At 46.8% G+C, this 144,179-nt stretch overlaps 1 protein-coding gene across 4 annotated transcripts; it reads left to right on the top strand.

Annotated features, from left to right (window-relative positions):
- The first annotated feature begins 57,996 nt into the window (after nt 1–57,996).
- kif23 (kinesin family member 23) lies at nt 57,997–111,360 on the top strand. Of its 4 annotated transcripts, none has more exons than XM_085968431.1 (24): nt 57,997–58,095; nt 68,238–68,304; nt 68,734–68,862; nt 68,952–69,057; nt 69,532–69,668; nt 70,922–71,037; nt 72,016–72,186; nt 75,860–75,901; nt 78,570–78,682; nt 79,213–79,334; nt 82,497–82,599; nt 85,866–85,945; nt 86,177–86,296; nt 86,678–86,837; nt 88,266–88,424; nt 89,200–89,366; nt 90,648–90,821; nt 91,645–91,830; nt 94,103–94,414; nt 99,465–99,698; nt 100,006–100,097; nt 101,168–101,246; nt 101,415–101,485; nt 109,417–111,360. In XM_085968431.1, exons 1-24 carry the CDS (start codon nt 58,085–58,087, stop codon nt 109,430–109,432), a joined length of 2,967 nt encoding a protein of 988 aa, XP_085824557.1. In that variant the 5' UTR covers nt 57,997–58,084; the 3' UTR covers nt 109,433–111,360. The 4 variants fall into 4 exon arrangements, with proteins under 4 accessions (XP_085824557.1, XP_085824556.1, XP_085824559.1 ...); XM_085968430.1 differs by having other exon boundaries at nt 88,263–88,424; XM_085968433.1 differs by lacking the exon at nt 75,860–75,901 and having other exon boundaries at nt 57,998–58,095.
- The last annotated feature ends 32,819 nt before the right edge of the window (nt 111,361–144,179 follow it).

The following is a 144,179-nucleotide window of genomic DNA, read 5'->3' as shown; positions in this document are numbered from 1 at the left end:
AATCGGTCGACCGGATATCTTGTTCGTGTCGACCTTCTTAGCCTTGGTGAAATTCCTTGCCCTCCCACACCAGGAGACACGGAAGTATCTTCTGCAGGAAGGCTATCCATATCCCGATTTTCAACGGTTTACGGATTAGAAATCCCATCAGGAGGTAAACTGGGACGGTCATGAACATCCATCGAGGGCTGACTAATAGAAGTATAATTATCTGCAGTCGGATTGGAAATATTCGTAGTATCTGTAACAGCATCCACATTATCTGAATCATGACTATTGTTAATATCCTCAGAAGAGGGCTGGCCACCACAAGGAGCCAAGTCTTTAATTGAAACGGTACTTTCTTTCCCATCTTGGAATCGAATATGAGCATATTGGGAATTTGCCTCCAACAGCTCCACCTCCTCCACTAAAGGATCATATTTTGACAATCTAACATGGCGTCGAAGCAGCACAGGTGCCTGCATAGTAAGCCATGAAGGTACCGAATATCCCATAGTAGATCTCCGCAGATAGTTAAAGAGCCTTTCATGGGGGGTCACATTAGTAGCCGTTGAAAGCAATGATCTAATGGAATGCAGGGCATCAGGCAGTACCATTTCCCACTGTGTATTCTTAAGGTTCCGGGATGTCAAAGCCAACATAACTGCCTTCCAGATCACCCCATTGTATCGTTCGCACTGTCCATTACCCTGGGGATTATACGGGGTAGTTCTGCTAGTAGAAATTCCCTGACTCTGAAGGTATTCCTTCAACTGGGAAGACATAAAAGAACTTCCCTGATCCAAATGGATATACGCAGGCATCCCAAAGATGACAAAAAGTTGAGTCAGACATTTGATAACTGTAGCAGCTGATACATCTGCGCAAGGAAAAGCAAAAGGGAACCTTGAAAACTCATCCACAACAGTAAATATATATCGGTTTTGAGTAGTTGAAGGAAGAGGCCCCTTGAAATCGACGCTCAAACGTTCAAAAGGAGAAGTAGCCTTTATAAGATGAGCTCGTTGAGGCTTAAAGAAATTCGGTTTACACCGAGCACAGATAGAACATGATGAAGTCATCCGCTTGACGTCTTCAACTGAAAAGGGCAAATTCTTACTGCGTACGAAGTGTATCATCCTCGTAACCCCAGGATGGCATAAGGCATTGTGAAGATTAATAAGCGTATCTCCGTGAATCACAGAACAATAAGCCCTCGACAGCGCATCAGCAGCAACGTTATCCTTCCCTGGACGATAAACTATATCAAAATGGTAACATGCCAACTCAATCCTCCACCTCATTATTTTATCATTCTTAATCTTTCCAAAATGTTTGACATCAAACATAAAGGACACAGACTTTTGATCAGTTACCAACGTAAAATGTCGCCCCGATAAATAATGTCTCCATTTACGCAGTGCTTCTACTATTGCATACGCCTCTTTCTCTATTGAAGAATGCCTTTTTTCACTATTGTTCAAGGTACGTGAGAAAAAGGCCACAGGTCTTCCATTTTGGTTCAGAGTAGCCCCAATTGCAAAATCAGAAGCGTCCCTCTCAATCACAAAAGGAACCTGCTCATCAATAGAATGCACAACTGCTCCAAGGATATCCTTTTTAAAACTATCAAAACACGTCCTGGCCTCCCATGATAGAGGATATGTCGTAACCCAAATAAGAGGCCGGATCTTCTGTGAAAAATTTGCAATCCAATTAGAATAGTAAGAAAACAGTCCAACAACTCGTTGCAAAGCCTTAGAATTAGTAGGACAAGGTAAATCAATCAATGGTCGCAGACGTTCTGGGTCTGGTTTAATCTTGTTTCCCGAGATAATGTACCCCAGTAGATTTACCTCAGTGGTCGAAAAGGTACACTTCTCTATTGAAAGTTAAACCAACTTTTTCCGCAGCTTGAAGGAATCTTTCTAAATTAGAATCATGCTCCACCCTTGATTTGCCACACACCGTGATGTCATCTAAGTATGAAAAGGTGTCAGAGAGAGAGTTATCACTTATAAAAGCATCCATTGCCCGTTGAAAACAAGCAACACCATTAGTAACACCAAATGGTATTCGGCAAAACTGATACAGCTTTCCACCAGCCTCAAAGGCCGTATATGGTTGATCCTTCTTAACAATAGGAATCTGATGATAAGCACTCTTTAGGTCAATAGTGCTAAAAACCTTATACTGAGATACTTTATTGATAAGCTCATCAATCTTAGGCAAAGGGTACGCATCTAATTGAGTATACCTATTAATAGTTTGGGAATAGTCTATCACCATTCGTTTCTTATGTCTCTCGTTAGTCGTGACAACTACCTGTGCCCGCCAAGGCGAACAACTAGGTTCAATGATTCCTTCCAATAAGAGACGTTGAACTTCAGAATTAATAAATTCTCTATCCTGACTGCTATACCTTCTTGACTTGGTAGCAATTGGCTTACAATCCGGCATCAAATTGGAAAAAAGTGATAATGGAGAAATGGATAAAGAGGTTAATCCACAAATAGATAAAGGTGGCTTAGTCCCTCCAAATGAAAGACTGAGAGACTCGTGTAACTGAAGCACATCATGACCAATCAAAATATCCGCACAGAGATTAGGCAAAACAGATAGGCGTATATCAGTATACGTATTACCTAGAAGAATCAATTTCACAAGGCAACAACCAGCTACTTGTGAAGTGAGAGTCGTCTGAGCCATACACACCTGATAGGAAACAGGCGAAATTTTCAAATGCTTCTCCTTTGCAAACTGAAGACTTATAAAACTCTCGGTACTGCCCGTATCTATAAGGGCCTTCACTTCCAACCCATTAACTTGGGCCGTAACTATAGCTTTGTTTAGGCCATGAGCAAATGCAGCAGAAATTGATGCAATAAACGCCCTATCTAAAGGCTGAATAGTCACAGAGGAGGTAATTGAACCTGATGATTTACACACACGTGCGTAATGACCTCTCTTGCCGCATTTACTACACACAGCCTCCCGAGCAGGACACTTCAGACGAGGGTGCCAGACGTTCCCACAAAAATAACACTTCTGAATCCTAGAGGCAACAGCCGCTGAAGTAGAAACTGTTTCAGAATCTAGTAAACCACTCCTATTAAGTCCACATAATTCCTTTTCATCCGGAACTGCCGAAACCACAGTCACAGGCCGATTAAAAAGAGCATAAGAATCCGAACTTCTCTGAGCCACATCCAATGTAGAAGCTTGCTCAAAAGCACTCTTAAGATCCAAAGTCTTATTTTCTAACAACCGCTGACGAATTGATCTAGACAGTAATCCATTAATAAAAGCATCCCATACCGATTCTTCCTTATATTCTTCAGCCGTCACGGCCTTATAATTACAGTTAACACTAAGGCACCGAAGTGCTTGTAAATAAGTATCCAAAGATTCTCCCACCTGCTGCCTACGGGCAGATAGAAGGTGACGTGCAAATACCTCATTCTTTGGTTTAACAAAAATCTTTTCCAATGTAGAAATAGCCACTTCGTAAGTTTTACAGTCCAAAATATACTTATACACATCCGGAGCAATGTAGTTGATCAGCATATTCAGCTTATTTAGAGACTCTTGATCCAACACGCCCAAAAAGTTTTTAAATGTACAATACCAATGTTTCCATTTATCATCCACTCCTGCAGAATTAGGGTCAGCATTGAATCGTTCTGGTTGAAGATATCGCTCCATTCTGACATAAAGTTAATAAATTGAGATAAAGAATAGATTTGCCTTTCTAATCTAGGCTTTATTAACTTAAAAATCCTGTAGCACATCTTCAACACCCAGTCCCAACTAAAGGCTGGAAAGAACTGAATTTAAGATGGCCACCACAAATCACATGACATCAACTACCAATGAGATTACAACATATATCCCAAGGCAGGAAACAAACAACCAATCACAATACTTCTTACTAAACATAGAGAATAATCACCACAGGCATAGAGTGATCGGGTGAGTTGATCTGTCAAAAAAGGACGGGCTTGTTGGGCCAGAATATTTTCTTAATAGTCATTCTGGAATGCAAAGATAAACCCCGGCTCCTATTCTCTACTGCTAACCATCTTCTTAAACCCCCTCTCCCCTGTCTCCTCCGCCCTCACCTCCAACAACAAGTGTGAGGAGCTCATGGACTTCTTTGTCTCTAAGATTGAGGCCATCCGTTCAGCTGCCTCTGCCACTTCCCTTCCTTCCCCTAGCCCACCGGGCCAAACTTCCTCTAAGGTTCTCCCCTGCCCTAGCCCTGAAGTCACATCTTTCTCCAGTTTCCCTCCGATCTCCCCTCATGACCTCTCCGCGCTCATCTTGTCCATGAGACCCACCTCCTGCTCCCTCGACCCTATTCCCACCAAACTGCTGACCACCCAACTTCCTTTACAAATGACATCCTTTGTGACTGTGACAAAGGTAAACTATCCGTCCTCTTCCTTCTTGACTTGTCTGCAGCCTTTGACACGGTTGACCACTCCATCCTTCTCCAATGCCTCTCCACCGTTGTCCAGCTGGGTGAGACTGCACTCGCCTGGTTCCATTCTTATCTCTCTAATCGTAGCCAGAGAATAACCTGCAACTGCTTCTCTTCCCACTCCCGCATCGTTACCTCTGGTGTCCCCCAAGGATCTATCCTTGGCCCCCTCCATCTACATGTTGCCCCTTGGTGACATCCCATGTGTATGCTGATGACACCCAGCTCTACCTCACCACCACTTCTCTTGACCCCTCCACGGTCTCTAAATTATCAGACTCCTTGTCCGACATCCAGTTCTGGATGAGCAAAAATTTTCTCCAATTAAATATTGGGAAAACCAAAGCCATTGTTTTCGGTCCCCACCACAAATTCCGTTCCCTAGCCTCTGACTCCATCCCTCTCCCTAACATCTGTCTGAGGCTGAACCACACTGTTCGCAACCTTGGTGTCATAGTTGACCCTGAAATGAGCTTCCGACCACATATCCGCAGCATAACAAAGACCGCCTACTTCCACCTCCGTAACATCGCCCGTCTCCGCCCTTGCCTCAGCTCATCCGCTGCTGAAACCCTCATCCATGCCTTTGTTACCTCTAGACTTGACTATTCCTAGCTGGCCTCCCACATTCCACCCTACGTAAACTTGAGGTGATCCAAAACTCGGCTGCCTGTGTCCTAACTCGCACCAAGTCCCGTTCGCCCATCACCCCTGTGCTCGCTGGCCTACATTGGCTCCCAGTTAGGCAGCGCCTCGATTTCAAAATTCTCATCCTTGTTTTCAAATCCCTCCATAGCCCTCGCCCCTCCCTATCTCTGTAATCTCCTCCAGCCCTCACACCCCCGCCCCACCACCCCCCTCCCCTGAACTATCTGCCCTCCTCTAATTCTGGCCTCTTGAGCATCCCTGATTATAATCGCTCAACCTTTGGTGGCCGTGCCTTCTGTTGCCTGAGCCATAAGCTCTGGAATTCCCTGCCTAAACCTCTCCACCTCGCTACCTCTCTTTCCTCCTTTAAGACGCTCCTTAAAACCTACCTCTTTGACCAAGCTTTTGGTCACCTGCCCTAATTTATCCTTATGTGGATCAGTGTCAAATTTATTTTGTCTTAAAATACTCCTGTGCAGCGCCTTGGGACATTTTACTAAGTTAAAGGCGCTATATAAATACAACTTGTTGTAATGGCGAGAGTCCAGGAACAGTGGAGGACCAAAGGGATTTGGGTGTCCAGGTATACAAATCACTAAAAGCTAGTGCACGGGTACAAAAAACAATCAAAAAGGCTACTGGAATGTTGGCCTTTATCTCAAAGGGGCTGGAATACAAAGGGGAGTAATGGATGTTTCAGATGTGCGGAGCCTTGGTCGGACCCCATTGATTTTGGGCACCATAGGAAGGATCTATAGACCTTGGAGGAGGTGCAGCACAGAGTCACCAGAATGATACCAGGACTTAAAGGATTAAATTATGAGGACAGGCTGCATAGACTTGGCTTGTATTCCTTTGAATCATAGCATCATAGAATGGTTACAGCACAGAAGGAGGCCATTCGGCCCATCGAGCCCGTGCTGGCTCTCTGCAAGAGCACTTCAGCTAGTCCCAATCCCCCGCCATTACCCCGTAGCCCTGCAAATTTCTTTCCTTCAGGTACTTATCCAACTCCCTTTTGAAAGCCACCATTGAATCTGCCTCTACCACCCTTTCAGGCAGTGAATTCCAGATCCTAACCACTCGCTGCGTAAAAACGTTTTTCCTCATGTCGTCTTTGGTTCTCCTGCCAATCACCTTAAATCTGTGTCCTCTGGTTCTCGACCCTTCCGCCAATGGGAACAGTTTCTCTCTATCTACTCTGTCCAGACCCCTCATGATTTTGAACACCTCTATCAAATTTCCTCTCAACCTTCTCTGCTCCAAGGAGAACAACCCCAGCTTCTCCAGTCTATCCATGTAACTGAAGTCCCTCATCCCTGGAACCATTCTCGTAAATCTTTTCTGCACCCTCTCTAAGGCCTTCACATCCTTCCTAAAGTGTGGTGCCCAGAATTGGACAAAATACTCCAGTTGAGGCCGAATCATTGTTTTATAAAGGTTCACCATAACTTCCTTACTTTTGTACACTATGGACTCGAATTCCCAAGCCCCGTGGAGGCGGGTTTGGAGGCGGGAGTGGTGGGAAAATTGCAGAATCGGGGGGCACGAACCCTTCCCGCCCCCATGCCCGTTTCCCAGGAGGCGGGTACCCGACCTCTGCTGGGAGCCGCCTCCCTGAGGCGGGAAGGGGATTAGTGCCAATTAACTGCCTGTTAACAGGTCATTAACAGGCAGTTTTTGGCCTAATCCCTATTTTTAGCCCTGAAGTGTGGGCTGCCCGACGGCTCCAAACCACGCCAAGTTAGCGAGGCGGACCGTCGGGCTGAAGGGCTTGGAGGGTTCGAGATGTCGGGTGTTCAGATGAGTGATGGGTGCATGAGTGCTGAGGTAAGTGTGTTTGGTGTGTGTAAAGTGTTTAAATAAGTTTTACTAACCTTTACTTACCTTTACAGCCTTCCTTCCTTCAGGCCTCGGGAGTCCCTCATCTCACCGGCACAGAAAGCAGAATGGCCGCGAGCTGTCAAAAGTTGCAGCATTCTGCTTTCTGTTCTGGAGAGATTTCTAACTGAGTCTGTGGAGAAGGACTCAAGTTAGAAGACAGATTGTCAGTGTTTGACAGCTTCACAGAGCTGTCAAACGCTGATATTTCATCTGTCAAAAGCTCTTGACAGATGAAATGTCAATCACTGACGTCACCTGTAACTGGGTGTCCCTTAATTGGCCTGCTGAGCCCGCTGGGTCAAGGTCAATCAAGGGAAAATCGCGTGGATTAGCCACAAATCGATGGAGGTGGGACTACAACCCAAAAAGTGGGAGTCCCGCCTCCATCACGTCCCCATTGACAAAATCCAGCCCTAAGCCTCTATTTATGAAGCCCAGTATCCCGTATGCTTTTTTAACCACTTTCTCAACCTGCCCTGCCACCTTCAACAATTTGTGCACATATACACCCAGCTCTCTCTGTTCATGCACCCACTCAAGGATTGTACCCTTTAGTTTATATTGCCTCTCCTCGTTCTTCCTACCAAAATGTATCACTTCGCACTTATCATAGAATCATGGAATGGTAACTGCACAGAAGGAGGCCATTCGGCCCATCGTGCCTGTGCCAACTCTTTGAAAAAACTGTCCAATTTATTCTCACACTCCAGCTTTTACCCCGTAGCCCGGCAAATTAGTCCTCTTCAAATACATGTCCAATTGCCTTTTGAAAGTTCCTATGGAATCTGAGTCCACCACCCTTTCAGGCAATGTGTTCCAAATCTTAACAACCCTCTGTATGAAAAGAATTCTCATTTCCCCTCTGCTTTAATATTTTAAATTAACATTGCTTTCTTTATATTCCTGGATTTGATGAGGTTCCCCCTTTAACCTTCCCCTGGAGCTCAGCCCTGTTACACTTGGGATCAGTTGCCTTGCTCCCTCTCCGGTGCCCGTCAATCCTTTTGCTGTGTGGGGTACAACAGATTCCGTCAGACTCACCGCCACCGTGTCCCCGAAGAGGTACTGACTGTCGAGGCAAACGCAGCTCCCACCATCACCAGGAGGTTAAGGATGGTCACCACCACCGCCTTCGCCGATTGCACTGCGTGAAAAAACAGCCGAGTTTAGGAGACCTCAGCGAGCCTTTTCCGCGTTAAACTTCATCTGCCACATGTCCGCCCATTCCACCAGCCTGTCTATGTCCTCTTGAAGTCTATCCCTATCCTCTTCACTGTTCACTAGACTTCCAAGTTTTGGGTCATCTGCAAATTTTGAACCTGAATTTGATTTTAGAAGGTTGAGTGGTGAACTAATTGTGTTGTTGATGCAATGATAAAAAGATTTTCTACAGTAGATACAGAGAAACTATTTCCTTTGGTGGGGGAGGCGGGGGTGGAATCAAGAACAAAGGGGGCAGAACCTTAGAAATTAGAGCCAGGCCGTTCAGGGATGATGTCAGGAAGCACTTCTTCACACAAAGGGTAGTGGAAACCTGAAATCCTCTCCCTCGAAAGGCTGTGGATGTTGGGGGTCAATTGAGATTTTCAAGACTGAAATGGATAGATTTTTGTTGGGTAATGTTAGCAAGGGGTACGGAGCAAAGGCGGGTAGATGGAGTTGAGGTGCGGATCAGCCGTGATTTAATTGAATGGCGGAGCAGGCACGAGGGGGCTGAATGGCCTCCTCCTGCTCCTGAAAATTCTTCTGCTTCTATTTAAGTTACTTGCAGGCTGCTACTCGGTCAAAAAGATGCCGGTAGCGTTGGCTGATGATTCCACTGTGGAAATATAATTATTTTTTTCATTCCTTACATCTGGCAGACCACACAGGCCTTATCATAAAGTAAAACAGAGGGACCTCTAATGCAGACACATCAAAGTCTTATTAATTTTTCTAGCCCAGTTTGCTTTGGTCCAAAAAACACTAACCGAAGAGCACTTCCTGTTAATGACGAACAAAAGTCTCCCTGTGAAATATTGGCGCTTTCATTAATGTGTCAGGTCGGCAAAGTAAAATAAAATGTTGGCCGATTTCATAACAGACCAATGTGGGAGGTAGAGCGAAACTAGCCAACACATCGGAAGCCACGCACACTCTTAATAATGGAGCCGATGGAGCCTTGTGTGTAATAAAGTTTTAATAATTAGCAGGTTTAAAAGAATCCACTTCAACTGGTTGAGGTATTGAGTACCTGAGCCATATCACAGAATCATTCAGCACAGATGGAGGCCATTTGGCCCATCGTGCTTGTGCCGGCTCTCTGGGCGAGCTCTCCAATTAGTCCCACTCACCCCTGCTCTTTCCCCATAGCCCTGCAGATTTTTCCTTTTCGAGTATATCTCCAAGAGCAGGCAGGAGCCCTGGTTCGTGCTGAGTGAGCTGACCTCTGCTACTAGCCCCTGTGGCTAGTATGTCTCCACTAATAGCTTACGAAAACAAGCTGGCGGAAAATATAAAAACTAACTCCAAAAGCTTTTATAAATATATCAAAAGGAAAAGACTGGTGAAAACCAAAGTTGGTCCATTGCAGTCAGATACGGGGGAATATATAATGGGAAATAAGGAAATGGCAGATCAACTAAATGCATACTTTGGGTCAGTCTTTACGAAGGAAGACACAAAAAACCTCCCTGGGATATCGGGAAAAATAGGGACATTGGCAAAGGAGGAACTGACGCAAATCAATATCTCTAAGGATATGGTGTTAAGGAAGCTAAAGGGATTGAAGGTGGACAAATCCCCAGGGCCTGATAACATGCATCCTAGGGTACTGAAGGAGGTGGCCCTAGAGATAGCGGATGCACTAAGGATGATTTTTCAGAATTCATTAGACTCGGGAACAGTGCCGATGGATTGGAGGGTAGCTAACGTTACCCCACTATTCAAAAAGGGGGGTAGGGAAAAAGCAGGTAATTACAGACCTGTAAGCCTTACATCAGTTGTGGGCAAAATGCTGGAGTCCATCATTAAGGATGAAATAGCGGAGCACTTAGCAAATGGGGACAGGATAGGACAGAGTCAACATGGATTTACAAAGGGTAAATCGTGCTTGACTAATCTATTGGAATTTTTTGAGGGAGTAACTGGTAGAATAGATGGGGGAGAGCCAGTAGATGTGGTGTACCTGGACTTCCAAAAGGCCTTCGATAAGGTCCCACATAAAAGATTAGCATGGAAAATTGAGGCTCATGGGATAAAGGGGAAAGTTTTGGCGTGGATAGGGAACTGGCTGTCAGATAGAAAACAGAGAGTTGGAATAAACGGCTCATTTTCTGAATGGCAGGCAGTAACAAGTGGGGTACCACAGGGATCTGTCCTGGGCCCCCAGCTGTTCACAATTTACATTAATGACCTGGATCAGGGAGTCGGATGCAGCATTTCCAAATTTGCAGACGACACTAAACTAGGAGGTGGGGTGGGCTCAGAGGAAGAGACCAGGAAGCTCCAGAGCGATTTGGACAGACTGGGCGATTGGGCGGATAAATGGCAGATGCACTATAATGTGGACAAGTGCGAAGTTATCCACCTTGGGTGCAGGAACGGGAGGGCAAATTATTATTTAAATGGCAATAGATTGGGAGAGGGGGAAGTACAGAGAGACCTGGGTGTTCTTGTACACCAGTCACTGAAGGCGAGCATGCAGGTGCAACAGGCGGTCAAGAAGGCAAACGGTATGCTGGCCTTCATAGCAAAAGGGTTAGAATACAGGAACAGGGATACCTTGCTGCAGCTGTACAGGGCACTGGTGAGACCACACCTCGAGTACTGTGTACAGTTTTGGTCGCCTCATCTGAGGAAGGATGTTCTTGCCATGGAGGGGGTGCAGCGGCGATTCACCAGGCTGATACCAGGAATGGCGGGAATGACCTATGAGGAGAGACTATGTAGTTTAGGGATGTACACACTGGAGTTTAGAAGATTGAGAGGGGACCTCATAGAAGTGTATAAAATTCTGACAGGTCTAGACAGACTGGATGCAGAAGGAATGTTTCCCTTGGCGGGTGAGAACAGAACTAGAGGACATAATTTAAGGATAAGGGCTAAACCATTTAGGACAGAGATGAGGGGGAATTTCTTCACTCAGAGAGTGGTGAACCTGTGGAACTCATTGCCACAGAGGGCAGTGTACGCCAGCTCATTAAATATATTTAAGAGGGAATTAGATATATTTCTACGGGCAAAAGGGGTTAAGGGTTACGGAGAGAAGGCGGGGACGGGATACTGAATTAAAGGATCAGCCATGATCTCATTAAATGGCGGAGCAGGCACGAAGGGCCGAATGGCCTACTCCTGCTCCTATCTTCTATGTATCTATGTATCTATGTCTCAGTCCTAGAACCAATCTTGAGGACTGCATCCAGTTCTGGTCGCCAACACACAAGGAAGACACTGTGGGGGAAAAATTTGGTTGATTTGTGCCTCCTGTTAGCGCCCGCAGATCGTGTCGTCAGTCAAGCGTGCAACGCCCTGGACCGGATATTGAGTGGCGCCCCCTGCCTTTCCGCCTGCCGCTAGCAACGACAGGTAGAGGGGAACATTTTGCAGTCGGGAAGGGACTGGGGGAGCGCTATTTCAAGGCGACCGTTTCCTGCCTTTTTTGTCGGCAACATTTTTGCACCACACATTCTGAGAGAGAGAGGGACTTCTGGAGAGATTCAACGCTGTGTGAAGGAGGTTTGGGTACTGAGCAGCATTTTGCAGGTTCATTTTGATTTGACCTTCCTTGTATCGATTTAGAAGAGACTATGGGGGCTGCACTGATTCGGGATGTTGTCCTGCACCTGCAGAATCGGAGGCATCAGAGACGCAGAGAGAGAGAGTGGCAAACATGGCCAGAGGGAAGAGGGCCAACAGGCCTCTGCACAGGAGACCTTACCCTCCCAGGGTATTCTGGGAGGAGTTCTCCTATATTCACTTGTCTGAGGAGCAGTGTTTGCGCAGGCTGCGCTTCAGCAAGGAGGTGGTCACTGAGCTCTGCCAGCTGCTGCAACCAGATCTGCAGCCTCAACTGAGGACCAGGACGTCTCTCTCCGTGGCAGTGAAGGTGACAGTGGCTCTGAATTTTTATGCCAGCGGCTCCTTTCAAGCATCTACTGGGTACATCGCCAATGTCTCCCAGTTCGCTGTCCATTGTTGTATCCGGGAGGTGACAAATGCCCTGTATGAAAGGAGACGCCAGTACATCTCTTTCCCCATGACCCGGGCCAAAGAGCATGAACGTGCATGTGGCTTTGTTAGGATAGCGGGCTTCCCCATGGTGCAGGGCGCCATTGACTGCACGCATGTGGAATTGCGGGCACCGCATGAAAATGCAGAGGTATTCCAAAACCGCAAGGGCTACCACTCCTTAAATGTACAGTTGGTCTGTGACCACAGACAGCTCATACTCGCCGTCAATGCCCGCTATCCGGCAGCAGCCACGATGCTTTCATCCTGTGCCAGACTGGCGTACCAGACCTTTACCCGGCACCGCATCACCTAAGTGGATGGCACCTCGGGGACAAGGGTTATCCACTCTGCACCTGGCTGATGACGCTACTACGTAACCCCAACACCCCTGCCGAGCTGCGATATAATGAGAGCCATATCGTCACCAGGAACATAATTGAGCAGACGATCGGCGTGCTCAAGCAACAGTTCTGCTGTCTGGACCACTCAGGAGGAGCCCTGCAGTACTCTCCTGAGCGAGTTGCCCTCTTCATAGTTGTGTGCTGCATGCTTCACAACCTGGCAATCCTGAGGACCCAGCCAATGCCACCAGGGATTGGTGCACCACCTGAGGAGGAGGAGGAGGATGAGGAAGAGGATCAGCAGCAGCACCAAGGTGGGGGGAGGCCCACAATGTTGCCACTGCAAGGGCTGTCCGTCAACGGCTGATAAGAAGCCGCTTCTAGGCCCCTCTCAGAAGATGGCTTCTGGCATGGAGAACAACATCGTGGAAAGCAACTCGCACCCGCTATTGCCGGCCAAAGCTGGAATGGTTCCAAAGGCCAAAAATGTAAATTTTGAATACAACAACTTTTTTCTTTAACAAGCTCTGTGTGTGTCATTTATTCAGGACAAACACAACAAATCATGAATTAACAAAACTGGTTCTCACAAGATGGAGATAAATGGCAAAACAGTAAACAAATGTGATCACATGAACCTCGACCTTTACTACAAACATTCCCACCATTTATTTAGACCTCCTACTGTTTGCCCTTTGAGGGTGATCTCCTTCCCTTGCGCACTTCCCCCCTTCCCACCCTACTGCTCCTCCGTAATGGGGCCCCAGTGGCTGCAGCAAGGCTGGTGGAAGGCTGTTGAATGTCAGATGCAGAGACTACAGATGCCCTTGAAAGGACATCCTCGACCAGCTCTGGGCCTGGAGGCCCTGGCTGCAGACGGCACCAACTCTGCATGGGCGGCAGCAGTCTGGGCTGGCTGCGTTACAGGCGGTGGCAAGTGCAATGGGGAAGTGACAGTGGTGGGAGCAGGAATGCTGTCATCCTGAGAGAGGACAGCACCTTCCTGCTCGACCGACACACTGGCACTCCCACGGGGCAGTACCTCAGCAACCGGAGCAATCTGCTCGAGCACAGATTGCCTGCATGCTGTGGCACCGTGAGAGCCCTGGGGCAATGTGGTCGAACCAGCGACAATGGCAGCAGTCAGTACTTGCGTTACATCAATCTGAGACTGCATGAGAGCAGTCTGAGACTGGATCACAGCAGCCAGTGACTGCATTGCAGCACTAAGCCATTGCGTTGCGTCGACCTGTGCTGCAGCGGACTGCTCCACACTCCGAGCCAGTCCATCAATGCTTTTGGGCACCCTTGCCATTGCACCCATGAGCTCAGTGTGCATGCTCAAGGCCTGGCTATTCATTTCCGCGATGATGCGCTCCTCCTCTAAGTCCAGTGCAGCAGGACTCGCTTGCCTACTCGCCCTCCGGGGAGATGGCCCCCGAGCTTCCCTACCCCCATGGCGTTGCTGCAGCCCGCTGGGTCTTGGAGCTTCGCCCTCATCAGACCCTACCCCCCTGCTCCCCTCCAGGGAAGGCGTGGTCCCAGTGTTGGAATGGGCTCCCTCGGGAGACGCAGGCGCTGAGGCTCCGGCTTCCTCTTCCTCCTCGCCTGGGGCGTCACTGCCACTGGTTGGTTGAGGGCCAGGCTGCTCAGCTGGTGGTTCACTATCTGAAAGCAGGGAGGTACAAGAGTGACTTTAGCGTCAGGACAGGGGGGCAGTAAGGAGCAAGGACTGGAGACATTTAGTAAGTTGGATTGAAAGTGTAAAAGGCTGGTGTTGTGAGGGGCAAGTGGAATGAGAGAGGAGAGAAAGCTGATGAACATACCATTGCTGTCCCCAAGGGGGTCGACCTCTCCAGCGGCCATGGCACCTATCACCTGGCTGGCAACGATCCTGTGCATGCGCGCCTCCAAATCGCTGAGGGTCTGCAGCTCAGCCGGTCCTCCTCCTGTGCGTTGCTGCTGGCGCCTGTTATGAGAGAGCTTGGCCTGCAAGAAAAGGACGGCATCTGATTAAATGTGCAGCCATGTGCTTGCCTGATGTGCCTCCCATAATTGAATAGCCCTTAATGTATGCAAGGTGTGGAATGTGCTTGTGTGTTTTATGAGATGGCTGTAGGTCTTGGATGAGTGTTGGGCATTTGGGGTTTTTAAACTCTCTGGGCACAGAGTGCGGTTGAGATGGAGGGATGTAGAGGTATTGAAAAGCAGCCACTCACCCTGACCACCCGAGTGAGGTCATTGAACTTGTTCCGACATTGGGCGTGGGTCCTCGGCACCAGGCTCCTGGAGGAGACGTGCTAAGCCACCTCCCTCCACACTCTTCTGTATTTGCGTGGCAATGGCCTCCTGCCACTCTGGTGGAGCAGTGCCCATTGCCGCTCCACAGCGCCAACCAGAGCCACCAAGGCCCAGTCGCTGAAGCGCTGAGCTCTTTCCCTGGGCCTCTCCATTGGTGGTTCCAGCAGAAGTGATGTACAGATGTCTCTCCAGGCCGAGATTCAAGGCTGCAATGAGCAGGGTGTGGCTGGACAGCAAGATCGACCCTCCCCTTTAAGAACTGGCCGGCGCCAGTCTGACTGTGTTCCATCACTAACTGACATCACCTGAGCTTCGCCAGCGCTCTGAGGTAGCGCCTCACTCCTCGGCCTTAGCGCCTTAAGAGAGGTGTGTAGCGCCTGATTTAGCGCTCCAATCACCTCCAGGGGCGATAGAAGCCAGGTTTGCAGTTGGATGCGATATTTAGTGCCAGGCGCTAAACTTTGCGCCCGGCCAATAATTGCGCCCCAAACGGGGCGATACCGAATTTCTCCCCCTGTATCATTGGAGGCAGTGCTGAGAGGAGCCGTGAGGCTGGTTCCTATTGTTGGGGGGCTGAGTTATGAGGAAGGATTGAAGAGTCTTGGTCTTGTCAGCCTTAGAAAGGAGGTGTCTGAGAGGTGATCTTATAGAGGTATACCGAATCGTTAAGGGCATGGAGAGGGTAGATCTGGAATATTACTTGAAATTAATTGTGAAAGTAATACAAGGGGAACACAGGATCAAACTAATAAAAGTACTGGCTTTCTGTGTCAGTCGTGGCTCAGTGGGCAGCACTCTCACCTCTGACTCAGAAGGTTGTGGGTTTAAGTCACACCCCCGAGACTTGAAGCATATAAATCTAGGCTAACACTCCCAGTGCAGTACTGAGGGAGTGCTGCACTGTCGGATGAGACGTTAAACCAAGACATCTGTCCTCTTAGGTGGAAGTAAAAGATCCCACGGCATTATTTCGTAAGAGGAGCAGGGGAGTTGTCCAGGGCCAATATTTATCTCTCAATCAACATCACTAAAAGCAGATGATCTGGTCATTATCACATTGCTGTTTGTGGGAGCTTGCTGTGCGCAAATTGGCTGCTGCGTTTCCTACATTACAACAGTGACGGTACTTCATTGGCTGTAAAACGCTTTGGGATGTCCTGAGGCTGTGAAAGGCGCTGTCTTGCTTTTAACACTTGTTCCTCGCTCCTCTGAAGTCTTACTTCAAAGAAAGAAAGCCAGTTATTTGATTCTGGTTTTAAATCAGGAATTTCGAAGCACTCATGGGACACGCCAGTTTAGACGCAGCCCCGCCTCGGCAGCAGAATAATACATAGCATGTTACATGGTGTGACACCGCTGTGGTTTTGAAAGAGGATGTCACCTGACTTACGGTGGCATAGTGGTTAGCACTGTTGCCTCACAGCGCCAGGGACCCGGGTTCGAATCTGGCCTCGGGTGACTGTCTGTGTGGAGTTTGCACATTCTCCCCGTGTTTGCGTGGGTTTTCTCCGGGTGCTCCGGTTTCCTCCCACAGTCCAAAGATGTGCGGGTTAGGTTGATTGGCTATGATAAATTGACCCTTAGTGTTAGGGGGATTAAATACGTGGGGTTACGGGGATAGGGTGGGATATGTGTTGGTGTAGGGGTTATGGGGATCGGGTGGGATATGTGTTGGTGCAGGCTCGATGGGCCAAAATGGCCTCTATCTGCACTGTGGGGTTTCTGTGATCTTACCCTGTGAGCACTGACACGGGCGATCCGCTCGTGATATATAAGAATGCCATACAAAAAAAATGTTCCTCACGGTCGCATTTTCCTCAGCTCCGACCAATCCATTCGGGTCAACGGTCTTCCAAGATAGATCATTTCACTTGAATGCAAGTTCCAGAAACTTCTGCAGAGATCGGCTGAGATTTAACAAAAACGAGATTGTTACCGCCTCACAGAAGTTAGGCCCCCTGAGAATCTTCCCAGTGAATGACAAGAAGAAGGAAATTACTGACATATGCTGTAAGTAGGAAGAAAGATTCCAGTCCTACAGCCCACACTCAAAGAGAACAATTAAAATCACTGATTTGGGGGGAGTTAGCAGTCTTCAGAGGCAACAGGATCTGTGGTGTGGGAATATAAGTAGTGAGGAGGATGCAAAGAGGCTGCCAGGGGATACAGACAGGTTAGGCGAGTGGGCAAGAACATAGCAAATGGAATATAATGTGGAGAAATGTGAAGTTATCCACTTTGATAGCAAAAATAGAAAATCACGAGTATTTTTTAACTGGAGAGAGATTGGGAAATGTTGGTGTTCAGAGGGACCTGGGTGTCCTTGTACATGAATCACTGAAAGTTAACATGCAGGTACAGCAAGCAATTAGGAAAGCAAATGGTATGTTGGCCTTTATTACAAGAGGATTTGAGTATAAGAGTAAAGACGTCTTACTGCAATTATATAGGGCCCTGGTGAGACCACACCTGGAGTATTGTGTACAGTTTTGGTCTCCTTGCCTAAGGAAGGATATACTTGCCATAGAGGGAGTGCAACGAAGGTTCACCAGACTGATTCCTGGGATGGGGGGATTGTCCTATGAGGAGAGATTGAGTAGACTAGGCCTATACTCTCTAGAGTTTAGAAGAATGAGAGATGATCTCATTGAAACATACCAAATTCTTACAGGGCTTAACAGGGTAGATGCAGGGAGGATGTTTCCCCTGGCTGGGGAGTCTAGAACCAGGGGTCACAGTCTCAGAATAAGGGGTCGGCCATTTAGGACTGAGATGAGGAGAAATTTCTTCACTCAGAGGATGGTGAATCTTTGGAATTTTCTACCCCAGAGGGCTGTGGAGGCTCAGTCGTTGAGTATATTCAAGGCAGAGATCGATAGATTTTTGTATATTAAGGGAATCTAGGAATATGGGGATAGTGCAGGAAAGTGGAGATGAGGTAGAAGATCAGCCATGATCTTATTGAATGGCGGAGCAGGCTCGATGGGCCAAGTAGCCTACTCCTGCTCCTATTAATTATGTTCTTATGGCGTGTGGACTTCTGCCTCTCATTCCCACTTTTCCTTTATTAGCAACGCAAGTAACTAGATAATGTATGTTACAAGTGAAAGGAAATCCTGGAAATCAGAAATAAAATAGTTCATGAGTATCAGCACAGTCAGCTGTGGCTCGGTGGGCAGCACCCTTGCCTCTGAGATTGTGGGTTCAAGTCCCACTCCAGACACTTGAGCACAAAAATCTAGGCTGACACTTCAGTGCAGTACTGAGGGAGCGCTGCACTGTCGGAGGTGCCGTCTTTTGGTGTACTCACTGGTCAGACCTTAATCGAATTCCAAGGTATCTGCTCCAACGCCCACTTTTTATATCTTTTTCTTACGCCTTCTACGTCACAATACATTAGGAAAGAAAAAAAGAACTCGTATTTCTACAGCGCCTTTCAGAACCTCAGGAAGTCCCAAAGAGCTTTACAGCCAATGAAGTATTTTTTGAAGTGTCGTCATTGTTGTAATATAGGAAACGCGGCAGGTAATTTGGGCACAGCAAGCTCCCACAAACAGCAATGTGATAATGACCAGATCATCTGTTTTTTAGTGATGCTGGTTGAGGAATAAATATTGGCCCCAGGACTCCCCTGAACTCCCCTGCTCTTCTTCGAAATAGTGCCATGGGATCTTATACGTCCACCTGAGAGAGCAGGTGGGGCCTCGGTTTAACGTCTCATCCGATAGACGGCACCTCCGACAGTGCAGCGCTCCCTCAGTACTGCACTGGAGTGTCAGTTTGGAGTGTTTTGCTCAGGTCTCTTTAACATACGGCTTTTCACCAAGCTCTACTGCAGCTGGTGGACACTCATGAGCTGGTGGGTGATCTCACAGTGCTTGGTTTTAATGCATTGGGGAGAAAGATTGGGACCCGAGCTTCGGGTTTCATTCCCAGTTTCATATCGATGTGGGCCCGGAAGCCACTTGACATTGACACTAGATTATGAAAGGGTTTGATGGGGTGGATGAAGAGAAGATGTTCGCACTATTATTTTTTATTCATTCACAGGATGTGGGCATCGCTGGCAAGTCCAGCATTTATTGCCCATCACTAGTTGCCCTTGAGAATGTGTTGGTGAGCTGCCTTCTTGAACCGCTACAGTCCGTGTGGTGATGGTGCTCCCACAGTGCTGTTAGGGAGGGAGTTTCAGGATTTTGACCCAGTGACGATGAAGGAACGGCGATATATTTCCAAGTCAGGGTGGTGTGTGACTTGGAGGGGAACTTGGAGGTGGTGGTGTTCCCATGCGCCTGCTGCCCTTGTCCTTCTAGGTGATAGAGGTCGCGGGTTTGGGAGGTGCTGCCGAAGAAGCCTTGGCGAGTTGCTGCAGTGCATTTTGTAGATGGTACACACTGCAGCCACGGTGCGCCGGTGGTGGAGGGAGTGAATGTTTAAGGTGATGCCAATCAAGTGGGCTGCTTTATCCTGGATGGTGTCGAGCTTCTTGAGTGTTGTTGAAGCTGCACTCATCCAGGCAAGTGGAGAGTATTCCATTACACTCCTGCCTTGTGCCTTGTAGATGGTGCAAAGGCTTTGGGGCGTCAGGAGGTGAGACACTCGCCACAGAATACCCAGCCTCGGACCTGCTCTTGTTGCCACAGTATTTATATGGCTGGTCCAGTTAAGGTTCTGGTCAATGGTGACCCCCAGGATATTGATGGTGGGGGATTCGGTGATGGTAATGCCGTTGAATGTCAAGGGGCGGTGGGTAGACTCTCACTTGTTGGAGATAGTCATTGCCTGGCACTTGTGTGGAGCGAATGATACCTGCCACTTATCAGCCCAAGCCTGAATGCCGTCCAGGTCTTGCTGCATGCGGGCACGGACTGCTTCATTATTTGAGGAGTTGCGAATGGAACTGAACACTGTGCAGTCATGAGCGAACATCCCCACTTCTGACCTTATGATGGTGGGTGTGACCAGAATTAGGAGTCATAAATATAAGATAGTCACTAATAAATCCAATAGGGAATTCAGGAGAAACTTCTCTACCCAGAGAGTGGTGAGAATGTGGAACTTGCTACCACAGGGAGTAGAGGAGGTAAAAAGCATAGATGCCTTTAAGGGGAAGCTAGATAAGTACACGAGGGAGAAAGGAATAGAAGGATATGCTGATAGAGTGAGATGACGTAGGGTGGGAGGAGGCTCGTGTGGAGCATAAACACCGGCACGGACCAGTTTGGCCGAATGGCCTGTTTCTGTGCTGTAAATACTATTTAAGACTAAGGTGGCAGATTTACTGCAGCTTTAGTGTGAGTTCCGTTTCAGCTTTGAGAATGGATTTAAGCCTCGCTGTGTTGCTTCGATAACCTGCTGCTATCTTCAGAAATAAACTGACCCTACCTGACTCAACACAGAACCTGTCACAATGGCAAGTCCACCATCTTGGAACAGTGGTAGGCCCATCCCACCAGGCTGAGGTGTCAACACTTAACGAGCGCGAAGATCGAGAGCGGCAAAGATCATCTGATATTTTCTGTACTTCTTTTCCAATTCTTTCTTTGGTGAATGATGTAAGGAGCAGCTCGACCCTTTTGAAATCTTTTCAAATAAATCACTCGAGTTGTAAAAGTTTATGCAAGCATTGCCTCATCCACAAAAAAGCCAAAACTCAACAGTGAGCCTCAGCGACACTCAGCACCTCGCAGATGGAGCACAAGATAATTTGGTTAGTCAGACTAAAGCAACGATGCTTCACAGTACTTGAATGCTCCTTGTGTAATAGATAATTACCCCGGCACTTTGGAAATACGTGCTGTTTGGAACGTGTTTCTGATTTGTCTAGAAATAGCAAGCAGAGGAAATCTTCACCAATGCACACATGCCGTGGCTCTAGAAAAGGACCAAAGAGATCCCCCCCGTCGCACATCCCAAACGTTGAACTGGCATGGCGAAGCATTTCGGTTCATTTGAACCTGTTTCTACTTTCAAAAACACATTCATCGTTTCCTTATAAAAACAGGAAATGCTGGAAGCGCACAGCAGGGTTGAAAGGGGGGAAAAAAGAGAAAGAGACCAGTTAATGTCCCCGGGTGTGAACCCATCATCAGAACTGGGGTCACTTAAAGGGGCCTCGTTATGGACCTCAACGAAACGATGAGGGAGGAACAACAGGTTAAAAAAAAAATCAGTGGGGTCATTTCCCCCCGAGTCCATTCTGCCCAACTTGATGGCCATCAGGGAATCATGGGAGAACCATGCTGCCTACCGTATTCTACGGAAATTAATTTCCATCCATTCATTTTAATGGATGGATGGAATGTCAAGGATATAGAGTGCCCGCGATTTCCTGGCGTGTGCAGCCAGTGCACCGTGTGGCCTATCGGACCTGCACAGTTGGCCACTGAGAGTCAACTTAAAAAGCCTTTCGACTCAGGGTCAAGAGTGTGACCAACTGGGCCACAAGTTTATGGTGCCAGGGGTTTAATCTCAGAAAAGGATTGATGTACATTTCTGGCAGTTACTTTGCAGTCGTCATCCCCCTAAAGCTGAAAACGTTTTTCTTTATGCTCTTTTCTTAAGGTTGGCTTTGAAAGCCTCCTTCTATCAATGATTAAACAGTCTAACAACAAGAGAATGTTGCTGGATTGCAACCAAAAAGCTAAAGAATAGTTTTCAGAATAAGTTCACAGTAAAAATTATCATTGGGAATGAATGGAAAAAATTATTAACAGGGGCAGTGCTGGCCCACAGAGAGGCCTGTTTATTCTCTCACACACACACACAATCACAATTTAAAAAAATGTTTAGTCCTCATTTCTCTCTGTGCCTTTGTGTCTGTCTGTTTCTTTCTGACTCTTGTTTCTGTGTATGTCTCTCTGACTTTTTCTCAGTCCGTCTGTCTGCCTGTCTCTTTACACCTTTCTCTGAGCATCTATTTTTTTAAAATTCATTTATGGGATCAGGGCATCACTGGCAAGTCCAGCATTTATTGCCCATCCCTAGTTGCCCTGGAGAAGGTGGTGGTGAGCCGCCTTCTTGAACCGCTGCAGTCCGTGTGGTGATGGTGCTCCCACAGTGCTGTTAGGGAGGGAGTTCCAGGATTCTGACCCAGCGACGATGAAGGATCAGCGATATACTTCTAAGTCAGGATGGTGTGTGACTTGGAGGGGAACTTGGAGGTGGTGGTGTTCCCATGCGCCTGCTGCCCTTGTCCTTCTAGGTGGAAGAGGTCGTGGGTTTGGGAGATGCTGCCGAAGAAGCCTTGGCGAGTTGCTGCAGTGCATCTTGTAGATGGTACACACTGCAGCCACGGTGCGCCGGTGGTGGAGGGAGTGAATGTTTAAGGTGGTGGATGGAGTGCCAATCAAGTGGGCTGCTTTGTCCTGGATGGTGTCGAGCTTCTTGAGTGTTGTTGGAGCTGCACTCATCCAGGCAAGTGGAGAGTATTCCATCACACTCCTGACTTGTGCCTTGTAGATGGTGGAAAGGCTTTGGGGAGTCAGGAGGTGAGACACTCGCCGCAGAATACCCGGCCTCTGACCTGCTCTTGTTGCCACAGTATTTATGTGGCTGGTCCAGTTAAGTTTCTGGTTAATGGTGACTCCCAGGATGTTGATGGTGGGGGATTTGACGATGGTAATGCCATTGAATCTATCACTCGTGCAGCGTGCTCCCTCTCTTTCTCTCGACGTCTCAGTCTCTCATTCTCGGCAGGCAACTGTTGAAGGAATGAATCATTTTTTTTCAGTGTTAATTCTGTGCACCAGGTGAGGGACGTCAGCGCTCGGAATGGAACACTCTCCACCTCAGACACGCAACGTCAGCATCAAGCACGGCAAGATCAGGCTCAGCACGGCTAGAGACAGAGCCGAGCTTCTTCACCTTCTGCCCAACAATGTGCCTCAGCCCCGATTTGAGAAGACCACCCTTTACTGTACTGCTCCTATTTCTTACGTTCTTATGTGGTCATAGTCTCAGGATAAGGGGTCGACCATTTAGGACTGAGATGAGGGGACATTTCTTCACTCAGAGGGTGGTGAATCTTTGGCATTCTCTGCCCCAGAGGGCTGTGGAGGCTCAGTCGTTGAGTATATTCAAGACGGAGATCGATATATATTTGGACGCTAAGGGAATCAAGGGATATGGTGATTGGGCAGGAAAGTGGAGTTGAGTTCGAAGATCAGCCATGATCTTACTGAGTGGCGGAGCAGGCTCGAGGGGCCGAATGGGCTATTCCTGCTCCTATCACTTATGTTCTTCTGTGGCCACCTTCTCTGGCGAGAAGATAGCTGGAGACCAAAATCTGGGAGGTCCCCAAAGCCGGCCGAGGTCCCCCCACCCCCTACTCCTCTTCCCCTCTCTTTGGGGAGTGATGTGCCTCAATAAATCCGAGACTCGATGTTAGCGAAACAAAACAAGGCTTTTATTGACTTAGAAGGTAACACACAGAGGAGAATGTATCTTCCATCCAGAGGTCTGCCGTACTGGATGTGCTGCAGGCTGGGCCAGCTTACATAGGAGCCAGGTATGGGCGGAGCCCTACACACAGTACAATACAATGGAAATGAAACTGAAACCAACCACAGTCACAGGCAGAGAAATACTGATGAGTGATGAATGGATATTTCATCACATTCACCCCTTCTATAGATTTAGTCTGTTCGGGGGTTTGATAGTCCTCTGCGACCGACGTGGCTGTTGTGGTGCCGCGGGTGTCGGCTGGGTGTCCCCGGTGGCCTCCTGGGTCTCTGCTGGGGGTGCCGCCAGGGTTGTTGAAGGGGTAGTTGGTGGGGGTACCGTTGGTCGATGTTCTTCCGGGGGTGATGAAAGAGTAGTGGGTGGGTAAAAGTTGCTGTGGTCGTTGTTGCTGCTGTTGTCGTGGTTGTTGTCGTTACCGGCTGGGGCGACGTCTTTTATGGACACGGTGTCCTCCCTTCCGTCGGCGTGCCGGACATACGCGTATTGGGGGTTGGCGTGGAGTAGGTGCACTGACTCCACGAGAGGGTCCGTCTTGTGGCCCCTCACATGCCTTCGCACGAATACCGGACCTGGGGTGGAGAGCCATGACGGCATGGATACGCCTGAGGTGGATTTCTGGGGAAAGACAAACATTCGCTCGTGAGGCGTGGCATTAGTGGCAGTACACAATAGCGACCGTATCGAATGGAGCACATCTGGGAGGACTTCCTGCCAGCGGGAGATAGGGAGGCCTTTGGTCCTTAGAGCTAGAGTGACTGCTTTCCATACTGTCCCGTTCTCTCGCTCCACTTGACCGTTACCCCGGGGGTTGTAGCTGGTGGTACGGCTCGTGGCGATCCCCCTGGACAGCATGTACTGGCGTAGCTCTTCACTCATGAAGGACGCCCCCCTATCCGTATGGATGTAGCTCGGCATACCGAACAGGCAGAACAGGCTGTTGAGGCATTTAATGACCGTGGCGCTGGTCATGTCTGGGCAGGGGAAGGCGAATGGGAAACGAGAGTATTCGTCCACAATGTTCAGGAAGTAAACATTGCGGTCGACGGACGGGAGGGGGCCCTTGAAATCTAAGCTGAGCCGCTCAAAGGGCCGTGTAGCTTTGATTAAGTGGGCTCTATCTGGGCGGTAGAACCGAGGCTTGCACTCAGCGCAAGTGCGACAGTTCCTGGTCAGGGACCGAACTTCCTCAATCGAGTAGGGTAAGTTGCGGGACTTTATGAAGTGGAACAGCCGCGTGACCCCTGGGTGGCAGAGGTCATTGTGGAGGGTCTGTAGCCGATCCCTGGTGGCGCTGGCACACATCCCTCGTGAGAGGGCGTCGGGGGATTCGTTAAGGGCCCCTGGCCGGTAAATGATGTCATAATCGAAGGTGGAGAGCTCGATCCGCCACCTAAGAATCTTATCATTTTTAATCTTCCCCCTCTGTTTATTATTGAACATAAACGCTACCGACCGCTGGTCGGTAAGTAGGGTGAAGCGTTTGCCGGCTAGGTAGTGGCGCCAGTGGCGCACTGCCTCCACGATGGCTTGGGCCTCCTTTTCTACGGAGGAGTGTCTGATCTCGGGCCCTTGGAGGGTCCTCGAGAAGAAAGCTACGGGCCGCCCTGCCTGGTTGAGGGTGGCCGCCAAGGCAAAGTCAGATGCATCACTTTCCACTTGAAAGGGAGTGTTCTCGTCCACTGCCTGTAGCGTGGCCCGCTCAATATCCTGCTTAATGCTTTTGAAGGCGGCATGGGCCTCAGCAGAGAGCGGAAAAGAGGATGCTTTCAAGAGGGGGCGGGCTTTGTCAGAGTAGTTGGGGACCCATTGGGAATAATAAGAAAATAACCCCAGGCACCTTTTCAGGGCTTTGGGAGTGTTGGGCAGGGGCAGCTCCCGTAGGGGGCGCAATCGGTCGGGGTCTGGTCCGATTTCCTCATTCTCCACCACGCTGCCTAGTATGCAGAGGCGCGTGGTGTTGTAAACGCACTTGTCCTCGTTGTAGGTGAGGTTGAGTTTTTGTGCGGTTTTCAGGAACCTCTCGAGGTTCGAGTCGTGATCCTGCTGGTTGTGACCGCAGATGGTGACGTTGTCGAGGTAGGGGAAGGTTGCCTGCAAGTGGTGGTCATCGACCATGCGGTCCATCTCCCTCTGGAAGACCGAGACCCCATTCGTCACCCCAAAGGGGACTCTGAGGAATTGGTAGAGGCGTCCGTTCGCCTCGAAGGCGGTGTACGGGCGGTCCTCTGGTCTGATAGGGAGCTGGTGGTACGCTGACTTGAGGTCGATGGTGGAGAACACCCGGTATTGGGCGATTTGGTTCACCATTTCTGATATGCGGGGTAGCGGGTAGGCGTCTAGTTGGGTGTACCTGTTGATCGTTTGGCTATAGTCGATCACCATCCGTTTCTTCTCGCTACCCCTTACCACCACCACTTGGACGCGCCACGGGCTATTGCTGCGTTCAATAATGCGCTCTTTCAGGAGCCTGTCTACCTCGGTCGCGATAAACCGCCTGTCCTCCCAGCTGTACCTCCTGCTTTTGGTCGCTATTGGCCGGCAGTTAGGGGTAAGGTTCGCGAATAGCGAAGGCGGCTTTACCTTCAGGGTAGCCAGACCGCACACTGTGAGGGGCGGCTGGGACCCACCGTAATTGAGCGTGATGCTTTGGTGGTAGCACTGGAAATCCAGGCCCAAGATCACGCTCGCACATAGATTCTTCATGATTAATACTTTAAAATTATCGTATACAGTTCCGTTAACGGACAATTGTACCGTGCAGTAACCCATAATGGTCGATGTCTGGGTTTTATCAGCCATAGAGATGGTACCCCGAGTAGGGACCACCTTTAGGGAGAGTTGTTGTACCAGTTCAGGGTGGATAAAACTCTCCGTGCTTCCACTGTCAATTAAACATTTAACCCTGCACCCGTTTACCTCGATGTCCACCATTGATTTGGATAGCGGGTGCGGCCTGGTCTGGTCCACTGTGACCGATGCCACTGTAGGGCCCTGATCGAGACAAGATGGCGTCCACGCTGTCTGCTCACAAGATGGCGGACCCCACGAGGTCGGGCAAGATGGCGTCCAAGATGGCCGCTCCCACGGCGCACACGCGGCGGGTTTTCCGGCGGGGTTCCCTCTGCACACCTTCCCGAAGTGCCCCTTCTTACCGCACTTAAAGCAGGTGGTGCCTTTCGCCGGGCACAGGTTTCTGGTGTGCTTCGGCTGCCCGCAGAAGTAGCAGTTGGGTCCCCGACGCGTCGCAGCTGTCGTAGGGCTTCTGGGGGGAGAGCGGGGCCCCGACGGTGTCGGGCTGGGAAGATGCCTTCCAAGATGGCGGCGCCCTTGGTGCACACGTGGCGGCATGGACGGCGCGGGCTGAAGAGTAGGCGTCCGAGTTTCTCTGGGCCACATCCAGGGATCGTGCTGTGTCCGCAGCCTGTTTCAGGTCCAATCCCGTTTTTTCCAGCAGTCTCTGCCGGATGTAAGTGGAGCTGAGGCCGGTGATAAAGGCATCGCGAACAAGCTCGTCAGTGTACACTGCGGCTTTTACATCTTGGCACTTGCAGTCTTTGCCAAGCGTTTTCAGGGTGCCTAGGAACTCCTCCACCGATTCCCCAGGTCGCTGTGCGCGAGTAGCGAGCAGATGCCTAGCATACACCTCATTCGTAGGCTGCTGGTAATGCGCCTTTAAGATGTCGCAGGCGGCCGGGTACGTGTCGGCGTCTTGGATGAGGGGGTAAACCCGGTGGCTTACCCAATTCTGCAGGATTCCGAGTTTCATACTCGCAGCGTCCGTAGCGTCTTTGACGGCTGCGGAATTGTCCAGGAAGAATTCCATACACATAAACCAGTGTCCGAAGCGTGCCGATGCGTCCGAAGCATGCTGGTCCAAATCCAAACGTTCGGGTTTCAAGAGTTGATCCATTGTGTTGAAAATTAAGTCAATAAAATTGATGTGCCTCAATAAATCCGAGACTCGATGTTAGCGAAACAAAACAAGGCTTTTATTGACTTAGAAGGTAACACACAGAGGAGAATGTATCTTCCATCCAGAGGTCTGCTGTACTGGATGTGCTGCAGGCTGGGCCAGCTTACATAGGAGCCAGGTATGGGCGGAGCCCTACACACAGTACAATACAATGGAAATGAAACTGAAACCAACCACAGTCACAGGCAGAGAAATACTGATGAGTGATGAATGGAATATTTCATCACAGGGAGATCTTTCACCTCCACTCAGTGCCTCAACACAGTGAGAAGGCTGAGATCGGGAACTCACACTTTGGTGAGCTACCTGCATCCTACCCTTTTCCTGCATCTTTCGCCTCCAGTGCACTGCTCCACGATACTGCTGAAAACACTGCAGCATTGCAGAGTGCGTTAGACAGAGCAGGCAGGATTTGTTTGTCCTCTTGAAGTGTAGCCGTCACCAAACCAACTACTCCCCCCATCCCCCATCGATTTTCTCCCTTTCTCTCCTGAGGTGTTGCCCCATGCTGCTGTGTGGTTCCCCAGCTGTTGATTACCTTCCACAACCAGTGGCCATTCTTAGTATCGGGACAATGAAGGTCAGCAGGCTATTCAGCCATGAAGAGCATCATGCCCGAGCACAATCCTGTCTTACCCCCCTGCACATTTTCCAGCAGGGGTCATGGGGCAACAATTGGGAGTAAGTTCCTTGGCTGCTTTTGCACCTACTGTAGCACGGGAGCATCTCGGCCAATCGTAGTAGCTCAACTGAGCTCAGTTAACTCAGGACAGACCAGGGATAGAATCTGGGATCTTCCTGGTCTGTGCAACACCTGGTGGTGCTTGTGACAGCTGAACCGTTGGAAGGAGCTGAATACACCAGAGTCAAGTGGACATTGCGCTGAAGCCAACGCAACGGGTCCATCTTAAGAGTTCTGTGCAGAGTTTTGGTCTCCATATTACAAAAAGAATATAGAGGCACCAGAGAAGGTGCAGCAAAGATTTACCAGGATGATACCAGAACTGAGAGGTTATAACTATTAGGAAAGACTGAACAGGCTGGGGCTCTTTTCTCTTGAAAAAAGACTGAGGGGTGACCTGATAGAGGTCTTTAAAATTATGAAAGGGTTTGATAGGGTAGATGTAGAGAAGATGTTTGCACTTGTGGGGGAGACCAGAACTAGGGGCCATAAATATAAGATAGTCACTAATAAATCCAATAGGGAATTCAGGAGAAACTTCTTTACCCAGAGAGTGGTGAGAATGTGGAACTCGCTACCACAGGGAGTGGTTGAGGCGAGTAGCGTAGATGCATTGAAGGGGAAGCTCGATAAACACATGTGGGAGAAAGGAACAGAAGGTTATATTGATGGGGTGAGCTGAAGCAGGGTGGGAGGAGGCTCATGTGGATAGAAACACCAGCGAAGGGCCTGTTTCCGTGCTGTAAATTCTATGTAATTCTATGTAGCTTAGCGACTGCTATTTCCAACTCAGCTTGAACTTTCACGCGGTCCACCCTGTTTTGCCCAGAAGTGACAGAATAGGAAGCATTAGCTCACTCGGGAGTTCTGGATTCTTTTAAAGGGAGTGTCGGTTGCAATTAGTAAATAAACCAAGGGTGTTGGCAGCCAAAAATGCTCATACCGAAAGTGACGTTGGGCACTTGGCAGAGCCAGCTAATTGATGTCAGCCAGATAGAGCAGAGCTGGCTGCCTCCATTTCCTCGTACTCCGAGTCATTCTCAGTGACCTTCCTTTGAGGTGCTGATGTCACGCTTGACTCATCCATCGAGGTTTCTCTGGAGCCAGTGATCTCCTCAGCAGATTTGGCCCAGACGGATGACGGGCCACATGCTTGGTTATTAACAACCAAGACATCTTTCTTTCTTCGGATCCCAATCAAGAGTTTCGCTCTGTGACTGAGCTTCCAGAATGTGGTACCAGTTACTCACTGCAATTACCAACAGCTGCATCTGGAGAAATTCACAGAAAGTCTCCAACTTTTCTAAAGAAAATACACTTTTTAAAGGGACATTGGGGGCTATATTGGTGCAAGGGTGAAAACAAGCACTAAATGGGCGCTGTGCTAATAAGACACGCCTGTTTGAAAGTTCGGTTTTAGCACACAGTTTTGGTTCTAATTGCTGATCACCGTAATGTGAACTCGCCTGGAGGCTAAAACAGAGACACCTGCAGGTTCAGCACTCAAGCGCTGACTAGACACAATTTTCGTGGAGCAGTATACGTGGGCTCCTCGCACCCACTCCCACTGAAGGTGTTGCGCGCTCTGGCTGACACACAGCGACAGGTTACAGGAGGGCTCAGAGACCGGGGGCGGGGGCACACAGGATCTCGGATGCGGCACTGGAGGTCCTGGTGGAGGAGGTCCAGAGGAGGAGGGATGTCCTGTACCTGCAGAGGGGGGAAGGCACCCACCTCGTCCTTCTGTCCCTCCTGCAGCAGCTGGGGCTGCTCTGCCTGGCTTTATGCCCTCCTCCCATTCCTTGTCCAGACCAAGGGGGACCCCGAGCAAGATGCCCATCACTAAGCACTCCCTTTCTCCTGGTGATTCCTATAAGGTGTCCAATAATGCAGAGTATCACAGCACTCACTCATTTTAGGTGAAGTCTTCAGAGAATTTCCAGAATAAATGTTGCTCGAGTGTTGGTGAAGTCTTGACAAAGTGTCCCAGCAAGTCTCCCGATGAGTATCAAAAGTTCACTTCAAACCTCCAGCAACAAGTGAACTGTAAATGGTGATGTATCTTTAAGTAGCACTCAAAACTCTCAGCAATGACTTGTTTACTCCTGTTCGTCGATGACGAAGTCCAACACCGCCTTCAGTGTGCCAGTGCAGCCTTCGGTCGCCTGAGGAAGAGAGTGTTTGAAGACCAGGACCTCAAACCCGGCACTAAGCTCATGGTCTACAGAGCAGTAGTGATACCCGCCCTGCTGTATGCCTCAGAGACATGGACCATGTACAGCAGGCACCTCAAAGCACTGGAGAGGTACCATCAATGCTGCCTTCACAAGATCCTGCAAATCCTTTGGCAGGATAGGCGCACCAACATCAGTGTTCTCGCTCAGGCCAACATCCCCAGCATCAAAGCTTTGACCACGCTCGATCAGCTCCGATGGACGGGTCACATTGTCCGCATGCCCGATACGAGACTCCCAAAACAAGCGCTCTACTCGGAGCTCCGGCACGGCAAGAGAGCTCCAGGTGGGCAGAGGAAACGCTTCTCCTTGAAAAAGGGCAACATCCCCACCGACACCTGGGAATCCCTGGCCCAAGACCGCACAAAGTGGAGGAGAAGCATCCGGGAAGGCGCTGAATACCTTGAGCCTCTTCGCCAGGAGCAAGCGGAAGCCAAGCGCAAACAGCAGAAGGAGCGCACGTCAACCCAAGCACCCCACCCACCCGCCCCTTCAACCACCGTCTGCCCCACCTGTGACAGAGACTGTAGGTCCCGCATTAGACTCATCAGTCACCTGAGAGCTCATTTTTAACGTGGAAGTAAGTCATCCTCGGTTCCGAGGGACTGCCTAAGACTCCTGTTCAGCTAGTCACTGTTAGGAGAAGTCATTAAATGAAGCGTTATCCACCAAAATGGCGTGCAACCTCTTTAATGAGCGGTAGCAGGCAATTTAATTGTCAATCAGCCCCTTAACGATCATCCAGGCGGCTGTTACTAGCACTGGCTTCAACTCCTTTACCAAGATGGCGCCTTGCGCTGAATACGGGCTATACTGGTGTTGCAGCTTAAGATCCATCTTGCCACAATCGCCCCCATTGTCATTGTACAGCTCTCCTTCTTTGTTTTTTTGTCATTGAGAAAGCTAGGTGAAGGCTAAGGCCCACAGTGCAACCCAGCCATCAGTATTTTAAGCTGACAATCAAATTTTCAACCTGTGTATCTGCTTGTTAGCATTTTACAAGAGAAATCAGCTTTTCGCCCCCACTGAGATGGGTCGTTGTCAGTGTAAACCAATTAGATTAGTTGGAAGGTGGGATTGTAGCCTGTCAAAACTTGGAGTGTAGGACTTAAGGCGTCAGAAACAATTGGGTTGGTTGGTGAAGTGGGACTGAAGATTGCTACAACCAATCAATTAGATGTTACTTTCTCCGCTGTGGTTCAGTGGGTAGCATTCTCACCTCTGAGTCAGAAGGTTGTGGGTTCAAGTCCCACTCCAGGGACTTTGAGCACAAAAATCTAGACTGACACTCCCAGTGCAGTGCTGAGGGAGTGCTACACTGTCAGAGGTGCCGTCTTTCGGATGAGATGTTAAACCGAGGCCCTGTCTGCTCTCTCAGGTGGACGTAAAAAATCCCACGGTGCTATTTCGAAGAAGAGCAGGGGAGTTCTCCCCGGTGTCCTGGGCCAATATTTATCCCTCAATCAACATCAGAAAAACAGATTATCTGGTCATTATCACATTGCTGTTTGTGGGAGCTTGCTGTGCACAAATTGGCTGCCCTGTTTTCAACATTACAACAGTGACTACACTTCAAAAAGTAACTCATTGTCTGTAAAGCGCTTTGGGACATCCGGTGGTCGTGAATGGCGCTATATAAATGCAAGTCTTTCTTTTTTTTCACACCATTAACTGTGCATGGACTTGAGGCAGGAAAGATGAGTTGATGGCTTTTGACACCTGTAGTTACAGGTGTGTTTATTTAGTGTCTGTCCCCAAATAAGTTATAGAGAAGAAGCTACTAAAATGCAGCTTTAAAAAAATCCTCAACGGTATTTTTTGAGACATGCCTGGCTGATGTCTTATGCAAAGATTTATTTGAGACAGGTAGCAAACTATGTTTTTGGGAGAAGGATATTTCCTGCTGTGAATGCATTAACTAGTTTTACCATTTATTTAAGGATTACAGAGTATGGTAACTTTTATTCCCAGTACAAGAAGACAGACTATTTTGAAAGGGCAGTGAAGCAAAATAGACTAAAATTTATTGTTCCTGCATTTAACGCATTCGCGTGACATTCCTCTACGTGCTATTTTAATGGAACCATTAACCTGTTGCAAAATTCTACACAACTGCTCTATATTCATAATTAAAATATCTCAGATGCTTCCAAAATTAATCATTTTTGAGCTTGAAAGGCAGGTTTACTGTCGGCTAAACAATCTTCCGATTAGGCACTCTGCAGCCTTCCGGACTCAATATCGAGTTCAACAATTTCAGATCATAACCTCGGCCCCTATTACACATTTTTTTCTTGTAATTTTTCCACTCCTTTCCCCTTTCCTTTTGTTTCTCTCTCACACCTGGCAGCTATCTCTTGCCCTGCCAGTACACTTTACACCTAATCTCAGCCTATTACCATCTCGTCTCGCTCTTTTACTTCTTTTGTTTCTTTCACTTCTTTTGTCCGATCGCAGCCCTGCCTTCGATCTATTTTCTTTTCTTTCCAGTTTTGAAGAAGGGTTTCGACCCGAAACGTCAACTCAAATTTCTCTCCACGGATGTTGCCTGACCTGCTGAGTTTTTCCAGCATTTTCTGTTGTTATTTCGGATTTCCAACATCTGCAGTATTTTGCTATCGTACCAAAGTAATGTATTATTTGGAAATGCATTAAATGAAGGGTCAGCATTTTCTGAGTGATAAGGAGGAATTTGCCCCCATACCCTGTCGTTAAATAAATCTCATTCCTGCAGTTGTGGCTCATTTTTAAACCCCCGTTACTCCACTTTGGTGTACTTGTATTTTTCTTCTTCCTTCAAGTGTCGGGTGTTCTTACAGGTTCCGTTACGACGAGCCCGTGTCCCGCAGCACTCTCAATCCAAACTCTTGTCTTCACATGTCATATGGTCTATTTCACAGAATCATAGAACAGTGCAGCACAGAAGGAGGCCATTCGGCCCATCGAACCTACGCCGGCTCTTTCGAAGAGCAATCCAGTCAGTCCCACTCCCCCCGCTCTTTCCCCGTATCCCTGCAATTTTTCCTTTTCAAGTATTTACCCAATTCCCTTTTGAAGGTTACTATTGAATCTGCCTCCACCGCCCTATCAGGCAGCGCATTCCAGATCCTAACCACTCGCTGCGTAAAAACATTTTCCCTCATGTCGTCTCTGGTTCTTTTGCCAATCACCTTAAATCTTTGATTATCGACCCTTCAGCCATTGGAAACAGTTTCTCTTTATTTACTCTATCTAAATCCTTCATGATTTTAAACACCTCTGTCAAATCTCCTCTTGGCCTTCTCTGCTCCAAAGGGAACAACCCCAGCTTCTCCAGATCACTGTAATCCCTCATCCCTAGAACCGTTCTAGTAAATCTCCTCTGCACCCTCTCCAAAGACTTCACGTCCTTCCTAAAGTGTGGTGGCCGGCATTGGGCACAATACTCCAGCCTGGAGTTTTTTTTGGGGGGCTGTTTTGAGAGGTTAGCTTCTTTTTGGGAAGGAGGGGTCTATTGGTCAGTTTTTGCTCATTTCCCAGGTTGGCAAGCGTCTGGCACCAAGGTTGAAAGGAATAGGAGATGAATCCAAGAACAGTGGTTAAAGTAACGCCAAGCTTAATAGGCCTTGAAAGCCAGCAGGAGAAAAGGCAAAGTGATGGAGGTGAGGAGTTCCACAGTGTGTGAGGTCCAGGGATACAGGGCAATGAGTCTTGATTTCAACAGTGAGGGTGCAGGGAGGTGGAGAGAGTGTTTAGGACAAGGTATTTGAAGCTTAAGAGGAGGAAACTCACAAAGTATTTTGGTCCTGGACGATTTCCCGCCCTCTCTGTTCCGTCCCGGCCAACTTACACCTGGAGTGCGCCACTGAAAGCCTGGAAATTCGGAACCAGACCATTGCAGCCGTGTCAGGCAGCTGTCCAGCTCTTGGTCCCTGTGCGTTGGCCCCTACTGTACAACACATGTCTGCAAGCGTGAGGCGAGGGCAGGGTCGGGTTTCCATGGTAAATAGCCTGCTAACATTCTAGGCTCGGAAGCGAAGACTGGTCACTCGGCCAAGGCAATGGGACCATAACCAACAAAACTCAGCCATTTTAGAAGAGGAGGAAGAAAACTGGAGGGAGAGAAAAATAATACAAGGCGAGAGAGACACTTTAAACCTCCTCAGTACCAGGTAGGGAGCTACATTAAACCCTGTAAAATTGCTTCCATTTCAGTAGAGCCTCCGCTTACTTTAGGGTCAACATCTGGAGAGACACTCAGACCTGATGCATGGAAAAAAATTGACATCGTTCCGTTTTCAGCGGCCAATATTTTTTTTAAAAGTTCCTTGAAGGACAGGATGCTGGCCTTGCTCAAATGTGAAAAGGGACTCAGACCACCCTGACTCTTTCCCTTTCGCAGAGTGCCTCGGGTATTCTGGTAATTTGTGTAGCTGTTTACTTATCTGATTTGTATTTGTTAAGTTGCCTTTTCTGGACCCCGTGAGGAAACAAAACCTCGTGTTCTCCACATGAAAATGTTTAGTGTCTGCGAAGCGCCGTTGAGCCCAGATTTGATTTCGGGTTTCGTATTATGGTTTCGCCTTTCAAAAAAAAAGAAATTAAGAAAAAAACACATGAAAACTAAGTGATCCCAGGAGATTGTGGACCTACCAGAGCAAAGCCACACCACCACTGCCTCCGCTCATTGCTCAGCGTTCCCAAAGATCACTCTCTCTTTCTTTCTTCATTGAGGTTGAAGGGCCAAAGGGCAGGACACCACCAGAATTGGAACGAGCAGAGGAGAAAATGAGGTCAATCAAGAAGTAGTGTTGGATGATACCAAGTTTGGATTTTAAAAACCTCTAGGTTAGGAGGAAGGCAAGAGTGAAGAAGATTAGGAGATCCAGGGTTTGGAGGTTCTGGAACAGCAATGACTTAATTTTATTTATTCATTCACGGGATGTGGGCGTCGCTGGCAAGGCTGGCATTTATTGCCCATTCCCAATTGCCCTGGAGAAGGTGGTGGTGAGCCGCCTTTTTGAACCGCTGCAGTCCGTGTGGTGAAGGTGCTCCCACAGTGCTGTTAGGGAGGGAGTTCAAGGGTTTTGACCGAGGGACGATGAAGGAACGGCCGATATATTTCCAAGTCGGGATGGTGCGTGGCTTGGAGGGGCACTTGGGAGGTGGTGGTGTTCCCATGCATCTGCTGCCTTTGTCCTTCTAGCTGGTAGAGGTCGCGGGTTTGGAAGGTGCTGCCGAAGAAGCCTTGGCGAGTTGCTGCAGTGCATCGTGTAGATGGCACACACTGCAGCCACGGTACGTCGGTGGTGGAGGGAGTGAATGTTTAAGGTGGTGGATGAGATGCTGATCAAGCAGACTTAGGTTAGGAGAAGGTGCAGAAGAGTGTAAAAGATGTCACAATTGGAGCACAGGAGATGCAAGAGAAAAGGTTCGGAGGGACACAGGTCTGTATCACTAACTACAGAGACAAGAAGGAGTGTGACAGATACAGAGAGGTTTGGAGCTGGAGGTGAGTTAGAGATTGTCTATCAGATGTCAAGCTTATCCTCACATTCTGTCCGGGAATGTGCAAGACGGATTAGAAGATTCAGCAACAAAATCCAGTTTCTAGATCAAGTAGATGCATCTTCTGAGTACCAGGATAAGCCCCTTTAAAGGCTCCAATCAGGGGCTGCCAGTGAAAACATAACTGAGCAACCAGAAGCATCTTCCCAAGCGCTCCAGATTTCCAATCGTGGCTTCCCAAAATAGTTCTGGAGACAATTCTAATGAGAGGCATTTTCAAGGCGTGTGTTCTATTGACAAATGTAAATGATTTGTTTATTTTTCATTATATTGGTAACGGGTATTTTCATTTTCCTTACAGTTCCACAGCTCCTGCAAGTCACTCCAAATATTTAGTTCATTTACCAAAACTCACATTATTCTATTTATTATTCCACCCTGGAATTGTCTACTTCCCTTGAGATTAGAACACGAGAACATAAGAACCAGGAGCAGGAGTAGGTCATCTACCCTCGAGCCTGCTCCGCCATGCAATGGTCATGGCTGACCTTCGACCTCAACTCCACTTTCCCACCCTATCCCCATATCCCTTACTGATTGACTGTTGAGTCAAGAAAAGTCTAACATCTTTGAGACTCATTATCCAAGAGCTCGCTACTTCATTTGAGATTATTAACCTAGCCTAGAGGAATCCTTCATCTAAGAAATCTCTACTTTGCTTGCGATTGTTGACCAGAATTGGGACTCTTCATCCAAGAGCTTTCTACTTTGCTTGGGATTCTTCACCCACAGGCAGATCCTTTAGCAAGTCTGCCTCTCTTCATATCTTTCACTTATGAGAAGCTTGCCTTTCTTTAAACCTTCGTCTCCAGGAAGTTTTTCTCACATCAGAACCTCCATACAACAACCGACTGCTTCTCTCTTTCTTTCTCCCTCTCTCCGAAACAGTACGGAGCTACTCCTGATCCGTGAGTAGTTTTGCTACTGTAATATTAGTATTTCGTTCAGCGTGGTGAGGTCTGAGCTCAAGTTAAGAGACCCGCCAGTCTAGGAAGGCTTGAATTTCCCTGCTGGCAGTCTAAGGTGTAGTGTCCGAGGATCAATAATACTCAGACTGCAGGAGAACAATAAAACAGGTATTTACTGAACAGAGAGTAATTCAAGACTGAAATCCAGAAGCCTGCTATGGCTTTATATACAGGGGTGGTCACTGCCAGTACTGCAGTATAGAATCAGTTCTTCTCTTAAAGGCACATACACAACAATTCCTCCCCTTTTAGATAAACAGTACATAACATTCATTTAACAACTAAATAATAACTAATTACAATTACAATTTTCTCTGTACTATATACATCAACTGAAATAATCATTTATAAGTTCAATCTTTGAGGAGGCTTCCTGATCCTGACAGGATAGCGCCTTTCTCGAGTATCCTGTTCTTGCGGCGGAGTTGATTCTGGCTCATTGTCATTGGTTGGTTCGTCAGCTTCCAATACCACTGCTTCTGAGGTAGACGCAATCTGTACTTCGGGTTGATTACCAGGTGCACCTGCTCGTGGTATGGGTTTGGCTTGTTCCTGTGACTCTAGAATCTGGTCAGCATGGCGTCTCACAATGCTCTCCCCAACGTCCACTGTGTACATTAGTGGTCCCTGCTGTGTGCATATCGTTCCTGGCTGCCATTTTTCTGTTCGGTAGTCGCGGGCCAAGACTGGTTGCCCTATCTTGAAGCTCCTGGTTGGCTTCTCATTTATGTGCTGGAATTGCTTATCCTCAACATCTCGTCTTATGTTTGGTTTGAGCAAATCCAGGCGACATCTTAGCCTTCGGTTGAAGAACATTATGGCTGGAGCTTGGTTGGTGACTGCATGTGTCGCATTCCGGTAAGCAAATAAGAAATTATCCACCTTGTGTTGTAGTAGTATGTCGTCATTATGCATTGCCTTTATGGCCTTTTTAAAGGTCTGAACAAACCTCTCAGCCAATCCATTTGTGGCTGGATGATATGGGGCAGATATGTAATGCTTCACACCATTATTCCTCAGAAACCTCCGGAAATCCTCTGACACAAACTGTGGCCCATTGTCGGAGCAAATCTGTTCTGGCAAACCATTCCTGGCGAAGATGGTCCGTAGGACTGCAATAGTTTTCTCCGTGGTGGTGGAGGACATTTTGATGACCTCTGGCCATTTCGAATGGGCGTCCACAGCGATTAGGAACATTGAGTCCATAAATGGACCAGCGAAATCAATGTGTACCCGTTGCCATGGAGATGAGGGCCACTCCCATGGATGTAGCGGGGCCTGTGGTGGAGCGTTTTGGACCTTCTGGCATCCTGTGCATCTCTTGGTCATATCCTCGATTTCTTTATCAATTCCCGGCCACCACACAAACGCCCTGGCTAGGCACTTCATTTTTACCCCTCCCAGATGACCCTCATGAAGCTCATTGAGCACTCTGTCTCTCAACTTGGGTGGAATTACCACTCGGGATCCACACATCAAGGTCCCCCGACACACTGACAGCTGTTCTCTCTTTGGCGAGAATGCTGGCAACAGTGAGTCGCCATGTGCTGGCCATCCCTTCACCGTCAAATCATAGACCCGAGAGAGTGTCGGGTCATTTCGGGTTTCCTTCTCTATACTTGAGTTTGTAACAGGTAGACATTCGACTATGGTCGCATGGAATATCTCAACAGCGTCCACTGCAGGTGCTTCCTCTACCGTAGGCAACGGTAGGCGCGACAGCCCATCAGCGTTTCCATGCTGTTTCGTACCCTTGTACTCTATGTCGTACTGATGTGCCCCTAGAAAAAGTGACCATCTTTGCAGCCATTGCGCCGTCATCACCGGAACGCCCTTCTTTGGGTTAAAAATGGAGACATGGGGCTGATGATCAGTCAGTAGGGTGAATTTCTGCCCGTGCAGATAGTGATTGAACTTCTTCACCCCCCACACCAGGCTGAGGGCCTTCCTGTCAATCTGGGTGTAGTTACGCTCGGCTGAGGTTAACGAGCGCGACGCAAAGGCTATTGGCCTCTCTGAACCATCAGGGAATTTGTGTGACAGCACCGCTCCGATGCCGTAGGGAGACGCATCACATGCTAACCGAATCGGTAGTGTTGGATTGTAGTGGGCCAATACTTCTTTTGAAGTGATTAGGCATTTACATTTCTGAAAGGCACGCTTACACTCATCACTCCATTTCCATGTTACTCCAGTTTGCAGTAGGGCGTTCAGTGGGTGCAGAATTGTAGATAAATTCGGCAAGAACTTATGGTAGTAGTTCACCAACCCGAGGAACGACCTCAGTTGCGACACATTTTCCGGTGCTGGAGCCTTGACTACAGCCTCAATCTTGTCCGGCGACTTATGCAACCCTTCCTCATCAATCATGTGGCCACAATACAAGATTTGTCTCCTGAAGAACTCGCATTTGGGGCGGTTGGCTCGTAGCCCATATTCCTGTAATCTCGTGAGCACCTGCTCCAGGTTGGCAAGGTGTTCACTGTCATTTTCGCCCGTAACCAGGATGTCGTCCAAATAACACTGGGTCCCCGGGATCCCTTGCAGGACTTGTTCCATCGCCCTCTGCCAAATAGCCGGGGCTGATGCTACCCCGAATACCAGTCGATTGTACTGGTAAAGGCCTTTGTGAGTGTTTATCGTGAGGTATTTCCTAGACGCTTCTTCCACCTCCATTTGTAGATACGCTTGGGCCAGATCAATCTTTGTAAAGCGTTTCCCTCCAGATAATGAGGCAAAAATATCTTCTATCCGTGGAAGTGGATATTGTACTGTGTGCAGGACTGGGTTCACAGTTACCTTGAAGTCCCCACAGATGCGAACCTTCTTCGGTTTCCCAGGCGTGCTGCTCAATGATTTCTTCATTACAGGAATGATGGGTGTGGCCCACTCGCTCCAGTCCACCTTGGACAGCACACCCGAACGTTCCAGACTCTCCAGCTCTGCTTCAACGGCTGGGCGGATCGCGTAAGGTACCGGTCTGGCCTTAAAAAATTTTGGGTTTGCGTTATCTTCGATTTTTATCGTTGCCGTTACTCCTTTTAGAGTCCCAAGTCCTTGTTGGAACACCTCTTTCGCGTCAGTTAGAATTTTTGACAGTCGTCCAGGTGTGACGTCATCATCCTTTTTATCAGTCACAGTTAGTGCCTGAATGGAATGCCAATCCAATTGTATTTTTCGGATCCATTCACGTCCCAATAATGGTGGTCCTCCATCTGGTAGTTTCTGTGTTTCCTTGCCGTTGTATTCAACTGGCACCCTTATTTTTCCTCTGGGGTAGACTTTTTGCCCTGTGTATGTCTTCAATACAATGGACGTGTCCTTCAAGGGTATGTGTGAGAATAGCCGCTCATAGTCTCGTCGATTGATGACAGTTAGGGCTGATCCTGTGTCCAATTCCATCTTTACTGGGGACCCTGCTATCATGAGGGTGACCCAAATGGTTCGGTGATCCTCCTTTGCGATCACGTTGTGTAACTTTAGACAACTTAGTCTCCTGCTCCCGGAGTCCTTATCACTCTCCTGATCTTCCGAACTACTGTCTGTCAATTTCTTTACTTTCTTGTACTTTTCCTTAGTAGTTCTTGTAGTGTTGGTTTTCTTTCCCGACCTGCAGACTCTTGTTATGTGTCCCATTTTCCCACATTGCCTGCATACTTTGTCCTTAACCCAGCAGTCCTTCAGATCATGGGTTGTTCTGCCGCAGCGATAGCACTTTTCTGCTCCATACGCCATTTCGTTAGCGCTGTATTCCTGTGGTTTCTGTTGTATTTCCGCAGCTCCCCGTGCTGCTGCTTCGTAGGATACTGCCACGCTGAAAGCCTGTTCTAGCGTCAGGTCCTTTTCTGAAAGTAGTCGTTTCTGGGTTCCTTCACTCTGGAGCCCGCATTCAAACTTATCCCGCAAGGTGTCTGCCAGTCCTGCTCCGAACTGGCAGTGCTTCGATAACTTGCGTAGTTCCGTAAGATAGTCAGCATTGTTCTCATCTTTGTGCTGGTTTCTTTTATGGAACTTGAATCTTTCTGCTATCAGCAGTGGTGTAGGGTTTAGGTGTTCCTGTAAGATATTAACAATCTCTTCAAAACTTTTCTCCATTGGTTTAGCTGGGGTAATTAAATTCCGCAATAGGCCGTACGTTCTCGCGCCCATCAAATTTAATAATACCGACGCCTTCTTTCCATTGGCCACCTCATTGGCATTGCAGTACACTTCAATTCTTTCCACATACGTGGTCCAGTCTTCTACCTCGTTGTCGAAAGCAGTGATACTGCCACTCTTCGGCATCTTGAGTGATTTAAAATGGCGCCTCCCGCGCTTTTTCTTCTTCCCCTTGCTGCCACGCTGCTCCTAGCGTTCTACAGGGTAATGGCGGCGACCCGCGGCTTCGGCGCGTATCACTTTTCCTTCCCCGCGTTCTATTCTCTCCACGCTGCCCTGTTCTTGAGCACCGACCGCGCCCTGTGCGCTCCACCCTCTCTCTCTCTCTTCCTCCCGACAACGCTGCACGGCCCCTTTGCAGAGCCGCTTGATCGAGCCCGAGCCCGCCGCTGTCCGGAAGGGTCAGTGCACTACCTGCTACCAGCATGACTTGCTGGAACACCTCGACTGGGGAGCCAGGCCCAGCTCTCCACAGCCTCCCCTGCAACTCTCCGATGGATCCCTGGGCGGTTGCCCGCGGTCGACGCCCGCCGTTCTGACTTCGACCTCCAAGAAGCTTCTCTTCAGGGAAAAGATCCCCGTGAGGTGATGCAGTACTGCAGGTGAGTTCGAACCTGCCCGTCGCCAGTGTAATGTCCAAGGATCAATAATACTCAGACTGCAGGAGAACAATAAAACAGGTATTTACTGAACAGAGAGTAATTCAAGTCTGAAATACAGAAGCCTGCTATGGCTTTATATACAGGGGTGGTCACTGCCGGTACTGCAGTATAGAATCAGTTCTTCTCTTAAAGGCACATACACAATATAAGGGTTAACAAAATAACAACAGAAAATGCTGGAAAAACTCAGCAGGTCAGGCAACATCCGTGGACAGAAATTTGAGTTGACGTTTCGGGTCGAACCCTGATATACCTATCAATTCATCCAATGAAAAGCGACGAGTTAAGAAAGTAACTATAGGTTTTTATTGGCTAAATAACAGAGCCCACCCTCGTGGGTGATCGGATCCAACAAGGAGGAATACCAGCCAGTCGACCACCTTTATACCTGGGCAGGTAGGTGGAGCCATGGGCGGAGTCAGCAGTGGTCAGCCCAGGTATAACAGCGTGACAAGAGGCGACCTCGTATAGTGATACAACAGTGTGAACAGTGATAACGATATAACAGTGATAACTATAGTGTAACGATAGTGAACGATAAAAGTGGTTTACCACATTCACCCCTTGTTTAGATTTGAGTCCGGCGGGGTGAAGTGTACTACCAGTTCTGGTAAGTCAGTCTGTCCGGAGGCCTCGTAAGCCTTTCTGATCGTCGCAGCGGCGGTGTTGCATTCTCCGGTGTTGATGCTGGTGTCTGCGTGGTTGGCGAAGGCTCGTGGGGTTCCGGCATGCCGTCTACCTGAGCTGGAATTGGGGGGGGGGGTGGGAGGGGGGTAAAGGTGGTGTCTCCGGAATGCCCGAGGGTGAGGAGACTGTGTCCTCCCGCCCGTCCGGGTAAGCCACATAGGCGTACTGGGGGTTGGCGTGCAGGAGGTTCACCTTCTCGACCAGGGGGTCCGTTTTATGGGTCCTCACGTGCTTTCGCAGCAGGACGGGCCCCGGGGAGGTCAGCCAGGTTGGTAGTGTGGTTCCCGTAGTCGACTTCCTGGGGAAAACAAACATTCGTTCATGGGGGATGGTGTTAATGGCAGTGCAAAGTAGTGACCGGATGGAGTGCAGGGCTGCCGGGAGGACTTCCTGCCAGCGGGAGGTTGGGAGGCCCTTAGACTTTAAGGCTAAGAGGACGGCCTTCCATACCGTCGCGTTCTCTCTTTCTACCTGGCCGTTCCCTCGGGGGTTGTAGCTGGTGGTCCTGCTTGCAGCAATACCTCTCGCTAGTAGGAACTGACGGAGTTCCTCGCTCATGAAGGAGGAGCCCCGGTCACTATGTATATAGTTTGGGAACCCGAACAAGGCGAAGAGGTCGTTCAGGCATTTGATGACCGTGGTACTGGTCATGTCTGGGCAGGGGAAGGCAAAGGGGAAATGGGAGTACTCATCAACGATGTTGAGGAAATACACATTACGGTCAGAGGACGGGAGGGGCCCCTTAAAGTCGATGCTCAGGTGCTCGAAGGGGCGGGTGGCCTTGATCAGGCTTGCTCTGTCCGGCCTAAAGAAGTGCGGTTTGCACTCGGCACAGGTCTGGCAGTTCCTGGTCATGGTCCTGACCTCCTCGATGGAGTATGGCAGGTTGCGGGCCTTAATGAAGTGGTAAAGTCTGGTGACCCCGGGGTGGCAGAGGTCGTTGTGGAGGGTCTGAAGTCTATCACTTTGCGCGCTGGCGCATGTAATTCGTGACAGAGCATCAGGGGGATCGTTCAGCTTACCTGGCCGGTACAAGATATCATAATCATAGGTGGATAGTTCGATTCTCCACCTCAATATCTTGTCATTCTTGATTTTGCCCCTCAGCTTGTTATTAAAGATAAACGCGACCGAACGCTGGTCGGTGAGGAGGGTAAATCGTTTGCCTGCCAGGTAATGCCTCCAGTGTCGTACCGCCTCCACAATCGCTTGGGCCTCCTTCTCGACCGACGAGTGTCGGATCTCAGGGCCCTGTAGGGTCCTTGAGAAGAAGGCCACTGGTCTCCCCTCCTGGTTAAGGGTAGCGGCTAGGGCGAAGTCGGATGCATCGCTCTCCACTTGGAAGGGGATGGACTTGTCCACTGCGTGCATTGTGGCCTTGGCGATGTCTCCCTTAATGAGGGAGAAGGCTGCGCACGCTTCCTCCGTAAGGGGGAAGGATGTGGACTTCATGAGGGGTCTGGCTTTGTCTGCATAATTGGGCACCCATTGGGCATAGTAGGCGAAGAGCCCCAGGGTTCTCTTCAGAGCCTTTGGACAGTGGGGGAGGGGTAGCTCCATGAGGGGACGCATTCTTTCGGGGTCGGGGCCGATGACTCCGTTCTCTACTACACAGCCGAGGATGGCAAGGCGCGAGGTGTTAAACACACATTTCTCCTTATTGTAGGTGAGGTTCAGCCGTTGGGCCGTACGGAGGAATCTCTCCAGATTAACGTCATGGTCCTGCCGGTCGCGGCCACAGATGGTGACGTTATCTAGGTAGGGGAACGTGGCATGCAGCCCGTTCTGGTCAACCATCCGGTCCATCTCCCTTTGGAAGACCGAAACCCCGTTGGTGACGCCGAAGGGAACCCTAAGGAAGTGGTAGAGGCGGCCGTTCGCCTCGAAGGCTGTATACTGGCGGTCCTCAGGGCGGATAGGGAGTTGGTGATAGGCCGACTTAAGGTCGATGGTGGAGAATACCCGGTACTGCGCAATCTGATTGACCATATCAGATATGCGGGGAAGGGGGTATGCGTCCAGCTGGGTGTACCTGTTTATGGTCTGGCTGTAGTCGATGACCAGGCGGTTTTTATTGCCGGTCTTAACGACCACGACCTGGGCACGCCAGGGGCTGGTGCTCCCCTTGATGATGCCCTCCTTCAGGAGGCGCTGCACCTCAGAGCTAATGAAAGCTCTGTCCCCGGCGCTGTACCGCCTGCTCTTGGTCGCGACGGGTTTGCAGTCGGGGGTGAGGTTAGCGTACAGGGAAGGTGGCGGGACCTTGAGGGTGGATAGGCCGCAGGTGTTACGCGGTGGGCGGTTTAAAATCTGTTGCTGTCGACTGTGAGTGGGGGGAGGGGTCCGCTGTATGCTAGCGTGACGCTTTGGAGGTGGGATTGGAAGTCTAGCCCTAGTAGGACGGCGGCGCATAGCTGGGGGAGGACAAGGAGTTTAAAATTTTTATACTCCGTACCCTTAACCGATAGGGTCACAACACAGTAGCCGCTGATGTCTGTGGCGTGGGATCTCGATGCCATCGAGATCCGGTTGCGCGTTGGCAGGACAGGGAGGGAGTAGTGGCTCACCGTGTCTGGGTGGATGAAACTCTCCGTGCTTCCGCTGTCGAACAGGCAGGTCGTGGCGTGGCCGTTTACTCTGATGTCCATCATTGACTTGGACAGGTGATGCGGGCGGGCTTGGTCCAGTGAGACGGAGGCTAGTGTATAGCTGAGCGGGTCGTTGTAGTCTGCGGGTGAGGCGGTAGTCGGGTCTAGAGGCACGGTGGCGGTCGAGCGTGGTGGGTAAAATGGCGTCTCCCACGAGGTTGGACAAAATGGCGGAGAAGATGGCTGCCCCCGTAACTCACATGAGGCACTGCTGGTGTCGGTTGCCTGTATCAAAGATGGCCGCCCCCATGACTCACATGTGGGGATGCTGGCCTCTGTTGCCTTGAAGGAAGATGGCCGCCCCCACAGCTCGCATGAGGCACTGCTGGCCTCTGATGATCCACCTCTGCAGGCCTTAGCGAAGTGGCCTTTCTTCAAACAGTTTGAGCAGGTAGAGTTCTTGGCTGGGCAGCGCGACCTCGGGTGTTTCGCCTGGCCACAGAAGAAGCAGCCGGTGGCCCGATCGCGGGGGTCCGATGTCGGAGCCGGTACCGGGGGTGGCGGTCTCGATCGGGTCCGGGACGCCGACGCTGAGGTAGGTCCCAGGGGGGGTGCTGCGGGGGGTATCGTGGTCGGGTTCGGTCCCAAGTCCCAGGGTCGCGAGTTACAGTACCTTGAGTATGCCTCGAGGTCCCGATGGGCCACCTCTAGAGAGAGAGCGAGGGCTGCAGCTTTGTCCAGGTCGAGGTCCCTTGCTTCCAGTAGTCTTTGCCGTGAGTAGTCGGACCGCAGGCCTTTCACGAAGGCATCGCGGACATTGTCTTCAGTATTTTCTGCAGCCGTTACCGCTTTAAAGTTACAGTCTCTGCCGAGTGCTTGTAGCACCCGTAAAAATTCCTCCACGGGCTCTCCTGGCTGTTGCGGGCGGGATCTTAGGAGGTGTCTGGCATACATGGAATTTACCGGGGTTTGGTACTGTCTTTTCAGCCGGTTGATGGCGTCCTCGTATGTTTTGAGGTCCCGGATGAGTGCGAATACTTTAGGGCTCACTTGGGCGTTCAGAACTCTTAGCATGGATTTCTGAGGCACGCCGGATTCTCCCAGGTAGGCTTCGAAGCAGCTCAGCCAGTGTTCAAAGTCGAGGGCTGAGTTTGCTGCCTGTGGATTTAGGTCCAGGTACGGTGGTCTGAGGGCTCGCAGCCAGGCAGGCTGCTGTGGCTGTTGTAGCTGGGCGTCTGGCTGGTCGCTTGGCTGGTCGTTTGACTGCTCAAGTGTCGACATTTTAAAATTTAGCCAATAAAATTGATATACCTATCAATTCATCCAATGAAAAGCGACGAGTTAAGAAAGTAACTATAGGTTTTTATTGGCTAAATAACAGAGCCCACCCTCGTGGGTGATCGGATCCAACAAGGAGGAATACCAGCCAGTCGACCACCTTTATACCTGGGCAGGTAGGTGGAGCCATGGGCGGAGTCAGCAGTGGTCAGCCCAGGTATAACAGCGTGACAAGAGGCGACCTCGTATAGTGATACAACAGTGTGAACAGTGATAACGATATAACAGTGATAACTATAGTGTAACGATAGTGAACGATAAAAGTGGTTTACCACAAACCCTTCTTCAAAACTGGAAAGAAAAGATAGATCGGAGGCAGTGCTGCGATTGGACAAAAGAATAAAAGAAACAAAAGAAGTAAAAAAGAGACAATAAAAGGTGTTAGAAGCTAGACGAGATGGTAATAGGCTGAGATTGGGTGTAAAGTGTACTGGCAGGGCAAGGGATAGCTGCCAGGTGTGAGAGCGAAACAAAAGGAAAGGGGGGGGGGGGAAGGAGTGGAAAAATTACAAGAAAAAATGTAATAGGGGCCGAGGTTATGATCTGAAATTGTTGAACTCGATATTGAGTCCGGAAGGCTGCAAAGTGCCTAATCGGAAGATGAGGTGCTGTTCCTCAAGTTTACGTTGAGCTTCCGTGGAACAATAGAAGAGGCCAAGGACGGTGAGGTCCGAGTGGGAATGGAGCGTTGAATTAAAGTGACAGGCGACCGGAAGCTCGGGGTCACCCTTACGGACTGAACGGAGGTGTTCCGCAAAGCGGTCACCCAATCTGCGTTTGGTCTCCCCAATGTAGAGGAGACCGATCGCAGCCCTGCCTCCGATCTATCTTTTCTTTCCAGTTTTGAAGAAGGGTTCGACCCGAAACGTCAACTCAAATTTCTGTCCACGGATGTTGCCTGACCTGCTGAGTTTTTCCAGCATTTTCTGTTGTTATTTCGGATTTCCAACATCCGCAGTATTTTGCTATCCCATAAGGGTCAACACCTCATTACACAAGCAGTTCCACACTTGCTCCCAAATCGGAGTCCATTACCTGCTGTCCGGTTTAAAACAGCACCCGAGCTCTCACGCATAACTCATTCAGTGACTCCTCGTGCAGTGTTTTTGAAAACTCGTTGCTTGCTAGGATGTTGTCTTGCCAGTGGGTAACCATCCTATGCATGAACCAGGCTGACAGCTGGAATAGCAACCTCTGCCCAAGTGATTAATTATATAGAACAGACAGAACAAATCAAGCCTCACTGCCCACACAGTGCTGTCTCCATGGATTGTCCTGACAGTGTTCAGAGTCCGGCGGAAAACGTTTCCTTTTGTTTTCCCGACCTTCCACAGCTGTTTTGTGGACCTCCATAGGATGTTGAGATGATCCCCAAAATTCATAAATGGAGGGGTGGGGGGGTGCGGTAGTCATTGTGTCTGACATTAAACTGTTTGAAGAAGGATTGCTCGCTTTACTGGTCAAGACCCTGGTCACCGAGCATCATAGACAATGTGCTTGGAGATGATGCAGACTTCACTGTTGCTTTGAGGCTTCCGAGAGGTGCGGTTGTTGGAAGTACAACAGAAATGCCAATAGGCCCCCCCCCGTGGGCCAAATGCACACTAAAGCCAAAGAGGTTTCCAGATGCTGAGATGCCTGATGTCGTTACCAGGACAGTGTCAGAAGCAACACAAGGCTTAGGGGTGGCCAACTCTGATTGGACGCATTCCTGGAGGTTTCATCACATGACCTCCAACCGCCCCGCCTCCGCGCTCTCGCCATTGGTCGATTGGTCGCCCAACACATCCATCCTCACGGGTGCCCCGCCTCCCCGCACCAATTGGAAAACGAACAGACTCTTCGTTACCCGATTGGGTGATTCTTGACTGTCAGTCAAAAACAACCCTCCCTCCCCCCCGCCCCCATCTCCAATTACTGATAGAGACATAGAAGATAGGAGCAGGAGTAGGCCATTCGGCCCCTCGAGCCTGCTCCGCCATTCAATGAGATCATGGCTGATCATCCAAATTCAGTACCCTGTTCCTGCCTTCTCCCCATACCCCTTGATCCCTGATAAAGTAAAGTGTTCAGAGAAAATTAAAACAAACATAATTTTTGTTTAACGCACCATGACTTTTCTCCTGGGTTGCTCCCAGCAGTGTCCAGGCGATTAATCTTTCATTCCTGGGGTTTCCTGGGCAATCCTAGAGTAGAGGGCTGGCAACAATATATTAGGGAGGGGAAAAAGCACGCAAGGTTCCAATTGCACTGCTGCTGGTGCGCACTGCTCACACCTAATGCCACTGCGCACCTCCACTGGACCCCTGGATCAACCTCTGCTGGCTCATGGTCATAGAATGGTTACAGCACAGGAGGCCATTCAGCCCGTCGAGCCCGTGCCGGCTCTCTGCAAGAGCACTTCAGCTAGTCCCACTCCCTCGCCCTTTCCCCGTAGCCCTGCAAATTTTTTTCCTTCAGGTACTTATCCAACTCCCTTTTGAAAGCCGTGATTGAATCTGCCTCCACCACCCCCTCAGGCAGTACATTCCAGATCCTAACCACTCACTGCGTAAAAAAGTTTTTCCTCATGTCGCCTTTGGATCTTCTGCCAATCACCTTAAATCTGTGTCCTCTGGTTCTCAACCCTTCCGCCAATGGGAACAGTTTCTCTCTATCTACTCTGTCTAGACCCCTCATGATTTTGAACACCTCTGTCAAGTCTCTTCTCAACTTCTCTGCTCTAAGGAGAACAGCCCCAGCTTCTCCAGTCTATCCACGTAACTGAAGTCCCTCATCCCTGGAACCATTCTTGTAAATTTTTTCTGCACCCTCTCTAAGGCCTTCACATCCTTCCTAAAGTGTGGTGCCCAGAATTGGACACAATAGTCCAGTTGAGGTCGAACCAGTGTTTTATAAAGGCTCATTATAATTTCCTTGCTTTTGCACTCTATGCCCGCACTCTATGCCTCTATTTATGAAGCCCAGGATCCCGTAAGCTTTTTCAACCGCTTTCTCAATCTGCCCTGCCACCTTCAACGATTTGTGCACATATACCCCCAGCTCTCTCTGTCCTGCACCCCGTTTAGAATTGTACCCTTTAGTTATATTGCCTCAAGGGTACCAGGGTTGACTCCCCTCTCCTCCTCAGCCCTCTCATTCCGCTGGACAAGCTCCAGCTGCGTGCCCACTGATACTCTGCCCCTGAAACGCAGCACCTGAACCCACTCCCTCTCCACAAAGGGTCTCCAAACCTGGGCACTAGTTTGTGGACGCTCCAAGCTGCCTACAGTGGGTAGCACTCTCGTCTGAGAGCCAAAATGCTGTGGGTTCAAGCCCCCACTGCAGAGACTTGAGCACAAAAATCTAGGCTGACACTCCAGTGCGGTGCTGAGGGAGTGCTGCACTGTCGGAGGTGCCGTCTTTTGGATGAGACATTAAACCGAGGCCCCGTCTGCTCTGTCAGGTGGGCGTAAAAGATCCTATGGCACTATTTCGAAGAAGAGCAGGGGAGTTCTCCCCGGTGACTTGGACCAATATTTATCCCTCAATCAACATCACTAAAACAGATTACCTGGCCATTATCACATTGCTGTTCGTGGGAGCTTGCTGTGCGTAAAATTGGCTACCGCGTTTCCTACATTACAACAGTGACTACAGTTTATAAAGTACTTCATTGGCTGTAAAGCGCTTTGAGACGTCCTGAGGTTGTGGAAGGCGCTATAGAAATGCAAGTCGAATTTCTAACTCGGATTATGTGAATCAAACTGCTGTGCCATCGTTGCCCACTTGAGGGCAGCTGTGAGCACGGCCCACGAGCAGCAGACAGCAAAGTGCAGGTGAATGGAGCCAAACTTACTGAAGACAAATTCAGTCGGATTAGAAACTTCACTGCATTGGAATTAGAAGCAACAGAAACACCGTGCAAATCTAAGTAATTATGCAAATATAGTAAATGCAGACGAGGGAATGAATTTTGACACATCTGGCTCGACTCCTTTAGTTAATTGGTAAGGATGATTAAATCATCAAACTGCAACACGTAAACCGTAAGTTTTCAGCGGGGCACAAACATCAGTTTCACATGATGACAAAACGAACTGAAATAAAAACTTATATTCTGTTCCCTTTCTCCGCAATGCGCTGCAGTCCCTGCGGTCCCCGCTGGTCGCGGGAAGCCTCAATCGTACACGGCGGACACGGCGAGCTCCCTCTCCAGGGGCAGCCGGGCGTGGAAATAGCTGAGCAAGAGAGGCAGGCAGCAGGAGCGGACAACCCCCATCGACCGCACTCAGCCGGGACCCGTTAACAGCCACCTTACACGTCTGCTTTGCATAATAGGGAGAAATTGAATGCGTGAGTTATCCTGGATTGCTTTTAAAACAATGGGTACTTCTCACAGTACGCCCTCTTTTTCACATTCCAATCCGACTGTGGAATCCTTGTGCGTGACACAATGCCACGTGGATTGCCTGCTGCAACTAATGCAGTTTTCACTTTGCTGACTGCAGCACGCAGAAACTTAACTCGTCTTCCTCAGTAAGTTCCTCAGCGCATTCTTTAAGGAAAACATGAATATATGCTGAAATAAAAACAGAAAATGGTGGAAACGCTCAGCGGGTCAGGCAGCGTCTGTGGAGCGAGAAACAGAGTCAGCGTTTCGGGTCGGTGACCCTTCGTCAGAACTGGAAAAAGTTAGAGATGTAACAGGTTTTAAGCAAGTGCACAGGGGCAGGGGGAGGAGGGAGGGGAGGAAAGAACAAAAGGGACGGTCTGTGATAGGAGGGAAGACAGGAGAGATTAAATGACATATAACCAGAAAATGCTGGAAATACTCAGCAGGTCAGGGGGAGGGAGGGGAGTCGGGGGGTGGGGGAGGGAGTCAGGAGGTGGGGGAGGGGAGTCGGGAGGTTGGGGGGGGGAGGGGAGTCAGGGGGCTGAGGGAGGGGAGTCGGGGGGCTGGGGGAGGGGAGTCAGGGGGCTGGGGGAGGGGAGTCGGGGGGCTGGGGGAGGGGGAGGGGAGTCGGGAGGTGGGGGAGGGGAGTCGAGGGGCTGGGGGAGGGGGAGGGGAGTCGGGGGGTGGGGGGGAGGGGAGTCGGGGGGCTGGGGGAGGGGAGTCGGGGGGTGGGGGCATTGAGGGGTGAGCCCAGGGTGCCGGGGCGGGGTGGGAGTCCAGTGGGGGGAGGGAGGGAGTCTGACGATCTCCTGAGGTTTCTGGGCTGTGCTTGGTGATTTTGACGAGCTCGTTAGAAATATTTGCTGGAGGAGACAGTATCTGACACGAAAACTTGACTTTTAAGCCTGTCTTTTGATTGCAACAAGAGCTGCTTGTCTTGAAAAATGAAGATCATTAACACAATCCACCAGCGCACAATCTAATTAAGCAACTGCAAGTTATTCAAATACCGAGTCACAGTTTTAAAACTTGCACGTAGCGCCGCGGTATTGCAGGCCTCCATCCGCTGATTGAAGAGGCGGGGCACTGGGGCCCTGCTGGACCACCGGGGAGCGGGGGGCCGGGGAAAGAGCCCGACACTCGAGAGGAGCGCTGGGCTGGGCGATCGCGGCCGGCACCCTGAATAAAAAAGGAAGGAGGCAGGTGCTGGCAGGCGGCCCCAAAAAAATGGACCGCCCGACACCTGCCCTTTAATTTGCACGGCGGCGGCAAAAACACCCCCTGACCCTGTCGGACATATCGTCCGGCGATAAGTCAGGGGTCGCAACTGAAGATTGCGGCCTGGGGGGGGGGGCGCAAGTGGAGCGCTGCCCACGGCGATGACGTCATCGCCAGAAGCGCAGCGACGCGAGGCGCTACCAGCTACCGCCGCCGCTAACCTCCCGCTGAATTTCGCAGGAGGAGTTAGCGGTGCCACGCCCGGGTGCCAGCAACCCAATTTTTCCCCCTACCTGTAAATGCACTAAAACAATCCTGAAACTCTCAATGGAAACTAAACGTTTATAGGGGGAGAAAGTCATTATAGCCCCTTTTAAGGAGCTAACTTTTAAAAGTTGAGAAAATTAGCACCAGGCACTAATGTTTCTAAACTTTAAAAAAATTTGGTGTTTGCGCTCCCAAGAAAGAAGTGAAGCACTAAATCAATCGCTCCACTTCCTTCCTGGGGCGCTAAAGGACGCAGGCGGGGCAGTGGTGGTGCGGTGCTGCCGTGATCCGAGGCTCCTTCCCTCTATAAAGGGAAGGGCCATCGCTGCAGGCACTGCATTAGGACCAGCTCGCTGGTCCGGCCGAACCAGCCCCATGCTCTCCAGCCGGGAGCGCCGGGCTAATCGAACGCTGGGGAAAGAAGGGAAAAGAAACCCCGAAAACGAGCATTTGATTATTTTGTTTCTCCACTTACCTCGGCCGCCTCGCCTTTAAGAATCGCCCTCGAAGCGCCCGGCCTCCCGATCAACGCCTCCTGCAGCTGTTGGTGTTTTCGCCCGGCGATGCTGCAGGGGGCGGAACCGAGGTTCGAGTCTGGGGCACTACCGGGGCGATGCGCATGGCGATAACGTCACAATCTCCGGGCGAAGGAGATCAGAGCACAACGCCGTACCGCTGCCGCAAACCTTACGCTGAATATAGCGGGAGGTGATATTTTCACCGCGCCCGGGAGGCGCAAAGGTGCCCAATTTCTCCCCCATAATGTTGAAATGGATTCCATGGTGGGGCAGAAGATTATTAATCTCAGTTGAAAGAACGTTTGCTGCATTAAATAACAAAATGCTAACAATGTGCCAGAAAGTCTTCAAAAGGGAATTGGATAAATGCTTGAAGGAGAAAAAATTGCAGGGATTGGGGAAAGAGCGGGGGGAGTGGGATTAACTGGATTGCTCTTCGAAAGAGCCGGCGCAGACTCGATCGGCCGAATGGCCTCCTTCTGTGCTGCACTGTTCTATCTGGCTCATCTCTCTACAGATACCTACGATCGCAGCGCAATCCTGGCTGTTGAGGTTTTGCTTCCGTGACTCCACTCAGAAGAAGCCGAGTCCAGGCAGTGATCGCTCGTTGTGACGTGCTTCCTGGCATCTGTTCCCCAACTCTTTGTACAGATGTAAACAGATATTGGTCTCAGCCTCCTGTTCGCCAAATCTTGCTGGACCGGGGCATCTCGCGGCGAGCCCCGTTACACCGATTCCAGCACCCTTCAGCTCAAATATAATTTGCGCCGTAACTTGCCGGGAGTGTGAGCCAATAACGGGGCGGCGAGGGCAGCGGGGCGTCTGGGACCTCGGTGAACGACGGGACCAAGAGTCTGTCTCCTCAAAACAGTGAGATTTAAGGATTGAGAAAGAAGCAGAGGAACGACGGGAAAGGAAATTGGGTGAATTAAGAGTCAAATCAGGTGCAGAAAGGGAAATAAAGAGGGAAAGAAAGATTGGATTAAGAGAGAAAAATGAGCCAGATAGGAAAAGTCAGAAAAAAATAAAAAAACTTACAAATTGATATTTTAAAAATCTAAGAACAATTTACCACATGCAGGAGTTAGACTCAACAGTTTAAATAGTTCGCTTTCTGTGCCGGAGAGGTTGATTGGCACTGCATTAACAATTACCATGTCATGAAAAGGCTGCTTTTGCTGTTTATTATGAGCCCCAACTTTCTGCAGCGGGTTTATTGGGCGATTAATGCGCAAATCCAGTGGCCACTATTTTGAAGAGGAAGGGGCGCACTCCCCGGTGTCCTGGCCAAAATTGAACACTTAACCAACATCATGTACAGCGGGCAAATCGCGTTAGCACGAACGGGCCCGCGATATGCGGTAATTAGGTTTGTGGAAAAGCATTCAGCTCACCCGCGTGCTGATCAGCCAAGGTGTGAAGAACTTCCTGACATCAGTCCCAGATGCACGAGTTGGAACTTTCTCAATTTGTTTTAAAGCAGCTTTTTCATATTCTCCATTATGTCAGCTGTGGCTCAGTGGGCAGTGCTCTCATCTCGGAGTCAGAAGGTCGTGGGTTCACATCCCCACTCCAGAGACTTGACCACATAAATCTAGGCTGACACTCCAGTGCAGTGCTGAGGGAGCGCCGCACTGTCGGAGGTGCCGTCTTTTGGATGAGATGTTAAACCGAGGCCCCGTCTGCTCTCTCAGGTGGACGTAAAAGATCCCACGGCACTATTTGGAAGAAGAGCAGGGGAGTTCTCCCCGGTGTCCTGGAGCCAATATTTATCCCTCAACTAACATAACAAAAACAGATTATATGGTCATTATCACATTGCTGTTTGTGGGAGCTTGCTGTGCGCAAATTGGCTGCCGCGTTTCCTACATTACAACAGTGACTACACCTCATTGGCTGTAAACGCTTTGGGACGTCCGGTGGTCGTGAAAGGTGCTATATAAATGCAAGTCGTTCTTTCTATTATTTCATAGCTTCTCCATATTGTTTACTACCTGGTGTACTTCTGTAAGATCACCTCTAAGATGCTTCCTTGGAAGGTTGCTCCTGTCTTTCCTCACGCCACAGACTTCTAACACTCGGGATCAGTTTTGTGGCTCTTCTGTGCAGTGCCTCCAATGATTGACTGTTTCCCTTATGTCTCTGTTCGTGGTCACCCAGGACTCTTTTTGTGTGTTTTGACCAGAGACACCATAGAGTTTGGTCATGACAACAAGAACGTGCATTTATATAGTGCCTTTAATGTAGTAAAAGATCCCAAGGTGCTTCACAGGAGCGCAATCAAACAAACAGCGACGCCGAGCCAAAGAAGGGGATATTAGAACAGGTGGAGTTAGGTTTTAAGGCGCATCCTACAGGTGGAAAGGGTGGACAGCTTTAAGTTCCTCGGGGTCCACATCACGGAAGACCTCTCCTGGTCCCTCAATACCTCCTCTTTGGTGAAGAAGGCCCAGCAGCACCTATATTTCCTAAGGAGGCTGAAGGGATGTAACCTGTCACCCCTGATCCTCTCTAACTTTTACCGCTGCACAATAGAGAGCATTCTGACGAACTGTATCACAGTATGGTATGGCAGCTGTAGCTACTATGACCGGAAAGCCCTGCAGCGGGTAGTCAAAACTGCCCAACGCATTACCGGCACCCGGCTACCGACCATAGAGCACATATACCAGAAACACTGTCTACGGAGGTCACGGTCCATCATCAAAGACCCTACCCACCCCAGCCACAGTCTGTTCGCCCTCCTGCCATCTGGGAGACGCTACAGATGCATTCGCACCCGTACGACCAGATTTAGGAACAGCTTCTTTCCCAGGGCTGTCATCCTACTGAATTCCACAAACAAACTCTAAAGCCTGCACATCTGCCAATGCACTTCATTATGGTTATGTTTATGTTAATGTATTACAAGCCAAATGTATGTTGAATGTTTAAATGTCTTAATCTAAATGTACACTCTCGGGAGCCGCAAGCCTACATTTCGTTGTACTGCACTTGTGCACTAACAATGACAATAAAAGTTGATTTGATTTGATTTGATTTGATTTGAGAAGAGAGAAGTGGAGAGACGGAGAGGTTTAGGGAGGGAATTCCAGAGCTTAGGACCTCGGCAGCTGATGGCACGGCCACCAATGGTGGAGCGATTAAAATCAGGGATGCTCAAGAGGCCAGAATTGGAGGATTGCAGGTATCTTGGGGGGTTGTGGGGCTGGAGGAGGCTACAGTGATAGGGAGGGGGGCGAGGGCCATGGAGGGATCTGAAAACAAGGATGAGAATTTTGAAATCGAGGTGCTGCTTAACCGGGAGCCAATGTAGGTCAGCGAGCACAGGGTGATGGGTGAACGGGACTTGGTGCGAGTTAGGACATGGGCAGCCGAGTTTTGGACGACCTCAAGTTTACACAGGGTAGAGTGTGGGAGGCCAGCCTGGAGTGCATTGGAATAGTCAAGTCTAGAGGTAACAAAGGAATGGATGAGGGTTTCAGCAGCAGAGGAGCTGAGGCAAGGGCAGAGTTGGGCAATATTACGGAGGTGGAAATAGGTGGTCGTAGTGACGCTGCGGATATGTGGTCGGAAGCTCATCTCGGGGTCAAATATTACACCAAGGTTGCGAGCAATCTAGTTCAGCCTCAGACAGTTGCAAAGAAGAGGGATGGAGTCGGTGGGTAGGGAACAGAGTTTGTGGCGGGGACCGAAAACAATGGCTTCAGTCTTCCCAATATAGAAACATAGAAGATAGGAGCAGGAGTAGGCCATTCGGCCCCTCGAGCCTGCTCCGCCATTCAATGCGATCATGGCCGATCATCCAAATTCAGTACCCTGTCCCTGCCTTCTCCCCATACCCCTTGATCCCTTTAGCCTTAAGAAATGTATCCAACTCCTTCTTGAATATATTTAATTGAATATTTAGTTGGAGGAAATTTCTGCTCATCCAGAACTGGATGTCAGACAAGCAGTCTGATAATTTAGTGACAGTGGAGGGGGTCGAGAGGAAATGGACTGGTCAGGTGGGCAGAACAGTGGCAAATGGAATTCAATATGGAGAAGTGTGAGGTAATGCATTTGGGGAGGTCTAACAAGGCAAGGGAATACACTATAAATGGTAGGACACTGAGAAGTGCAGAAGATCAGAGGGAACTTGGAGTACAGGTCCACAGATCCCTGAAGGTAGCAGTACAGGTAGATAAGGCATATTAGCCGAGGCAGAGAATATAAGAGCAGGGGGGTTATGCTTCAACTGTATAAAACACTAGTTAGGCATCAGCTAGAGTACTGCGTGCAGTTCTGGTCACCACATTACAGGAAGGATGTGATTGCACTAGAGAGGGTACAGAGGAGATTTACAAGGATGTTGGCTGAGCTGGGGAATTTTAGCTATGAGGAAAGATTGGATAGGCTGGTAGGGGTTTCCTTTAGAACAGAGGAGGCTGAGGGGAGACCAAATTGAGGTGCATAAAATTATGAGGGGCCTAGAGAGAGTGGATGTTGTTGTCTTTCGAATGAGATGTTAAACCGAGGCCCCGTCTGCTCTCTCGTTAAAGATCCCGCGGCCACTATTTTGAAGAAGAACAGGGGAGTTCTCCCCGCTATCCTGGGCCAATATTTATCCCTCAATCAACATAACAAAAACAGATGACCTGGTCATTATCACATTGCTGTATGTGGGAGCTTGCTGTGCGCGAATTGCCTGCCGCGTTTCCTACATTACAACAATGACTCCACTTCAATATAGTACCTCATTGACTGTGAAGCGCTTTGGGACGTCCAGTGGTGGTGAAAGGCGCTATAGAAATGCAAGTTTGTCTTCTTGTTGTCCTGGTCGCCTGGCGCACTGCGCATGTGCAGGACATGATCTCCGACCACCGGCCGTTTGCCTCCGATGTCCGATTATTCAATTTCTTATTTTATTTTTAAAAACCTCCAATCGGGGGCAGAGATTAATATTTCCCGATGAAGGTGTGTTAAACTCTGAAGGAATGAAAATTTTAAAGAAAATGTTTTCTGTGTGTGTACCAAGCGCCTCACGAGTGAATCAACAACTATGATTGGCGGAACAAGTAAAGAGGGCGTGGACAAGCTGGGCCCAGCCCTGAGTGACGGAGCAAATTGGCCAATCACACGATAAAGAGGCGGGGAGCAAGCTGCTCCAGCTTTGATTGACAGGGGATATTGCCCAATCACACAGTCGGGGGCGGGGAGAAACCGCCCCACGTCTTTAACTGACAGGAAAGATGGTGTGGAGATGCCGGAGTTGGACTGGGAAGATGGCCAATCAGGCGTGAGGGGTGGGGCAATACAGCGGCTCCCCTCTCTGACTGACAAAGGGGAGGATATTGTCCAAGCACACGATTGACAGGAGAGCGTTACCCAATCGAACGGTAGGGGGTGGGGCCTCCCGGTGGTGATTGACAGGGAAATTACCCAATCGGTCGAGGGGGAGGTGGGGCGGACGGGGGCGGCGGCGGAGTCCTGGACCAATGGGGAGGCGGCGCGGAATTTGAACTTGTGGCGGTTGGCGGGCGGCGGTGGCGGCAGAGCCTGAGGCCGGGACCGAGGATGAAGGCCGCGTGAGTAACCCGGGCTTTCCGAGCAGCCGGTTATATATTAAATAAGAGAGATAGATAGATATTTGTTTGCTTCTTTAACCCTTGGGTTTTTATTTGTTTTGCTGACTTTTAAAACGAAACTTTTTAATTTCAAAGTTTAAAATCACTTTTTCTCCTCTCTCCTCAAGAATATAATAAAATATTAAATTTTTTTTAACTTGTGGCTTTTAAATAGTTCCCCTTTTAGAAAAAAATAATTTAAATTGTTGTCTAATTGTTCTAATTGCTCTAAATTGTCTTTTAAATCGAATTGCTTTTAAATCGAATTGCTTTTTTAAATAACTTGCTGTCAAAATATAATGAAATTAGTTAATTTTGCTATCATTTTTATCTTCCTTAAATGGTTTCTGCACAGGTTAATCTATTTTACAGGTTCTCTCCCTTTTACAAGGATTCCATTCTCCCCTTGTGTTTTTTTTGACAATAGTCACTTTGATTTAACTTTTTTGAAGTTCTTTTTAAAAACTTTAAATTTAATTTAATTATATAATGTTGTTGAAGGCTGGTTGACGACAGCTTGGCAGAGAAGTGCTGAGCCTGCTGTCTGTTTGTACAGAGAAAAAACAGCTGTTCTTGCGACTGGGAGGAAACGACAGTAGCATCTTGCATTTATATATCGCCTGGAATGTCCCAAGGCGGTTCACAGGAGCGAGTGTCATTCCAGTGTCCCCGTGGAGTGAATTTTATCTGAATATTTAGCTTTTTTTTCTCCATTTGAACACTTTCTTACAAGTTCCCTGTTTATAAAAATGTGGACCAGTTTCTGATTTAACGGCCTTTAAGGCAGTAAATTGTCCCAAGTCACTTCACAAGGAGCGATTATCAGACAAAATCTGATTGAGCCACAGGTGACCAAAACCTTGGTCAAAGTGGTAGGTTTTAAAGGACCAGAAGGAGAGAGGCAGGGAAGTTTAGGGACAGCAAGGGTGTAAGATTGAAAGAGGGAAATGATTTTATGGTATAAAAATGATTGGAGTTTTGTGTTTAGGAAGGATGTCAAAGTCTTGGGAGAGGGTGCAGAGGAGGTTTGCATGCATGGTACCAGGGACTTCAGTTACTTGGAGAAGCTGGGATTGTTCTCAGAGCAGAGAAGGTTAAGAGGAGATTTGATGGAAGTGTTCAAAATCATGAGTTTTGAGAGAGTAAATAAGGAAAAACCAGTGGCAGAACGGCCGGTGACCAGAGGACACAGATTTAAGGTGATTGGCAAAAGAACCAGCGGCGGTGTCAGAAGAAATTTACATAGTGAGTTGTGATCTGGAATGCACTGCCTGAGTGAAAGGGCGCTGGAAGCATATTCAATAGTAACTTTAGAAAGGGAATTGGATAAATGAAGGAATAAAATTTGCAGGGCTATGGGGAAAGAGCAGGGGAAGTGGGATTAATTGGAGAGCTCTTTCAAAGAGGGCTGAATGGCCTCCTGTGCTGTGTCATTCTATGTGTCAGCTATTAAAAATGGCCACTTTATGGGGAGTGTTTAATGTGGCAAATCTAATTTTCAATTCTTAGCATATTTTTGCTTGTTTGTAATGTCATGGATTCCTTTTTGTTACCTAGCTCTTAGCGTTGTGTAATTTTAAGAATGCTCTAATGTAGGATGACCAAGCTTTGTTATTGTGGGCTGCATAGGTGTATGCCATGGAGCCTCAGGCCACATTTTAAGTTAAAATCCACGTTTGCATTAACTTGCATATATTTCAAGTTCCTGATACTAAAAGATATTAGTGTTCTTATTTTAGGATTTATTTGCTAATGATGCAAAAGCATTAAAAGCAGCCCTTTGTACATCTCTGGGCCCACAAAACTCAAACAGGATAAACCAACAACAACAACTTGTATTTATATAGCGCCTTTTAATGTAGTAAAACATCCCAAGGCGCTTCACAGGAGTGTTATAAGACAAGAAATTTGACACCAAGCTACATTAGGAGAAATTAGGGCAGATGACCAAAAGCTTGGTCAAAGAGGTAGGTTTGAAGGAGCGTCTTAAAGGAGGAAAAAGAGGCGGTGAGGTTTAGGTAGGGAATTCCAGAACTTGGGGCCTAAGCAACAGAAGGCACGGCCTTCAATGGTTGAGAGATTATAATCGGGGATGCTCGAGGGCAGAATTAGAAGAGTGCAGATACCGTGGTGGAGTAGGGTTGGTTGTGGGGCTTGAGATAGGGAGGGCCGAGGCCATGGAGGGATTTGAAAACAAGGATGAGAATTTTGAAATCGAGGCATTGTTTAACCGGACGCCAATGTAGGTCAGCGAGCACGGGATGGGCGAACGGGACTTGGTGCAAGTTAGGACACGGGCTGCTGAGTTTTGGATGACCAAGTTTACGTAGGGTAGAACGTGGGAGGCCAGCCAGGAGTGCGTTGGAATAGCCAAGTCTAGAGGTAACCAAGGCATGGATAAACTCGGGCAAGGGCGGAGACGGGCGATGTTACGGAGGTGGAAATAGGTGGTCTTTGTTATGCTGCGGATATGTTGTCAGAAGCTAATTTCGGGGTCAAATATGGCACCAAGGTTGCGAACAGTGTGATTCAGCCTCCGACAGATGTTGGGGAGAGGGATGGAGTCAATGGCTAGGAGATGGAGTTTGTGACAGTGACTGAAAACAATAGGCTTCGGTCTTCCTAATATTTAATTGGAGAAAATTTCTGCTCATCCAGAACTGAATGTCGGGCAAGCAGTCTGACAATTTAGAGACCGTGGAGGGGTCGAGAGAAGTAGTAGTGAGGTAGAGCTGGGTGTCGTCAGCGTACATGTAGAAACTGACAGTGTTTTCGGATGATGTCACTAAGGGGCAACATGTAGATGAGAAATAGGAGGGGACCAAGGATAGATCCTTGGGGGTCACCCGAGGGACGATGCTGGAGCGGGAAGAGAAGCCATTGCATTGCAGGTGATTCTCTGGCTATGATTAGATAGATCAGAATGGAACCAGGCGAGTGCAGTCCCACCCAGCTGGACAACGGTGGAGAGGCATTGGAGGAGGATGGAGTGGTCAACCGTGTCAAAGGCTGCAGACAAGCCAAGAAGGACGAGGAGAGATAGTTTACCTTTGTCACAGTCACAAAGGATGTCATTTGTGACTTTGATGAGAGCCGTTTCGGTACTGTGGCAAGGGCGGAAACCTGATTGGAGGCCAAATAAGAAATGCAAGCAATAACGGGACTTCATTGCTGGGTTTTGAGACTGGACCTGGGCTGCACAGGTTTCACACTTGGGGACCCTGGACCTTGTGTGGTCAGTGGATGGGATACCAGTCTGCAGATCATAAGATTTCAGACATTTTCTGCTTATGTTGACTTATTGGCATGTGTTTTTTTTTGTAATAGTTTTCTGTAATGGGACTGTTTGCCCCTGGGTGACTGAACCTATCTTTTGGAGGTTGGGCTCTACATGTAGCTCTAAGGGTGCAGGTTAGACATCGGTCTAGGAACCTCAGTTTGAAACCCCTTTGAGATTACTTATTTTTAGAATGATTTTTTTTAATAAATAAAAAAACACACACAAAGCTCATGAACATTACTCCTACCCTGGTTGAATTGTCATTTGCTGTGTGTGCAGAGTAAGGATTGGTGCTTTGATCACCATTTCCCATGTGATGGACATGAGCACTGTGGCCTTGCTATTGAGCTGTGCAAGAGGTTCAGTAGACTATGGAAATAAGGGAGACATTCAAGGAAATAATGCATAATTTGCAACAAACATATACTCCTCTAGGGCATAAAAACCCAAAAGGAAAAGTGATCCAACCGTGGCTAACAAAAGAAATTAAAGCTAGTATTAAGTCAAAGGAGGAAGCTGAAAAAGCGGTCAGCCTGAGGATTGGGATCTTTTTAGAAATCAGCAAAGGGGGACCAAGAAATTGATAAAGAAAGGGAAAATGGAATATGAGCACAAACTAGCACAAAATATAAAAACGGATTGTAAAAGCTGCTATAAGTATGTGAAAAGGAAAAGACTGGCGAAGGTAAATGTAGGTCCTTTACAGTCAGAGACGGGAGAATTTATAATGGGTAATGAGGAAATGGAAGAGAAATTAAATAAAGACTTTGTTTCTTCACGGAGGAAGACACAAAAAACCTCCCCAGAAATACGAGAAAACCAAGGGTGTGGCGAGAATGAGGAACTTCAAGAAATTATTAGTAAAAAAACAGTACTAGCAAAATTAATGGGACTAAAAGACAAATCTCAAGGACCGGATGACCCACATCCTAGGGTTTTGAAAGAGGTGGCCATTGGGATAGTGGACGCATTGGTTGTCATCTTCCAGTTTTGGAACGGTTCCTGCAGATTGGAGGATAGCAAATGTAACCCTGCTATTTATGAAAGGAGGGAGGGAGAAAATGGGGAACTACAGACCTGTTAGCCTCACATCAGTAGTTGGGAAAATGCTGGAATCTATTATAAAGGATGCAATAACTGGGCACTTAGAAACTAATAGTAAGATTGGGCAGAGTCAACATGGATTTATGAAAGGGAAGTCCTGTTTGACAAACCTATTGGAGTTCTTTGAGGATGTAACTAGTGGAGTAGACCAAGGGGAACCGGTAGATGTGGTGAATTTGGATTTTCAGAAGGTCTTCGATAAGGTCCCACACAAGAGGTTAGTGAACAAAATTAGGGCACATGGAATTGGGGGCAATATACTAGCATGGATTGAGAATTGGTTAACGGACAGCAAACAAAGAGTAGGGATAAACTGGTCTTTTTCAAGCTGGCAGGCAGTGACTAGTGGGGTACCGCAAGGATCGGTGCTTGGGCCCCAGCTATTCACAATCTATATCAATGATTTGGATGAGGGGACTAAATGTAACCTTTCCAAATTTGCTGATGATACAAAGCTAGGTGGCAGTTGCGAAGAGGATGCGAAGAGGCTTCAAGGGGATCTCGACAGGCTCAGTTAGTGGGCGAGAATATGGCAGATGGAATATAATGTAGATAAATGTGAAGTTATCCACTTTGGTAGAAAAAACAGAAAAGCAGAGTATTTCCTAAATGGTGAAAGATTGGGGAATGCAGATGCTCAAAGGGACCTGGGTGTCCTTGTACATCAGTCACTGAAAGTGAATGTGCAGGTGCAGCAAGCCATTAGGAAGGCAAATGGTATGCTGGCCTTCATTGCAAGAGGATTTGAGTACAGGAGTAAAGAAGTTTTACCCCAATTATATAGGACCTTGGTGAGACCACACCTGGAGTGTGTGTACAATTTTGGTCTCCTTACCTAAGGAAGGATATACAGGAAACTTCCTTTTATCCGGGACGGACGGGACTGACGTGGTGCCAGTTCATCGAAAATTCCAGATAACCGAACGCTATAGTAAAAGATACGGAGCTGAGAGCTCCGTTTCAAGCAACAAACACTGTTGCTTAGCAACAGCTTCAGAACAATCGGCACAAGTTGCAAGCGTCTCTGTAGCTTAGCAACAGCTGCAGCTACACCCTTGCACAGCAACAAATGGAGTAATAAAAGTAATAAGCTACCTGAACCTACTCCTGAATTTTGCCGGTTAACCGACATTTCCGTTTATTTAGGGGCCGGTTAATCGAAAGTTTCCTGTACTTGCTATAGAGGGAGTGCAACGAAGGTTCACAAGATTGATTCCTGGGATGGTGGGACTGTCGTATGAGGAGAGATTGAGTAAACTAGGACCATATTCTCTTGAATTCAGAAGAATGAGAGGGGATCTCATTGAAGCATACAAAATTATTACAGGCCTTGATGGGGTGGATGCTGGGAGAATGTTTCCCTTGGCTGGGGAGTCTAGAACCAGGGGCCACAGCCTCAGGATAAAGGGTGGATGAGAAGACATTTCTTCAGAGGGTGGTGAATCTTTGGAATTCTCTACCCCAGAGGGCTGTGGAGGCTCAGTCATTGGGTATATTCAAAACACAAGTCGATAGATTTCTGACTAGTAAAGGCATCAAGGGATATGACGATAGGGCCGGTGAATGGAATTGAGGCAGAAGATCAGCCATGATCTCACTGAATGGCGGAGCAGGCTCGAAGGGCCGACTCCTGCTCCTATTTTTTATGTTCTTATGAGACGATGCTTTTATTATTCTGAAAACCAAGGTTGAGATTGAGAAACCAAAGCAGTTGAGTGCAATTTCTATGAGTGGAATAGACTGGCTTGTTTTAAGTCTAAGTATCAGTTATGAATTCCTGTAAGAGAGGGTATGCTGGTATCCTGTAATGTGCTGTGAGACATGAAAGTCCTGTCTCTGACCATATGGCATCTTCTGCAAGCAAACACCTAGCTGGAAACGATGCATGATTGAGACCTCCATTTGTGTGTGTGTGTGTGTGTATTCTATAAAAATAGTTCAATTGTATTTTGGAGCATAATGTCTGATGGGATTTTAGATGATATCGGTAGGGGTTTTAGTCTGGTAATTCAATAAATCATCTGAATCTATTTATATTACTGTCTTGAAACAAGCTCTGGCTTTTAGAAAAATGTAAATTTTCTAATTTCCGTGACAAACAACTGAGGCTCTATTCTTGACTGCTGTAGTCGGGTGAATTTTGTTTGTGGCCTCCAGCTAAACAAACACTTGGGTAGCTTCCTGTCATAATGGAATCTTTATTTCAGATCGTTGTTGATAATGTAAACACTTGTTGACTTTAGGAGTGATTTTGGATACAGTAAAATATAATGAGGAGAAAAAGGCCTCTCTACCCTTTGAAGTTCATCTCTTATCATCATAACGTTTTCTCATTTTAGCATTGAGATTTAACTTTAACATCCCCAATGTTTTATTTTACTATGCTACTTGGCAGATGATTGTAAGCATTCATTACTTTGAGTTTAAAAAGTCCTTAGAGATATTAAATTATTTACCACTATTTTCCCTTTTCATTCTTTGGTCCTACTTTCATGTTAAAGTAATACTCTGGCTTTATCTTCTCACCACTAGTTAATGTAACCTTGAGTCCCACAGCCTTTCTCGACTGTAAAGCTCCGGTTTCTCGAATCTTTTCTCATAGTGCATCCCCTTTAAACTTTCATCCTGTTTGTACTCCTCTTAGTGACTTTTTGCATCCTTTCCAAATCCTGGACATCTCTTGTGGAGTAGGGACCAAAACTGATCACACATTGGCTTACTCCTGTACTGTAAGTTTGTTCAACATCAGTCCCTAGAACCTGTTCCACCATTCAATGAGATCACGGCTGATCTGTACCTCCGCTCCATTTACCCGCCTTTATTCCATGTCCCTTGATACCCTTACCTCTCAAAAAACTCTCTCAGTATTGAAAATTTCAGTTGACCCAGCATCCGCAGCCTTTTGAAGGAGTGAGTTCCAGATTTCCACCACCCTTTGTGTGGACAAAGTGCTTCTTGATTTTACTCCTAAATGGGCTAGCTCTAATTCTAAGAATATACCCTCTCGTTCTGGATTCCCCCACCAGAGGAAATCGTTTCTATGTATCTACCTATCAAATCACTTAATCATTTTAAATACCTGAACTTGATCATCCCTCAATCTTCTCAACTCAAGGAATGCAAATAAAGTTTATGCAACCTGTCCTCAATTTGGCCCTTTAAACCCACGTATTCTGGTGAATCTACTATACCCCTTCCAAGGCCAATATATCTTTCCTGAGATGCGGTGCCCAAAACTGAACACATTCTCCAGATGGGGTCTGACCAAGGCTCTACAACTGAGGTGTCACATCCTTGTTTTTTGAATTTTGATCCCCTTGAGATGAAGGCCAATATTCCATTAGTCTTTTTGATTACTTTTTGTACCTGTACATTAGCTTTTCGTGATTTGTGTACATGGGCAACAAAATCCCTTTTCTCCTCCGTAGTTGTCCCAGTCTCGCACCATTATTCTGATTTGTCTTTTTCAAATCCAAAGGAGATGACCGCACACTTCCCCACATTGAATTCTATCTGCTGTAGTTTTGCCCACTCACCTTAGTTTGTGTCTCTTTGTAACTTTTTCCTCCCACCCACACAACTGTGCCTCCCACCTTCGTGTCATCTGCAAACTTGGATGTACAACACTCTATTCCTTTGCCCAAATTTAATGGGACATTGCACAAAGATAATATGTAAGGGAAGGATCCAAATAGGGGAGACAAAAATCTTTACAGCCTTTTGAAATGCCGTCTCAGCTTTTCCTTCGATTACCAAGGCTGGAGGAGGTGAAGAAATGCTGGGCAAAAATGAAGTGAAAGGAAACCAAGGTGCAGACACGAGCCTGCAGGCAAGTGATGGAGTAGCCGAGCACCTGGTCTGAGGGAGCTGACATGGAGATGGTGCTGCATGAGATCGTTCCAAGGAGAGTGGTTCTCCTTGCCGCTCCACAGCACCATCCCCATAGCTCAGCAATGCAGCACATCTGCAAGGACTGTTGCTGCCACTGGCTGTTCAGTCCTATGCTGCATGGTAGCTGCAGGTGCCCTAGCAGTTGATGGTACAGCTCTGCTTTTTGCCTCTCCACTGACCCAAACCCTCTGAAGGCAGTTTCCTCCATTGTCATCACATAGGTGTGCCAGAGACACTAGATTGTTGGTGGCATCTTGATGAGTAAAGCCTGTTGGGGTACATCACCTGCAGATCACCCTGACTGCTGTCCTTTATGCAGTACAAGTGAAAGCATGGTCGACTGTGACTGGGATGTTTCTGACAAAGCATGCAACATTATGGTCAGTGAGTGTTGTGGAGTATTTTAAACCAACACTAGGTTTTCGGATCGATAATCAAGTCGTCTTTATTACACCAGTGGGGAGGCAGCCTACTCTGTCTTAGCCAGACTTCTCCAAATTGTTACAGCAAACACTACATTTTTATACATTACAATACATATGTCCAGCTCATGCAAAATTCATTCCTGCCACCTGATTGGACCTTGGTCCGCATGCATCTTCCCTGATTGGTTGCCTAAGCCGCGTTACATTAAAGTACCGCCTTTATTATCGGAAAAGTATATGTCCGTTATCCCACAAGCTGTTGTTGCACCTATGACCTTTGTTTATGCCAGATGGGGTCTCGCCAACATTGTACTTCTGACTCATTGTCCTTCTTTCCTGCCTCTCTAGGCCTCTTTACTTCCAACCCATTGTCTTACTTTCCTGCCAGAATAGAACTTGCATCCTCTAGGCCTCTTATGATCCAACATCCGACTATTTGCAATTGTCTCTAAGTGACACAGTATGCAGTCGTTAATCATTCTAACACTACTGCTTAGGTTATCTCAACTGCCAGTTCAGCAATTTAGAAAAAGCTTACTACTGCAAAGACCTATTAGATTATTGTCTTTATTGCACCATTCAGTGAAACTGCCAGTGATGTCAGTTTAACTCTTTTCCCCACTGCAGTGAGGCATTCCTGTACCTTGGTGCCATTGTGTCTTATGTCCCAGCTTCCTTTGGGTGTGGGACCCTCTGCATGCACTAGTTGTATACCAAAGCTAGGTATGTTTACCTCTGCAGATGTAGGTGGACACAATTCCTCTTGTACAGCCTGACCTGTCCTGTCACTCCTCAGTTACTAATTATCCTCCCCACAAATACCTCAGATAAGGGGAATTCCACAAGGAAATCCATTGATAATGAGTAATGGTGCTGTGAGTAAAACAAAAAAATACAATTGTCATAAAGGCTCAAGAGTACTCAAGTGTCAACAGAAAAAAAGTGAAGACAAAATAAATGTATGAAGTGCACTTTAGTGTGTTCATTCTATGAGTTATATACTTACCATTGACTGGCAATCCATTTTGCTAGGGCTTAATGACATTGTGCAAGCTTGAATATTGGCAAATTACATCCCATCTCCAAATTAATTAATTTATGCTCCCTTTATCGGTTTGAGGCAGAGCACCAACGCTAGCAGTCCCCATCTACTGGAAATTGAGCACGATGTAGTGAGCTGGTGTTACAGATCTCCATCCACTCTTCCTGATTGACAACCGCTGATTTGTGTTCACTCATAAATCCATCCCAATCGGAAAATCCAGGCTGTTGCCCCTCCAAATTGGGAGAGGCAATCATAATTCACGTTTAACCTAAGTCTGTTCTTAATGTGAAATAATTTGTAGCCAGCTGCTTAATGGAGTCCTGATTTTAATTCAGATAATTCATGTTAATGCATACAGGCGAACCCAGACTCCTAGAAGACCGCTAAAGAAGCCATCAAATAACCACCTCAAAGACCCAGTTGGTGTAAGTATCCGGAAAGCTTTCACTGCAAGATTTAATGGGTCTACCACCAGGGAATATTTATGCAACGTGATTGTTTTGAAATGAATACTACCTGCAGTGATAAAAGATTTTAAGGAATGGCTTTTCAGTTAATATGTTGCAATACATTTTTCAATTTCACACATCTCCATTTAAATCAACACTTTTCATGCATTGTGACATTTCTAGACTCACTAGTGATTGAACGATAAATGTTATTTTTTATTACATGGGATTCTGTATTGCTACAAATGTTTTGGGGATTGCATTTCACAATTCAGTATGGTTTTAGTTTTTTTCAGTCTCTTGATCCTGTTCGATGAGACTTCAGTTTAACTCTGCTGCAATTGCTCAATTAAAACTTTGCTTTGTATAAAAAAACTTATTCTCGGCATTCATGCTGGTTGACAGGTTTATTGTCGTGTCCGACCACTGACCACAGAAGATAAGGAATGTTGTGTTGAAGTTATCAGTAATGCCACAATACAGCTTCATCCTCCTGATGGGATTAAAGTCAACAGGAATGGAGAATTCAAAGAGGTAACCTGAAATCTGGAACGATATGCAACCATCTTTTTTTTGTAAAATTGCTGCAGTATGATACTGAATTCACTGACTTGGATTTTTAGATGCAGTATTCTTTTAAAGAAGTGTTTGGCGCCTTTACAACCCAAAAGGAACTATTCAATGTTGTCGCACAGCCCCTTGTGGAAGATCTGATTCATGGCAAAAATGGTACGTTACACCCAGGCGATGCCAAACGGGTAGGAGTACTTTTTGACTCCAGGAAAAAAGTAAGATTTTGTCAATGTAGAGAACATTTTACGCCATTTCAGTGTCTTGATGATAATTTTAAAACTCATTCCAGCATTAACACGTCTGGTTCAAAGCTCTTGAATGCTTGAAATTCTGATCCTCTTGTAAGTGATTTACACCAACACCTAAAATTAACTGTCTGGTGCTACGACCCAGATTTCAAGCCTTCAAAGTCCAATGGTATGGTTGTTTAGTGAGGATATGAGTGATGTGACGTTACCTGGTTTCATAACTGCTTACAGCCTTACTGCATCACATCAACAAACAGCCAGAGCCATGAGTCTTGTTACTGGTACTAGAATGTGGGGAAATTACACTGTCTAGTGTACTCGTGCTTGGAGAAGGAGGAGAGGGTATTGCTGTACCTGAAGTACATGTCTGCTGTCTTGTCAGGTTTGCTGTTTACTTATGGTGTTACTGGAAGTGGAAAAACACACACAATGACTGGCTCTCCTGGAGACGGAGGTCTTCTGCCTCGTTGCTTGGACATGATTTTTTGTAGTATTGGACCATTCCAAGCAAAGCGATATGTAAGTAATGAAGTGTTAAGATGATTTGTAACATCGTACTACTCGTGCTTGGAAAAGTTAAAAAAATAAAAGATGAATGCAGTTTAATTAAGGCGTTAATCAGTACAAGGCCATCTTTCCTTGAAAGACAAGTCACTGTACTTGTGTTAATTAATCTCTCCTGCTTAACGGTTTGTTTGGCTTTGATTTTATTTGACTGCCTTCAATCTGAAATGTTGTCACTCTTGGGATTGAAATACTGGCCACTTGCTATCAGCACTAAATCTCTTCAAGCAGAGAACCGCCAGATGCAGCTTGGTTACCTCTGCTATTCAACTAGCATGCCTTAACTGCGAGCAATTATCTGCTACATCAGTCTAAATTTTTGCTATTCCAATCTTGCTTATGGCTTCCAAGAGCCATCTGATATCTGTCACTTTGGCTTGCACCCACTAGGAATTGGACAGAGACTTCAAAAACATAATTCACTTGGACTTGCAACAAAAATAAGGGTGCATTAAAAAAAAAAGTTAGAAGAATTTTCTTTCAAGCAAAGTGTTAATAGCATATGAAATGCATAAGTGGCCATTGGTTTGAAGCTGAGTCAATCGCTGCATTTAAGCGGGTATTAGATGAGCATTTGTGTCAGGGAAAGGAATGTGGAAATGGGATTGGAATAGATATATGTGATGTGGAGCTAGGCATGATGGACTGAATGGCCTCCTGTACTGAAATTTAACTGAAAATCAATGCTTAATCTGAACCCAGTTGCAGGGGTCAACGGGCTTTGTACTAACCCACTGCTATGAAGTTCTCTTATACGTTACAGAAATGCTCTAACTTAAGTGATCCACCTGTGTTGGACTTGAGACATAAGGTTGTTCCTGGCTGTCAGTTCTCAAGATAACAAATGGGTGTACGAATCCTCTTCTCACTGCCATAGTTTGTCCTACGGTTGATCTGACATTTCTTCTGTGATGTGCAGTGAGGTTCGATGCCTTTCTAGTTTTTCTTCCACCCGGAGCCCTGCGTTGCTACTCATGCTGTGTCTAATGGACTTACCAAGTAGAGGTACAACTTGCCCAGTGATGGTTAGGAGAGCTTTTAGGTAATTCAGTTACTGTTCAAACTTGCAGCCTATATATCGGTACCGGATAGAACAGCCTATGGGATGCTCATACTTCAGTTATGACCTACCCAAAAATCTTGCCCGTGTGTAAAGAATAAAAAGCTGTAACTTTAAAGGATTTTGAATTATGTGTGCCCACCTGCAGGTTTTCAAGCCAGATGATAAGAATGCTATGGAGGTGCAGGGTGATGTTGATGCTCTGTTGGAGCGTCAGAAAAGAGATGCCCAGCCTTCTGTAATTCCAAAGATCCTGTCCTCCAGGTAGGTACCTAACTAGGAAGAATGAAGGGAAGAGATATGATGAGCTGCTGGATGCGATTTTATATCTTGCGAGTGGGATTTTAGTTTATAGCCCAGAGTGCAGCCTTGAATTTAAATTCTGCCGAGCGCTATTTTCTGCACACGTGTTAAGACAGTTGTGTAAAATTCCGAATGTGCATTAACCCAGTACACACAATAAAACAAGCACGACTGAAATCTGTTCATGATGCACATTGAGTACGGTTGGTGGGCTTTGACTGAAAACTAACTTTTAGACTGGGGAATGATTTTGATTATTTCACCAAGTGCTCCTCCAAGCCCCAGAAAGAAACCTTGGGCCTCCCCTTCCCTGGCTTCCCTCTCCCTCCCCGAACCATGATTACCTCCAGATCCCTCCCCCACCACCGCTTGCCTTATGCTGGGGACCGTTTCCTCGGACTCCCAGCTGTGACCTGCTGTTGCCTGAAATCCTGCTCCCATCCACCAGGCACGTACTGATTCCCACCATGTTTGGGCAGGAGTCAGCTTTGGAACATGGAAATGAGGCCCTGGAGTTAAAATACCCCAGGTCACACACTGAAGGGGGCCGGACGGTTTCCTGCCCATCTTGGTCCCTGCAAACCATGCGCATGCCTGGAGTTAAAATCCAGGCTTTAATCTAGGCTTAAAGTTCAAACTGACATTTTTAGTAACTTTGCTATTCTATATTTTGAGGGGTTGGGAATCAATCCGAGTAACTTAACAACCATGTGAAGAATGTCCACTTTGGATTAGGTGGTGTCTTTCGGAGATATGGGAATAGAGTTAGAGAATCCACAACACCAGAAATGTTGCTGAATTTCATATACCATATGCAGATCTTTGAAAGAGCATGTAAATATTGGATGGATTTTTTAAAGGTTGTGATGTCCCTTTTTAATGATCCCAGTAGCTGCGTCAAGTTGTGTAGTAAATTTGTTGAAACGATGATTTCCACAGGCAGAGAATGGATCCAGAGTTTGCAGATATGATCACAGTTCCAGAGCACTGCAAAGCTGAGGGAGTCGATGAGGACAGTGTTTATAGTCTATTTGTTTCTTATATTGAAATCTACAACAACTACCTTTATGATCTTCTGGAAGAAATACCACCAGACCCAATTAAACCAAAGTGGGTTGCGTTAAGATTATTATAAATGCTTTTGTGTTGATGTTTCATTTCTGTGTCTGTCTGCTTGTCGAATCTCAGTGATGTATTTTAATAACATCGAGTGGTATGCTGCCAGATTAATATTATGGTGGAGATGCTGACTGGAAACCAGCTACTTCTCCAAAGAAAGGGAGGGAGGGAGGGTGTGTTTCATCCTAGGTTTTTAAATGTGTCCTAGTGTCAGATTTAGAAGTGCTGCCGACAGGGATGAGAAGCAATCTGCTTGCCCTGCAGGGTGCGAACATTACAGAAGAATCCAAGAAATGATGGAAGATGCTTAGCTTTATTTTTAATCCTGTATTGAAATGCAAGAGTGTGAGAATGAGTAACCCAAAGCTGTTGTCATAAATCTAGAATGGCCCCCAAATTAATACTGGAATTGCATTTCAAAATGTGTGCAATTGCACTGACTGGGCCAGAGATACAAATTACTAGGACCTGGTTGAATGCACGTTCTCTGTAGAAGCTGAAAGCATTGGCTTCTCCAAACTTTTCACATTTGCCATCCACACTGCACTTCACTCAACTCGTAATGCTTTGTGTGTGTCATACAGGAAACTTTGGTTTATCCGGAGGTTGTATGTCCGGAATACTCGATCTAACTGCAAAAATCAGGAGCCGTTTTCTATAAGTTTTTTTTAGTTCTCTGTTGTTTTTTTTCCCCAGTCAGGCACTGCAAGGTCTGTAGCTATAGCAACAGCTTCAGCTAGAGACGCTTGCAGCTGCAGCCGACTGTTGCTAAGCAACAGTGTTTGTTGTCAGATACGGAGATGAAAACCTCCGTATGCTTCAACATTAACTTTGTATGTCTGGCAGTTTTGATCGGCAACATGTCGGTGCTGGATATCACAAAGTTTCCTGTAATATGTTGTCTTCTACTGATTTGAACATCTTATTGTGATTTTTGGTTTGTAAAATGTGACTACTACATTGGGCATTTGAAAGGATCTGTCCTCTGTTTGAATTGCTGATATGGATAGTATTTCTACAGACATTTGTTTTATAGTCTATGATTTAAACATAAATTGCTGCAGAGCCTGTATCTTGGAACAGATTATTGTGCATGTCTTAACACTGAAAGTTCATTCTAGATGGGTGTATGTTTTTATTTCTGTATTTGGTAGGATTACATATTTGATTGCACTGCAGGTACCAAATACAAAACTTGCAGCTAGGGTTTAACTATTTGGCATGGGCTTCCAGGCTTATTGTACAAGATACAAATGCCTTGATGCATTCTTACACAATTTCTCGTGTGCTTTCATGCATATGTTGGCTTGTCTTAAAATGGGTTTAACACCTACATTTAAGTTTTGCACAGAGAGTTAGGAGGAGCATGTTGTCCGTACCGGGACAGTGGTTGGAAAATACGTGCCATAGTCTGTTGGGAAATGCAAAATAAGGAAAACTAATGCAGGATCTAAATCTAGCTGTTTTAGTAACAATTGTTCTATAATGTTCAAATTCTTCAGGTGTTCTGTTCCCTCTAATATGCTGTTCAAAGATGATCAAGATATGGATGTGTTTTGCTATTCTTTGTGGTGCCGTCAGGGTTTTGTTTTAAATTCAAGACTACTTTAGACTAAAGCTTTCTGTGAAAGAAAATTCAACACCAATGGAATTTTAGGTGTTCTTTAAATTAATACAATAGCAAAATACTGCGGATGCTGGAAATCTGAAATAACAACAGAAAATGCTGGAAACACTCCAGGTCAGGCAGCATCCGTTCTTTAAATTAAACTTGATATCTCTGTGCTAATTCTTCTGTCTCTTCACAACTTTGGTTGTGGATTTGTGTATGTCCAGATGGGTTGCCTATTAGTGAGCAGTCTTTTTGAATTTGTGTTGATTAATTACAGTACTCCAATACAGCCAGGACCAGAATTACCTCTTCGCCTGTACTCTTTCTTTCTCCCCGCAAACCGCCCAGCTCCCAAATTGCTGTCCATCCATTTAGGATAGTAATTCGTGGCCATTGTCACTGGATAATCCAATGTGGTGATGAGCTCGACACATTTTTCATGTTGCAGGCATTGTGGTCCCGATGGGGCACATTGCAGCTTGGCATGATGTTGATTCATCCCTTTTTCTCCCACTACCCCATCTCGCCATATACTGAATATAGCAGCCATGGTCCATTTTTTAGTCATTATGATCTGTATTCCAAGGCTGAATATTTCTCACTCTTTTTCCCCCCCCCCCCCCCCCCACACACACAAACCCATTTGCTCTAATAACTCAGTTAAGGCCCTAAATTAGCTTCCTGTTTGTGCTGTTAGTTAATCTCAGAGGCAACATTTGGGGTAATGCAATGAGCTGTGATAAACTGCACTGGGAAGGGGGGGAAATTCACACATGGTTCCTACTCCCGGTTGCTCTCTAGTGGAGTTGCCCAAGATGTATATAGAAACATAGAAACATAGAGATAGGAACAGGAGTAGGCCATTCGGCCCTTCGAGCCTGCTCCGCCATTCAATGAGATCATGGCTGATCTGTGGATGTCTGGTAAAAACAGATTTGATCTGGGCTGCAATGCCCATCACCTGTACCCCAGCACAAAGGAAAAGAGTGAGGGGAACTTTTAATTAAAACAAACTGAATCCTTTTAACTTTTGGCACAAAGTCTTATGACATGTCGTCTTAAAATAATTAATGCTAGCCCTACTGAAGTACTTGTTGAAGTAAAGAAAGAAAGACTTGCATTTATATAGTGCCTTTAACGACCACCGGACGTCTCCAAGCGCTTTACAGCCAATGAAGTACTTTTGGACTAATGTGGGAAATGTGGCAGCCAATCTGTGCACAGCAAGCTCCCACAAACAGCAATGTGATAATGACCAGATAATCTGTTTATGATGTTGATTGAGGGATAACTATTGGCCAGGACACCGGGGAGAACTCCCCAGCTCCTCTTCAAAATAGTGCCATGGGATCTTTTACATCCACCTAAGAGAGCAGACGGGGCCTCGGTTTAACATCTCCCCCGAAAGACGGCACCTCCAACAGTGCAGCACCGGGAGTGTCAGCCTGGCTTTTAGTGCTCAAGTCTCTGTGGTGGGATTTGAACCCACAACCTTCTGACTCCGAGGCGAGGGTGCTGCCCACTGAGCCACAACTGACACTGTTATAAAGTACACCTGTCACTTTGGAGCTTAATTGTGTTCCAAAGAATTGAATTCCTTTGACTCGAATTGCAGTGTGTGTATATTGTAATTCTCCAGAGTCCGTTTGGAAATGGCTGAATATTTCTCGCTCTTCCCCTCACACCCCAAAAGACCCTTTACATAGTTGTGCTTACATGGCGGGGAAGAGAGAAGAGAAACGGACGATTGAGGGAAGTTAGTGTTCCTGCCCTCTCTTCACCCCTGCCCCTCCCCACAGCATGTTTCACTTGTTTGGACAACAACAAATACTATTGACCCTAATCGAACAAAATAAAATAAGTATGAAAAATCTGTAACAAAATTATCTACTAATTTCTGCACAGTTGAATGGGCTCCACTCGAGTGAGTAGATTACAGTATATGTTCATTTATCTCCACTTTCATGCATCACAACCTAAAAGAACAATTTAACATAACCAAATGAGCTTTACATTGGGATTTTTATAACTCTTGCCATGTTTCTTTATTAGGTGGAACAGTAACAACACTCCTGTGCGGAACGTTGAATTCATGTACGTCTCCGTAATGTACAAGCTACCGGGGTAATCCGTGTAACTAGTATAGTAGTTGGGTAAAATTTAGCTGGTTGATGTTGTTTTTCACTCGTTAATATTGTCCTTTCGACTAACATACCAGTCCTGTCAACCTATCCCATGGCTTCCTAGTTATTGTGACCAGTCGTGGTCCCAAGCATGTGGAGACGCTTTCACCGCTTGCACTAGTGCTTAGTCTGTAGCACCAAACATGATGCTAGCACAACAAATGCTTGGCTGTTAACATGCTAAATAAAAAATAAAAATACATTCCAGTAGTAAGCAATTTGTTTTGCCTTAAACCTATGGAACAAATAGATCTGATTATGACAATACAGATTTGTGAGTTCTCTTTCCCTTCCTCCCCAATAATGCATTCTGTTTATACTAAGTAGATTTTTTTTGTATGGTTTTGGAAGGAGCTTTGTACAGGAAACTTTCGATTAACCAGAAATGTCGGTTAACTGGCAAAATTCAGGAGTCGGTTCAAGTAACTTTTATTACTTGCACAGCAACAAATGGAGGAAGGCAAGGGTTTGGCTGCAGCTGTTGCTAAGCTACAGAGACGCTTGCAACTTGTGGACGTTGTTCTGAAGCTGTTGCTAAGCAACAGGGTTTGTTGCTTTATACGGAGCTCTAAGGTCCGTATCTTTTACTATAGCGTTCGGTTATCCGGAATTGTTGATGAACCGGCACCACCTCGGTCCCGTCTGTGCCGGATACCAGAAAGTTTCCTGTAGTTGCCAAATACTCGGCTTTAGTCCTTGTACCCCTTGGAAGGAGGTCTGTTCTTTTGTTCCCTCATCTGTGCATTGGTGGTGTTCCTGTGAATCCTATCGCTGTTATTTGGACAGCTCTGAGCATGATTTGCCCAACAAAGAGCACTGAGATAAGGAAAGGGCAGTTTAGACCTCTCTTTACATAAAGAGAAAGAACTTGCATTTATATAGCACCTTTCATGGCCTCAGGACGTCCCAAGGCGCTTCATGGCCAATGCAGTGAAGTGTAGTCACTTGTAAAGTAGGGAAATGTGGCAGCCAATTTGTACACTGCAAGGTCCCACAAACAGCAATGAGATACATGGACAGGTAATCTGTTTGTGATGTTGGTTAAGTGATATTGGCCGGGACACCAGGAGAGAAACATTTAAAATGGCCTTTGGTTAAAGTTTGGGATCACACACTGATTTTAGAAAATCCAGCAGTCTTATTTTATATCTTGTTTTGAAATGATCACTACTTCATATTAGTATTTCATAATAGTAATCCTCAGGTACATTCGCAATATGTGAACATATTTTTTCAGATGGACTTGCTGTGAATGTGGTTTCTCTACATTGTTTGTAAAAGTACTTATTTGTAAACTTGTTAATTTTTACAATGAGCTACATTCAAGACCAGTCATTTAGAGGAAGATTACTGCTGGTGTGACCTCCTCCCTTCACCTCTTCCATTTGCTACAACATGGTATTAACATTCGCATGACATGGATTTGGGGTGGAAAGTAGATGACCTGTGATGCAAGTTCTGGGTTTTTTTAAATCTCCTTTTTATAATTTTCCTAACCCTGCAGTATTGACCACTTGTGTGTGTCCCAAGTTTATGCATGAACTTGAGGAATGGACTGAGGGTGCCCTATATAGATCTCCTTGCCTGAAAACCGTTGTTTTAAATTTGGCTCAAATCGCAGACGAGGAGGCTGAAGTCTCCTTTTCGATGATTGCACAGTGAATTCCAGTTCTATGTTTTGGAAATGTAATGAGTGACGGGCAATCTCTGCTTGTAAACTCAATTCCTGGTTGGGCAGGACTACCCATGCTTGGAAAATGGGGCACTACATTTGAATACAGACGAAAATTGCTGCTTCTCCTGGGTAAGTTGCATGCATCATTTCTACAGGTGTTGCCAGTTCTGCTTTGCTGCTTAAGATAACCCCTGGTCTTGTTTCTCAAATCTAGAGACGTGTTTCTGGTTCAACACGCAGAATTGTGCTGAGTTGAAATCGTGTGCTGCATGCATTCACAATAATCTAAAACTTGATGTAGCATCCCACTTAATGCTGACTTCCTTGGAACAACCCTGCTTAGAAAGAAAGAAATCTGTCCTAAGCAATTTATAGTTGATGAAATTTCAATTATTATTTATTGGACAAATTGTGGCTCAGCAAAATTAAACTGATTTTATTAAAGTTTACTGATGAGTATAGTTAGTCTGAAAATCTCCAGATGGGTAGAACAAAGAAATGGTTGCATTCTAAAGAAAAACACTAATTTAAAAGGCTGACCTTTTCTGTCAAGTGAAATGTACCCCATAGGTAAACCTGTAATAGTATGTATTCAGGTGTGTTTTCATTCATAATTTTCTGTTTGTCAGATGTAGCAGTGAAGCTAATAGCTTATAATGCTAAAATTTTGGACTTCTCAGTCTGTGTGTGAAAGATTTTTTTTGAGACTCTTTAAAAAGTTGGTTCTAAGATTATATCAATGTCCTAATTGCTGAATGTATGAGCTACTTAGATGTTTCTATTCAATTCTGGCTGAGTAACAACTACATTTCTGGGATGTGGGGTATAATGGCACTGTTTGGATGTTTTTTTTCCCCTTTTTTAAGATCAGTTTGAGACTAAACAGTCAATGTTTTGCACTTAGACCTCCACAGTCTAAAATTCTTCGAGAAGATTCTACCCATAACATGTATGTGGCTGGTTGCACTGAGGTGGAAGTGAAGTCAACAGAAGAAGCTTTTGAAGTCTTTTGGAAAGGTGAGAAAGTTGCGTTTGATTTATAGTCATTTTCCATATGGAAGCTTAGTTAATTCTTTGCATCCTCCATCACGGCTAGAGTAGAACAGCACAACATCCAAATGCAATCCAGCATTGTGCGAGAGATGGCTTTGATTAGAAGCATAAAGACCATGGTATTTCAGCTGCTACCTAATACATGGATATAATTATATTTTGAAACTTAGTAGAGTTCATTTTATAGTTGCACACGTTAAATTACATGATTTTACACATTTGACATTCTTGTGGATATCTAGAGAATATTGGCACATTGCCTTCAATTAGCAATATAAGGGACCTGGGAATGCGAAGAACCAGGGTTGTTGATGCAAATGTTTGGATAATGACTAGGTATGTGACCCCAGTCATGATTGTTGTATGAAAATCCAGTTCTCTGCCTATTTCCTGACCCACCTTGCTGTCTACAAACCAGGTTCTCTGCATTCTTTTGAGTATATTAAGCAAAGCTAAAATTAGAGAATTGCTCAACTGATCTATTTTTTTTGCAGGCCAGAAGAAGCGACGTATTGCTAACACTACATTAAATCGGGAATCAAGCCGTTCACACAGTGTTTTTATTATCAAATTGGCTCAGGCTCCATTAGATGCTGATGGGGATAATGTCCTTCAGGTAAATGAGACCATGGAAGATGTTGAATTCATTGCCTTTATTTGCCAGTTAAGTTATTAGGAGTCCGTGATATCAGCATTACTAATGACCGAACATTGGGAACCATTGCACTATAAGTGCATGCCATCAACTTAAGACTCCAGAATGTTATACTGAATGTCACACGCATTTTGTTCAATCTCATGTATATCATCTAAGAATGAGAATTGTTTTGATCTTTTTGGTCCTCTGACTGCCTGTGAATTTTTCCACCCCGTTTAGAGCCTTCTGCTACCTTTGGCCTTGCTGTATGGAACTCCCCCCTCTAAACTCCTGGAGCCCTACTTCTCCCTCCACTTTATATAAAAAAAAAAATATATATTAAAACACATCTTTTTGGACAGAGCTTTGGGTCATGTCTTGTACCTCTCCCACTCCTATTCTCTGCGTCATTCACTTTTTTCCCCCACTCTAAAGTGTGTTGGGATGCAGTTCTTTGCTCCCTTTCTTTGCTGAAACCTGGAAAAGAACTGTTCAGTATGTCCATTGTGCAACAGTCACTAGTAGTGAGAGTCAGTGCCATCCTTGACTGTTGATTCCGGTTTGGGAATGTCAGCCATTCAGTACTGTTGTATTCAACCGTACTAACATTGTTTTTAGTAAGCAAATATTCTGTAACAGCCAAGCATGACCGCACAAAGGTCTACTGAAAATCCACCTGCATTTTCTACTAACAACAACTTGTATTTATATAGCGCCTTTAACATAGTAAAACGTCCCAAGGCACTTCACAGGAGTATTATAAGGCAAAAAAATTGACACTGAGCCACATAAGGAGAAATTAGGGCAGGTGACCAAAAGCTTGGTCAATGAGGCAGCTTTTAAGGAGCGTCTTAAAGGGGGGGGGCACTGAAGGAGATTAAAGAGATAGGGAGGGGCAAGGCCATGGAGGAATTTGAAAACAAGGATGAGAATATTGAAATCGAGGCATTGCTTAACCGGACGCCAATGTAGGTCAGCAAGCGTGGGTGAACGGGACTTGGTGCGAGTGAGGACACGGGCAACCGAGTTTTAGGTCACCAAGTTTACGTAGGGTAGAATGTAGGAGGCCAGCCAGAAGTGTGTTGGAATAGTCAAGTCTAGAGGTAATAAAGGCATGGATGAGGGTTTCAGCAGCGGATGAGCTGAGGCGAGGGCGGAGACGGGCAATGTTACGGACGTGGAATTAGGTGGTCTGAGTTATGCTGCAGATATGTGGTCAGAAGCTCATTTCAGGGTCAAATATGATGCCAAGGTTGCGAACAGTGTGGTTCAGCCTCAGACAGATGTTAGGGAGAGGGATGGAGTCGGTGGCTAGGGAACGGAGTTTGTGGCGGGGACCGAAAACAAAGGCTTTGGTCTTCCCAATATTTAATTGGAGAAAATTTCTGCTCATCCAGAACTGGACGTCTGACGAGCAGTCTGACAATTGAGACCATGGAGGGGTCGAGAAGTGGAAGTGAGGTAGAGCTGGGTGTCGTCGGCGTACATGTGGAAACTGACGCGTTTTCAGATGTTGTTGCTGCGGGATAACATGTAGATGAGAAATAGGAGGGGGCCAAGGATAGATCCTTGGGGGGGACCCCAGAGGTAACGATGCGGAAGCGGGAAGAGAAGCCGTTGCAGGTGATTCTCTGGTTACGATTAGATAGATAAGAATGGAACCAGGCCAGTGCAGTCCCACCCAATGGAGAGGTCAACCGTGTCAAAGGCTGCAGACAAGTCGAAAAGGACGAGGACGGATAGTTTACCTTTGTCATGGTCACAAAGGATGTGCACGGTGGCATAGTGGTTAGCACTGTTGCCTCACCGCGCCAGGGACCCGGGTTTGAATCCGGCCTCGGGTGACTGTCTGTCTGTGTGGAGTTTGCACATTTTCCCCGTGTTTGCGTGGGTTTCCTCCGGGTGCTCCGGTTTCCTCCCACAGTCCAAAGATGTGCGGGTTAGGTTGATTGGCTATGATAAATTGACCCTTAGTGTTAGGGGGATTAAATACGTGGGGTTACGGGGATAGGGTGGGATATGTGGGGGTTACAGGGATCGGGTGGGATATGTGTCGGTGCAGGCTCGATGGGCCGAAATGGCCTCTATCTGCACTGTGGGGTTTCTGTGATGTCATTTATGACTTTGATAACCTTTTCGGTACTATGGCAAGAGCGGAAACCTGATTGGCGGGATTCAAACATGGAATTGCAGGAAAGATGGGCACAGATTTGGGAGGCGACAACACGTTCAAGGACTTTTGGAGAGCAAAGGGAGGTTGAAGATGGGGCAGTAGTTTGCAAGGATGGAGGGATCAAGGGTTTTTTTGAGGAGAGGGGTGATGACGGCAGATTTGAGGGAAAGGGGGACAGTACCTGCGGGGAGAGAACTATTAACAATGTCCGCTAACATGGGAGCCAGAAAAGGAAGTTGGGTGGTCAGTTTGGTGGGAATAGGGTCGAGGGAGCAGGAAGTGGGCCTCGGACAAGATGAACGCGGAGAGGTCATGAGGGGAGATTGGAGAGCAACTGAAGAAAGATGTGACTTCAGGGCTAGGGCAGGGGGGAACCTTAGCGGAAGTTTGACCCGGTGAGCTAGGGGAAGGAAGGGAAGTGGCAGAGGCAACTGAATAGATGGTCTCAATCTTGGAGACAAAGAAGTCCATGAGCTCCTCACACTTGTTGTCGGAGGTGAGGGTGGAGGAGACAGTGGAGAGGGGTTTAAGACGACGGTTAGCAGTGGAGAGTAGAAGCCGGGGTTTATCTTTGCATTCCAGAATGATTCTGGAATAGTGAACAATTTTGGCAGACAAGAGCAGGACCCGCTAGTGCTTTATGTGGTCCAGCCAGATCTGGCGGTGAATGGCTAAACCAGTTGTCTGCCATATCCGTTCAAGTCGGAAGGTATGTTTGTGCTGCTGTCTCATTAAATTGCATTGTAATGCAACGTGACTTTTTTTAGTGTTTCTTCCTGCAATCCATTACCTGTTTTTAAAATGGAGAACCAGAGCCTGCTGGAACATCCAACTGATTAGGAGAGATTTAACATGGTGTCAGTCCCCTCTGTTTTACTGTGATGGACAAATCATAAATGTAGTTTTAAGTGGATATTTATGTATTTATACAAGTTGATGAGGTCACTTGGGTATTCCTTTTATCTCAGGCCAAGGATCAGACGACAGTGAGCCAACTGTCCCTGGTGGACTTAGCAGGAAGTGAGAGAACGAACAGGACAAAAGCTGAAGGCAGCAGGCTGCGAGAGGCAGGTAAAGATTTTCACAAAGCAAAATCATGTATGAGAATGTTCGTGCACGCACATCTCTTGGCTTTGTTACTTCTGGTCATGGTGTTCTACACCTGCGGTTTTTAACACTCTGCTGAGATTCGTTTTAAAATTGGTCTACTTGTGCTGAAAAGTGTCATTGCCTGCAGTTGATGCTGTGTAAGAAAGGCTCTGAACTTAGTGGGAAATTGTCTCTTTCTCCAAGTGGTTTAATTGTCTGTGCTGTAAGCACAAGTACTCATGCAGCAGCATAGTGTGAGCTCTAAGATGCTTTGAGACAAAAACTTCAGAGGCTTTGTGAAGAACTTTGCATCCCTTTTGGAAGACAGACCACAGCATTTTCTGCTGGAATGCTTTGGACCACGATTGTAAACGTTTCTATAGGTATGTAAATGGGAAGAGATTAGTGAAAGTAAACGTGGGCCCATTAGAGGCAGAGACAGGAGAAATTATAATGGGCAATAAGGAAATGGCAGAGACATTAAACAAATACTTTGTATCTGTCTTCATGGTAGAAGACATTTTAAAAAAATTACGAAAATAATGCGGAACCAAAGGTCTAGAATGAAGAACTTAAAGAAATAGTACTGGAGAAATTATAGGACTAAGTGGCGACAAATCCCCTGGACCTGATGACCTGCATCCTAGGGTTTTAAGAGTTAGCTGCAGAGATAGTGGCTGCACTGGTATTGATCTTCCAGAATTCCCTAGATTCTAGAACAGTCCCCAAGGATTGGAAGGTAAAAAACATAACCCTGCTATTTTAAGAAAGGAGGAAAAGAAAAAACGGGGAACTATAGACCAGTTAGCCTGACGTCAGTAATAGGCAAAATGTGAGAATCTATTATTAGGGATGTGGTAACAGGGCACTTGAGAAATCGTAATATGTTTAGGCAGAGTCGGCATGAATTTATGAAAGGGAAATCATGTTTGACAAATCCTGAGTTTTTTTGAAGCTGTAACTAGTAGGATGGATAAAGGGGAACCAGTGGATGTAGTGTATTTAGATTTTCAAAAAGCATTCGATAAGGTGCCACACAAGGGGTTATTACACAAAATTAGGACTCATGGGATTGGGGGTAATATATTAGCATGGATTGAGGATTGGTTAATGGACAGAAAACAGTACGAATAAACGGGACTTTTTCGGATTGGCAGGCTGTAACTATCTGGGTACCGCAAGGATCAGTGCTTGGGCCTCGGCTATTTACAATCTATATTAATGATTTGGATGAAGGGACTGAGTGTAACGTATCCAAGTTTGCTGATGATACAAAGTTAGGTGGGAAAGTAAGCTTGTGAGGAGGACGCAAAGACACTGCAGAGAGATATAGACAGGTTGAGTGGGCAAGAACATGGCAAATGGAATATAATGTGGGGATGTGTGAAGTTATCCACTGGTAGGAAAAACAAAAATGTAGAATATTTTTTGAATGGTGGGAGACTGGGAAACGTTTGCATTCAGAGGGACCTGGGTGTCCTTGTATATGAATACAGGGCATTGGTGAGGCTACACCTGGAGTACTGTGTACAGTTCTGGTCTCCTTACCTAAGGAAAGACATGGAGGGAGTGCAATGCAGATTCACTAGACTGGTTCCTGGGTTGAGGGGATTGCCCTATGAGGAGAGATTGAGTAGACGAGGCCTATATTCCCTAGAGTTTAGAAGAATGCGAGGTGATCTAATTGAAACATATAAAATTCTTAAGGGGCTTGACAGGGTTAATGCTGAGAAAATGTTTCCTCTGGCTGGGGAATCCAGAACACGGGGTCACAGTCTTGGAATAAGGGGTCGGCCATTTAGGACTGAGATGAGGAGAAATTTCTTCACTCGGAGGGTGGTAATCTTTGGAATTCTCTACCCCAGAGGGCTGTGGAGGCTCAGTCGTTGAGTATATTCAAGACCGAGGTCGATACATTTTTGGGAATTAAGGAATATGGGGATAGTGCAGGAAGATGGAGTTGAGGTAGTTCAGCCATTATCTTGTTGAATGGCGGAGCCGGTTTGAAGGGCCAAATGGCTGACCTCCTGCTCCTATTTCTTATATTTTTATGTTAATGGTCTGAGCCCTCACATGTAAGTATCTTTTCAAAGCTGTGCTTCTCCTCTTGGCATTATTTAGGTTTTGAGATAATTTGCAAGAGTTAAAAAAGCAGACCCAAAATAAATGTTCCTTTTAAAGATGGGCATGAAAGTATAACTTGCTTTATGACCTATTGTATAAAGTACAGGAAACTTTGGTTTATCCGGAGGTTGTATGTCCGGAAACCTCAATCTAACGGCCGAAATCAGCAGCCGTTTTGGTTAGGTTTTTTTTCTTCTAGCATTTTTTTAACAGTCAGTCTCTGGAAAGCGTCTCTGTAGCTTAGCAACTGCTTCAGAGACGCTTCCAAGGTACGGGCCGAATGTTTACAAGCTGTTGCTAAGCAACAGTGTTTGTTGTCAGATACAGAGATGAAAACCTCCGTATCCTTCAACATTAGCGCTGGTCTATCCGGAAGTTTTGATAGATCGGCAGCAGCTCGGTCCCGTCGGTGCCGGATATCGCGAAGTTTCCTGTATTACATCTTGCTGCAAACCCAGTATGTATGCAGCTTTAAGCATGGAAATTAACTTCAAGTAGAATTTGGCCACGGGTGATAATTATTGATCTTTTTATGCCTCTTTCATTTAAAAAAGAGTCAAAGTTGCTATAAAAAAACCGTGGCTATTTTCCCCAGGTGAGAAGGGTCGGTGTTTTTTAAAACTTAATGCTATTTATTCCTGTTTTAAAAGTTTGCCTAGCTGTGCCACAGGTTTGTTTCACTTCTAACTTTTATTATGGGCTTTGATGGTAAATATGCCCACTTTTTTCCTCTCCACTAAATACTGGCCCATATCGGCTCACCTTGTGCATTAGTATACTTTTATGATATGCACTTGGATCAGTTGAATATTTCTCTTGTATTTGCAGCTGCAGCACACAAGCCTTGGGTCAAGAATACTTCTGCAATTGCTACCTGCTAGATTGAGTTCTGAGATTAATCATTTTTAATTCTGTTAATGACAATGTCAGTATGAAACTTGAAGATAGTCTTGTGATAATTTTGTAGCTTGTCTTGCACTTGCTGTGGTTAGGTTTTCACCAGAAAGGGTCATGTTTGGAAAATGGTTCATGGTGACGAGCACAAGTACTGTTGAAGGATGTTTTACAGACATTAGGATCAATAAAAATAAAATAGCAGCTTCCCAACGCTCTCTCTCTTGCAGGTAACATTAATCAGTCATTGATGACTCTAAGAACATGTATTGAAGTGCTCAGAGAAAACCAAATGTATGGAACAAATAAGGTAATGTTTGTCTATTACTTGATTTTCAAAAGTTACTGCTTGGGTTGTAAGCAAGCAAAGTGCTTTTGCAGTAGTACAGCATGAGATGTAGGATGCTTTGGGACTAAAGCTTCAAGGGAATGGTGTTGGTCTGTGGTTAGGATTTTGCACAGATTGATTGTAAAGGATATAAAAAACGATTTGAGTGCAGGGTGTTGTATGACCAGCTGACGTGATGGTTTTTTCCCCCAGATGGTTCCATACAGAGATTCAAAGCTCACTCACCTCTTTAAAAACTACTTTGACGGTGAAGGGAAGGTTCGGATGATTGTGTGTGTCAATCCTAAAGCAGATGACTATGAGGAAACCCTGGTGAGTGCTGTAGAAAGACTGGGGTAGATTGTCATAACATTCCGAGAGTCTGAGCATCTTTTTTAAAGCCTTTTGGCAATACGGAAAGTGAGTTGTTAATACTTTAGTGAATGTCTTCTGCCTGTCTCATGAGGCTGGATGTAGTGGTTCTGTGCTACATCCCCCAGCTTCTTTACTCTTCCTTTTCTTTCTGGTTATTTATTGAATAGGCTGTAATGTCTAAAGCATGTCGTTAAAACTTTGAGGTGCTTTTGTTTCTTGGTTTTTAAAAAAAAAAGTTTTGGATGGTATTTTCAGATTTTTTCAGTAAATTAAAATCTTAATGACATTTTGAATTCACACTTCAACATTCTAATTCAAACTATTTTACATGCACTGCAGCTGGTTATGCGGTTTGCTGAAATGACTCAAGAAGTGGAAGTAGCCAGACCTGTAGATAAACCGATCTGTGGCCTCACTCCAGGACGTCGATACAGGAATCACGCTTTCAAAGAAGAATTGACGCGGAAACTAGAACTGCGCGGAGGCCCCATTGATGAAGGTATTGTGCTGTGTAGAGAAAGGGGGTTGCTACTTTGTAAGTTGGGACTTTTTTGTATGGGCCCTGCAAAATGTATTGCTTCAACCTTTCTTTAAACAACTCCAAAGTTGTTAAGCAATTCAAACTTACACCCAATTTAAAAAAAAAAAAAATGGTGACCATGATTTCTATTTAAGATGGACACCATCCTATTTGAAATTTCAATTCCCCAAAGTACCTTAATTTAAAAGTCATTATATAGTGTCCACCATTGTGTGGTTGACTTTTCTCAGAGACTGTCACCACCTCCAAGATGACTCTACCCGCTCCCTACTGTACCAATTCCAAGCAGTTTGTCGTGCATGTCAATTTGATACTTCGGATAACAGTTGATGCCTGTTTATATTAATGCTTTCCCTGTGCTTTTTGTTATTGAAAACTCGTGGATGGTTTCCATGAAGTGGATAAGTATCAGTGATCTGCTGATGGGGTGAGCTGAAGAGGGGTGGGAGGAGGTTTGTATGGAGCATAAACACTGGCACAGACCAGTTGGGCCGAATGACCTGTTTCTTTGCTGTAGACTCGATGTAAATACATAGTGGGTTGTTACAAAGCAATGCAGACCAGAGGTCCCAGGTTTGATTCTTGCTCTCTGCCAGGGCAGCAATAGGGCACCACTATTACCACAATCACAGTTCATGATCATTGTTAGTGAACGCTACTGAAAAGTGCTTGTATGGTTGTTGGGTGCAGGGAGGATTGGGCTTGGCTGAGCTATTAACTGTGTACCACGCAGCACCATGATGACACTCTGGGTTCACGACACAAAAAAATGGTCACCAGGGCAAAGTGCCAGAGGGCTGCCAACGCTGCTGCAACTGGCACATTTCAGGAGAGAGGCAGTAACATATTGAAAGTCAAGTCTAGCTTTGCACATTGCATGTACAATGTTTGTAAATTTAGAATTTCAATAACATTTTTCCCAAATGAGCAATCGATAATTTTGTTTAAGCAGAACTTTTTCTTTGGCATGTTAGCTTTTGCTTTTTAAGATTAGAAACGGACCTGGTCAAGATTATTCCTTGTCAGATGTTAACTAAGTATATACTCTCTCCCTCTCCCTCTCTCTCTCTCTCTCTCTCCCCCCTCTCCTCTCTGCTTACTAGAACGGCAGAGTAAAAAAATCCATAAACTGAAGGAAAATTAGTTAGCCTTGGATATAAATTTTGTTTAGGTAAAGAACAATTTATAATTCATTTTGCACTGTACTGCTAAAAGTTTCTGCATTTGTATTAGAGAAGGAAGAGCACTTTTTTTCAAATTAAAACGGTGCTTCAGGAAAGACAAACCAATGAGGGGGAGCAGGTGGGCTTTTACAAACAAGGGGACAGAATAGTGTTTGCTTTGCAATCCCAATTGAGCTCTTTTGCTTGCCTGCCATTTCAGCAGACCCATCCATCACAGAAATTCTTCTGCAAAGTTTTGCACCATTGCCTTCGGTTGAGCTAGCAGATGCCAGTGACGAGCATACTTTGCCACGGCTTATCGAGTGTTTGGAGCAACGACACCGAATACGTCACCTGGCAGCTGAGGAGATGAAGAAAACTGGTACGTAATGGGCAAAGTGCAGCAAGCTTTTTTTTTTTTTAGTTCAATAGTGTCATCCCCTTAACTTCACACAGGAAGGTTCCACAGCCAGCACAAAGTGTGGTTTGGCTGGACCAGGTTGGCAGATAAACTTTTATCTGATTTCTTAGTATTGTTTATTGCCAATAAAAACACGCCGGTTTTTATGGGGGGGCTGGGTACAGTGTGGGCGAATTCCGAATGGGGTGGGAGTGGAAGTTCGGCAGTAGAAGGCTGCAGCTGTCAGTGGGGTGGGGGTGGCTGCGGAATCCTGAGGCAAGGGAGGCCCAAGACTTCCCCGAGAGGCCTGGAAGAGCACTCGCTCCTCTTGGCCCACAGTGGAAACTTGAAATTAAATTTGGCAAGCTGGGCCTCTCTTGGCCCACGATCCCCCTCCTTACAGGTTTGGCCTGACTGGGAAGCAGATACTGTTCTCTCCTCCGCCCAACCACTCGAGCCACCAGCTAAAATTACCGATACAGTCCCAATGACACCATGACTGCATATTTAAAGGAGGACCTTGCTTCCTTCCTGGAAATGGCTGGAAGGCAGCCAGGCCAGAGGGGGGTAAGTGACTGGCATCATTTTAACTGCCCTGTATGGATTCCGCCAGGTAGGGGAGTTAAAATTTGAGGCCATAATGTTTGAGATTGGTGAGAACAAGAGAAAGTGGAGCTTAAGGCAGTGCTAAGCTCTCTCTCTCTTGTGTGTTTAAGAGCAAACTGTATTTAATTTTTTTTGCTCTAATGTTGATCAGTGAACGCTATCAGAGGGATGCTTCACGATTGGGACAGTAATTTTACGGCAAAGGAGCACTACATACATGATCAGCAAGAAAAACTGGTGGAAAGGGACCGGTTTATAAATGTGCAGAAAACTGAGACCGAGCGGCTGGAGAAGAAAATTAAAACCTTGGAATACAAGGTATTTCCTTTGTGCCTTTTTTTCCTGTGAACACGAGTGTGAGCAGGTGTGTGTGTGATGTCTTCACTTGTAGCGGGATCACTACAGCAGGCTTCTCCTTATACTTTTATCATTTTTTAAATGTATGCTTTGATGTTTTTGTTGATGTTTGGGTACTCTGCACTTTTGGTAGCCAGTGTTGGCCATGAGTAAAGATCCCGCTACTCAGTGCAAGCAATGTGCCTTAAAATCCGACTTCTGAGCACTCCCTACTGTACCAGTGCAGCATTTCTCTCTCACAGTAGCCATCTCTAAGTGAGGTGAGCAGCTTTGTTGTGCACTTCCATCTACAGTCAGAATTAAAATTGTCGCAATTGTATGCACTTGGTACTCTTGTCAGTTCAGTTTCTGTGCTCAAAGTCAAACTGAAGACTTAGCCTTGAAGAGGTAATTTCCCAGCCCACCTTCACAGAAAATGCAGGTCAGGCAGCATCTGCAGAGAGAGAAACCGAGTTAATGTTTCTGGTCGATGATCTTTTCATCAGAACTCCTGGTCTCAATTGGACTTTACCGAGAAGTTTAATAGCCACCTGTTCCCTGGAATAGGGAGGGGGAAAGTCAGTAAGGGGTTCTGCTTGTGTTTGCTATCCAGCGACATCTGCTTAAAAATGTCGGTGTGTGGACCATGGGATGAAGACTGCACCAGGCTTGGTTATGATGTCTCAGCAGTCAAATAGCCTGCTGATACTCTTGTGAAACGTATTCCCTCCTTCTCATGCAGGCAGTCTGAGGCCAATCAGCAGGGTAACTATCAATCTTGGGACTTTTCTGGATTGGAGGATCTTGCTGGCTGAGATTGGGGCATCAAATAACTGTGTGCCTTCCTGAGTTTTGAGAGGGGGAGAGTTACGTGGGTATCGTACACCTCGTTGGATCTCTGGAGTGGTGGGCTAGGACATGTAACAAGGGAAAAAGAGAAGCCATGGTGCATATTCTAGTAACTCTTTATGGACTAGGATAGCTTTGCTTTCTCTTGTTTGGTAGTGAGAGGACAGCGCTAAATCTCAGTGCTGTTATTCTACAGTCAGGAAAACTGAATGGAAGTCTGTGAATTTGGATCATCAGCTCGGCCAAATGTTACAGGTTGTGAATGGATGGGATGCAACAGCCTCTGGGTTGTATTATGAATATCGGTGATCTCGTGGATTTGCGGCAAAATCATCTGGTTTTCATCTATATAGCAGAAGCAGCCAGATGATGAATGGGGACATTTTAGAACTAACTTTACGTTTCTGCTCCTAGATTGAGATATTGCAAAAAACAGCAAATATCTATGAAGAGGACAAGCGGACTTTACAACATGAGTTGGATGAGAGAGACCAAAAGCTGCACCGAGAACTGTCGGACAAACGGCGCTTAGAGCAGAGAATGCAAGGAGTGATGACTGATACAAAGATGAAATGGGAGAAAGAATGCGTGAGTAATTCTGGATTCTGCATGCTGTGAACTGCGCATGGTTCCAGCTTAATATATAGGCTGGTTTAAATGTTCCCCAGTCTTGGGTTCAGTAAAGCTCTTTAATATGAATGTTCCAAAATGTTTCACAAATACCGATGGTTAAAGGAATATCTTCCAGAGTAATGCCCCATTTGTACAAAGTATGCCTCCATTTCAACAATATGCAAAATGTTTGTGCTGTTTTGGGAGTCTCTGCACTGAATTGCCATCTTTCAATCACAGCAGCTCCAACTAGCAGACCACTTGTGTGGTAAGCTTTTTCAGTTTCTGAGCATCCATATTTTTATTAAGATCTTTGCGGGGGTAATTTTTTTTTTTAAACATGAATTTTTGAGGATGCGTGTCTTGCAGTGCAGGAGTGTCCACATTTTTGTCCATGTTTAGCTGCTTATTGTGGCGCCTCACAGGCCGCTTTTATATGTAATGTTCTGACTAATTTGCATTTGTTAAGCTGTTGTTGGTATTCTGATTTAGGATTTATCCATCAATGAGGCAAGCACCTGCTTCAAACCTTCAGGCCCACAAAATGGAAACCGATCAATCCAGTGAAGAAATAAAAGTGCAAATAGAACTGAGTTTTAGGGGCTGCAAGGCCAGGGCTTGTGGGCTGTTGTATCTTATTCTGGAGTATTCCTGTAAAAAGTATATCACACTAAATTGCCTAAAGTAATCACAAGGTGGATTAATCTTTTTTTCTCTCCATCTTTCTCTTTCTCTCTTTTACCACCCCCCCCCCCCCCCCCCCACCCATTGGAAAAAACTGGGCCGAAATCATCTGCAGGAACGTCGTGTTCAAGCCAAACAGCTCGAGATGCAAAACAAGCTTTGGGTGAAAGATGAGAAACTTAAACAGCTAAAAGCAATTGTTGCCGAGACAAGGACGGAAAGACCAGAGAAACCCGAGAGGACACCAAGGGAAAAGGACAAGAAAGTACATGTACGATCAGCGTCTCCGCCTTCAGTTCCTGTATGTAACAGTGAGACACTGCTTATTTACTTAAATAATGTCCCCTAGGCAGTAATAGTGATTCCATGGGATAAATGCACGGGTCCAATTTACTAGTACAGGAAACTCTTTGGTATCCGGCACCGACGGGACCAGGATGGTGCCGGTTGATTAAAAATTCCGGATGACGGAGAGGGTTATCTACCGAGGCTATTTTTAACAAACAAAAATTTAAAAATCAAGAAATGTGCAGTATACAGTAATTGGGTACTCACCTACAGAATGTTGTGTTAAATGGATGGTGGAAGATGCTTAATTAAGTACAGTACTGCCAGTTGAGGGTAATCCATAACTCTTTAATTACTTAACAGTAAAACAAAACTTATACAGTAAACAGAAAAATGGCGGATCGGAAGAGACTGCCGGCAGCGCGGGAGAGTCAGACTCCTGTTATTGAGGTGTTCGAACTTCCGACAGCGCCAAGAAGCCGAGTAGTGGCAGTTTGGAGAACTACCCCCACTGACTAACTCGGCCACCGCGGGAGACTCGGACTCGGCAACATTGCCGGTTATTGAGGTGTTGTTTTCGGAGTATGAATTTTGCCAGTTAATAGAGAATTCCGGATATTTAGGTGCCCTTTAAACAAGAGTTTCCTGTATTCTGTATCAAGGACATTCACTGCCATGTTTTGTTGCCTCTTAATAGCTTTTAGTTATCTTGTATACTTTACGTTTCAAGTGATATTTTCTGCTTGAGGGAAGTTTAAAACTCTTCAAATGTTGCAGTAACTGCCAACCTATGTCTACTCCACAGCTCCTTGTTAGCAATCCTGGTAGCTATGTTTGTACATGTCTCTGCAGCACTCAACCCTGTACCTTACAATGGAAATAAGATACTGCCAGAGGTCCCTAAGGGAGCATGATTTCATTAGGGTGATTGTACTCTTACACAGCAAAAATCATTCAAGAAAAATTGTGCATTAAAATCTAGGACGGTAAACTGGTACGGTAAATTGTGCAGTTTTAGAAAAGTCATCCGTCATACCTGTCGATATTGGCACACGAGAGGAAAAATGCAAGTGGATTATTTCAATATTCATTTGTAAATTTTCTAACCTGGAATTGCATTTGCAAAATCAGTATGTTTTGACAGAAATAATATCTGATTTTCAAAGTAATGAAAAGGAACTCCAGTGACTGCTGGAAAGTGGACATGTGGCTGTCTCCGGTTAACCAGTTAAGATCAAGGTTTGACAGTGATGCCTTAGAGTCACAGTCATAACGGCACAGAAGGAGGCCTTTCGGCCCATCGAGTTGGTGCCAGCTCTCTGTAGAGCAATCCAGTCAGTCCCACTACCCCGCTCTATCCCCGCAGCCCTGTAAGTTTATTTCCCTCAAGTGCCTATCCCGTCTCCCTTTGAAAACATTGAGTGTCTCCACTTCCGTCGGCAGCGAATTCCAGGTCATCACCACTCGCTGCGTAAAAAAGTTTTTCCTCACGTCCCCCCTGTATCTCTTACCCAACACCTTAAATCTGTGTCCCCTAGTCCTTGTACCATCAACTAGTGGGAACAGCCTTTCCCCGTCTAGCCTATCCAAACCTGTCAAATTCTTGTACATCTCTATCAAATCACCCCTCAACCTCCTTTGCTCTAATGAAAACAAATTCAGTTTCTCCAACCTGTCCTTGTAGCTAAGATCCCCCATCCCCGGAGCCATTCTGGTAAATCTCTGCACCCTCTCGAGGGCCTTCACATCCTTCCTAAAATGGGGTGACCAGAACTGGACGCAATACTCCAGTTGTGGCCTAACCAGCGTTTATAAAGGTTCAGCATAACTTCTCTACTTTTGTACTCAATACCTCTATTTTATGAAGCCCAAGATCCCATATGCTTTGCTAACCACTCTCTCAATATGTCCTGCCACCTTCAGGGATATATGCACATTAACTTCCAGGTCCCTCTGTCCCTGCACACTCTTGAAAACTGTGTCGTTAAGTGTATATTGCCTCTCCCTGTTCCTTCCACAGTCAAATAACCTGACGGCTGTTGTCTTGGGTCCCGCATGAAGAACAGTACTCGCAATGGTACCAGAGGGTGGCTGATACTATTGGAGCCACACCCCAGTGAGAATTGGTACTTTTTAGCAGAAGATGAGAACTGGAAGAAAAAATAGGACTGAAATTACTGTCGTTAGTAATTATTACATAGTGGGAGAAAGCTGATCGTTTTATGTAAAAATTGCTTTAGACATTGCATGCTCTCTCTTTCTAATTGTTCATCCTATTTCCATAGTTTCCTGGTAACACTGTACTACCCCTAGCCATTACCCAGCACGGCCCAGTATCTGGGCCACAGCTGCATAGGCGCTCAAACTCCTGCAGCAGCATTTCTGTGGCCTCTTGCGTCTCCGAATGGGAGCAGAAAACTCCAGACCGGAACAGACATGGTAGTGCGTTGCCCAAGACTAAGCATAGACTGCTGGAGACTCCACCAGTTAGGGACTTCAACTTCCAAGAGAGAAGGCAGGGAGTGAACAAGTTGGGCGGCTGCAAAATCAACAGCTATAGAAGAGAAACCGAAGTAGACCGGGATGGACCTCAGAGGGTTAGTGAAGCATTTTGCAATGGGAGAGAAAGATTGTGCATACAGTTTAAGAGATAGTGGCTAGCAAAAAAACACTTCTGTAAGTGTCACACTTCCCATCACACATTTAGGAATGTTATCAAACAGTGTATCCTCAGACTCTTTGAACAACATCATGGGAGATCGACTAAGTTATGTTTATCTATTTTGATGTAGAAATCTTGCTTGAATACACTTCCTACCAAATTCCCCATTAATAAATGTCTATCTCCATATTCATAAGTAATTCCACCCTCCCACAGTGGAGATGTTGCAGCGCCACCACTGGTAGGGGGATGTCTTTACAATGTGACAAGTTTACATAGGAAATTTCCATTTCTAAATTTGGGCATAGGAATTTGTAATAGAAAAAAGCTGACGAGAAATGTGTGCATATGTAAGATTTTTAATATACTAAATAGATACAGCTTTGTATCTCCCATGTTGCAGGGAATGAGAATTACTATAGTTAGTAACTCATTAATAGGTAGAACTTGGGGAGAAAGCAGATCATGGATTGTTAAACTGGTTTGAACGTTGCATTTTTTCTTAACTCTGTGGAAATACTGGTAACTGTACCTTCACCGCAGTTTTGTAAGAATTGATGCGTTAATGTGTGTTGGAGTAAGTGTGACATTTACAGGAAGTGTGCTGTACATGAGGCTTTTAATTCATAGTTATTTGCTGGTTGTCTACCCAGATACACACAACGTGAGTCATGGCTTAACTTTGCAGCCACCTAAAATGATATCTGGGAGTGGAAAGAATGTGTTCTGTCATTGGCAGAGGAAGTTAGCTTCACTAGTGGCCAGTATCCACGGAATGTTGATTACATTCTTTCGTGTGCATGCCATGCTCTGCTGTGCGACTCCTTGCTGGAAGGAGCTGTGTCTGGTTGCTTGTTATGTTCACCAATCAGGAGTGCTTATTATTGAAAATGGTTGGTTCACGAGGTACAACTATACTTAACAGATGATTAGAAGAAAAATGTTACTAGCTAGAGCACTTTCCAGAAAACTGCAGCTGCAAATTTTTAGCGGTGTTTCCTTGATTCCTGGCCTTTGTCCCATTAACGTAACACCTTGTCAGGTCCACTTTCCCCCCCTTATGAGTTGTAGAATTTTGAGTGGTAAGTCCAGCTCAGCTTGACTAATCAAGAGACAGTCTCTTGAATGTATTTGGGGCGTTTTATATTTGCAGTAAATAAGGCAAGCCTATTGTGTATTATTAATGCTAAATTTAACTTGGATGCAAGAGGACATTAAGTATGACTGTTCTGATGCTTGGGGATATCCTTGAAGCTGAAAACCTGTTTGTAAGGGCTAAACGAATCTCTTTGAGCTGGTTAAGCTTTAGAAGTTTGAAATGTTTAAAAAAAAATCTCCGTCTCGTCTCATCATTCCTTTGTTAAGGACAAGTAATCTGTTTTTAGGAAAATCCCAATTTCACACGAGTTGGAGTGTGCCTGTACTGTGTCCCTTTTTTTCTTTAAAGATCCACCATCTTTTGTTTTTCCTTCTGGCTATCCATCAACTGCAGCCAACACTGGGTGACCAACTTAAGCACTTTAATGCTGCTCTGAGCTGGCTTCTAGAAAGTATATGAAAGGAGTTGGGGGGGGGGACAATCCTCCCAACTACCCCCCTCGCCACCCCCTGCAACTTAAGAGTAAGTGCCCGACCTCTTGGTATAGGGAAGGGAACCTGCCTCCTACCTCGTCGTGCACGTAATGCTGCAACAGACTGGGATCATCATATCATTAAATCTTAAATTTCTAGTTCTTAGCAGCTGTCTTGTATGATCCGAATTTAGAATTATTGACTTACAACGTAAGCAGTGCTGGAGCATTTCGAAGCAAATATTGTTAATGCTTTAATTTTTAAGGGAGAAGGCAGAGTGCTCCTTTTACAGAAAGGGATCTGTCAATTTACTGTTACAGTAATACCCTTGTGCAAATGTAACAAATCTCTTAAGAGGGCGAGATGCAGTTTAGAAGATCAGTGCCCACTTATTAAATTACAGCCTGGAAGGGTAAGTTAGAAAGTTTGAAGCCACTGAATATGGGGCAAATGCTAAATGTTTTTCGAGAATGTCTATTTGTTATTGGTGCAGACAACGAGCAACCTGTGGTGCTGCTTATGTAGTTCTGCTTATGTTTTGTGTTTGCAGTTTTAACCGCCATGATTGTCAGATTCGCAGTTGTGCGTCACCTGTGCAACTAGATGAATGCTCCAAGGCACAGATAACTGTTAAAAGGCCACAGCAATCTCTAATTTAAATCTTTAAGTTGGTTGCTGTATTTGAATTGAAAATGCCTTTTAAAGTTTAGTTTTGACATGTGCAATAAACTTACTGGAGCAATAGAAGAGGCTTACATTGGCATACTCCTATCAGCATCTGTATATCTATACAGATGTGTATGTATGAAGCTTCATATTAGTGCTGAGAAGTTTCTTGCTTCTGCTGTAGATGGTGTGTTGCAAACATTGTTTTGTTTTACAATTCTTGTATACCCACACATTTTATTGCTTATTTTTAAAAGGAATGGTTTAATTTTTGGTATCCAGCTGGTAATTTAGGAGTAATCCTCCGCACACTAGCAGCTATTTCTTGGGTCAGGTGAACTACAGCAAGGGGCAGTTACCAAAGCTTCAAGTCAGCTAGCACGGTTGGCCCCAAGTTCTGGCAGTTACTCCGTTCCTTTTGTGGTGTAACGATTGGTGCACAGTTGTGGGAAGATGGAGTTGTGGATCCTCCCGCCCCTGGGGACGGGGAATGTGGGTGTGTAGGACGAGACCTGGAAGATTCTGTGGAGGAAGAAGAGAAGCAAAAAAACAAAGTGCTGTTGGGTATTCTGGCTTGTATCACGGATACTATTTAATAATAACACTCTGTTCCACATACAATTATACCTGGAGTTTCTTCTGGAGAAGCTGAAGACCTTGCTATCTGACGTGGTGTGTGTGTTTTTGCAGTGGAACCAATGTTAGTATTCAGTCAAATTCTGTTTCCAAGCCACCTGTTTTGTGGTGTGATTAGATGGAGTTATTTAGCAATGTAATCTATTCTGAATGATGGCATGCCTCCTTCCCCCAGACTGTGTTGCCCTCGGTTGGTAAATGCACGATGCAGAGCAGAAGATGTCGGGTTGGATTTTTAGTCTGTCTAGTTACCTGGAGTCACAGCAGCATTAAAGCCATCCTCTTGAGTCAGAAGAGGAGCATCATCAGGGGTTCCCTCCTACTCCTGATTGCTATCCAGTGGGTGTAAGACATCAGGTGAGAACAGGCTTTGGTCTCTGCTGTGATTCTACCATGGTGGAATTGGCTGATGACATGAGGCTCTGGTGCTCATGGACCAATATCCCACCAAGAAGCCAGACCTTGAGGCGAGAAAGAATTGGAAGGAAGAGTTGATCTATAAAGAGAAGAAAATAGTGGGGCTGTACTTTCAATCCTTGGCACATTAGAGTGGTGGCTAGTGTGCTTAAGTGGAGTGGAAAAACCCATTGGTTTGATGCAAGACTTGTTGAAGTATGGTGCCTCTCGAGATGTGTGGGTATATAGCTTTCTTTCTTGGGCTTAAAGGCTTCAGCTTTTAAATATTGCTGATTAGAAATAAGGTACTTACATGTCTACTTCTTTCGAAAAAGAATAGCGATGTCACTAGCCAGCATGCAAGTGCTATTTTGACACCAGTGACATGTTTAACTTGACGTGCAACTTTTCAATTTTATTCCAAATTTTAAAATCTGGCCAATGGATTAAGTTACACTAGTGATCTGAGTCTGGCCAAATACTGCAGTGTTTAATGCTGAGATGGCATTAATATTTAGTGCCCTGAATAAACTTTCATGCTGATGCCCAATCACCTCTCAAAACAGGACATTGCTTATGTACATTTTTTTACTAATGTGAATAAGTGCTTGCATGTTACAATTATTTTGAGAATTATAATGAAGGGCAATGGGACTGTTTTTCCTTTTGGGTGACTGATCATTACCTCCCTTGTGATTTAACCTAATCCATGTGAACTAAAGATCCTGTTCTGTTGCCCTCCAGTGCATGTTTATACACTTTTTTGTTCTATGATGGTTGATGCCAAAAGGAGAAAAACAATCTGTTTGAATGCCTGCTGCTCCTCTCTTTATCTTCCTTCTTGCAGAAGCAACCGCTTGTAACTCAGATATACAAAAAAATGGGATTTGGGAGTCTTAGTGCGACGAGCATGATTCTTGGCATGCACTAGTAACCAAACCTGCTTTCATCTTGCGCTTTGTTTAACTATAAATTCTCTTATTCTATCCATCGGAGATGTGCATGTTTGTTTTTCGTAAATATATACTTGTTTTTTTTTTGGCACAAATACAATTGGAGATGTAAAGTTGGATAATGGGTACCGTCTGTGTCTGTGTGTATGCTACTAACTGTCTTAAGGTCTTGTAGCATGGTTCCTCTGCCTATACTCTGAGAAATGCTCTTTCATGTGGTAGCATTACTGTGCTTGAGAGCCTTGTTCTGCTTGTGGTGCATGGTGGCTTGCTTTGCATATCTGTAGCGTCCTTTTCCTAACCTGCAGTTGGCTATTAACATAACCTAGCTGAAGTCTTTTCAAGCTAGTTAACCAAACAATTGATTTGGGGGTAAAGGTGTATTCTAAATTCAATAACTCTTTATGTTGAAGTTTTACCATGGTATTTGCAGTTTGCAAATGAAATCGGAAAACAGTGCTTATTTTTTTTTTAAACATTCGGACGCTCCTAACCTATTATCATTCAACTGTGCAATTCTGGTTTTTGCCAGGTTATTTTCTAGCAAGGCATAGGTTTTAAATTAAAATATATGTTGAATTTGTTCTTATTAATAAGACCAATGTGATTTGGCAGAAAAGAATACTGCTGATAAGCTGTTTTCCTTTTGAAGCTGTTTTCCTTTTGAATTATTTTTGCTCAATCAAATCTGTTCTTTAAGGGATCCTCTAATTAGGAATCTCTGATTACAATTTCTGTTGATTACTGTTTCAATCTGCTTAGAATGCACCACCTGTTCGCCTACGCCACAGACGATCACGCTCAGCGGGTGGGGAACGATGGGTAGACCATAAGCCAGTTGGTAGCGTGGAAATAGACACTGTCCTACAGCCACACATTCCCAATGCCATCACAGTGGCCGTGCCAAATGAAAAAGCTCTGGCTAAGTGTGACAAGTACATTTTAACACACCAGGAGCTTGCATCGGATGGGGAGATTGAGACCAAGCTCATCAAGGTAATGAACAACATTGCAGAGAAATCCAGTAAATGCCATCATTCTTCATTTTAGCATGCTTACTATACCAAACTATTCCCGTGTTAATAGCCTTTCTTGTTTTTACTTCAAATACTGTAATGTGTTCAAATAAGTTTGTAGGTAAAAGTGATAATGGTTTCAGTGAGACAGGTAACTGTTTTGGATCCAATTTTCTTATACACAATATAAAACGTACATTTTTCAAACCTTTTCTTGTAGTAAATAGTATTTGAAACTCCAATGTGTTGTCTTGCTGGTAATTGGTGCATAATTTTTTCATTCATAGGGAGAAGTGTTCAAGACTAGGGGCGGTGGGCAGGCAGTCCAGTTCACGGATATTGAGAGATTAACACAAGAGTCCCCCACTGGTACAACTAGGTATGTATTGTGGAGCAGGGTTTAATTAAATGAGTTTTGAGAGATTGGCTTAAATTTGCATGCACAGATTTAGTTGTGGGGAGAATGGTGTAAGCTCACTTAATGCCCAATAACATGTCTTATTAAAAAAAACAATTTTGAATGGATTACAATACCTTAACTTTATGTTTGGGAGTGTCCTGGGCAAGTGTGTACCCATTTGTAATCTGAGTGCGAACCGTTTAATGTGCATGTTTGTATTTGTCCTTGGCAAGATATAAAATGAGCATCGTGCATGTTTTAGACCACATTATTTTTAAGAGAAAGATAACTTTTAGCATTTTAAACATTGAAACCATTTTGGTTAATTAAATAATTTTTAAATTGAAAATAGCAAGTGTTGATTTTAAGGGGAAAAAAACAACTGGAACAGTGAAGATACTTGGTGAATAATGAATTTAATGTGTGGTTGAAATAAACTGATAACGGATTTACTCTTGGTGAGTAATTGTAGGTGGAATTGACTCTTGTGTACGGTTGGGCTGAGCCACCCTTTTGAAGCCTTTTGTGTCTAGACAATCAAATCGCTCTTTACCAAAACCTCTGACTATCTTCACCTGCAGTCGGTAAAAGTGCTCCCACGTGTAGTTAGCGGAGTCAGTAGATGTGGGTTCAGTTGATTAAGAGTCTTTCTGCCCTTTTTTTAAAAAACTGTTCTGTTTGTTGGCTTGATTGTTTTGTTCTTTCAAAAGTTCTGCTTGGTTCCACTGGTCTCTGGCCCCTATACTTGATGCACCCCATCATTTACCACAGTCTCCAGTACCTTCCCTTTCAATAGAAGAACGTGCATGGACCTATCTTCGTGCATGAGGTAATGGACCTAGCCAGCTTGGTAGTCAACTGGTCTACACAGGATTGGTTACATCACATGATATCCTTACCCTGATGACATGTAGCACATTACCATGGTGGGAACTCCAACCCCTTAGTCCCAGAAAGCTGTAGACCCAAGACACACTCTATTCCTGCCAGTGCAGCAATCTTGGAGAATGTTACTCGCCTTTAATATTTTTTATCTCTTCATTTATTAGAAAACGTAGGTCTTCACAATCCGCACCCCCTCAACAAGAGGAGACGACAGAATCTGAATGGACAGATGTGGAGACGAGGGTAAGGACCTGTATTTTTAACATTAAAGATTAAGGCAAGTGGAGGGAGCTTCCTCAACTATTTCTTCCCCTCAATTCCTCTGCTAATTTTTGACTGCTTTTTATCAAAGCTAATATGAATAAGACCAGCAACACTGCTATTTCAACTTGTGATATTCTGTTTTTCCAGTGTTCTGTTGCTGTTGAAATGAGGGCAGGAAGCAGCTTTGGACCTGGATATCAGCATCATGCTCAACCAAAGTACGTCTCCTATTCTGCTTTACTTTGATTTCCCACGTTGAATTTTATTCCGATTGTCTCGGCACTTGAGTATTTTGCAGGTCGCCAGTCCTGAATTGTTAAAGTTGCTGCTGAAATGCAATTCCAGTTTGAGATGGTCAGCAAATTATCTCAGTGGGTGGAGCCCTAGTTCCTCTGGTCGTCTGCAGAATGACCCACACTCTCTGTTTAGCTCAAGTGTTCAAACCTCTGGAAGGAATGGCCTATCTGCAGAGGCTTTTTTTTTTTGCTAATGGTCAAAGATGAGACCACACCCGGAGTACACACTACAGTTTTGGTCTCCTTGTCTGAGGAAGGACAGACTTGCCTTGGAGACGGTGCAACGAAGGATCACTAGATTGATCCCTGGGATGAGAGGGTTGTCCTATGAGGAGAGATTGGGTAGTTTGGGCCTATACACTCTGGCGTTTAGAAGAATGAGAGGTGATCTCATTGAAACATAAGATTGAGAGAGATTGACTGGGTAGATGCTGAGAGGTTGTTTCCCCTGGCTGGAGAATCTAGAACTAGGGCATAGTCTCAGGATAAGGGGTTGGCCTTGAGGAGGAGGAGGAATTCCTTCATTCAGAGAGTTGTGAATCTTTGGAATTCTCTATCCCAGAGAGCTATGGATGCTGAATCATTGAGTATATTCAAGGCTGAGAGCGATAGATTTTTGGACTCTAGGGGAATCGAGGGATTATGGGGATCGGGCAGGAAAGTGGAGTTGAGGTCAAAGATCAGCCATGATCGTATTGAATGGCGGAGCAGGCTCGAGCGGCCGTATGGCCAACTTCAGCTCCTAGTGTTCTTAAAGCATACGCTCCTACCTGAGCAGGCTGTGACTTCAGCCAATTGGGGTTCAGAGGTGGCTGTTTGTTACCAGTGGTGCCAGCAGAGTGGTCTGGAAAGACCTTTAGAAAGGGGCCTTTAGGGAAGAGTGACCACAATATAGAATTTTATATTGAGTTTGAAAGTGATTTTAGTTAAGTCTGAAACTAGGGTCTTAAATCTAAACAAAGCAAACTACGTAGGTATGAGGGGCAAATTGGCTAAGGTAGATTGAGAAACTACATAAAAAAGTATGACGGTATACAAGCAATGGCTAGCATTTAAAGAATTAATACATAATTTACAACAAATATACATTCCTTTTAAGGCACAAAAATCCCCACAGGAAAAGTGGTTCAACTGTGGCTAACGAGAAGTTAAACATAGTATTAGATCAAAGGAAGAGGCTTATAATGCTGCCAAAAATAGTAAGCCTGAGGATTGGGAGGATTTTAGAATTCAGCAAAGGAGGGCCAAGAAATTGATAAAGAAGGGGAAAATAGAATGCGAGTAAACTAGTGAGAGACATGAGAACAGACTGTAAAAGCTTCTATAGGTATGTAAACATAGAAGATAGGAGCAGGAGTAGGCCATTCGGCCCTTCGAGCCTGCTCCGCCATTCAATGAGATCATGGCTGATCATCCAAATTCAGTACCCTGTCCCTGCCTTCTCCCCATATCCCTTGATCCCTTTAGCCTTAAGAAATATATCCAACTCTTTTTTGAATATATTTAATGAACTGGCCTCCACCGCCCTCTGTGGCAGAGAATTCCACAGGTTCACCACTCTCTGGGTGAAGAAATTCCTCCTCATTTCAGTCCTAAATGGCTTACCCCTTATCCTTAGACTATGACCCCTGGTTCTGGACTCCCCGGCCATCATAAACATCCTTCCTGCATCTAGTCTGTCCAGGCCTGACAGAATTTTATAGGTTTCGATGAGATCCCCTCTCAATCTTCTAAACTTCAATGAGTAAAAGCCCAATCGACACAATCTCTCCTCATACGTCATTCCTGCCATCCCAGGTATCAGCCTGGTGAATCTTCGCTGCAGTCCTTCCATGGCAAGAATGTCCTTCCTCAGGTAAGGCGACCAAAACTGCACACAATATTCAAGGTGCGGTCTCACCAAGGCCCTGAACAACTGTAGCAAGACATCCTTGTTCCTGTACTCGAACCCTCTTGCTACGAAGGCCAACATACCATTTGCCTTCTTAACTGCCTGCTGCACCTGCATACTTACCTTCAGCGACTGGTGCACAAGGACACCCAGGTCTCTTTGCACTTCCCCTTCTCCCAATCTATTGCCATTCAAATAATAATCTGCCTTCCTGTTTTTGCCACCAAAGTGGATAACCTCACATTTATCCACATTATAGTGCATTTGCCATGTTTCTGTCCAAATCGTACTGGAGTTTCACGACATCCTCCTCACAGCTTACCCTCCCACCCAGCTTTGTGTCATCTGCAAATTTGGAGATATTACATCCAATTCCCTCGTCCAGATCATTAATATATATTGTGAACAGCTGGGGTCCTAGGACCGATCCTTGCGGTACCCCACTAGTCACTGCCTGCCACTTGGAAAACGACCCGTTTATTCCAACTCTTTGCTTTCTGTCCGCCAACCAGTTCTCTATCCAAGTCAATACCTTGCCCCCAATCCCATGTGCCTTAATTTTGCACGCTAATCTCTTATGTGGGACCTTATCGAAAGCCTTCTGAAAGTCCAAATACACCACATCCACTGGCTCTCCCTTATCTATTTTACCAGTTACATCCTCAAAAAATTCCAGTAGATTAGTCAAGCATGATTTACCTTTTGTAAAGCCATGTTGACTTCGTCCGATCCTGTCACTGCTTACCAAGTGCTCTGCTATTACATCTTTTATAATAGATTCTAGCATTTTCCCCACTACCGATGTCAGGCTTACCGGTCTATAATTCCCCGCTTTTTCTCTATCACCTTTTTTGAATAGTGGAGTAACATTAGCTACCCTCCAATCCATGGGTACTGTTCCAGAGTCTATCGAGTTCTGGAAGATGACCAGCAATGCATCTACTATTTCTAGGGCCACTTCCTTAAGTACCCTGGGATGTAGATTATCAGGCCCTGGGGATTTATCGGCCTTCAATCCCATCAATTTTCCTAAAACCATTTCCCTACAAATACTGATTTCTTTCAGTTCCACCCTTTCATCAGGCCCTATGTTCCCCGGCATCTCTAGGAGGTTATTTGTGTCCTCCTTTGTGAAGACAGAACCAAAGTATGAATTTAGTTGGTCTGTAGCGATTCGTGTAGATCGCCACTAAATAAGAGAGTTTGACTTCGACGAACTATAAATAAGTTGTTTATTTACAGGAACAGGCTAATTACAGCAGGTAAGATGGCTGACTGTAGGAGCACCGTGGTGTAGGTCTTGTCCCAGCGGGGACTCCACGAGGACTGAGTTCGCAGTCCTGTGGGGAGCGTGATGACGTCATCGCGTTTGTGTTGTGACGTCATCACGTTGTTCGCGCTTAGGGCATCACGTGATGCGCGTCGCTGGCCGTTGAGGCCGAAGTCGGGAGGCCGGACTGTGCCGGTGCTTGCCGTGGGAGCGGAAGATCGCGTCGCTCCCGTCGGCTGGCCGTTGAGGCCGAAGACGCTAGGCCGGGCTGTGCCGGCGCACGCACATCACGTTGTACGTGACGTGACATCAGCGCGCTAGGGCGCGTCTTAAAGGGGCAATGGCCCCAACAGGTAAGTTAAAAGGGCAACGGCCCCAAAAGGTAAGTTAAACATAGAGTAAGGTAAGTTAAAGGGAATTGTGTCTCCATGTAAGGGACAACCAGTGGTACCGCCACAGGTCTGCCATTTCTTTGTTTCCCATTATAAATTCCCCTGATTCTGACTGTAAGGGACCTACGCTTGACTTCACCAATCTTTTTCTCTTCACATATCTATAAAAGCTTTTACAGTCAGTTTTTATGTTCCCTGCTAGCTTACTCTCATATATTCTATTTTCCCTTTCTTAATTAATCCCTTTGTCCTCCTTTGTTGAATCCTAAACTGCTCCCAATCCTCAGGATTATTGCTTTTTCTGGCCAATTTATATGTCGTCTCCTTGGATCTTATGCTATCCCTAATTTCCCTTGTTAGCCACGGTTGAGTCACCTTTGTGTTTTGTTTTTATACCAAACTGGGATGAACAAATTCTGTAGCTCATCCATTCGGTCTTTGAATGTTTGCCATTGCCTCTCCACCGTCAACCCTTTGAGTGCCATTCCCCAATCAATCCTACCCAACTCGCTCCTCAGATCATCATAGTTTCCTTTATTTAAATTGAGGACCCTAGTCTCCGAGTCAACTACTTCATTCTCCATCTTAATGAAGAATTCGATCATATTATGATCGCTCAGACCCAAGGGGCCTCGTACAACAAGATTGCTAATTAATCCTTTCTCGTTACATAATACCCAGTCTAAGATGGCCTGATCTCTGGTTGGTTTCTCGACATATTGGTCCAGGAAACCATCCCGTACACACTCCAGGAATTCCTCCTCCACAGTGTTGTTACTAATTTGGTTGGCCCAATCTATATGTAGATTAAAGTCACCCATGATGACTGCTGTGCCCTTATTGCACGCTTCTTTAATTTCCCTTTTAATGCCATCCCCAACCTCCGCCTTACTGTTTGGAGGTCTATAAACCACTCCCACTAACGTTTTTTTCCCCTTGGTATTTCTCAATTCTACCCATACAGATTCCACATCATCAGAGCTGATATCCTTCATTACAATTGTATTAATCCCTTCTTTAACCAGTAATGCTACCCACCTCCCTTTCCTTTTTGCCTATCTTTCCTGAATATCGAATACCCCTGGATGTTGAGTTCCCAGTCCTGGCCTTCCTTGAGCCACGTTTCCGTAATCCCAACCAAATCGTATTTGTTTACTTCTATTTGCGCAGCCAATTCATCCACCTTATTACAAATGCTCCTCGCATTAAGACACAAAGCCTTCAGGCTTGTTTTTTTAACGCTCTTAGATCTATTAGAATTATTATTTACTGTGGCCACGTTTGATTTAAACCGTTGATTTCTCTGACTGCCACTTTTGTTTTTCTCCTTCCTATCTTTTGCTTTTATCCCTGCTTCCCTTTCCTCTGTCTCCCTGCTCAGATTCCCAACCCCCTGCCATTTTAGTTTAAACCCCCCCGAACAGTGCTAGCAAACCTCCCCGCAAGGATATTTGTCCCGCTCTGGTTCAGGTGCAACCCGTCCGACTTGTACAAGTCCCACCTTCCCCAGAAGCAGGCCCAGTGATCCAGGAAACTAAAGCCCTCCCTCCTGCACCAACTCTTTAGCCACGCATTCATCTGCTCTATCCTCCTATTCCTATACTCACTAGCACGTGGCACCGGGAGTAATCCAGAGATTACAACCTTTGAGGTCCTGCTCTTTAATCTGCTACCTAGCTCCCTAAATTCTTGCTGCAGGACCTCATCCCTATTCCTACCCATGTCATTGGTCCCAATGTGAACCACGACCTCTGACTGTTCACCCTCCCCCTTCAGAATGCCCTGCAGCCGTTCAGTGACATCCTTGACCCTGGCACCAGGGAGGCAACAAACCATCCTGGAGTCACGTCTACGGCCACAGAAACGCCTATCTGTTCCCCTTACGATAGAATCCCCTACCACTATTGCTCTCCCACTCTTTTTTCCTCCCTTCCTGAGCAGCAGAAGCACACCTGGTGCCGGGAAGTTGGCTGCTGCTGCCTTCCTCTGGTAAGTCATCCCCCTCAACAGTATCCAAATCGGTATACCTGTTTGAGAGGGGGATGGCCACAGGGGTCCCCTGCACTACCTGCCTGCCTCTACTGCTCTGCCTGATGGTCACCCATTTCCCTTCTGCCTGTGCAGCCCTTACCTGCGGTGTGACCACCTCATCAAACGTGTTATCCACGACCCTCTCAGCATCGTGAATGCTCCAAAGCCTACCCATCCGCAGCTCCAGCACTGCAATGCGGTCTGCTAGTAGCCGCAGCTGGATGCATTTCTGGCACACGTCATCAGGGACACCGGCAGTGTCCCTGAATTCCCACATAGAGCAAGAGGAGCATAACACGGGGCTGGGCTTGCTTGGCATGACTTACCCTTTAATTAATTCACTATCACCAATTAAAGATAAACTCTAAGGCACTTGTATGGTTTACCAACAGTCCCCGCTACACCAGAAAGACCTTAGCAACTATAAACCACAGAGTTAAAGTTAAAAAAAAAAAGAGAAATACTCACCAACCAATCACTTACCTGCTCCCTGGTGACGTCACACTCTGATTACTTTTTACCTCTCTTCCCCGCTGCTGAGTTGGTAAGCCTCACCTCGCTCCCTGGTCCGAACTGGTCGGGCCTCGGTGCTCGCGCCGGTTTTTATACCGGGCTCCGCCTCACCTCGCTCCCTGGTCCGAACTGGTCGGGCCTCGGTGCTCGCGCCGGTTTTTATACCGGGCTCCGCCTCGCCTCGCTCCCTGGTCCGAACTGGTCGGGCCTCGGTGCTCGCTGTAAAAAGGAAAAGATTAGCGAAAGTAAATATGGGTCCTTTACAGGCTGAGACAGGAGAAATTATAATTGGGGAATAAGGAACTGGCAGAGTTATTAAACAAATACTTTGTGTCTGTCTTCATGGAAGAAGATGCAAAAAACTTCCTGGAAATAGTGGAGAACCAAGGCTCTAGCAAGAATGAGGAACTGAAAGAAATTAGTATTAGTTTAAAAAAAAATAGTCCTGGAGAAATTAATGGGACTGAAAGCTGATAAATCCCCTGGATCTGATGGCCTACATTCTAGAGTTTTAAGAGGTGGCTATAGAGATAGTGGATGCATTGGTTGTCATTTTCCAAAATTCCATAGATATTGGAAGGTGGCAAATGTAATACCACTATTTAAGAAAGGAGGGAGAGAGAAAACCGGGAACTACAGACCAGTTAGCCTGACATCAGTATTCGGGAAAATGCTAGGATCTATTATTAAGGACATGGTAACAGGGCACTTAGAAAATAATAATAGGATTGGGCCAAGTCAACACGGATTTATGAAAGGGAAATCATGTTTGACGAATCTTTGTTTTTTGAGGTTGGAACCTCAAAAAAAAAAAAAAAAAAAAAAAAAAAAAAAAAAACACCACAAAAGAGTAGTAAGCCTGAGGATTGGGAGGATTTTAGAATTCAGCAAAGGAGGACCAAGAAATTGATAAAGAAGGGGAAAATAAAATGAGAGTAAACTAGCGAGAGACATAAAAACAGACTGTAAAAACTTCTATAGTTATGTAAAAAGGAAAAGATTAGCGAAAGTAAATATGGGTCCAAGACGTCTTACTGCAATTATATAGGGCCCTGGTGAGACCACACCTGGAGTATTGGGTACAGTTTTGGTCTCTTTACCTAAGGAAGGATATACTTGCCATGGAGGGAGTGCAACGAAGGTTCACCAGACTGGTTCCTGGGATGGGGGGGATTGTCCTATGAGGAGAGATTGAGTAGACTAGGCCTATATTGTCTAGAGTTTAGAAGAATGAGAGGTGATCTCATTGAAACATACAAAATTCTTACAGGGCTTGACAGGGTAGATGCAGGGAGGATGTTTCCCCTGGCTTGGAGAGTCTAGAACCAGTGGTCACAGTCTCAGAATAAGGGGTCGGCCATTTAAGACTGAGACGAGACATTTCTTCACTCGGAGGGTGGTGAATCTTTGGAATTCTCTACCCCAGAGAACTCTGGAGGCTTAGTCGTTGAGTATATTCAAGACAGAGATCGATAGATTTTTGAATATTAAGGGAATCAAGGGATATGGGGATAGTGCAGGAAAGTGGAGTTGAGGCAGATGATCAGCCATGATCTTACTGAATGGCGGAGCAGGCTTGAGGGGCCGAATGGCCTACTCCTGCTCCTATTTCTTGTGTTCTTAAAGACCCAAGATAGCAGCTCTCTGGGGCAGTGGGTGGGATACTTTAATCAAAAAATTAAAACCCTTCCTCTTCACTGCTGAATGATTTACATCAGATGGCATCTTAATTTCTTTTTTCTCCCTTCATTTCCAGACGCAGAAAGCCGTAAATACCAAAAACATGTTCAAACTCCCTTCAACAGAATAAAGCCCCCCAGCAATATCGGACAGTTGTAAAAACACTGCCGGGTAGATAATGCTATGCAAAATTAGGGTGAACTTGATATCAACAATGCTGTAAACATTTTGAATTGGAACAATAGTAACTTTGCTGGCTTGTGTATATATTTGATATTCAGGTGTCTTTTCATTGCACCCTACAAATTATGTATTTTACTGTGAGAGCACCCTGCTCCTGTTACATGTGGATACCATTTTATACCTTTCCCGTGTAGATTAATCATGATCTTTTGTTTTGAGACTTTTTGAACAAATGTTCAGTATCACTGAAAGAAAGAACTTGCATTTATAGATCGGCTGAAGTCTCATAAGAGCAAGTAGGAAATCCTACTTTTAGACCGCAGCATCCTATTGTGACACTTTTGCTGGTTGTCATTTTTTTTTAAAAATAGGATAATGCCTGCCATGTGTATTTATAAAAATAAAAAAATTTTACGTTGATCACCCAGCCCTGGATAAACCCTGGCATCATGCGTGTTTTGAGCTGCTGCTACTCAGTTGAGGCGATGCACTTTAGAACGAACCCCTTTTTTGTATGTGTGTAAATGCAAACATCACGGCAACACCTTTCTGTACTCTTGTACCATAACCTTTTTGTAAGACATCGTTTTAATAGAATTTACTTGGGCTGTACATGGTAACTAGTTAAACTAATAGATTTTTGCTTCAACCTGTTTTAATCTGAAACGGTCTGTTTGTAAGTGAATATTTTATTTACATGTACTTTCCACTATAAGTAGTAAATTCATTTCTGATTAAAATTGTTCATACAGTAATATGCAGAGTTGTGTGTGTCTCTAGAATCTTTCCACCAAGTTGGGCAGAATAGAAAGTGTCTGCTGTTACATTTGGTGTTTGAAGATTTTTTTTGCAGGAATGGGCAGTTTTTGGACTCTGTTTGCACGGCCAGTGGGTGAAAAGTACACACGTTGCCTTGTGCTGCCCCACAAGCTTCCTGGTCTGGGTCTGTGCAACTGCAGTGTGCTGAAAGCAAAACCTTACATTGAAGAAACCTTTTTTTGTTCTGCAGGTTGTTGGTATAATGTCTAACTGCATCAGTGCCAACTGAATGCATCCAACTTCTAGTTATATGCAACTCTAAATTCATCATCTGCCATCTGTATTAAACCAGCGTTGGATATTGAAATCCCTGATTTTTTTTAAATCTTTTGTAAACTTGAAATGAGTTGGGCTACTTTCTTTTGACAGTTGCCAGACTCCATTTATGTTTAATATTACAGATCCCTTTTTCTTTCCTCCTCCCATCCCGTTTATAATATCTCACTTCTGCTGAGTTCCCCTTATCTATCCTATCTGTTTTCAATTGATGGCGCTCTGAGTGGCTGCAGTTATTCTGCCATTTTAAGTGGGGCAAGGGAACTGCTCAGGGGCATCTGGCTATTGACGTCTGGATCAAGCGTGGCCCAGAAGAGGCTGCTAGACACACGCAATGGCTAACACAGGGCGGCCAGCACTTGTGGAACTGCACCCCAGGACCCTTTTTTGGAGGAGAGGCTCGTCTGGCTTACTGCGTGACCTAGGGGAGAGCCTTTAATGCGACAAGATTAATACAAATTTTACCAATGAGGCAAATACAGGTTCACTGAACCGCCGCTGTTAGGAGCAGAAATTGACATTGGAGCCAGGACACTAGAAGTAAAACAACTAGACTACAGCAGTGGTTTTCAAACTTGGTGGATTGAAAATACGGACACACCTGAGGACCCTGTTCTACCTTGAGACTGTTGATTAGCTATCTGAAGAAAAAGAACCGTCATTGTAAGAAAACTATTATTGTATATAGAATAATATGTGAGTACGCCAACACATATAAAATAAAAACAAAATCTAACATGGACCCCAGTATCCAAGGATCTGTTTTGAAGACAAAGTGACCTTTTTCCTTCCCTTTCCCAACCCCGCGCTTCCCATATGGGAGTCTGAAACAGCGCCCAAGTCTTTCTGCTTACTTTCCTCTTCCTGTTCCCAGGATCAGAGCGATTCATGAATGGTCTGTCACTTCCCAGAGTGAAAGAAACCCTGGTTTCTTGCCTTTGGTTTGATTGGCTGCCAGCTAAGGCAAGTTTAAATGTTCTATTTTTGGGCACCTTAACCTCACCGCAGTCAAATCCTCCGCTATTCCTGCGCTCTGCTCTGTTTTACCACACTGAATCATTGCTGTTTACACAGAACCGATCGTTTAAGACTGAGTACACAATTTGTTCAGCCAATCTATCTTGGCAGGTAGAATTGCCATTTACTGTATACATTTTATTTTAATTAATACCTTTTGCCAGTTGACAGGAAATGTCAATACAAATGGGTATGACAAACAAGCGCACATTCACAGGTACTTTCTACCCTCACTCCACTCTGCCAAGCTCCATGCATCATATCTTCTCGTGCCTTTGCTTTTGACTGAATTTCATCGGTTTACAAAGCTGATTGCAAGGGGGAGAAAATTGGGTCGCGCCCCCTTTGGGGCGCTCACTTCGCCGGGACGCTACTTTTAGGGCCCCGAAAAAATTAGTGCCCCTGCGCCCAAAATTCACTGGCGCCCCACGAGGGAGGCGTGGCGCTGCGAGTGAATATCACAGCGCTACATGCCGCAGTGCCACGCTCTGACACGTCGCGCTGCGGTACTGCAGGCCTTCCTCACCTTAAGGGGGAGGGGCCTAGCGCAGTCACAGCCCAGCTGGGCCACCAGGGATCGGAGTGCAGCCAGCACTCCGCAGAGGGGGCAGGTGCTGGCAGGCGGCCAGCAACAAAAATGGTCACCCGGCACTTCCCCTTTAATTTGCGCCACCCCGGCCGCAGATAGGCCCCTCCTGACCCTGTCGGACATGGCATCCGGCAGTAAGTCTGGGGGTGCTACCGGAGATCGTGAGCGAGGTGCGGCGATGCGCCGTGGGGCGCTAACGGTTACCGGAGGCGTTGGCACTACCGCGCCCAGGCACTAGTTGCTTTTTGCCCCAGTAGCACTCTGAGGTGCAAGGTAACCAAATTTTTAGGCCTTGGGTTTTCCCCCTTTTGGAAAGGAGGTTTTTATACAGATACACAAGATTGTTAAAGGCATAGAAAAAGTTAACCTGGAATATTAATTCAAATTAGACTGAGGGGGCACTGGTTCAGACTAGGAACTTCTTAATGCCAAGAATGGTCCTGCGGAATAAACTTCCAGATAGAGTAGTGGAGGCAAAAACTCTGGAATTGTTTAAAGAAAGAACTTGCATTTCTAGAACTCCTCTCAACCCAAAGCACTTCACAGCCAATTAAGTACTTTTACATAGAAGATAGGAGTAGGCCATTTGGCCCTTCGAGCCTGCTCCGCCATTCAATGAGATCATGGCTGATCATCCAAATTCAGTACCCTGTCCCTGCCTTCTCCCCATATCCCTTGATCCCTTTAGCCTCAAGAAATATATCCAACTTTCTTGAATATATTTAATGAACAGGCCTCCACCGCCCTCTGTGGTAGAGAATTCCACAGGTTCACCACTCTGGGTGAAGAAATTCCTCCTCATTTCAGTCCTAAATGGCTTACCCCTTATCCTTAGACTATGACCCCTGGTTCTGGACTCCCCGGCCATCAGAAACATCCTTCCTGCATCTAGTCTGTCCAGACCTGACAGAATTTTATAGGTTTCGATGAGATCCCCTCTCAATCTTCTAAACTCCAGTGAGTATAAGCCCAATCCACACAATCTCTCCTCATACGTCATTCCTGCCATCCCAGGTATCAGCCTGGTGAATCTTCGCTGCACTCCCTCCGTGGCAAGAACGTCCTTCCTCAGGTAAGGTGACCAAAACTGCGCACAATACTCAAGGTATGGTCTCACCAAGGCCCTGTACAACTGCAGCAAGACATCCTTGCTCCTGTACTCAAATCCTCTCGCTATGAAGGCCAACATACCATTTGCCTTCTTAACTGCCTGCTGCAGCTGCATGCTTACCTTCAGCGACTGGTGCGCAAGGACACCCAGGTCTCTCTGCACTTCCCCTTCTCCCAATCTATTGCCATTCAAATAATAATCTGCCTTCCTGTTTTTGCCACCAAAGTGGATAACCTCACATTTATCCACATTATAGTGCATTTGCCATGTTTCTGCCCAATCACCCAACCTGTCCAAATCGTACTGGAGTTTCACGACATCCAGTGTAGTCACTGTTATGTAGGAAACGCAGCAGCCAATTTGCGCACAGCAAGCTCCCACACGGTAATGTGATAATGACCAGATAATGTAGCCACGTGATGTAGGCAATAATTGGATGCTGCAATGGAGGGACATTAGAATCTTTGGCTGGATAAATTAAGATGGGTCAAATACTTTTGTTTGCCTTTGTTCTTTAAAAGCCCTCTTTTTTTTCTCCCCCCCCCCCCCCCCCCCCCCCCCCCCCTCATTTTCTTCAAGATCCAGATTCTTGTTTTGGGTGCAGCTGCAGAGGTACAGACACAGCCTCGTGATACCTTGCCACAGTGGCTATTCTCATCCAAAACTCTCGCTGACCTACATTGGCTCGAATTTAAAATTCTCATCTTTGTTTTCAAATTCCTCCATGGCCTCACCACTCCACCCCCACCCTCCGCAATCTCTGTAATCTCCTCCAGCCCCACAACCCTCTGAGAAATCTGTTCTCCAATTCTGGCACATCCCTGATTTTAATCGCTCCACCATTGGTGGCCGTGCTTTCAGCTGCCTGGGCCCTAAGCTCTGGAAATATCTCCCTAAATCTCTACACCTCCTTTAAGACGCTCCTTAAAACCTACCTCTTTGACCAAGCTTTTGGTCACCTGCCCTAATATCTCCTTATGTGGGAGATAATCGCTCCTGTGAAGTGTCTTGGGATGTTTCACTGCGGTAAAGGTGCTATATAAATGCAAGTTATCATGAAATGCCCAATACTGCATGCAGGTTTTCTGCATATATGCAAATAGAAATGAGGTGCGGTTTTGTTTTTGAACCAGTGGGGGGGTGGGGAGAAAGATTAAGGTGTAGGGCCGACCTTTGATGGGCTAAATTGGCTTCTTTAGTCCTTCACTATTCTTATGTTCTTATTCCTTTTATAAGTAGTCCGGGGAATGCTCGTCACTGCCGCTTTGTGCAAAGCAGCAAATGTGCAGCAGGTGGCACTGTCGCACTGTCTAGGAGAAATAGATAATTATTGTTAGCTGAGCATTTCTGACCTGTTCAGCTTCCCCATCAAGCTGCAGGTGCTCTTTGGGGTAAGGATTCACTTGCCTGAATACATCTTCCATTTTGCCAAACAACCTGGCAAAAAAAAATCAGCATGCTGACGAGGCACCTTTTAAATGATCGTTTCTCGCAGTCCCCCTTGATCCACCTGTAATAGTTGGAATAAAAACATTTTGAGTATCTGGGGAAACCTGCCGCATGATCAGAGAGAGCAATATCTGCTTCCACATATTAAGACAACGCTGCGATATTAATGAGTAGTTTCATGGAACGATTTCCGTGGGTTCGCCTTTCAGTTTTGGAAGCTGGGTTCAAATTCAGTCCGGACGGAAGTCTCGTCGGTGCGGACACACGAGCAGAAAGCTGCGAATGCTGGAAATCTGTTTCTCTCTCCACAGATGCTGTCTGACCACCTGAGTATTCAACATTTTCTGTTCTTTTTTAATTCATTCTCGGGATCTGGGCGTCGCTGGCAAGGCCGGCATTTATTACCCATCCCTAATTGCCCTCGAGAAGGTGGTGGTGAGCCGCCGCCTTGAACCGCTGCAGTCCGTGTGGTGAAGGTGCTCCCGCCGTGCTGTTAGGGAGGGAGTTCCAGGATTTTGACCCAGCGACGATGAAGGATTGGCCGATATATTTCCAAGTCAGGATGGTGTGTGACTCAGAGGGGAACTTGGGAGATGATGGGGTTCCCAAGCGCCTGCTGCAATTGCCCTTCTAGGTGGTGGAGGTTGCGGGTTTGGTAGCTGCAGTGGTCCCTACAATAAATGAGTCTGTGCTGTCTCCATCCAGTTCCCACTTACATACAGGCTCACAGCACAAACCTGCGCCTAATGCTGTAAGCGAGCAATCGCACTCAGAGACTTGCATTTATATAGCACCTTTCACGGCCTCAGGACGTCCCAAAGCGCTTTACAGCCAATGAAGTACTTTTGAAGTGTGGCCACTGTTATAATGTAGGAAACGCAGCAACCAAATTGCGCACAGCAAGCTCCCACAAACAGCAATGTGATAATGGCCAGATTTAAGTCATGTTGGTTGGAGTACAAAAAGAAAATCACATATTTCAAACTCATCAAAAACATAATACTTTAAAATCCACGAGGTAGCACTCATCCCTGTATAGCTTGTTTTTTAAACTTCCTCTGGTACAAAGGGTGTAAATCTATTCTGAGGGGTATGAATGGAAAGCATATGTTACACAAACACTGGAGGGCGCTGTTGTTCACTGCCACTCGAGTGTGAGCAGTCCCTCTGATCCTGATGGTTAACATACTGCTGATGTTGACATGATCTCGCAGATGTTCGGAGTTATTCTGCTTTCACACACACACAGGCTACACGTTATCATGCAGAGCAGAACAAGAAACAAACGCTGGCTCGTGTAACACACGAGGGCTCTGGGTGCGTCCATTAGAATTAATTGAATACAGCAAGGGGGAACAGGAGGAGGCCATTCAGCCCCTCGAGCCTGTTCCGCCATTCAGTGAGATCATGGCTGATCTGCGACCTAACTCCATATAACCATCTTTGCTCCTTAATACCTTTGGTTAACAAAAAGCTATCAATCTCAGATTTAAAATTAACAATTGCTCTAGCATCAATTGCTGTTTGCAGAAGAGAGTTCCAAACTTCTACCACCCTCTGTGTGTAGAAGTGTTTCCTAATTTCACTCCTGAAAGGTCTGGCTCTACTTTTTAGACGATGGCCCCTAGTCCTAGACTCCCCAACCAGCGGAAATAGTTTCTCTCTATCGACCCTATCTGTTCCCCTTAATATCCTGAAAACTTCAATCAGATCACCCCTTAACCTTCAAAATTCCAGGGAATACACCCCTAATTTATGTAATCTCTCCTCGTAATTTAACCCTTGGAGTCGGGTATCATTTTGGGGCTCCCCCTGCTGGCGTGGTGCTGAGGTAGAAAACAACAAAGTTTGATACCTTACAATAGCAAAATATTGGATGCTGGAAATCTGAAATAACAACAGAAAATGCTGGAAATACTCAGCAGGCCAGGCAGCATCTGTGGAGAGAGAAACTGAGTTAACGTTTCAGGTCTGGGACCCTTCATCAGAACTGGAAAAAGCTGGAGATGTAACAGATTAAGCAGGTGCAGAGACGGGGGAGGAAGGAATTGAAAGAACATCCTGTGAAAATGTTGCAAATGGGAATGGCAAAATCATACTGCATGAAAAATGGGGGCAGGGATAATTATCTGAAATTGTTGAACTCAATGTTGAGTCCGGCAGGCTGCAAAGTGCCTAATCGAAAGATGAGGTGCTGTTCCTCGAGCTTACGTTGAGCTTCATTGGAACAATGCAATAGCCCGAGGACAGAGAGATCAGAGTGGGAATGGAGCGGTGAATTAAAGTGACAGGCGACCGGAAGCTCGGGGTCACCCTTACGGACTGAACGGAGGTGTTCCGCAAAGCGGTCACCCAATCTGCGTTTGGTCTCCCCAATGTAGAGGAGACCACATCGTGAGCAGCGAATACAGTATACTAGATTGCAAGAAGTACAAGTAAATCGCTGTTTCACCTGGAAGGGGTGTTTGGGGCCCTGGACAGTGGGGAGGGGGGAGGTAAAAGGGCAGGTGTTGCATCTGCTGGTCTGCAGTGAGTTGGCTGATCTCAGACAGGGCAACAATCGGGGTGTTACAGGAGCCTTGGTGTCCCTGGGCTGCGGTGGCCGGGCTATTCAACCGTAGGGGCAATAAAGCCTTGTTCTGTGCTCACTTGGCATTCACTTACATGCACAACAACTTGCATTTATATCGTGAGGAGGCTTAAGGATTATCGACAGACGCAAAGTGACCCAACGCAACTCAATGTGGGCACTGAGCGCCAAAGAAGGCAGGACGGCCTAATCTTGGTGTCCGGAGCTCCTCCCAAATACTTTAATGCGGCAGACCCTGGACATTACGGTGTCGGCTGTGGCTCAGGAGGCAGCACTCTCGCCTCTGAGTTAGAAGGTCATGGGTTCAAGTCCCACTCCAGAGACTTGAGTCCAAAATACAGGTTGACACTCCCGGTGCCAGCATTGAGGGAGCGCTGCACTGTCGGAGGGGCAGTACTGAGGGAGCACCGCAGTGTCGGAGGGGCAGTACTGAGGGAGTGCTGCACTGTCGGAGGGGCAGTACTGAGGGAGTGACGCACTGTCGGAGGGGCAGTACTGAGGGAGCGCCGCAGTGTCGGAGGGGCAGTACTGAGGGAGTGCTGCACTGTCGGAGGGGCAGTACTGAGGGAGTGACGCACTGTCGAAGGGGCAGTACTGAGGGAGCGCCACACTGTCGGAGGGGCAGTACTGAGGGAGCGCTGCACTGTCGGAGGGGCAGTACTGAGGGAGTGCTGCACTGTCGGAGGGGCCGTACTGAGGGAGCGCCGCACTGTTTGAAGGGGCAGTACTGAGGGAGTGCTGCACTGTCAGAGGGGCAGTATTGAGGGAGTGCTGTACTGTCGAAGGGGCAGTACTGAGTGAGCGCTGCACTGTCGGAGGGGCAGTACTGAGGGAGCGCCGCACTGTCGGAGGGACAGTACTGAGGGAGCGCCGCACTGTCGGAGGGGCAGTACTGAGGGAGCGCCGCACTGTCGGAGGGGCAGTACTGAGGGAGTGCTGCACTGTCGGAGGGGCAGTACTGAGGGAGCGCCGCACTGTCGGAGGGGCAGTACCGAGGGAGTGCTGCACTGTCGGAGGGGCAGTACTGAGGGAGCGCCGCACTGTCGGAGGGGCAGAACTGAGGAGTGCTGCACTGTCGGAGGGGCAGTACTGAGGGAGCGCTGCACTGTCGGAGGGTCAGTACTGAGGGAGCGCTGCACTGTCGGAGGGGCAGTACTGAGAGTGCCGCACTGTTGGAGGTGCCGTCTTTTGGATGAGACATTAAACCGAGGCCCCGCCTGGCGTCTCAGATAGACGTAAAATATCCCATGGCACTATTTCGAAGAAGAGCAGGGGAGTTACCCCCGGTGTCCTGGGCCCAATATTTATCCCTCAACCAACATCACTAATGTAAAACAGATTATCTGGTCATTATCACATTGCTGTTTGTGGGAGCTTGCTGTGCGAAAATTGGCTGCCGCGTTCCCTACATTACAACAGTGACCACACTTCAAAAAGTATTTCATTGACTGTAAAGCGCTTTGAGGTGTCCTGAGGTCGTGAAAGGCGCTGTAGAAATGCGAGTTCTTCCTTTTTTTACCGGGAGTTCGGCTGCACGTTACGAAGGTAAGTATGGGAGTGGGGCTGAGTTTAGCTCGCCTTCCCGAGACCCAGGCCCCACCAGGGAAACAGCGGTTTAAAACTTCACAACCTGAGCATATTGGATCAGTAACAGCCTCTGCTGACCCCTCTTTCTGAATGCTCCACACATTGTAAAATAAACAAAAGATGTGAGAAGTTTACGGTAATGTATAATGTTGAGGATCGCTCACAAGACACGGAGATAAGGTCTGTGTTTCCAGCACTGCCGCGGTTTTGATTGTATGTGCGATGACCTTTGTAAAACACACAATGGTCTTATCTGTTTCCCTCAGAAAATCGGGGCAGCTGAGACTTTAAAGAAGTTCTTTGTTCTTAGCAAATACTGTAGATAGCTGGACTCCTGATTTGTAACTTCAGGCGGCGCTACTAACTCAGTTAATCTAAATCCCATAAGGGGCAATGAGGGGAGCCAACAAAGGGTAGTAAACATAGAAACATAGAAGACAGGAGCAGGAGTAGGCCATTCGGCCCCTCGAGCCCATTCCGCCATTTAATGAGATCATGGCTGATCATCCAAATTCAGTACCCTGTCCCTGCTTTCTCCCCATATCCCTTGATCCCCTTAGCCTTAAGAAATATATCTAACTCCTTCTTGAATATATTTAATGAATTGGCCTCAACTGCCTTCTGTGGTAGAGAATTCCACAGGTTCACCACTCTCTGGGTGAAGAAATTCCTCCTCATCTCTGTCCTAAATGGCTTACCCCTTATCCTTAGACTGTGACCCCTGGTTCTGGACTCCCTGACCATCGGGAACATCCTTCCTGCATCTAGTCTGTCTAGTCCTGTTAGAATTTTATAAGTTTCAATGAGATCCCCTCTCATTCTTCTAAACTCCAGCGAGTATAAGCCCAATCGACCCAATCTCTCCTCATAAGGGGACGGAAACCGAGGGCGCTCATTCATTCAAAAAGTGCACAGTATATCCACTTGAATTCGGGTTGCCAACTCTGGTTGGATGTATTCCTGGAGATTTAATGGCGCGATGCCCCACCCCCAGGCTCCTGCCATTGGTCGCGTGACTCTCCCATTCTTGTGATGCCCCGCCCACCCCACTGCCCTGCCCCCCCAGGCTCCTGCCATTGGTCGCCCGACTCGTCCATTCTCGTGATGCCCCTGCCCCCCCAGGCTCCTGCCATTGGTCGCCCGACTCGTCCATTCTCGTGATGCCCCGCCCCACCCCCAGGCTCCTGCCATTGGTCGCCCGACTCGTCCATTCTCGTGATGCCCCGCCCACCCCACTGCCCCGCCCCCCAGGCTACTGCCATTGGTCGCCCGACTCGTCCATTCTCGTGGTGCCCTGCCCACCCCATTGCCCCGCCCCCCCCAGGCTCCTGCCATTGGTCGCCCGACTCATCCATTCTCGTGATGCCCCGCCTACCCACGGCCAATTGGAAACCGAAAAGGCTCTTCATTACCCAATTGGATGGTTCGTGACTGCCTCACCTCCAATATTTTTACAACTAATAAACAAAAGTGTTCCAAGAAAATCCTATCCTAAGCTCTGGAGTTCCCTCCCTAAACACTCTGCATCTCTGCCTCTCTCTCCTCCTTTAAGACGCTCCTACACTAAGACCCATTCACCCAGCAACTCTATCCTCACCCACCTACACCAGCTCTCCATCCCCCAGTGAATTGAACTTAAAATCCTTGTCCCCGTCTACAATTCCCTCCATGGCCGTGTCCCACCCTACCTCTACAACCTTCCACAGCTTTACATACCCTTCTGTGCCCTCTGACTCTGGGCTCCCTTGCTTTGTTCCCTTCCTCACTCCTGACAGAGACATCACCCAACTTGGTCCCACCCTGAGGAACCTCCTCCCCAAATCACCTCCACCTGTTTTGTCCCCTCATCTCCTGAAGATTCTATCAGGGTAGATTGAACAGGCTGGGGGCTCTTTTCTCTAGAAAAGAGAAGACTGAGGGGTGACCCGATAGAGCTCTTGATAGGGTAGACGTAGAGCAGATGTTTCCACTTGCAGGGGAGACCAGAACTAGGGGCCATCAATAGAAGATCGTCACAATAAATCCAACAGGGAATTCAGGAGAAACTTCTTTACCCAGAGAGTGGTGAGAATGTGGAACTCGCTACCACAGGGAGTGGTTGAGGCGAATAGTGTAGATGCATTTAAGGGGAAGCTGGATAAACACATGAGGGAGAAAGGAATAGAAGGAGATGTTGATAGGGTGAGATGAAATGGGGTGGGAGGAGGCTCGTGTGGAGCGTAAACACCGGCACGGACCAGTTGGGCCGAATGGCCTGTTTCTGTGCTGTAAATACTATGTAACATCCTCACCCTCACCCCCACACCTCAATTTTCACCCCTCTTTTCTTGAAGATGTTGACTTCCTATCTTTAAAACCTTTCTCAAAACAACCTTTTCAACTAAGCTATTGGTTACCTCTCCAACCCCCCCTTAAAGGCTTGATGCCAGTACTGTACCGCCTTTGCAAATTGCCTTGGGATGTCTCCCTATGTTACCGGCACTATATCAATGCAGGTTGCTGTACTGGAGGGCTGCAGGTGCTGGTGGAACTGAATCCCGATGAGAGTCAGTGCTTTCAGGAGAGGAGATAAAGTGAAAAAATTAGAATGGGGAGTGTGGATGGTGGTGGGGGGGGGGGGGGCGGTGGGGGGTGGGGGGGGGTTGAATCCGCTGTTTCCCTCTGGGTAAAAATGTGAATGAGGCTTCGTTTAGCGTTCTGAAATTTCCAGAGTGTCTCAGAAATGCGCTAATGCAAACAGCGAGGAGCTTAACAGGTGCTTTGAGCTGCTCAGTGGGCTGTGAGAATGAGCCGAGAATTTAATCAGCGATTAATTTTATCATATTGACTTTGCAGTTTGCGACAAAATGTCAACATTAGCTCTGTCAACAATGAAAGGGTTGCTATTTGCACAACCAACTCTGAGATGTCAATGACACAAAGAATATTGGAGGTCACGGGGAAAGGGAAGGGGGGAGTTTATTAACCGTATTTCTGGACAAACGTAAAGGGGGAACCATGTATGAGCAGAGGGTGTCACCAGCTTTCTCGTTTAAAAAAAAGTTATATAAAAAGTAACGGGCACAGCTGAGGTAATGGGTGACATCTAACTAAGACTGAGCAATCCTGCCCTGGCTGTATTTGTTTAATGGGTGGGCGGACCTTTACTGCCTGTGAAAATATTGACCCTGAGCACCTACACTTTGTTCTTTAGCTAGCACAACAACTGTCAAGTGTTTGTTGGGTCAAACATCACATGGGTTCGCAGCCTTGCCAATGGAGCACTTACTAATGAGAGATTAACCGCTTCCTTATCAGCTTGTCCTTTGTGCTTGCTGAAGGAGATTGTTTTCCCAGCTCCCTGCCTTTTTTTGATTGAGTCCCAGTGACGGAGGTGTGCTGGCGTTCTCAGGTGGCATGTTTGCTGCTCCCCAACCGGTTTAGTAATGCAAAAAGCTAGAGATGACTCCTTTTTTTCCTGTTTGCCCCTCTTTCCTTCCAACCTTCTCCTCTATTCTCACTGTGTCAGTCGTGGCTCAGTGGGTAGCACTCTCTCTCTCGCCCCCGAGTCAGAAGGTCGTGGGTTCACGTCCCCACTCCAGGAGACTTGAGCACATAAACTAGGCTGACACTCCCAGTGCAGTACTGAGGGAGTGCTGCACTGTCGGAGTCGCCGTCTTTCGGATGAGACGTTAAACGTCTGCTCTCTCAGGTGGATGTAAAAGATCCCACGGCACTATTTTGAAGAAGAGCAAGGGGAGTTCTCCCCGGTGTCCCGGCCAATATTTATCCCTCAATCAACATCAGGAGAGCAGATTATCTGGTCATTATCACATTGCTGTTTGTGGGAGCTTGCTGTGCACAATTTCACTGCCACATTTCCTACATTAAAACAGTGGCAGCACTTCCAAAGTCATTGGCTGTAAAGCATTTTGGGACATCCTGAGGTTGTGAAAGGCGCTATAGAAATGCAAGTTCTATCTTTCATTTCCTGAAGATGTTGACGCGTTGACTGTTCCAATGGGCACTGGTTGCCTTCCAATACCTTGACCAAGTGCCCAGTCTTTCTGTGAGGGCTTGGGTACCAAAAGGTTACCGGGATCGGGGGCCCATTCAAGCCGGTCCCAGGCTGGGTGGTCCTGCAGCTTTAAGGGAATGTTGGTTGTGGGGCTGGAGGTGGTTACAGAGATAGGGAGGGGGGGCGAGGCCACGGAGGGATTTGAAAACAAGGATGAGAATTGTAAAATCAAGGCATTGCCGGACCGGGAGTGAATGTACGTCAGCGAACACTGGCCTTTATCTTACCTTCTCAAAGCAAAACTGCAGGGACTGCACAGGAAAACTGTCAAGAAAATGCACAATAGGAATGTGTAATCTACAAACAAAAAGCACCTGATTGTAGTAGAGAAAAGCTGAGTATCTATTACAGTATTTGTTATCAACGAGAGAGAGATTATTAACAGGTTGTTTTTGAATAAAGTTTTATTGGTGATGCATCGGAACAAAGTTTAGTCAGGTTTGAGTTGCTGAAAATTTCCCTAAGCCAAATAAGTTACGTGTTACAGGAAAGCTTTATTGGTCCAGGAGCTGTTTCTGTGTTGGCCAGACTTTTAATTGAATCACTTGAGGAATCAAAAATGTCTCTAGTTTCTTGTATCCCTGCCCCCTAACCCAAAATTACAAAAATCAAATTCCCTTTTGTTTTTCCTGACTGCTTTCTCCCTTCTCTTCCTCCTCTCCCTGTTGAGGTAGGGTTGCCTCCAGGATACCTCACTCGAGTGTCTTCATAGGTGAGCCTCGGCACTGAGCGTTGGCGGACTATTTGATTGTGGACGGAGGGACACGTCACGGGTGAGCCTCATCACCCCCTCACTGGACAGCGACAGGTGTGCACATTCCAACATGGAAGCCCCTGGGTAGTAATCAGGAGCATCAACCCAGAGGCGCTAAAGCTTATTGCATAATATAAGAACACAAGAAATAGGAGCAGGAGTCGGCCATTCGGCCCTGCCATTCAATAAGATCATGGCTGATCTTCTACCTCATCTCCACTTTCCCACCTGATCCCCGTATCCCTTAATTCCCTGAGTATCCATAAATCTATCGCTCTCTGTCTTGAATATACACACTGTGACCCCTAGTTCTCTAGACTCCCCAGCCAGTTGTAGTGTCCTCATTGCTGACTTACCACACACCAGCTAATGGCACAGCGCGAGAAATCAGCCCGAGACCCTTGTCTCTGGCGCTCAGTTACCAACAACAACAATGTGCATTTATATAGCGCCTTTAACGTAGTAAAACGTCCCAAGGCGCTTCACAGGAACGCTATCAAAACCAAATTTGACAGCGTGCCACAGAAAGAGATATTAGGACAAGCTTGGACACAGAGGTAGGTTTTAAGGAGCACCTTATAGGAGAGGTAGAGAGGTTTGGGGCGAGAATTCCAGAGCCTAGGGCCCAAGGCAGCTGAAGGCATGGCCGCCAATGGTGGAGCGATTAAAATACAGTCTTTACCAAGCGAGCCAAGGCACTCCAGGCTGAAGATCTATTAGAGCGTGGTATCAATTAGAGGAAGATTACAAACAGAATTAAAAAGAAGTGCAGGCTGGATTCCCAAAGCCACATAGTTTGAGGTTACAGTAGAGTTTTGCTTGGCCCAGTTACTGTTATTCATTGGCCAGATTGTTAACTCAATTAAGCTGCTGAGGAGCCACCAATGGTGCCAGATTCTCCTCCAAACAGAAAGAAATGTTAAACTGACTTGTTTTCCATGAAAATTAATATTCTTTGATGTGTAATCGCTGAGTACTTGCCATGCGCTCCAGTGGTTATGGGATTAAGGCCTTCTTAAGGCCACTATCCTTAGCAACCCCACTAGTTTATTTTTTCTGAATCACTGACCTTTATAACAGGATATTATGCAACTAATTTAACAATCAGTAATGTGTAGAAAGGAGCCAAATACATATATATACACACCAAGCTGCAACGCTGCTTTATAATTTACTCACGTTTTCTTAAGGTAGTCTATCTCCATTTGCCAGGTCCAAAATCAGACAAGGGGGGGCGATAAAAAGTGGGCAGGGTCAACGTTATGGCTTTGAGTTTGTTACTTTGGCTTTGCTGATGCAACTTTAACAACTAATGTTTTCACATCCTGAGGAGACAAATGCAAATGAAGGGGGTGGGGGTGGGGGTGGGGGGTGGGGCTGTCCGTGTCCCCCCAAAAGACAGAGGTAAACAAATAAACTGTAAATAAAGAAATGAAAGACTTGCATTTCTATAGCGCCTTTCACGACCTCAGGATGTCCCAAAGCACTTTACAGCCAATGAAGTGTAGTCACTGTTGTAATGTGGGAAACGAGGCAGGCATTTTGTGCACAGCATGCTCCCACAAACAGCAATGTGATAATCTATTTTTAGTGAAGTTGATTGAGGGATAAATATTGGCCCAGGACACCGGGGAGAACTCCCCTGCTCTTCTTCGAAATAGTGCCGTGGGATCTTTTACATCCACCTGACAGAGCAGACGGGGCCTCGGTTTAACGTCTCATCTGAAAGACAGCAACTCTGACAGTGCGGCACTCCCTCAGTACTGCCCCTCCGACAGTGCAGCACTCCCTCAGTACTGCCACTCTGACAGTGCAGCACTCCCTCAGTACTGCCCCTCCGACAGAGCGGCGCTCCCTCAGTACTGCCACACCGACAGTGCAGCACTCCCTCAGTACTGCCCCTCCGACAGAGCGGCGCTCCCTCAGTACTGCCCCTCCGACAGTGCGGCGCTCCCTCAGTACTGCCACACCGACAGTGCAGCACTCCCTCAGTACTGCCACACCGACAGTGCAGCACTCCCTCAGTACTGCCCCTCCGACAGAGCGGCGCTCCCTCAGTACTGCCACACCGACAGTGCAGCACTCCCTCAGTACTGCCCCTCCGACAGAGCGGCGCTCCCTCAGTACTGCCCCTCCGACAGTGCGGCGCTCCCTCAGTACTGCCACACCGACAGTGCAGCACTCCCTCAGTACTGCCCCTCCGACAGAGCGGCGCTCCCTCAGTACTGCCACACCGACAGTGCAGCACTCCCTCAGTACTGCCCCTCCGACAGTGCGGCGCTCCCTCAGTACTACCCCTCCAACAGTGCGGCGCTCCCTCAGTACTGCCCCTCTGACAGTGCGGCGCTCCCTCAGTACTACTCCTCCAACAGTGCGGCGCTCCCTCAGTACCGCCCCTCCGATAGTGCGGCGCTCCCTCAGAACTGCCCCTCCGATAGTGCGGCGCTCCCTCAGTACTGCCCCTCTGACAGTGCGGCGCTCCCTCAGTACTACCCCTCCAACAGTGCGGCGCTCCCTCAGTACTGTCCCTCCCACAGTGCGGTGCTCCCTCAGCACTGCCCCTCCGATAGTGCGGCGCTCCCTCAGTACTGCCCCTCCGACAGTGCGGCGCTCCCTCAGTACTGCCCCTCCGACATTCCCCCGCCCCCTCAGCTCTGCACTGGGAGTGTCAGCCTGGATTTTTGTGCTCAAGTCTGTGGAGTGGGGATCAAACCCACAACCTGCTGACTCAGAGGAGAGTGTGCTAGCCACTGTGCACTCTGGAAATCACAGAGGCTTGAAAAATAAATCTGAGATGGGGGGATAAAGGCTGTTTGACTGACAGTCAAGAATCATCCAGTGGGGTGAGGAAAGAATCTGTTCGCTTTTTTTTATTCATTCATGGGATGTGGGCGTCACTGGCGAGGCTGGCATTTATTGCCCATCCCTAATTGCCCCTTGAGAAGGTGGTGGTGAGTCACCTTCTTGAACCGCTGCAGTCCGTGAGGTGAAGGTACTCCCACAGTGCTGACTTTGTCGTAGCGGTTTGGTACAACTGAGTGTCTCGCTCGGCCATTTCAGCGGGCAGTTAAGAGTCAACCACATTGCTGTGGGTTTGGAGCCACATACCGGCCAGACCGGGTAAAGGTGGCAGATTTCCTTCCCTAATGGACATGAGTGAACCAGATGGGTTTTTACGATTATCCGGTACTTTCACAGTCACCATTACTGGTACTAGCTTTTTAATTCCAAATGTATTTAATTATCTGAATTTAAATTCCCCGGCTGCTATGGTGGGATTTGAACTACACGTCAGTCCAGGCCTCTGGATTACTAGTCCAGTAACATAACCACTATGTTACTGCACCCAATTGCTTGCCAATTGGTTGTGCTGAGATGGTGCGTCACGAGAATGGACGCGCTGGGCGGACCAATGGCGGGAGCAAGTGTGGGGGGTGGGGGAGGGGGTGAAGGCGGTTGTAGTCACATGATGCAACCAGAGTCGCCAACCCTACTTCTGTGATGTGGCCCAACAGGTGATTGCTGCAACCCCATCCAACTGAGGCAGAGGAGTCCAAATTCCAGCTAGCTGCGGGACTCGAACCTGCGACCTTGAGCAGATAATGCAGCTCAGCCTGATCTGCCCTTTCCTCCTTTGAGACCGGGCTGAGTTTTGAGGTGTTACCTTGACTATATGAGAACGCGCCGTGAGCTTTGTACTAGAGCAGTTTACTGAACGTAATTACCTCAGACTCTGCAATCAAAAGCCATTTATAGCAAATTGTTTGCTTTGTACTGAATTACCCGCCCGTCTGCCAAGCAGTTCTATTCCAGTTGTTAATTACTGTTTCGTTTTTATTACTAAAAGCCTGTGTGGTGATATGGATGATATTAGGGTCATAAGTTACAAACTGTGTACACAACGCCAGATCTGTGCTCCACAGTAACTCTATTAAACCATTGTGTTAGGGACCAACGGAAAATAAACGGCAGCTTTGTTGGCACAATTGTGCTGTGTGTATTTGCCGAGTTGACAGTATGTTTGAATACACAGTAGTCTTTCAATGTGCTGTTGAAACAGCTCGTTTCCTAAAACACCCAGCCCGTGTTTGAAAGGAGCAAGTCGCTCGCTCCGGGGGCCACCAAATCCATCTTACAGCTTCCTCCGGGCGTCCAGCGCCTCGCGGAAGGCCATGAATTAGCCCAGAAACAATGCCGTTCCCATTGCCCGTGCCGAGCGATTAGCAATGTCCTTTTGCAAATTGTAAGAGGCACTGTCCAATGGCAGGGGGATGTGGGTGTGGTGGGGGGTCAATAACCAAAGGGCAGAGAGTTAAGATAATCAGCAAAAGAACCAGAGGGGGAGATGAGGAGATCTGGAATGCGCTGCCTGAAACGGCGGTGGGAGCAGATTCAATAGAAACATAGAAGATAGGAGCAGGAGGAGGCCATTCGGCCCCTTGAGCCTGCTCCGCCATTCAATGAGATCATGGCTGATCATCCAAATTCAGTACCCTGTCCCTGCCTTCTCCCCATATCTCTTGATCCCTTTAGCCTTAAGAAATATATCTAACTCCTTCTTGAATATATTTAATGAATTGGCCTCAACTGCCTTCTGTGGTAGAGAATTCCACAGGTTCACCACGCTCTGGGTGAAGAAATTCCTCCTCATCTCTGTCCTAAATGGCTTACCCCTTATCCTTAGACTGTGACCCCTGGTTCTGGACTCCCCGACCATTGGGAACATCCTTCCTGCATCTAGTCTGTCTAGTCCTGTTAGAATTTTATAAGTTTCAATGAGATCCCCTCTCATTCTTCTAAACTCCAGCGAGTATAAGCCCAATCGACCCAATCTCTCCTCATACGTCATTCCTGCCATCCCAGGTATCAGTCTGGTGAATCTTCGCTGCAATCTCTCCATGGCAAGAACATCCTTCCTCAGATAAGGCGACCAAAACTGCACACAATACTCAAGGTGCGGTCTCACCAAGGCCCTGTACAACTGCAGCAAGACATTCTTGTTCCTGTACTCGAACCCTCTCGCTACGAAGGCCAACATACCATTTGCCTTCTTATAGTAACTTTCAAAAGGGAATTGGATAAATAGTTGAACAGGAAATATTTGCAGGGCTCTGGGGAAAGAGCAGGGGGGAGTGGGACTGATTGGAGAGCTAACCAGAGAGCCAGCACAGGCACGATGGGCCGAATGGCCTCCTTCTGTGCTGTCTGATTCTATAAAACTTGCCATTGTTTCCAGCACATTTACTCTCCCCGCCCAGGAGAGCAGCAAGGGAGGTACAAGATAATAAAAAGTCAAATTTTGCAGGTGTTGGAAATCTGAACTAAAAACAGAAAATGCTGGTAACGCTCAGCAGGTCAGCTGCTTCTGAGGAAAGATCAGCGACCGGAAACGTTAACCCTACCCTCCTCTCTCCACAAATGCTGCCTGATCAACAACAACTTCCATTTATATAGCGCCTTTAACGTAGTAAAATGATTCACAGGAGCGATTTCAAACAAAACCTGACACGGAACCACATAAGGAGATATTAGGGCAGGTGATCAAAAGCTTGGTTGAAGGGTCGGTTTTAAGGAGCATCTTAAAGGAGGAGAGAGAGAGATAGAGAGACGGAGAGGTTTAGGGAGGGAATTCCAGAGCTTGGCGTCCAGGCTGCTGAAGGCACGGCCGCCAATGGTGGGGCGATGAAAATCGTTGACGCGCAAGAGGCCAGAGTTGAAGAAGTCTAGAGATCTCGGAGGGTTGTAGAGCTGGAGGAGGCTACAGAGATAGGGAGGGGGCGAGGAGGCCATGGAGGGATTTGAAAACGAGGATGAGAATTTTAAAATCGAGGCGTTGCCGGACCGGGAGCCTAATGTAGGTCAGCGAGCACAGGGGGTGATGGGTGAACGGGACTTGTTGTGAGTTAGGGGTTTTGGATGAGCTGCAGTTTATAGAGGGTGCCAGGTGGGCGACAGGCCAGGAGATTATTGGAATAATCGAGTCTGGAGGTAACAAAAGCATGGATGAGGGTTTCAGCATTTTCTGATTATATTTCAGGTATGAGATAAATGTTGACTCACATTCATCGTTCTGTTTGTCTTTTATATACCTTAGCAAAGCATTTTTTAAATGTCAAACAAAGAGACCATTTTTAATCAACTTGCAGTGGTTTATTGTTTGAAACTCTCAATCGCTTTTAAGTGGCAACGTTAATCAGCCGGAGTTTGTTTTAAATTACAGTTCATTCAATAAGGTGTTCCTGAGTTAAAAGTGTTGCAGTTTCAAAAATGTTGTCACTAGTTATAGTGTCTCTCTGAACTCAAGTGATCTGTTGAAGTATTAAAGCGTCCTTTGAATGAGACATTAAACCGAGGCATCACACCCTTGGTCCAATGCCTTGACATATGCACTTTTTACATAGAAACATAGAAACATAGAAGATAGGAGCAGGAGTAGGACATTCGGCCCCTCGAGCCTGCTCCGCCATTCAATGAGATCATGGCTGATCATCCAATTTCAGTACCCTGTCCCTGCTTTCTCCCCATGTCCCTTGATCCCTTTAGCCTTAAGAAATATATCTAACTCCTTCTTGAATATATTTAATGAACTGGCCTCCACCGCCCTCTGTGGTAGAGAATTCCACAGGTTCACCACTCTCTGGGTGAAGAAATTTCTCCTCATCTCTGTCCTAAATGGCTTACCCCTTATCCTTAGACTGTGACCCCTGGTTCTGGACTCCCCGGCCATTGGGAACATCCTTCCTGCATCTAGTCTGTCTAGTTCTGTTAGAATTTTATAAGTTTCAATGAGATCCCCTCTCATTCTTCTAAGCTCTAGCAAATATAAGCCTAATCGACCCAATCTCTCCTCATACGTCATTCCTGCCATCCCAGGTATCAGTCTGGTGAATATCTGGCAGGAATATCTGGACGGTGTGCAGAGGTATGAGCTCAACCTGATTTCAAGTCCTCGGGAAATAAGTCCAATTGCAGTTGCCCCTTCCCATTGCCTCCGGTTAGATCAGCTATCTCCACACAGACAAGACATGAACTTGGGACCTTCCTGATATGTGTGACCCAGTACCATCCCTAATTGCCCTTGAGCCGCCTTCTTGAACCGCTGCAGTCCGTGTGGTGAAGGTGCTCCCACAGTGCTGTTAGGGAGGGAGTTCCAGGATCTTGACCCAGCGACGATGAAGGAACGGCCAATATATTTCCAAGTCAGGATGGTGTGTGACTTGGAGGGGAACTTGGAGGTGGTGGTGTTCCCATGCGCCTGCTGCCCTTGACCTTCTAGGTGGTAGAGGTCGCAGGTTTGGGAGGTGCATTTAGCAACTGAACATAAGAACATAAGAAATAGGAGCAGGAGTAGGCCAATCGGCCCCTCGAGCCTGCTCCGCCATTCAATAGGATCATGGCTGATCTGATCCTAACCGCCAATCCACTATCACAGAACCATCTCCTGAATCTAACAGAATTAGACACACGAAATAGGAGCAGGATCAGGCTACACAGCCCCTGGGCCCGCTCCGCTACCCACAGGGCCATGTCCGATCCGAACCTAGACTCATGTCCAAATTCCTGCCCGCTCCCCGTAACCCTTAATTCCCTTTACTTCTAGGAATCTGTCTATTTCTGTTTTAAATTTATGTAATGATGTAGCTTCTACAGCTTTTTGGGGCAGCATATTCCACGGACCTACCACCCTCTGAGTGAAGTAGTTCCTCCTCATCTCAGTTTTGAAAGAGCAGCCCCTTATTCTAAGACTATGCCCCCTAGTTCTAGTTTCACCCATCATCAGGAACATCTTCCCCGCATCCACCCGATCCAACCCCTTCACAATCTTATATGTTTCAATAAGATCGCCTCTCATTCTTCTGAACTCCAATGAGTAGAGTCCCAATCTACTCAACCTCTCCTCATATGTCCATCCCCTCATCCCCGGGATTAACTGAGTGAACCTTCTTTGTACTGACTCGAGAGCAAGTATGTCCTTTCTTAAGTATGGACACCAAAACTGTACGCAGTATTCCAGGTGCGTTCTCGCCAATACCTTGTACAACTGAAGCAATACCTCCCTATTTTTATATTCTATCCCCCTAGCAATGAAAGCCAACATTCCATTGGCCTTCTTAATCACTTGCTGCACCTGCATACTAACCTTTTGAGTTTCGTGCACCAGGACCCCCAGATCCCTTTGTACTTCAGTACTTTCCAGTTTCTTGCCATTAAGATAATAACTTGTTCTACGATTTTTCCTGCCAAAGTGCATAACCTCACACTTTCCAGTATTGTATTCCATCTGCCAAATCTCTGCCCACTTACTTAGCCTGTCTATGTCCCCTTGCAGGTTTTTTCTGGAGAGACGATAATTGGGAAATGTTTTGACCCTACCTCTGCAATCTATGCCGCGGAGGTGGAATAGCTTATTTTTAGCTCGTCTGGCAAATCCGCCGGTTTTTTGATGCCGCCCGCCCAACAGCCAACCCGCCAAAGGGTCTCCATCATCACTGGCATGTACTTGGCATTGCCCCACCCCGGCAGTGTTTGGAAACACACAATGGAACGATGCTATTTGTGTTGCAAAAGCTTCCCAACTTTGAGTAAAATAGTCAGATCTTCATCCGGGCATGACACCCTCAGAACTTGCCAACGTTGACCATTACAGCAGGGCTTTGTTTTTTGAAACCACGAATTCCAATAATCCTGATATAGACATTGGAAGAGAATATTATTAAAAGCATTTCGAACCTCTTACTGTACAAGTGTGGAGTTGCCCACACTATGGATTGTTGGTTCATGCTAATCAAATGACTCCATGGACCAATTAGATCCCAACATTGATCCATAATCAGGTGACTCCATGGACCAATTAGATCCCAATGTTACTGACCAATGAACTTCCTAATAACACATAAGGCAGCCATGTTGAAATCTTTACTTTCGTCCATTTGAGTTCTCCACCATCCCTCGTTTTTAACTTCACTTTTAAGCTTAGCTTTTTAGTGTCCCCTATTCCTATACAGATTTATTGATGTAGCTGTCATGCGTAAGTGACTATTTATTTATTTATATAACTACAGCTTGTCGTGCACAAATCAATTTATGAGATTCTAGTACATGCTGGGCACAAATTTACTTCCCTTATTTAACCGTGGTGATTAAGGGGCACACCACTTATGCGCTCACTTTATTTCTGTAAGTTTTTAATCAGCTGGTATATATTGGCCCTGGTTCTCCTCTCTCTGACTGACTCGCTTCAAATGCACTGGGCGTGCATCTAAACTGCGGAGCCATCTCGCCTGAATCTGTGGGTTTAAGTCACCTGCGTAGGCCCAACGCACGGGGACAGGCTTGCCCCTTGGTGCCCAGAATGTCGGATTGCCAAATCTGGTTGGATGCATTCCAGGAGGTTTTGTTACATGATTCACCCCGCCCACACACTCTCGCCATTGGTCACCCGACATGTCCCTCCTCACGGCAACCCTCCCTCCCACGCTGATTGGAAAGGGAGCAGACTCTTTGTTACCTGATTGGGTGATTCTTAACGAAAGCAAAATACTGCAGATGCTGGAAATCCCAAATAACAACAGAAAATGCTGGAAAAACTCAGCAGGCCAGGCAACATCCATGGAGAGAAAATAGAGTCAACGTTTCGGGTGAAAACCCCTTTGTCAAGACTAAAGAAGCACAGGAAATGAAATGGATTAAGAGGCCAGGCTGGGAGAGAACAAAAGAGAAGAAGAGACATTAAGAGGTATTCAAAACGAGACGAGATGGTGATAGGACTGGTGGAGACAAAAGACGGCTCTAGATTAGGTGTGAAATGCGCTGGCAGAATGGGAGACAGCTGCCATGTGGGAGAGAGAGGAAAAAAAGAAAGGGGAGGGGAGGGAAAAACCAAAACAAAGGTGTGGATAAAAAATATAAGTAAAAATGTAATAGGGGCCGAGGTTATGATCTGAAATTGTTGAACTCTTAACCATCAGTCAAACAGCATTTTCTCCTCCCTATTTCCCGATATTTCTTTTTAACGCCCCTGTGATTTTTTTTTCTCTCCTGGGTTTTTGTTCACGGCAGTGTCCTGGAGATTAATCTTTAAATGCTGGGCAATCCTACCAGAATCAGGGGTGGAAATCCCGCTGCTGCTACAGGCCTCTGAGGCTTATAAGGGCCGCAGCGTCTGCCATCTTTGGGGCCTTCCTGATTCGGTTGAAAGAACAGCAGCCCAAAGACCTCCAGTCTGGAAAATCTAAGGAGGAGCTGCATTAAAAAAAAATGAGCAACTGGCACCAATTATTTGTTTGCCCCCATGGCCTTGCTGCCTCTCCCCATCCAACTCCCCGATCTCAGGGGTCAGGGGCGCGGCCAATCACCAGCTCCTTCTTGGCCGCCCTTCAGCTGGCCGCCTGCCTTGTGTGACTGGCGGAGGGTGAGGCAGGAGAGCCCCCTCCCTCATTGATGGGATGCTTTGAGCGTAACTGCTCTACCGCTCCTGCGGGGAATCCCGGGGGCAACGTAAATGGGACAGAGACCAGAGGGAATGGGTCTCGCTCCAAATTGACCCTTCTGTCCGCCCGGGACCAGAGTGTCCCTTGGGTCACCAAATCATGGAATCTCACAGCGCAGAAGGAGGCCACTCCGCCCATCATGCCTGTGCTGGCTCTTGTGAAAGAGCTCTCCAGTTAGTGCCACTCCTCTTGCCCTCATTAGGTTCCCCTTACCCAACTGTTCCCAGACCAAGGCTAACCCGAACCCCAAATGCAACTGGCACCCACCAAAGGGATGGTGTAAGATAAGAAAAAGCATCTCCTGGATTGACTTGCACTGATTATTTTTTCTCCTTCTTTCCCTGTTCTTCCTTCCCTAAAGGACATTCGGCATTACATGGGATTATCATAGATGCAGCACAGACGGAGGCCATTCGGCCCATTGTGCCTATGCCGGCTCTTTGAAAGATCTATCCAATTAGTCCTACTCCCCCTGCTCTTTCCCCAGAGCCCTGCAAATTTTTTCCCTTTAAGTATTTATTTAATTCTCTTTTGAAAGTTACTATTGAATCTGCTTCCACCGCCTTGACTCAGCACATTCTAGATCACAACAACTCGCTGCGTTTATTTAAAAAAAAAACTCTTTTGCCAATTATCTTAAAGAATTATGAGGCCTTTTTTAATTAAAAAAAAAACCTACACAGTGTCAATAACGTTAGAGTTTCCTTCATTTCAAAACACTTTAGTTAATTAAAAATTAAAACAGAAACTGCTGGAAACACTCAGCATGTCAGGCAGCATCTGTGGAGAGAGAAACAGAGTCAAACGTTTCAGGTCGATGACCCTTCGTCAGAACTGCAGTTGTAAAACTTCACTTAATTAACAAGTTTTAAAACTGCGACTCGGTATTTGAATAACTTATAGTTGCTTAATTAGATTCTGCGCTGGTGGATTGTGTTAATGATCTTCATTTTTCAAGAGAAGCAGCTCTTGTTGCAATCAAGAGACAGGTTTAAAAGTCAAGTTTTCGTGTCAGATACTGTCTACTCCAGCAAATATTTCTAACGAGCTCCTCAAAATCACCAAGCACAGCCCAGAAACCTCAGGAGATCGTCAGACTCCCTCCCTCCCCCCACTGGACTCCCACCCCGCTCCGACACCTTGGGCTCACCCCTCAACGCCTCCCCCCCGCCCCTGGACTCACTGGCTCCACCGCCACCACCCCCCCCGACTCCCTCCCCTCCCACCGAAACTCCCTTCCACCCCTCGCCCCCGGATTTCCAACCCCGCCCCGGGCTCCCTCTCTCCCTCCCTCCACCTCTCCCCCTGGACTCGAGAATTAGCAAAAGCTCCCAGCCTCCCGGTCACTCCTGATCTATCCAGCGCAATCATAAGCCTGCCCGTTAAAGCCGGCCTCGTTTCCTTCAGCTTGGCTGGTGGCCACGATTATTCCGCCGCTTTCCCCAGGGACGGGGTTCTGCTGCGTATCTTGCACACGAGCCTTGCCCTCCCTCTTCCACCTGGGACTGAGGGTGAGGCAGCGGAGGGAGAGTACTGCAGCCAACTAATGAAGTGCATTAATTGTGACACGAGCCAATCAAGAGTCTGTCCTGGACACTCGAACCCCCACGGCTTAACTGAAACGTACAAACCTGGATTCCCGGCCGGCAGTAGGAGCAGGCATGATGTGGTGGTCTCAGACAGCAAGGCTGGTGTTGGGAGCTGTAAATCACCACATTCTGTGTAATAGACTGGAGGAGTATACCTTATCTGACGGGGTCACAGTAGGGTTTCAGACCCATTTAGAACCTAGGCATAAAATGGCTGCGCTTGAGAATATATTGTTTGATTTAAGCCCCGATAGATGCAAGTTCCCATGGAATCTCGGGACCGTTCTCACTCCTCAGAACAGATGAGGCGAGTTTATTTCAGAAGTCGCCTGCTTTGCTACAACAACAACTCAAATGCTCCCTCTAATTTTTTTTCGTCCACAGGTCCCTTTAACGGGCTGCGTGACCCATTCAAGTTTTCGCGCATGTGCGGGTTTTTTTCCATTTAAAAGCCAGAGGGCGGCCTGCGCGGGACCTCCAGGCCAGCAGCTAGGCTTAGCGGGAACGTTGTGACAGCTTGCATTTATATAGCGCCTTTAACATTGTAAAACCTCCCATGCCGCTTCACTGGAGCGATTATCAGGCAGAATCTGACACCGAGCCACAACAAGAGATATTAGGACAGGGGTCAAAGAGATATTAGGACAGGGGTCAAGGAGATATTAGGACAGGGGTCAAAGAGATATTAGGACAGGGGTCAAAGAGATATTAGGACAGGGGTCAAAAAGATATTAGGACAGGGGCCAAGGAGATATTAGGACAGGGGTCAAGGAGATATTAGGACAAGGGTCAAAGAAATATTAGGTCAGGGGTCAAAGAGATATTAGGACAGGGGTCAAGGAGATATTAGGACAGGGGTCAAAGGGATATTAGGTCAGGGGTCAAAAAGATATTAGGACAGGGGTCAAAGAGATATTAAGACAGGGGTCAAGGATATATTAGGACAGGGGTCAAAGAGATATTAGGTCAGGGGTCAAAGAGATATTAGGACAGAGGTCAAAGAGATATTAGGACAGGGGTCAAGGAGATATTAGGACAGGGGTCAAGGAGATATTAGGACAAGGGTCAAAGAGATATTAGGACAGTGGTCAAGGAGATAATAGGACAGGGGTCAAGGAGATATTAGGACAAGGGTCAAAGAGATATTAGGACAGGGGTCAAGGAGATATTAGGACAGGGTTCAAAGAGATATTAGGTCAGGGGTCAAAAAGATATTAGGACAGGGGTCAAAGAGATATTAGGACAGGGGTCAAAGAGATATTAGGACAGGGGTCAAGGAGATATTAGGACAGGGGTCAAGGAGATATTAGGACAGGGGTCAAAGGGATATTAGGTCAGGGGTCAAAAAGATATTAGGACAGGGGTCAAAGAGATATTAGGACAGGGGTCAAGGAGATATTAGGACAGGGGTCAAAGAGATACTAGGACGGGGTCAAAGAGATATTAGGACAGGTGTCAAAGAGATATTAGGTCAGGGGTCAAAGAGGTAGGTTTTAAGGAGGAGAGAGAGGTGGAGAGGTTTAGGGAGGGAATTCCAGAGTGTAGGGTCCAGGCAGCTGAAGGCACGGTCACCAATGGTGGAGTGATTAAAACCGGGGATGCTCAAGAGGCCAGAATTGGAGGAGCGCAAAGACCTTGCATTTGAATGGGAGCCACTGCATGGCGATTTGGAATGGAAACCCTGGCTGATTTTCACTGACTGGGTCAAATGACACCTTCCAGGCAGTGAATGCTGAGTGAGAGGTGCCTGATTACACCTCCCACTTCCCAGCGATGTCAGTACAGTTATTCCACTGGGCGAAACGAAGTGGTCATCAAACTCAGCCAGTTTTTACAGAGTGAACAGCCAATGAGTCGGAAGGGGGGGGGACGGTGGCTGGACTTGTGGTTTTAATTTACGCACAAGCTACGGCAAATCGAGTCTCCAAACTCATGACCGAAACTACAGCAAAGTCTACCAATAAAAGCAGGATTATTTCTCCAGCAAAATGCAGTGAGTGGAGGATAGTCAAACAATACAAATTCTGTGCGTAAAATCAATCCCAGTCACTTACACTGGTGCGGTCTCCAGGCGAGATTGATGGGGGAATTACCCAATCATCTCCATTCTGGCCAGGATTTGTGGTGTCATTATATCGAGTGTGGGGATGCAATTGTAGCCATTTTGTGCCACTTTTCCATCAATGGGCGAGCCCCCCAGCCCTACTCTCTGAAACTCTGTCCTTAATCTCTTCACCTTGCTCCTTCTTGCCCTTTTAAAAAAAAAACTTCTTCAAAAGCTAATTTTCTGGACCATGCTTTTGGTCATCTCTTCTAGCTCTTGCAATACCTCTCTTTATATCTTCTCTTCCCTGTGAGGCACTTTGGGAGCTTTATTACGTTAAGGCTACTATATAAATGCGAACTGTAGTAAAGTCCTTGGGGGAAAAATTTGGTTGGTTAGCGCCTCCCGTTAATGTCTCTGGGGGGTGTTAATGGGGCGCTAGGAACTTAGCGCTGGAGCGCGGCGATTTTAGCAGCACTCGCGAAATTGACCAGTCGTTTTGCGGCGCCGATAAATACTAACGCCACGATTTCCTGCGCCCGCAGATTGTGACGTCAGCCGAGCGTGCAGTGCCCCGGTAGCGCTCTGGACTGGATATTGAGTCGCATCCCCTGCCTTAGCGCCTGCTGCTAGGGACGACAGGTAGAGGGCGGGACGTTTTCAAGTCGGGAAGGGGCTGGGGGAGCGCTATTTAAAGGCGGGCGCTTCCTGTCTTTTCTTGTTGGCAAAATTTTTGATACACGCAGGTTGAGAGCGAGAGATTTATCTGGAAAGATTTAACGCTGTCCTGAGGAGTTTTGGCCCTCGGCACCAATTTTGAGGTTCCTAAGTGCCGAGCTTTTTCCCTGGGCCTATCCATTAGTGCTTCCAAGGTCTCTCCAGGCTGCAATGAGCAGGGAGTGGCTGGCCAGCAAGATGGCCCCTCCCCTTTAACATAGAAGCAGGAGTAGGCCATTCGGCCCTTCGAGCCTGCTCCACCATTCAACGAGATCATGGCTGATCATCCAAACCCTAGCACCCGGTCCCTACACCGACAGCCATCCCACCCAAGCCCTATCCCCGTAACCCACGTATTTAATCCCCCCTAACACTAAGGGCCAATTTTTATCATGGCCAATCAACCTAACCTGCACATCTTTGGACTGTGGGAGGAAACCGGAGCACCCGGAGGAAACCCACGCAAACACGGGGAGAATGTGCAAACTCCACACAGACAGTCACCCGAGGCCGGATTTGAACCCGGGTCCCTGGCGCTGTGAGGCAACAGTGCTAACCACTATGCCACAGTGCTAACCACTATGACGGCGCCAGTCTGTCTGGCTTCCATGGTAACGGACATCGCCTGAGCTTCGGTAGCGCTCTGAGGTAGCGCCTCGCTCCCCGACGTTTGCGCCTTAAGAGAGGTGCGTAGTGCCTGATTTAGCGCTCGAATCACCTCCAGGGGTGGTAGAGGCAAATTTTGCAGTCGGAGGCGATAATTAGCGCCGGGCGTTAAACTTTGCGCCCGGCCGATATTAGTACCCCAAAATGGGCGATACCAAATTTTTCCCCCCTTATCTTGCAGTACTTTATGAAGGATTCGAAAGGAGTCAACACATTAAATGTCTGGAAGCAAAGCTACAAATGTTACCAAATGGAGCGTGTGTGAATATATATGTATATTAGTTAGTATGCAGGGCTGGGAGTGAGTAATAAAGAGGTAATTTAGTTGAGAGCTTTAAATGAGGATTCATCACGGTGTCTTGAATCAAGCAGTTTATGGACACAGTGTAAATCTGGAGATTAAATAGCAACCTTTCATTTACCTTTCTCAATAAAATTGGCCACAATGCTAATGGCAGTTGAAGCAAAACTGCAATGGCGTTAATTAAAACCCGAGAGGTTCCTGTGAGGCCCTGAATGCAGAGTAATACAACACACAGGAGGGCGTAAAACAGAATTGTTTGTAGTTCTAAAGAAGATAAGGGAGACATAAAAAAAAAACCTGCTCAGTAATTGAAGAGAAAATATATTTTTTCAGACTGAAGACTGGAGGAAACCAGTCTTTCCTTTAGATGTTTGGAAGATACCCCTTGGCTCCTGTGTAATGGGAATGGTAGCACAGTGGTAATGTCACTGGGCTGGTAATCCAGAGGCTTGGATTAATGTTCAAATCCCACCATGGCAGCTGGGTAATTTAAATTCAATTAAAATAAATCTGGAATAAAAAGCTAGTATTTGAAATGAAACTACTGGATTTTTGTTAATAACCTGTCTGGTTCACTAATGTCCTTCAGGGAAGGAAATCTGCTGTCCTTACCCGGTCTGGCCTATATGACCCACAGCAACGTGATTGACTCTTAACTGCCCTCTGAAATGACCTAGCAAGCTGCTCAGCCACCTTCAAGAAGGCTCACCGCCATCTTCTCGAGGGCAATTAGGGATGGGCAATAAATGCTGGACTTGCCAGCAACGCCCGCATCCCGTAAATGACTAATGAAAAAAAAAATTGATTGTAATATCTAGCTTGTTAATGATGCAGGCAAAGTGAAACCCAACATGAGAATAGGAGCAGGAGTCGGCCATTCAATAAGATCATGGCTGATCTTCAACCTCAACTCCACTTTCCTGCCCAATCCCTAGAGTCCAAAAATCTATTTATCTCAGCCTTGAATATCCTCAACGATTGAGCCTCCACAGCCCTCTGGGGTAGAGAATACCAAAGATTCACCACCCTCTGAGTGAAGAAATTCCTCCTCATCTCAGCCCTAAATGGCCGACCCCTTATCCTGAGACTGTGACCCCTGGTTCTGGACTCTCCAGCCAGGGGAAATGACCTCTAGGTGTAAGTGTTCAGCTGTGGCTTAGTGATAGTCCCACTCCAGAGACCTGTGCACATAATCCACTCCCAGTGCAGAGCTGAGGGAGTGCTGCACTGTCGGAGGTGCCGTCTTTCAGATGAGACGTTAAACCGAGGGCCCCGCCTGCTCTCTCAGGTGGATGTAAAAGATCCCACGGCCACTATTTCGAAGAAGAGCAGCGGAGTTCTCCCCGGTGTCCTGGGCCAATATTTATCTCTCAACCAATATCACTAAAACAGATGAAATGGTCATTATCACATTGCTGTTTGTGGGAGCTTGTTGTGCACAAATTGGCTGGCGCATTTCCCACATTACAACAGTGACTATCGTACTAGTGACTACACTTCATTGGCTGTAAAGCGCTTTGGGACATCCTGAAGTCGTGAAAGGCGCTATAGAAATACAAGTTCTTTCTTTTAGTGAATGTAGTGCTCAGATGAAATTGTGTGACAGGCAGCCTATCTCAGGATGTGTTCATCGGTCCCTTGCACAAGTCCCAAGCCCCCACAAACACATCACTGTATTATAAGGTTGAATCCCTGTATTGTTGCCTTTCCATGTTACCTCCTCTCCTGATGGCCGCCAGCTCTCGCCGGTGTATGGCTGCATGGTCAGGTTGCTCATCTAAGTGGCAATTTTTCGTGTGTGTGTGTGTGAACCCAGGTGGACTATTTCACCATGGAGGGCATGGTGGCTGTGCTTTGTCTGGTCCTCGCCTGTTGTTCCCCATGTGCGCACTTTCTAGTTGTGGGCAAATGGGTAGCAATCAGGCGCAGGCACCTCCTAAGCCCAGGACACCAAGGCTAATTGCAGTGCTACAGGTAGCTCACCGCAGTCCCAAGAACGGAACCTGGGACCTCCTAGCCTCTACATCTTGTTACTATACCTGGCATTGCTGTTAGCCACTCGGCGATCAGGGGGGCGTGTTATTGCTTTACCTGCTCTGGCAGGGTTTGATGGACAGCTAGCTGAAAAATACACTTTTCCCCTAATTCTAACAGCTTCCTCCCCCCGCCGCCCCCCCCTCCCTCTCGCTATAACTCCAAACTCTCAGTTGTTCCAATTGATTCTGATTTCCACACCTGACCTCGACCTTCTTAAGTTCTTTTGTCAGATGTACATTCAGTGCTCTCCTTAGGAACATGAAAAGATTTTGCTTGCCTGCTGAACAGATATATTGTTTCTGAATGGGACTGAGATCATGCCAGAAGGATCTGACCACCCCCCCCCCCCACCAATCAATTGCCATGCCTTGGTGTCTCTCAATGTCAACCGCTTCTCATTACAGGAAGTTGCCTTGAAGTGAAGAGTTGAAGAAACATAATTGGCAAATGTCCTGGAATGAAAAATGGCTCCGACTCTTTATAATGAAACAAAAACTCGGAGATGTCATTGAAACAAGGCTGTTGATTGCTTTCCGTGCTGGAGGGTATCTCGATGGAGTTCTAACTGTGGCAGGGTTTGGATTTGTATTCATGACATGAGCCTGGAGTCAGGGAAACTAGACAGTTTTGCTTTTACCCTTTCTGAGTAGTGTATTGCTTTTTCTTTCTCCCACTACTCATAATTAGGTTATCACTGACTGATATTTATAATCGGAATTTATTGAGTGACGACATGACTACATGGGCATGCCACAAGAGGTAATAAAAATGTATTTATATAATTCCTGAATAAACATGATTTAAAGATAATCTAGGTAGCACCGTGCACTAGAAACTATTCTAACAATCTGCCCTTACTCTCTCGGGACCCGGGTTTGAAGCCAGACTATATTTTCAAAGTGCATTCATTAAAACTGCTCACAGTGCAGGTATGGTTGTAACAAGTTGCTTAACCGCTGTACAGCATAGAATTAAATAGAATTTACAGCACACAAACAGACCATTCGGCCCACACGCGCCTCCTCCCACCCCGCTTCATCTCACCCTATCAGCATATCCTTCTATTCCTTTCTCCCTCCTGTGTTTATCGAGCTTCCCCTTAAATGCATCTACACTATTCGCCTTAACCACTCCCTGTGGTAGCGAGTTCCACATTCTCACCACTCTCTGGGTAAAGAAGTTTCTCCTGAATTCCCTATTGGATTTATTAGTGACTATCTTATATTTATGGCCCCTAGTTTTGGACTCTTCCCCACAAGTGGAAACACCTTCTCTACGTCTACTGTACTGTCAGTGTAACCTCGAGCCCGGCCCTCAGACTAGGCAGGTCTCACTCCCAACAGCACTTGTTCTGCACACTCTCCGCTCGCAATCTTTTTTTTTCTTCCTGGGTGGTGGGGGAGGTGTGGGTGGGGTGGTGGGGTGGGTGAGGGGATGGGGGAGGGTTGGGGACTTGGGTTGACCTTTTGTCTTCATTCAGGTGGGGGGCTGTCAGCACTGGAGGTAAACCTGTTTGAAGGCCAAGGCTCAGAGCGAGGGGCAGCACCAAAGGTGAAAAGCAGAAGAGAGTCGTCACTGGATGGTGATCAAGGTGGGATATTACCTTATTTCTTCTCTCCTTATCCGTGGCATTGGGACAGTCTGCAGTCTCCCCCATTCCCCCAGTCTGTAGCCCCCTCCCCACTCCCCCAGTCTGTAGCCCCCCCGTCCCAGTCTGTAGCCCTCCCACTCCCCCAGTCTGTAGCTGCCCCGCCCCAGTCTGTAGCCCTCCCACTCCCCCAGTCTGTAGCCCCCTCCCCACTCCCCCAGTCTGTAGCCCCCCCCCAGTCTATAGCTGCCCCACTGCCCCAGTCTGTAGCTGCCCCCCTGCCCCAGTCTGTAGCCCCCTCCCCACTGCCCCAGTCTGTAGCCCCCCAACTCCCCCAGTCTGCAGCCCCCTTCCCACTCCCCCAGGCTGTAGCCCCCCACTCCCCCAGTCTGTAGCCCCCCCACTCCCCCAGTCTGCAGCCCCCTTCCCACTCCCCCAGTCTGTAGCCCCCCACTCCCCCAGTCTGTAGCCCCCCCACTCCCCCAGGCTGTAGCCCCCCACTCCCCCAGTCTGTAGCCCCCCCACTCCCCCAGTCTGTAGCCCCCCCACTCCCCCAGGCTGTAGCCTCCCACTCCCCCAGTCTGTAGCCCCCCACTCCCCCAGTCTGTAGCCCCCCACTCCCCCAGGCTGTAGCCCCCCACTCCCCCAGTCTGTAGCCCCCCCACTCCCCCAGTCTGTAGCCCCCCCACCAGCCTCGTACCATACACTCAGCATGGACTAGGGCAGGAACCTTGGGCCTCCTGCATGGTTGAGCAGCGATCCTCACAGTGTACTTCACGCTTTTTTACATAATTTTTTTTCAAGTGTCTCTCTCCCTCAGCCCCAAAATATTCCACGTTGGCGGGAACACTGGTGAACCTGGCGGGGTCCTGGTCTGTAACATTTATTCATTGTTCTGAAAAGAGTCTTTATTTACCTTCCTGCCGGCACGGGTTTATGGCAATGGATTTGCCGAGCTTCGGGAAGAGTTCT

This window comes from Somniosus microcephalus, chromosome 27, assembly GCF_052327205.1.
Source record: "Somniosus microcephalus isolate GS21.2 chromosome 27, FLI_Smic_1.0, whole genome shotgun sequence".
Classification (NCBI taxonomy): domain Eukaryota; kingdom Metazoa; phylum Chordata; class Chondrichthyes; order Squaliformes; family Somniosidae; genus Somniosus; species Somniosus microcephalus.
This window is presented reverse-complemented; position numbering and strand designations above follow the sequence as displayed.

Excerpts from the sequence above, each read along its gene's own strand:
- kif23 (XM_085968430.1), top strand. Across the intron at positions 69,058-69,531 it reads TCTGATTCATGGCAAAAATG|GTTTGCTGTTTACTTATGGT; the intron begins GTACGTTACACC and ends CTGTCTTGTCAG. Across the intron at positions 90,822-91,644 it reads TGAAATGGGAGAAAGAATGC|GAACGTCGTGTTCAAGCCAA; the intron begins GTGAGTAATTCT and ends AATCATCTGCAG.